The sequence below is a fragment of the Sorex fumeus genome, unplaced genomic scaffold (assembly GCF_029834395.1).
Source record: "Sorex fumeus unplaced genomic scaffold, SorFum_2.1 ptg000045l, whole genome shotgun sequence".
Taxonomy (NCBI): domain Eukaryota; kingdom Metazoa; phylum Chordata; class Mammalia; order Eulipotyphla; family Soricidae; genus Sorex; species Sorex fumeus.
Genome location: NW_026606102.1, coordinates 11,205,299 through 11,345,000, shown reverse-complemented (window position 1 = coordinate 11,345,000; position 139,702 = coordinate 11,205,299). Strand labels below are relative to the sequence as shown.

At 46.8% G+C, this 139,702-nt stretch overlaps 1 protein-coding gene across 1 annotated transcript; it reads right to left on the bottom strand.

Annotated features, from left to right (window-relative positions):
- Positions 1–52,454: 52,454 nt before the first annotated feature.
- On the bottom strand, positions 52,455–137,368 carry PLPP3 (phospholipid phosphatase 3). The gene is made up of 6 exons (XM_056122298.1): positions 136,714–137,368; positions 95,393–95,550; positions 81,401–81,681; positions 80,554–80,611; positions 67,403–67,579; positions 52,455–54,409 (listed from the first exon to the last, which is right to left on the bottom strand). The coding sequence occupies exons 1-6, from the start codon at positions 136,850–136,852 to the stop codon at positions 54,284–54,286; spliced, it is 939 nt and encodes a 312-aa protein (XP_055978273.1). The 5' UTR covers positions 136,853–137,368; the 3' UTR covers positions 52,455–54,283.
- Between the last annotated feature and the right edge of the window lie 2,334 nt (positions 137,369–139,702).

Genomic DNA, 139,702 nt, shown 5'->3' with positions numbered 1-139,702 from the left:
TATTTTGATTGAAATAAAACTTCTCGGAGCACTTCATCTTCACTTAATTTCTTTTAGCTAATATTTTTACAAGTACCTTTTCAGGTCAGGGCATGGCTATGCACTGAGCAAGGGATTCAGTTGAACAGAATTCCTGCCCTCGTGGAATTCCAAGACTTTAACTGTACAGAGCAGGGAAATAGACGTTAATAAATTGCATAATAGAAATTTTGCAGGGAGAACACAGGGCAAGATATTGAGAGAGCATATTCATTTCAATATGAACTGTGTGATCAGAAGGGTGAGTCTCCCGTAGGCCAGAAGGCCTAGGTCTGGGAGGGATATATCAAAGGGAACAGTGTGTCTGTTCTAGTGTTAGCCCAGCAGGGAAAATGGGCAAAGCTAGGAAGGCTTCCCTCAGAGCACGACAGCTGAGCCCAGATCTAAGGGAGAAGGCAGCACCAAAGAGGGGGAGGGCAGGAGGTAGAAAGACACAATATTTACTATAATTGGCGATGGGATAGGGCTGCCTATAAGAAGACATAAGATGGGGCTGGAGCAGCATAGCGGGTAGAGCATTTGCCTTGCATGCAGCCGACCCAGGTTTGATTCCCAGCATCCCATATGGCCCCCCGAGCACCACCAGGAGTAATTCCTGAGTGCATGAGCCAGGAGTAACCCCTGTGCATCGCCGGGTGTGACCCAAAGAGCAAAAATAAATAAATAAATAAATATACTTTTAAAAAAATGAGACATAAGTGCCCACATACTCAGCTGTCCACACAATGCCCTCCAAATTCATCTATACTGTTGAAAATGTTAGGATTTCTTTTTTTATACAGCTTAACCATGCTCCATTGTGTATATATGCCTTCTATTCTTAATGCACAGATTTTTCTAGCTCTTGGTTATTATAAATAATGATGCAATAAATATTGGAAGAAAAAAATATTGGAATTTAAAATATATATATGCACATAACTTCATCTGTGTGGGGGTGCTATTAGAAGCACTTAACTTCTAATAGTGCTTTTATGTTCTTTAGAAAAATACCCAGAAGTAGGATAACTGAATTATATGACATTTCTGTTCTTAATGTTTTGAAATATCTCCCTACTGCTTAGCCACATATGATCCCATCATCACTGACAGTCTGAGGATTCTTAATAACTGAATGTTGGGCAAGCTCACCTCACTGAGCCCCAACCCCCTCATTCATCCCCTGGAACCCATGCTCCCCGCACTGTCCAGGATAAGGGTGTTTGATGTAGTGGTTTGTTTTGGGTGTTCATAGTAAAATACCTCAGTCAGAGTGGTTAAAAACCCAGAAATTAATTTTCTCACAATTCTGAAGGCTGGAAAGTTGAGGGGCAATGTGTCAGAGAGCCAACTTCTCCTGAAACTGCCCTTGGCCTGACTGTCCACAATTGTCTTCATAAACTCTTCCCTCTGGGTCTTAACTACTACTACTACTACTTCTTCTTCTTCTTCTTCTTCTTCTTCTTCTTCTTCTTCTTCTTCTTCTTCTTCTTCTTCTTCTTCTTCTTCTTCCTCTTCCTCTTCCTCTTCCTCTCCCTCTCCCTCTCCCTCTCCCTCTCCCTCTCCCTCTCCCTCTCCCTCTCCCTCTCCCTCTCCCTCTCCCTCTCCTCCTTCTCCTTCTCCTTCTCCTTCTCCTTCTCCTTCTCCTTCTCCTTCTCCTTCTCCTTCTCCTCCTTCTCCTTCTCTTCTCCTCCTTCTCCTCCTCCTCCTCCTCCTCCTCTACCTCCTCCACCTCCTCCTCCTCTCCTCCTCTTCCTCTTCTTCTTCTTCTTCTTCTTCTTCTTCTTCTTCTTCTTCTTCTTCTTCTTCTTCTTCTTCTTCTTCTTCTTCTTCTTCTTCTTCTTCTTCTTCTTCCTCTTCCTCTTCCTCTCCTCTTCTTTCTCTTCTTCTTGCTCTTTTTTTGAAAATGCTCTTTCTTTTCTTTTATTGAATAACTGTGTGATAGTTACAAAGCTTTCATATTTGAGTTTCAGTCATGCAATGATAAAATACCTATCCCTCCACCTCCACCACCAATGTCCCCAGTACCCCTCCCACTACCCCACAACCCCTGTCCCACCCCATCGCACACAATTTCCCCCATAATCTCTACTTTGGGACATTACGCTAACACCCTCTTCTTATGAGTATCCAGGTCCTACTGGTCCAGGGGCCATCATATTTGAATATTTGACTTGCTCTCATTCAAAGACCTCTTTCAGGATCTTGTCTCCAAGCACAGTCACATTCTGGGGGACTAGAGTAGGTAAATTTGTAAGTTTGAGGGCAACACTCAGGTCAGATGGAATAATTTTTCTAACTTTCTGTATGGTACCTGGCATAGAGCACCCATTCACTGAATACAGGGATAATTAACAGTGGTGGCACAGGATTCCTGGTGTGAAGAGATGGACACCCACTTTCCCTAATGTGCTGAGATGAACAATCCAGCATCATGGCTGTTCTATGTCCTCATGCTGATTTGCTCCCTTCTTGAGGCCTAGGTAGCAACAATGGCTGCGCACCACGTTCCTTTCCTTCTCGCATGATTCCATTGTGTAAATAGAGGAAACAAAGTCCCCAGCACTAGTCACTCAGAGAGCAAGACAGGAAGGAGGCTAAGGGCCTGTCATTTTCCGAACCAGCTACACCAAAGCTAGCAGAGGGCCCAGCTTCCGCTGCCACTCCCCACATGTACCTAGAGCCCTGCCAGTAAACATTCTCTTCCTTGCCTTTCCCCCACTTTCCTCCCCAGCAGGGGAGACATTGCTTTTTTTCCTAGAGGCCATCCATTAAAATATTATCAGGCACAGAAGACATAACTTAGGGAGCCGTCCTGATAAGATTCAATTGTCTCCAGGTCACCCACTGGTATCTTAGGCCAGATTCATTCTGGCAACCTGCCCAGCCCTTCGGGGGACAGCAAACCCTCCAGGAGCTGGTGACAAGGCCACAGTCTGACCTGAGAGGTAACTTTCCCTTCAGGCTGCCTGTTTTGGTGAGCAGCTAAAATGGTTGCTGGTTTTGTGGACTTACTCTTGAAAGACAGTATCAGCACATCCTATTTGCAACATGAGCTCAAGCAATGCCTAAAGCCTGCCTTTAGTCCATTGTATTTGCTTCCGCTTTGAGCTCTGCTTTGAACCCTATCAAGATAATGATCTATAAGAAGAGATGCTGAAATGGCAATTTGAAGCAGGCGGGGATGAGAGGGGGAAGTTCAGAGGGTTCTGAAAGGCACTAATTGATCTTTGGGCCAGAGAGATCTTAATAGGGACCCCCTCCCCTTTGGGATCTATTCTGAGTCTTTAGTTTTAAAATGGTCCATGCTCATTATACAAGAACAAGACCATGGCAAATTTGAGAGAAAAAAAATTTGAAAATGGAAATTGTGCAGACGCTTATACAAAGGGCCGAGGAGATGACTCAGAGGGCTGGAGCTCATGTTTGGGGTGCAGAACACCAGGCTCAGTCCTGGGTCACACTATCCCCCCAGCCCCGAGTAACTCCTGAGTTCAGCCAAGTATGGCCAAAAAGCAAACAAAAGAATCCTAGATGAACACAAACATATATTTATACATGTATGCACACATAAGTCCTAAGTCTATTATCTTAAGATAATTGTGGAAATAATTGTTATCAGTGTTGGGATAGTTTGTTCGAGCCTTACTCTGGGTGCAACTGAAATCATATTAGAAAACAATTTAAACTCCCTCCCCCTCACCTTATAGAAGTGCAATGGTCATCTCTTGCTTTTATGAATTAGTGTTTTATTCTAGGCATTGTCTGCAGGAGAAAAGACTCTACTCAGTGGATCTCCCATTAAACTGAGGCCGGGCTCTTGCTTGACTTGGCTCCAATGTGGAAGCTTAGGTTAGTGCAATTTTCTGTTTCCTTGTGGACAGCTTTGGTTTGTTTTGTTTTTATCCACTGGACTCACCTTGTATAATTCTAGGTACTTGATTCACCTTTTTCTGAGGGACGATCCCATCCTTTAGTTCCTGGACTGTATTTTTTAAACACCCATCAGATTAATATTTGCATGGAACCACAAGGGTCCCAGCCAAGGAATGAAACCCAGCTAGGAAATTCAGACTGAAATAAGCTCTTTGTTTAGAAGGGACAGAGGGGAGGGGCAGGTGACCCTTGGCTTACTGGGTAGGAAGGTTCAATACTGGGCCCTCCTGACAATACAGTGCTGTCAGACCCTGCAGCGAACCACCAAGGCCAAACCCAATGATACTCAACCAGGCTGTGGAGGTGGAACTGACATTGTCAGGACCTGGTAACAGGATACTGTTCTGATCCAGTGGTGCATGGGACACCAGGATCATACCCAGTGAGGCTGGAGCAGGCAGGTGGTACCAGGATTCCAACTGAGTCTCTAAAGATGCAAGGTATGTGACCCTGACCTTTGAACTACCCACCAGCACCCACGCCCACATGTCTACACCTCACATTGTCTCATGTTCTTTGGATCACTCTAGGCTTTGTCTTACAGGGGGAATGCTGGGAACTTGACCCATCTTGACCTCGACCCATCTTGACAGTCATGTCCCACAGTGAAGAGTTGAAGACCTGCAAGCTTTCACCTGGGACAGAGAAAGATAAGGAGCTGACACTTTCCCATGTTGGCTGGTTGGTGAGCCAACCTTCCATGCAGCCACAGAGGACAGAACAAAGACATACATTACATACATACAAAGAAATTAAGGCTGATTGGGTTTGACAACAGAAGGACTCAGGTTGGAATCTTTCTCCTTTTCTGACATTGGGCAAGTTGTTTGCACTTTATGAAACTCAGTTCCCAGAAATGTGAAATGTGAACTGGGTAAGGTAGTCTTGAAAACGACCAATAATGTGCACTTAGTATACAGGTCTAACATAGTAGGGCATATAATCGGGCTCAGAAAAGGGTCAATTTTCTATATTTTATTTATTGGGATGAAGGCCACACCCAGTGGCCTCAAAAGCTACTCCTGGTTCTGTGCTCCAGGGACCATATATGGTAGTGGTAAATCAAACTAGGGTCAGTCACAATGTAAGCATCTTAATCTCTGTCCTATCTCTCTGGCCTATCACTATTAATTTTAATACTAGATTATGAATTCCAGCCCTGGAGTGAGTCACATTCCAGCCCCTGGAATTTCAGCAGGCAGAGTTGAGATACCCATCTATCCAACGTAGGCGGAGACATTGCTTGGTTGACAGAGACAATCTCCAATTCACATTGCAGGGAAAAATGTGAGCCAGAGTTAGCGGCCCCAGACTTGAGACCTGGAATCCTGGCTCCGTAACTGAGCAGCTGAGGCATAAGGACAAATGATTCCCATTTCTAGATTCTAGCCACTTCAGTTGTAAAAATAAGGACAGCACAATAATTCACTTCTCACTGGGATATTGGGGGGAAGGAAAAAAAAGGACGGTTGAAATGCAAGCATTTGACAGAACCTTAAAACTTCCCACCAAGGCCTATTTGCTTTCTGATTATCATTCTAAATGAACCATGTGGTGAGTCTCCCGGGATTGTACAGAGAAAATGAATCACACTTCTGATGTTTTATCTGCCTTCCCGCCTCCTGCGCCTTTCAGAACAATCACTATATTTTATGGCATTGCTTAAAAAGAGAGTCAGCTAGGATGACCAGAGCTGCCTGGAGTTTGGAGGGGCTTAGGATGCGGCCTGACTTGCTGTCTTTCATCTCCCAGAGTGCCTGCAGCATGTCCAGAGTTAACGGGGCCTCATCTCCAGCACCCACTAGGGATGGGTCCTTAAGAGGTTTTAAGGACCCATTCCTAGCTCCCTCACAACTCTGAGTGTGAAGCATCTCACAGATTTGGAGCAAATGACCTTTGGGCTGGAATGCAGAGCTTGGCCTGACATGCCTTCCACTAACTTCCTTGGAAAGAAAGATTCAAGAAAGGCAAGCTGCCTCTATCCATCTCATTCCTGCCATCCGGGTGCCCTGGATTTGCATCCATCTCTTCAGATCACAGATCTGCCCAATGTCCTTTACTCCACTTACCTACCATTATGGGAGGTCAGACATTCCTGGTCCTCAGCACACAGATTCTCATTCATCACTTAGAAACAAATGGGGATTTTCTTCAGAGACTGAGATGACCTGTAGCCATGTCACTGCATAAATTCTGACGAGGTGTTTTTAGGCCACACTATCTTTCTTCCACAGAAGATAGCATTTGTATAAAAGTCCCTTTGAACTTCCCACAGCAGAAGTGGGCTGTGGAAAGCTCTTAAAGGCAGGGAGACCTGAAAACTAAGAGCATTTCTGGCATTTATTTGAGATGTAAGATGAGTTGCTATGTAGACAGAATGAGAGAGACTGTGTGGGATAGACCTCAGAGCAGAGGTACTGTGAATATTCTGAACATTAGCTTTTACTCAGCTGAGGAACAGTGACTACTCTGAACATTAGCAATTACTTGACTGAAGTACTGTAGCTACTCGGTGAACACTAGTTGTCACTCAGCTGAGTACTGTGAATATTCTGAATATTGACTATTACTTGGCCAAGGTACTAGATATGTAATCTCAGACAATTCACGGAGCATTTTTGAACTCCACTTTCCTCAACTGGAAAAATAGATCATCTGCAAAAGGAGGCTGAGAAGAAAGTCACAGGCAAGATTCATTTTCTTTTTTCCCTCCACGAGTTGTGTTTCCTTGGCATGTGGTTCAGAATGGAAACTCGGGACTTGAGGGGCCCTTACTCTGTACAGTTCAAATACTAACCACGTTTCAGAACTGCTGGGAGAATTGGAAGTAATATCTGGAGCGTTCTGAGCATGAAGAGCACTTCTGGCATTATTCCTGTCGAGTGACTGGCAGAAAGATGACCACTTTAATTCTAAGTGATTGCAATTTAGATTTGGTATCTGAAGTAATTGCCTTCCTCAGTGAGTAAAACAGTGTCATCTTCAGCCCCCACAGCTGCATATAGACACCAAGGTAGATGCTTGTAGCATGGGGAGCAGCTGATGGGCCCCCTAAGGGCAATTAGATCCAGGCTCAAATTACCCAGGATGCTTTGGAGAACAGTGGGAGAGGAAGATCACTCTCCCAGTGTTCTTCCCGGCATTTTCCTGGTCCATTTCAGATGTATATACTGTGGAACACTAGTTTCCATCTCTTCCCCAGTCCCCACATTCATTCATTACCTCCAAGTAGCTTTGTTATATGGGTCTCGACTGAAAGAATTTGAGAGGATGCCTAATATCTCCCAAAGGAAGTTCAAATTCAGAACATGAAGTCATGGTCTTCTAGAACTTTCCACCACTCATCCTGAAGAGAGGTCCTGGTATCACTAAGAGTCACACATGCTTCACTGAGACTTGGTTGTGTCATGGAGGACCTGAGCTGTGAGGAGCAAATTTCCTAGAGGAAATGAGAGTCTATTACTCAGAAACTATAAGAAAAGAATTGACGCTAGGCACTTGCACATATGACCACTTAGTTCTCACAACCACCACTGTGAAATGCAGATTCTTTCTGTCTTGCAGATGTGGGAACAGAGCTAAGACTGAGTGATATAGGGAGTGTCTCTGAACTCTCTTTCTTGTATGTCAGATGGAAGCTCTGAGGATCCCTCGGGAGGTACAGGGCCTTCCAACACTCCCTGGGCTTGAGTATTACTACTCTTTCTGGCTTCCTCACTTTCCTGCAGGTCAATTTCTGACCTGCATATACCAATGTGGTGTGGAGTCTGGAACTAGAAGGGCTTTTATGAAAACATATAAGTCATCCCTGGACTCTGGACTCATCACCAGGTTCCCAACACAAAGTAAGGGCAGGCAAGTCCCATCAGCTCCCACTGGAGCAGATCCACTTCTACTCATTCCCAAAATTCCTGTGTGAGCTCACAACTCTTGAAAATAAACTGAGTGGGCCCCCTGACTGTGGAATTGATGAGGGAAAGAATTAGGTCTTGGGCCAGAGAGATAAGACAGGGGTTAAGGCACTTGCCTTGCAAAGTGCTGACCCTTCATTGATCCCTGCACTGCATAATGACCTGAGAATCATAAGGTGCAGCTCTGGAGATCCCAAGCACTGGTTTTGGTGACCTGAGTAATTGCCTTCATCACAGGGTTCAACAACACCATATCCTCAAGTCCCCACATTGAACCACCACCAGGCTAATTGGTCAAGAACTGAGCCTCCTGTGAAATGCTTGGTAGAAATCCTCCTTGCACCCAAATTAGGCCTAATGTGCTGCTCTCTACATTTACAGTGCAGGCTAAAGCAGATGTATTGCTAATTCATCCATAATACAGATGAATTAATAGGAGTGGCCACTTCGCTTGGCACCCTGTGTGCCCTGCATGAATTACAAGAGAAATGAGCAGTTGAGAGAAGTCACAGGTTCACAGTGACCTAATGGAACCTGCTGATCAAGCTGAAAATGCCCTCTTAGCCTTGAGAAGACTGAGGGAAAGGTTAGCGCCCAGAGGAGGAAAGGCTGAGCCCTCAGAACCTGAGTTCCACCTCTGTCCCCATGGCCGCTGCCTGACCTTTGGAGATGCCCCTTCTTTAGGAACCCCATCCTCACCTCTTCACCTGAGATGCAGGAGGTGGATAAGTCCTGCCACATGCTTCCAAGTCCTGTAGTCATATGACCCCACTGAATACTTTCTCCTGCTCAAATGCCTAAGGATATTTGAAAAATAGCTGAAATTGCATCAGGAATATTAGTGTGAGAGGCAATTTTTGTTTGTTTTGTTTTGTTCTTGGGCCACACCTGGCAGTGCTCAGGGCTGAGTCCTGGCTCTGTGCTCACGGATCACTCTGGGGGTCGGGGGTGAATTGAAGGACCATATGTGATGTCAGGGATCAAACCCAAGTCAGTCATGTGCAAGGCACGCTCCCTCTGTGCTCCCTACTGACCCAAGAGAGGCAGATTATTAGATTCTTTTTTCCATAGAATTAGATTCTTTTTTCCATAGAAGCATAAAAGTACGAAGATTTTCAAGCTCTTGTTCCCCTGTTCTGAGAGAGAGAGACAGACAGAGAGAGAGACAGAGAGAGAGAGAGCGCACTGATTTCACTATTCATCTACGTGCGTGCACACACACACACAAAGACAGGGTAGAGTACGGGCAGAATGACATTTCTCTTCTCTCCTTTCCTTCCTTTCCAGAATGTTCCTTGTCACCCCTCCTTCCCTGGAGTACTGAGCATGACCTCATCAAAGCTCTCCTGGAAGGGGAAGGACAGAATAATTCAAATGCAGGTACTGAGGCCTGACACAGACCTCCCGAAGCAGGTGTTTTCCTCATGCTCCTCACAAATCCTCACACCCCCCTTTCTCATTTCCTCACGGTGAGTCCCGCCATTTATGAAGCTATGTCAATGTTCAGTTAGCATTCACATGAGAGCTACTGACTAGGGAAAAACACTTTCTCTAGAATCAAAGCTGGGGCAGCTACTGGCAGCCCACCATATCTGCCTGCAGCACTGACGCTTTCCTGGGTTTCCCTGGAAACCAAGAGTGGATCTGAAGATGTAGCTTCAGCGTCATCTCACACTCGATGGTGACCCCAATTTTATATAGCGCAGAATAGGGGGCTCAGAGAGATTATAAAGCAGGGAGCGGGGGGTGATCGTATTAGTCTAATCCTCTCCTCAGGCGGCCCTGTACCCCCTAGAGACTCCAGGACCACGGATACCCCAAAAAGACCGATGCTGACCCAGCCACAGTGCCCTGCTTGTGTCCCCTTTGGCTCAGCCCTGGGCCTGTGAGTTTGTCCCTCGAGACCTAGGCCGTGTGCATGAGTTTTCAGAAAGCTTTGTTCCTGGTCAGAAACTAAACCGGTATTTTTCCTGGAATGGCTTTCTGGAAGGAAACAGAACTGCTGATTAAATATGAAGTGGTTTGAAACCCAAGTGTCTCTCTCAATAACGTCATGTTTACTCCTGACCAGGAAGGGATGCCAAGGGGCTGTCTCATTGGCTTATTTACGCATCCAGTCCTCCAACATGGCCTTGGAAAGCTTGAGCAGTGACCCTCTTTGGGTTGAATGTCACCCCCCTCTGGGATCCGTGTCCTGAAGTGGCCAAGGGTTGGGCGGGAGTAGTTGTCCCCAGTGCCATCAGCTCCCTGGCTGACCCCAGTCGGCCACAGAGCTGGTTGCCCGGAGGGAGAGGTGGAAGGGAGGGAGTCAGATCATGGACATGCTGGGATCCCCGGGGACCTGGGAGGAAGGAAAAAGAGAAGCTTCTACAAATTCCTCAGAGATCCTGCATAGAATTATTTATTCCTGTTGCCATTTTATAACTAATATCGCCCGCATGGCAGAGCCTGGCAAGCTACCCGTGATGTATTCGATATGCCAAACACAATAACAACAAAGTCTCCAATGGAGACATTACTGGGCCCGCTTGAGCAAATCGATGAACAATGGGAGGACAGTGACAGTGAGAGTTTACATGCAACTGTTTAAATGTAGCTTGTCTTTTGTTTTGTTTTGTTTTGTTTTTGCTTTTTGGGTCACACCTGGCAATGCTCAGGGGTTACTCCTGGCGATGCTTGGGGGATCATATGGGATGCTGAGAATCAAACCTGGGTCAGCCCAGCAAGGCAAATGCCCTACACGCTGTGCTATCACTCCAGCCCCTAGCTTGTCTGTTTTAGATTGGGTATTCTTTTAGTTGGGTATTCTCTTTGGGGGTGAGTTTTTTTTTTCATTTGTTGGTTTGGTTTGGACAAACTGGCAGGCTACCAAATGTAACCTGCCCACACAGCAGAGTCTGGCAAACTCCCCGTGGTGTACCCAATATGCCAAATACCAGTAACAATGATGGGTCTCATTCTCCTAACCCTGAAAGAGCCTTGAATATGGCACTTTTTAAAAAATCTCAGGGCTGGGACGAAGGAGACGTTACTGGGGCCTGCTCGAGGCAATAGACAAACAACAGGATGGTCGTGATCCTGATCGTGATTAACACGAATCGTCCAAAGTAAGACTTTGCTTCAAATTGCTTAGGATTTGAATCCTGAATTATCTGATTCCTAAGCCACTGCTCATTTCAGGAAAGAGGTGGAAGGGGAGAGGGTTGTGGTAGAGGTGGATCAGGAGTTTATTTGATGGCAAAGCTCTGTGCTAGGTGTTTCCTCCTTATGATCTTGTTGGTTCCTTCTCCCACTCTTGGGAAACAGGGGTGAGGAGGTAAGGAGGCCCATTTCACAGGTAAGGAGACTGAGGTTCAGACTATCAGCATGTTTGTCCCAGGCCACCCAGATAATGTCTAGTGGAATCAGGCTACTCCCAGGCTGATACTCACCTCTCTCTCCTGGATCTCTTTCTAATTGTGCCATTTATGTGACATGTGACAAGTGACTTCTGTCAACCTCAGTTTCCCCTCGTGTATCATGAAAAGGCTTCCAAGGTCACATAGCTTTCCCTAATGGGAGACAGCAGAAGCCAATCAGAGTAGTCCCCGTATATTTGGGAGACAACCCGACTCCTGGCTGGATTATAGATAAATATTGGTTAAGTCGTGGCCCTTGAGCTGTCTGTGGAGGGAAATATCTCAGAAGACAAAGTTTACAACAGCCACTGGAAAGAGGCTGGAGTAGGGACTGGGGTGTGGAATTCTGCAGAGAAGCCAGACGCTCGAAGAACACTTAGACAGTCCCTGAAATCGCTTGCTCAGCCACCTTTTCACACAGAGCAGGAAGTGGGAGGAGAGCGGGATTTGGAGATCATGTGAAGTGCTTGTTGACCCTTCTCGGAAGCAGGGTCCTTCTGCACCTGTTCCCAGCACAGAGTCTCAGATCTTCACTCCAAGTTTCTCCCCTGCTTCAGCCATCCCATCCAGCATCAGCAAGAGTCAGGGCCTCCAGGGCCCCCTACAAGCAGTCTGGGGTGGGGGAGGAGTCCCCTGGAGTAGAAGGTGGGAGAGTCTAGCCTCAGAAAGGAGAGGAGGGCCTGTGTTGCATTCCCTTGTATACCAAAACACACTCCATGGTAAAAGTGGCCAATGCTGCAAGAAATCTTCTAGCATTTCAATAAGAAATTAAAGCAATAAAAAGGGACAGGAGGACAATATAAAGAGTGACAATTGTACCCCAACTGAAGGTGGTTTCTTTGTCCCAGTGCCTTTGCAGGGACTTCAAACATTATTTATACAACAATCCCAACAGGTTTCCCCAGCACGGGGCCTTTGGTCCTCAGAGCAACTGAGCAACTTAAACTTAATCGCACAGTAGATGACAGGGCTTGAAAACACCATCTGTTGGACCTGCAGATTTTGTTTTTAGTATTTTTTGTCTTGTTGTAAGTTGGCTTTGGGTTTAGACAATGCTTAGGACTCTGTGTTTGGGCAATACTCAGGGCTCAATGCTCTCTTCTTGTAGCTCTGTGCTCAGGGATACTCCTGGTCAGTGCACATAGGTGATGTCAGGGATTAAAACCAGGTGATTCAATAGGAGACTAACACCCAAGATTGGTCGAGATTAGTACCAGGAATTTTACTCCATGGCTTGGAGGCCAACCACACATACTAGGGGAAAAGGGAGCTCAGATAAAGAAGGGCACCAAATAAAGGTGTTGGGAGGATCCTCCCAGGATGGGAGAAGCATGCGGAAAGTAGACTATAGACCAAACATGATTGTCACCCATTGCCTCTTTTGCAAAACACAACATCCAATAAGAGAGAGAGAACAAAAGGGAATGCCCTGACACAGAGGCAGGGTGGGATGAAGGGGATGGGGGGGTGGGAGGGATACTGGGATCCATGGTGGTAGGAAATGGGCACCGGTAGAGGGATGGGTATTTGATCATTGTATAATTGAAACCCAAGCACAAAAATGTGTAAGTCTGCAATTGTACCTCATGATGTCTCACTATTTAAAAATTTTTTTAATAAAAAAATAAGACCAGGTGATCAAACCCCTACCCACTATAATAGCTCTCAAGCCCCTGACCAGGAGATTTTGGCTACTCTTGGTGACTCCTGAGGATGTCATGAGAAGCAACACCCACATTCTAGTCTCTGTCCTTATTAATATCCTGCCTTGACAAAGGTATTTCAACTCTCTGATCTTCAGTTGCTTTTTCTGCAAAGGAGTTCTATAGATATCTGGAGGGGAGATCCATTTGCATATAGAGATGATCAGAATCCCCGGGGTGGGCAAGACCCTTTAGTGTACTGAGCTGGGTTCTGAGGCTTGGGAGCTGAAAATGAGTCTGCATTGAGGAGAACAGCCCCCATGCCACCACCTTCAGGCACCTGCAGAGAACTTCATGTGCATGGGAAGTTCCTGACAGGCTTTCCCATGGAGGCTATGGTGGCTCTATGCTGAAACTAGAATGATTCCTTTTCTCTTCAAGGACTCTCCCTTTAGAGCCCACATTCCTCAGACAAATGCCCGGACCAGCAGGACTTATCTGCTGCCTATTGCAGAACTTGTGACACAATGGACTTTTTTAACTCTCCTGGAGTTTATTGGAAAATCCCAGAGGTGACTCAGAGACTTTCAGGAAAAGTGGCCCAAGTAGCTGCCTCTGCAGCCCCTGGATCTTCCCAGCTTGGCTCTGTGCCAGGCCTGCTCCAGAACAGCAGGCTGGAACTCGCAGGGTGGGAAAGATGGGGAGAAGCCAGCTGGTATAAGAGAGACGGTGCAGGTAGAAGAGGACCAGTCACCCAGTGAGGGGGTTCACATCAGGCTGCATGTGCCCATCCATGTGAATGTGAGCCTTGAGCAAGGTGCTCCTGGCCCAGTGTCCTCCTCTGTAAATGGCACAAAATCTCATCCTCCATGCCATGGAATCCCACCCTCATGCCATGGAATCCCACCCTCAGTGCCATGGAGTTCCACCCTCGATGCCATAATCCCACCCTCCATTCCATGGAATCCCACCCTATCTCTACGGAATCTCCCCATCTCTGTAGAATCCGACACTCTGCACAGAGTCCCACCCTCCCCACCTCCCCAGTTACGTGCAGGTGACACAGATCAGTGAGATTTCACTGAAGGATACACCTCTGAGGCACCACCTGACCTCAGCTCCTATCTTTGACTAGGTACTGAATCTATCCTTTAAGTTCTTGAATGACACTATTAAGTTATTCTATATAAAATTGTCTCCCATAGAGGCAGGGGGAGGGACAGGATGGGGGGGGGCAGATACTGGGGACATTGGTGGTGGAAAATGTGCACTGTCCGCTAGGAGGGATGGGTTTTTGATCACTGTATGATTAAAACCCGAACATGAAAGCTTTGTAACTGTATCTCACGGTGATTCAATAAATTAAAAAAAAATTATTCCACATAAGCAAGGACCCTCATTTTGCACTGACTCACAAGTGTGATCTCCACAACCACCTAGTCAGTTGAAACTGTCCTAGGTTCCCATTTTTTCACGGGGGAGGGAGGGCGGCAACTGTTCCCATAGAGGTGAGGGGACTTGCTTCCAACTGCACAGAACTCCGCTGCTTCGTGAAGAGCTGTCTAGCTCCAGGGTCCACGAGTACCCTAAGCCTCTCAGCATGCCTCCTTACTGTCTAAGGACAAGATATGGCTCCTGTCTTCTGGAGACTGAAGTCTGCTAGGAAGAAAGACAGGTGAGCAGACGGTTATGGGAAAAATGGGCCCAGGCTAAGATGCAGACTGTACAAGGCATGCCTGGAGCCAAAAAAGGGACTTGACCAAGACTGGGTTAGCAAAGAAGGTTTCTTGAAGGAAGAGGTTACAGAGTAAATAAGTAGGCTTGGTCAAACACCACAGCTTTGGGATGAGAGAGGGGATGACGTATGTGACTAGGGGCGAGGATGGGAATATAGACTCCCAGCGAAGAGACCAGCTAGGGCAGCAGGTACAGGCCATTGACAGCTGTGCCAGGCACGACCTAGCAGAGAGAGGTGGCATGGTCCCCTACTCCCCATCCCATGAGATTTCATCTTAGTTTAAGGCTGATACATGGCACAGAGTATGAACCAGGGGCAGAAGGATCATGAGGGATGTTCCCAGGCAGGAAGAGAGGCTCTGCCCCACCTGGATTTCACTGGCCACAACCGACTAGACCCACTGTCACTGGGGCTTAAGGTGGAAGGAAGAGAGGAGCTCCACCTCCATCAGACACTCAGGGTAACACAGCTGACACAGTCCACCTCCTCATGAGAAGGTGACTCAGGGTCCAGTGCAGGGAAAAGTGATAATGGCAGGTTCCAGGAGCAAGAGACAGCTGGGGGACTGAGGCAAATGTCTCCCTGGGGAGGGTGGGGACCACGCTGTGGGTACTGATGTCCAACAGATCACCAGATGAGCCTTCCTCAACTTAGGGAGGAGCAAACCTTCCCTCTTCTCCTGATTCCTGTGAGAATAGACAAGAACTGCATGCTCTTCCCAGCACACCCCAGCACATCCCAGCCCTAGTGTTCTCATGGTTGCCTCCTTCCTTCCTGATACCCAGCAAAGGGGTCCACATCAGGCTGCATGAACCCATCCATGCTGCATAGGTTGTGGATCTAGAGCAAGGTGTCATGCCCAGACTGGGGGACTCACCCAGAAACCTATAGTTCTCACTGTGATGTTCGCACAAGCCACTCCTGATTCGTAGCCCAGGCACTTGGATTTCTCTCCTCCTCCAGAGGTGCAGCACGAAGATCACATGAATCCAGAGACTTGCTCAGTAAGTTCCCAGCACCCTCCAGAGGAACCCAAGTTGGTCAGGCCCTGTCGGCTACAGGGGATGGTGCTCCCTGGCTGTTCCCAGTGCATATGCCCCACTTGTCCCTTCAGTCTCCTGCTGGAGTCCTGTGAGCCCCATACTCTGGTCCCACCGAGCTTTGCTTGGCGAGAGACTTGCTCCCCAGGGGCGCCCTCAGCTGATGAGGAGGGCATGAAGAAGCTCTTCTTCATGTCTTTGAGAATCTGTGGTGAATCTGCCACCCCAGGCGTGAATGAATGCTCAGCCTCTCTCCCCCAATTCCTATCCTAAACAGAGGGTGTCGCCTCCTGGGCAGTGGGCCAGCAGCCCACTCACGGGCCCCACACACAGGATATTGACCTTATGTGCTGCCACTTGAAGTGCTTTTCATTCAGTCACAGCAACTGTAGCGTGTCCTGGGAGCGCTCCCGTTTCACAGAGGTCCAGGGAAAGCATTTAAGGCAGTGCCTGGAAGATACAAGAGCAGGATTCAGGAGAGGTTCTGGTCTCTGTTCACTTCACCTCCTTGCACGCTTCCTGTCTGAGTTGTTGCACACCTAGCTCTACCCCTCACTTAGAAAGTGAGGAAGAGGGGCTGGAGTGATAGTACTGAGGGAAGGGCGTGTGACTTGCACACAGTCAACCCAGGTTCAATTTCCAGCATCCCATGTGGTCCCCCGAGCCCCACCAGGAGTAATTCCTGAGCGCATGAGCCAGGAGTAAGCCCTGTGCATCGCCAGGTGTGACCCAAAAAGCAAAAAAGAAAAAGAAAGTGAGGAAGAGGAGGTTCAGGAAGAGTTGGGCTCCATCTGAACTCCTCTGCTCACCCCTCCCGCTCCTGAGTCCCTCCTGACTCTCTGTGCCCCTGGCTGGGAGAGCTGAGTTTTTCCCCTCCAGGAAGCCTGTTTTCAGGACTCTAAAGCCTCTTACTAATGGCCCATATTCCTCACATCCAGACTGGAGCCTGGCCAGGTGCTCCGAGTCATTCCTTGCTGGGGTCGCTGAAGCTTTGGGCCAAGAACTAACCAAAGCCAAGTACGTGCTGAGGCAGGAAAGCCCCTAGGGTCCCATTCCTCAGTGCCTCCTCAGCCCACAAGAAGTTTGCTCTGCAGCCAACAGAAAATATTGCCTTTTCTTCCTGAGAGTCACAGGGATGACACCTGGTTAGCCTGGGGTTACCACCACCTCCTAATCATCCTCACCCCATAATTATTCAATAGATGAAAACTCTAGGATGGGGAAACATCTTTATCCGAAACCTGACTTGAACCAATGAGGAAACTGAGGCCAGCAAGAGACCAGGCCAGCTCTGGCAGAACCAGCCTGGGCTAGGGGCCAGTTGGAGCCCCAGCCTGGACACTCTCTGGCCTCCTCTCCTCTACACCTGGTTGGCTCCTTCTCCCACTTGGTGAGCCCTGAGTAAATATCAAAAATGTTTTATATTATTCTTAAAATCCCAAACAGCTGTACACGTCCTTTGGAAACCATTATTTGTCTAAATGAAGAAAAATAGTGGAGGGAGTCTATCTCTCCACTTCCCCCCATCCCTTACTTAATCTGTTTACCTCAGGATTACTGGGCCAATGAACAAACTGTCCCCTTCCCTCCCCGAGGGGCTCAGAGGAGGGACAGCTAGAACATAGAGAGGAGTTCAGTGAACTCATGTTTGCAGAGCACTTCCGTTGACACAGAGTTTTCATGTTACATGGACAGCAGCCCTGAGAAGTAAACACGAGCCTATGGTGTGAGAGGCAGTGAGGCCTGGCTGTGTCTCCCCTGGACACTGAGTGAGGTAAATGCAGGGCCAAAGTCCAGGCCAACAATCCCCAGCTGTGTGAGCGCAAGCCAGTTATGTGTCTGCCCTAAAAAGAATCTGTCTCCCTCAGACACACAATAGGCCTCGGCCCCACCTTGCAGGTGGGTTGGGAAGACTGAAGCTGCGCCTGTCCAGCACAGCATAGCATGCAGTTAATGCCAGTGAGGGTCATCCTGGTGCTGCTGGGTACCACACCCCCAAAGGCAGTGGAGCCCTGAATATGGTAGCCCCGTATGCACCCCGCAGGTCTAAGAAAATCCAAATGATTTACAGTGAATATCAATAGAGCGATAGCACTGCGGTAGGGCGTTCGCCTTACACGCGGCCAACATGGCCGACCCGAGTTCGATTCCTCCGCCCCTCTCGGAGAGCCCGGCAAGCTACCGAGAGTATTCCATATGCCAGACACAGTAACAACAAAGTCTCCAATGGAGACGTTACTGGGCCCGCTCGAGCAAATCGACAATCAACGGGAGGGCCTTTACCTTACTTTTACCTATCAATAACTATGATAAGTTTGTGATCAATTTATTAGTGTAATTTCTTGGCTTGTCAATTACTTGAATCACTGGTAAAATGCTCAATCTTCTGGTGTCTTTTCTCTTCTTATTCTATGAAGTTATCAAAATGTGCACAGAGATGTACATTTACAAACTTAAAAATGAAAAGAACTTACAAGTTTAATCAACAAGGAATTAAATAAACTGGTAAATCTTCAAGATAGAATATTAAAGCTAACATTAATATTAGCTAATTAACTGGAGCACTGGAGCACTGTCCTCCCATTGTTCATCGATATGCTCGAGCAGGCACCAGTAACGTCTCCATTGTCAGACTTGTTGTTACTGCTTTTGGCATATTGAATATGCCACAGGGATCTTGCCAGGCTCTGCCATGAGGGCATTATACTCTCAGTAGCTTGCTGGGCTCTCCAAGAGGGACAAAAGAATTGAACGTGGGTCGGACGTGTGCAAGGCAAACACCCTACCCGTTGTGCTATCACTCCAGCCCTAAACTAATCTAATGGATATTTTAATGCACTACAAGTAGAATTATCTTTACTTTAAAGTTAAGTGGAAGAAATAAGGAAGAGCTATGTCCCACTAAGAAATTATATCCAGGTACCTAAAACAGAAGACCTCACTTTAGAAGCTTCAAATCACCAGGGCATAATTCTCCAACATCAAAGAAAGGATGATGAGGACTGGTGTATCTGTTCCTTTGAACTATCCACAGCTCAGAAACTTTTCTTGTGGCCTCCGCATGAGGTTTACATTCTCAGAGTCCCTCAGAAGCCCATCCTGACTGTGCAGGAGCAATAGTTTACTATCTGTTTCCTAGGCCAGAAGGAGGGTTATAAAAGACGCACCTGTCTTTGAACTTGCCTCTCGTAAGTCACCTTCCTGGTCCCCTATAACCTGCCTGCTTATGTCATTGGCCAGAACTTAGCCATAAGTAAATACATCTTTGGGATGAAAGCTAGAAAATGTAGTCTTAATTCCAGGTGGCACTGTGCTGGACTGAAAATCAAAATTGTGCTCAAAGGTGTACATTTATGTTTGGCTACATAGAATGCAACATAGATGTGTTGTAGATGTAGAAGTAGATACACAGAATAAAGCCTGGAACCATATTTACATACCTAAATGTTTATGTCTCCAATGTCACTTTTTAAACTTCTTCTATATCACCCTGGATTAAGAAAATAATCTCCAACCCCAAATCATCTCAACTTTGATGAAAAGAGAGTTTGAAGAAGCTCTACTGTCTAAGGAGGTGGTATTAGAAATGATCTTTGGGAAGTAATTCAGCTTAGAATTGGGGTTCTCACGATGTGATTGTGGAAGGGGGCGGGGACCACAATGATGATAGAATGATGAAGATGGTGCGAGAACATTATGTAACTAGCAATGATCATTTATACCGGCATTTGGCCATCACCATTTACAAAGTATTCAGGGGAACTGGGGCCACTCCCTGCTTTTCTCAGTCAACCTGGCCAGGCATTTAGTGCTGAGATCTGAGAACTCAGTTATACTTGGACCTTGCAGTGCTAGGGACCATGAGACTGCACCAAGAACTGCTCAGAGGCCTCCAGGGAAACATCTAAAGAAGCCGGAGGGGGACATACGGTGCTCCCAGAACACCAACCTGGGTCATGCACATGCAGGGCATGTACCCTCACCCCTGTACCATCTCCCAGGCCCTGAAAACCTCTTCTGAGCTACAGAAAATATAATCTACTAACAAACACATCACTACTCAGTGAAGATTCCTCCTCCAGCTTATCCTCCTATGAGATTCATTCAGTGGGCATGAACTGAGTATCTCTTCTAGAGCAGGTAGGGAATAGGACCGTTCCATCTTTTTCACTGAATCCTTACCAAGATGGCAGATCCTATCACCCCCATTTTAGACTCCAGGAAATGGAGGGTCGGAGAGAACAAAATGAGCAACTGGAGCAGGTGGAGTTCAACGTGAGATCGCTCTGGCTTCAAGACGTATCCTTTACCTTCTTCTCCAGGGGTGTCTCCAGAATGACTCAGCCCCCTCTTCTCCTCTGGAGCATGATAAATGCCAAATAATCCTCACCCAAGTTCCCTGTCTCCTAGCTCAGGAGCCTCTGAGTCTGAGGCTTTCTAAAATTAGGCTGAAGGCTTCCTTCCTTACCTCCAGCCAATTTTAAACATAGGCTCTCCTATCCATCTTCCCTACCGGCCAGTGTTTCCTCTGCACTTCACGGACCATCAAACCCCGCAGTATTTTTCCTATTGCCCTCTCAGCTTCCTCTTAGACATGCTGGGCCCAGTGTCTGGCCAACTCCTGAATGTTCCTCCTTCCCTAACCATGGGGAGCCCCTGGTCTGTCAGCCTGCAGGGCCGGTCTCCAGACCTGGGGGTCCTGGCGCCCCTGCCAGGATCCTTAGCTGAAGTTCCTGGAGGCAGGCATGTGGAGGAGGGAGCTTGGGTTTTGCACTCATACAGGCTTGGGTTTGTACCTCAGCTGGGCGATATTTCTGAAACGGGGATTTCTTCTATGTAAAATGTGGGTGAGAATTCCCAGGCTGCATGTGAAGGCTCATTAATATACTGCAGAGCACCTGGGAATGGTTAATAACTTAGTTAATAGATAATGTGTTACTTCATCTTTTTTTCCCATTATCTTGATTGAAAAAGCCCCAAGGGTGGAGAGATAGTGCAATGGGTAAGTTGTTTGCCTTGAACCCAGCCAACTGGAGTTCAGTCCCCCTCTGAGTGCAGAGCCTGGAGGCAGGGAGTAAATCCAAGAGAGAGAGAGAGAGAGAGAGACTGAGAGATAGCAGGAAATAAAAGGGAGGAAGGAAGGAAGGAAGGAAGGAAGGAAGGAAGGAAGGAAGGAAGGAGAAAGAAAGAAAGAAAGAAAGAAAGAAAGAAAGAAAGAAAGAAAGAAAGAAAGAAAGAAAGAGAAAGAAGGAGGGAGGGAGGGAGGGAGGGAGGGAGGGAGGGAGGGAGGGAGGGAGGGAGGGAGGGAGGGAAGGAAAAATGGAAGGGAGGGAGGGAGGGAGGGAGGGAAAATAAATGCCCCAAACCCTGGCTAAAGAATGCCAGTGTCAACTATCCTTATGCCAACAATTACATGGTGTCATAGTTGAAAGCACAAATTCTAGGACATTCTGCCTGAGTTTGAATATCAGCTCTTTCACCCAGTGATCTTATACTTTATGAATCTCAGTTTCCCCCAGTGAAAAAACAATCAAGGGCTTAATCACTTAGACACACACCTCATCTATTTGCAGCCCTTACTGTACGTGACCCATCATTACTACTACCACACAGTGAATGAGTTCTTATTAAAGTCCCAACTCTGTTAGACTCTCAGTGCTTTCTCTTTGTTTTTCTCAGTGACCTGGCTCATACTATGCCCAACTTTGCACCGGAGAAACCAAGATACACAATTGGGGAAGGCTGGGGAAGTGATTCGCCCCAGATCCCACAGCCCAGTAGGTGGCAAAGACTGGATTTGTGTCTGGTGTCAGCACCCATGTCCTTTTCACTCCTAACCCCACAGCTAGGCTATCTGGCTCTGATTTCCAGCTCATTCTCCAAGGAGGCCCCTTGGCTCCATTGCGACTTCCTCTCCTGATAGCTCAGAGATATTTCCACATTAATCTTAGTTTCTCTTGCTATTTATGTTCTGTTACTTTGCACATGTGGTATCAGAGGTGGCTCCATCAGAAATTGTGTCTCAGTGGTCATGACCCTGAAGGAAATGCTCCAGGACCCCCGCCAACCTGTCCCAGATCCCAGCGCATGAATGATGGGCCACATATCAGAGGGCAGAAGGCAGCTTTCATTGGGAAGTAAAGGAACGATGTCCAGATTAGAGGACCTCCTACAAGAAGAGTGTCTCTCTGTCCCGCTGAGTAAGTGGGTGTGCATGTGTCCTGGTAAACAGGATGGTGCACCCAAACCACTGACGCTCATCCTCTCTCTGCTGTGAACTGAGTCTCCAAGGAGCAACGGGATGTCACCAGAAAGAATATCGTGAGTCTACCTGACAATAAAACTCAAATCACAGCAGCATCTCCTGAATATAGGGTGTCCAGGCATGTAGGAGGAGGTGTATACATCCCTTGAATTATTTCACACCACTCTGTCTTGTTTCCAAAGCTCAAAGAACCCCCCCAGCCACCCAGAGGTCCCCAAGACACCATGACGATTCTTGTCTCTGTCCATTCATTCCTTCATGCAACAACTCTATTTTGACCACTGCTATGTGTCTATATGGCTTCAGTGGAGCTCCTCTCCCCATCTCCACCACCCCCACTCACAATTCTTGAATTTCTAACCTAAAATATCTCATAATGTCCTTAAAGGGAACTTGAAGCATTGCAGATGTAGTTTGTTAAGGTTATACTGAAGTAAGGTGGGCCTGTATTACCTGCATCTTTCTTAAAAGGGGAAATTTGGGCACAGGCTCACATACATGTACATAAACACAAACAGGATAAGCTTGTGAAGATGAAGGTAGAGAAACCGGTGATGTGTGAATGAAATACAAGAAATAGCCAACCAACAACCAGCAGCAAGGAGAAAGACACAGAAGGAATCAACCCCACTGAGAGCTTGACTTTTGACTTTTAGTTTCCGGAAACAGAAGAAAATCAGTATCGGTTATTTGAGCCACTGAGTCAGTAATCCCTCATTGCAGTAGTTCTAGTAAACTAAGAGAGAGCCTGACCTAGTAAACTAAGACAGACTCTGACCTCCTTACATAGGATAGTCTCCCACCCACAGAAAGTCCCCATTGCAACAGGGAAGACAGACTCTGCATGCACAAATGTGTATGATTTCAGGTCACAAGTGAAATAAAGGAACTAAAGCAAGGTAAAAGGACTAAGTGACTGGTACCAACAAGAACATGCCAGGGATGAAATAACAGTTTGGGCAGAGACCCCAAAGAATACAGGATGAAAATCATGTAAAGTTAGGTAGAAGAATATTCCATAGCAGCACCTTTCTCTAGAGAATGTTCTACTTCTCCTGTAGACCTCTTCATTCCTCTGGCTCATCCTTCAGGTATTGGTTCAAATGATATCTTCTCCAAGGATACTTGCCTGCCCTCTGGGCTCAGCTAAACGATGCTATCTACTTCTCTGGGTTTCCAGATACTTTGAATAGAGAGGCTTCCCTGCATCCATCCTCACTGTTTTACCACTGGGCCTGGGTAGTGTTTTCATAGTTGACAGGATCTCATGTTCTACTCATGTCTATATCTGCAGCCCTTCACACAGAAACTGGTGATTGGTATGTAATACAAATTTGTTGGCGAATGGATGGATAGATGGATGGATGGATGGATGGATGGATGGATGGATGGATGGATGGAGAGAGGAAAGGGATTAAATTATTTAATAGACCAAGTCCATAGTGGGACTCCTCTTCCCTGAAAATGCACAGCTTTTTGGACACTTGCATCGTATTTTCCTTAAGATCCTTTAAAGCAAGCAACCAGGCTGAGAGTGTCCGTCTGACAGTGAGGAAAATCTTGATTCCAAGAGGTGAATCTAATCCCCTGGGGCAGACTCTGGCACCTTGAGCAAAAGATTCTTGCTCCTCCCTGCCCCCCTTGCTTTTCTGTTTATGTTGCTTCAACCACAACCAATTCACTTCCAGAAGTGCACTTTATACTTGACCGTGGAGACTCCTCAGCTTCATTGAATTCGTTCTCTTACGGACAAGGCAGGCATGATTCAGGAGCACCAGCCACACCCCCTGTCAGCCCCATTGCACTCTTGCTCTAAACAAATGCCAGAGAGATGCCCTCAGTCCAAAGACAACAGGAAGCACCTGCCTCTCCAACAAACTAAACAAAAAAAAAAACTGCACAAAGAAAGATAGAAAGGAAACCATTATCTTCGCACAGCCCAAAAATTCATTGCTCCCTGCATGAGGCACTTTGTCTTCAAAGCCCCTTTCTTTCCCTTTAAGAGTATATGCCTTTTTGAGGCCCAAACTGGAGGAGAACCTGGTGGTGACAAAACCACCAATCACAGCCCCTTCCACTTCCTTTTAATGACAAACAGGTGGGGGGTGTGGGTGAATGGAAGCCAACCAAGTTCAAGGGGTTTCTCCCCTTGTGGCATAGATGGAGGGTGGTGTGGCTCTCAAATAACCTGGTATTCCTGGGGGCCATGGCAGCTGCAAGCTAGGGTCACAAAGGTGATACTGTCTTCTTGGCCTTCTCTCAGTGGAAAGGTAGACGTGACTTCAGTCCTGCCTGTCCACATTGCATCCACATTGCACAAGCAACTGCTTTTCAGTCCGGGCCTCTGGACCCAATTCCAGAACATGGACTAGACTCAGAGTGGCTAACGTCAGATCTCGGAGTTATTGTCAGCTCCAGTTCTCTGATAAAAAAAAAAAAGTTCACATTTACAAAGCATTTGATATTTATCTCAAAACTGGTCTAAAATTGAAGGCTCTTACTCGTCTTTCTTGGTTTACGTCTACTCCTGTTTTCTCCATAAACAAAGATATTCACCTACCAATTAGCTAGAAAAAAAACCCTTCAGTATCTTTCTCCTATCTCCTATCATCCCCAAATAGAAAGGATGAACAAAAGTCGCTGAGTAAGCTTGAGAAATGTGTCTTCACTAGCCTTGCTCCCCTGTCCTGGACCACTCCTCCCCTATCTCAGGCGCTCTTGCCTCTCTGGTGACTTTCCCCCACTCCTGCTTAACTACCTATGAGCATCATCAACCTCTGTTTACTGCATTTTACCCAACTGAGTTAGTCCTTTGCTCCAACTCTTGGTTTCTAATTTTCCTTGAGGTAGATCCAAGCTATCTGCAAAATAGGTCGTGTCTCCTCAGCTTTCACCACTTCTTCCCACCACATTCCTCCCCAGCTGCTCTGCACTGGAAGCTGAAACCTTCACACACCGTCACATGCATTCACTTCCTCAAATTCATTTTCCCTGGAATGCCCCCCTGCCTGCACCATCTCCTACCTCTTGCCTAACTGTTCATTCCTTCTTTGAGGTGCAGAATAGACATCAACTACTTCAGGCAGCTTCTCAGACCCCCTCCAGCTCACCCCGGCTAGGGTAGATACCTTCTCCATGATGCTGTATGGGATCTGGAGTGTCACTTCCCTGTGTGTGCATGTATGCATGTGTGTGTGTGTATGTGTGTGTGCATAAGCACAAGCACACACACACACAGACACACACATACACTCCTGTGCCTTATATATCCAGAGTGACAGTTAACACTTGCCTTTCTCATCTGACTATCTGCAGAGTCATAGCTCTGTTCTACTCATCTCTGTCTGATCAGCTACTACTAAGTAAGAACCAAATACATGACTAATAAATAAATGCAATGATGTGACTGTTGGGGAAAAGGGAGGCAACTCGGTTCATTCCATGTCCGATTAGATGACACCAACACTCTTAAGTTCCAAAAATAAGGAATGAATGAAGGTTTAGAGAACAAAAGCAGCCCTAGGAGGGAAAGAACTCACTAGACATTTGTATATGTGTGGATCTGTAGCTCATAAAGAACTCATCTGCATAGGAGGCATAATTTAGAGGATTACTGCAGTGAGAAAATTCCCCCAGAGAGGGTCTAGCATGAGAAAAATTGCAGAACAGGGCATTAATGAGTGCGTGTGTGTATGTGTGTGTGTGTGTGTGTGTGTAGAGATGGAGAGAGAGAGAGGAGAGAGAGAGAGTCAGTCATCTGTGCCAAAGAGAGACAGAAAGTGAACAGGGCAGGAGGAGCTTCCCCATAGCAGCGTCACATCACCAGAGAGGCAAGAGATCCTGAGATAGAGGAGGAGTGGTCCAGGACAGGGGAGCAAGGTTAGTGAAGACACATTTCTCAAGTACACTCAGCAACTTTTGTTCATCCTTTGTATTTGGGGATGATAGGAGGAAGATACTGAAGGTTTACTGAGAGTATAATGTGTCCTGAGAAGAGACCAGGCTTGCCCAATGAAGCAGGCATGCCCACACCTTTTAGACAGTAGGCCAGGCCCTTTATAATCAATTGAGTCCTTGCTTCTATCTGCCACCCCATCTGTGCACACTGTGAATGACAGCTGGGCTGCATGCTAGGGTTCCCTGAAGGTAATTTGTCTTGTACCGACCATACTTCTCCGTCATTCTCTCTCCCTGAAAGATCTACAGCCTAAAGATTCAGAGGAGCTTTTCTTCCTAGAAAACCTTCCTAACCTGTGTCTCATGGAATCACCTACTTCCTACTCTAAGCTTCTACTCTGGATAAATTGGGCTCTTGGCCAGCACCTTTAATACTGGATTTATGTTTCCATGGATATTTTCTCTACAAGGTTGAGTTGCTTTGGAGCAAAGTCTATCTGATTTATCTTTATCATACCCAGGGGATCTGTCATCATAGAGTCTGTTATCAAGTCAGCTGCTCACGTATTTTGTTGAATGAATGAGAGAGAAGGGATGTCTCTGCACTGCAACATTTCTGAGAAAAACCTCAACAAAACTGCCAATATCAAAATCCCAGGAATATCAAAGCATCAATTTAAAAACAAATATGCACACCTATATTCATAGTTGTGCTACTCACAATAGTCAAGATCTGGAAATATCCTGTGTCCAAAATCAGAGGAGTAGATAAGAGATGTGGCATGTATACACAATGGAACTCTATTCAGCTATAAGAAAAGATGGAGTCTTGAATTCTGCTACATGATAGAACTAGAGGGGGTGGGGGGTCATGTTAAGTCAGGAGGAGAAAAACAGACACTGGAGGTTCTCACCTGTATGTGGTAAATCCAGACAGCAGTCAGTGAAAACATACTCTTAAAACAACAACAACAACAACAACAACAACTGTAGGGCTCCAAGATGTTCCATGGGGGCCACAGGTGAATAACCACAAATTGAAGGACTGATGTATGAAAGAAGGGGGCTAATTGTAGGACAGGGTGGCCCATCAGTAAAAGGTTGAGGAACACTGACTTGGAAAACAGAACCTGTGGGAAATAGAGGTAGAGGGAAGGGAGGAAGGGAGGTGGAAGGTGAAAGCGGACCTAAGGACAGTGGTAGAAGGATATTGGCACTTTGGAGTATGTACAGTGGTATTGTATGCCTAACGCACAACCGCACTATTGTAAAGCAAATTTCAGTGTTGAGTATCAAAATATTGTTAACTAAACCTTTTTCTTTGCTGGCTTTTGGTCAGAAGATGTTCTCCTGGGAAGGCCTGAGCTAATGTTATACAAGAAGCATATTTAAGTGAGTTTTGCCCTCACCTGGTAGAAGCTCCTGAATATAGTTGCAGATGAACTCATCTGGGTAGGTAGGAACTTCTTGATTGGTTATATTGAAACATCCATTTGTGCTGACTCTGCCAAACTGCTTTCTCCTTGTTCCCATTGCATTAAGGGTGTCTCACAAATGTTAAATAATCATAATGACCAGGCTCTAGGGGGTGTCAGTGGTCATAAAAACTAGTTTTTTATGGATGCTTCCCTACTTCTCCTGGTGGGTGGTTAGGAACTGAGCAGGCTTCATGGCCAGAGGCCCATCTACAGGCAGCATCTAAGAGAACTATATGCATGGGCGGCTGGAAGGGGACCCTACCCCAGCCTGTGACGCCCAGCCAGTGATTGATTGAGGAAGACCACCCACACTGAGCCTTCTGGAATCCATTGGTGAGTCACAGGCCAAAGGATTATATCTTCAATATGGGCCATTGGGCCTGATACCGAGGTATTTCCTGCTTACAACTTAGAAGAGCCATCCTTAATGAGGGTGATGACCTATAGGTTCATGAAACAACCGGATGAGAGAGAAAAACTACTCTCATGTGCATCTCATGGGACATGGCTTCCTAGAGTCTTTTGTCTTTGATTCTATATTCTTCAACAGACCGGGGCTTATACTCATTCCACTATTTGGCTGTTATATCTATTTGGCCAATTGACATTAATTGAGCACCTGGGATAGATGTTAAAATTAAGGATATATATATAAAAAAGAAAAGGTTCCCACCTTTATTGGGCTCAACTACAGAGCAATAAGAAACCATTACCCATGGAGTATTTAAGTATATGCAACCATGTGAAGTACAAAGGGAAGAAAGGAAAACAGGCAGATGCCTTCATACTGAGCTTTGAAAGACTAATAGAATTTCAGCAGGCAAGTGAAAGAGAGTTAGAGAGGTCATCCAGGGAGTGGAGGAGGCCTCTTAAACCAGGAAATGGATTGAGTAGAGTGCTAAAGTAGAGTCAGACCATCCTCTTAGCTTATTCTAAAGGTAGTCTGATATCTGTCTATGGACATGCGTAGTGCATCACCTAGTAGAAGTCTGTTATGCCTGGGTATAGTTGGGGACACTTGGTTCAGTTCCTGGGTCTGCCACGAACTAGCTATATGACACTGAGTTGTGTTCTTCCTCTTGAGCTCTCAATCTCTTCAAGAGTGAAAAGACTGACCGGGATGACTTCCAAATATCCTCTCTTTAAGGTTGTCCATGAGTTTAACACTCCAGACTGAGATGAAATGATATGGAAATTAAAGAGCATCATGAATTAAATGTTGTCCTTGGCAATGAGACTTCAATCTGTCCTGTCTCTTGATTTCTGGCCCCTTTTCAATTAGGTTGATGGACGGTTTAACAGTGATGCATAGTTTACTAGTACAAGAAGGGAAACTAAAAATCATTTAACCAAGTAATTCACTTCTGAAATGAGTCTGATACCCCATAACAGTAAATGATCCAAAGAATGACAGATTGGATCAGAACTAAGACTCAGGCCACAGAGAAGCGTTCTTTGTCACAAATCCAACTGGTTAATGTGTATAACCCTGGGTCTTTTCAAGATATTGTAATCACCCCACCCCTAGTTTCAGGTAGATAGATAGATAGATAAATATACATTGATATACATATGTGTGTGTTTGTGTTCAAGCAAACATCACTGTGGTAAGAATAATGCTATTAATGAAGCCTCCAACCAATCTCTTCTCTTATGCTGGCTCCAAGCTGCAGAGAAGGCAGTTGAACTTGTAGATCTAGGACCTTCGTGATAGTCTGTGAAATATTAAAATTCAAGAGCCTTTTCCTCATAGGTAACTGAAATTTGTGCATTATTTGAGTCATTTTATAGAAGTGATAAGAGCATTCTAAGCACCATCCATCCAGGTACCGGGGTACCGGGGGTAAAGCTTTGATCAAGGCCCCCCCCCTCATATTCTCTTTTCACAATTCTCTCATTATTATCACATTCTACTTTCAAAACACGTCCCTCTCTCCAGCCCACTGACCTACTTCCGAGCCGCACCCGTCCTGAGCAGAGTGATTGCATTACTTGTCTAACTAGTCCCCTCCCTCCCATCCCTCTTTCTCTGTGCTGCCAGCAAGATGGTTTTGTCTCTGCTCAAAGGCAAGCCAGGGGCCCTCCCACACTCATCAGATAAAACTCAGCTCTCCAGTGCGACTGGTGTACCCCACCATTGCTGATTTACCCACCCACCTGCTATTGCTTATCTCTGCCTTCGTCCGCCACAACACTGCAAGATGATCATTTATGGTTCTACAAATAAGCCTTCACTTGGGCAATTTCCTGTGCCTGAAATGCTCCCCCCATGCTCAAATCCATCTGTCTTAAGTATTTTTCCATGCACCAAGCCCAAGCTGCCATAACATCACACCACAGACTGGGTGGCGCAAGCAACCACCATGTATTTTCTCACACTTCTGGATGCCAGATGTCCAAGGTGTGGCAGACTCAGTTTCTGGTGAGAGCTCCCTTCCTAGCTTGTAGTCATCCTCTGGTTGTCTTATAGCTTCTCTCTCCCTGTGGCCTCACGTGGCCTTCCTGTGCATACTCAGTAAGAGAGCTCTAATACTTTCTTCTTCTAAGAGTGCCAGTCCTATCTGGTTTTGGTCTCGACCTTCTAACCTCACTTAAGGCTAATTCCCTCCTCAAAGACCCTCTCTCCAATCACAGTATCAACAGAGCACTGAGGCTTTTCAAGACCTTGTAATCACCCTAGCCCTAATTTGAGGTAGATAGATGTATAAATTTAATTTAAGGATTAAATTAAGAGCTCCGGCAGCCAAAGACCTCCAGAACCAGCCACAACCATGCTGAGACCACTCTCCACACGCATGAAGTTACCGGCAGAGGAACAAAGGCATGCGGGTCCCGGAGCTGAGATCTCCAAGCCTGCTCGGATCGGGGCTGAGCATCCTCCATCCAGATCCTCCATCTTCCAGTAGGCAGGGAGCACACCCACCAACTGCCCTCCGGCACCGTGTAATCCCATCAACGGCCAAGACCCAGAGACCATAAAACCCAACTTCTGGAAGCGACATCTTATTATCTCATTCTTACTTTGGACAACCTGGCAAGGTTACCAAATGTAACCTGCCCACACGGCAGAGTCTGGCAAACTCCCTGTGGCGTAACCAATATGCCAAATACCAGAACAGTGATGGGTCTCATTCTCCTAACCCTGAAAGAGCCTTGAATATGGCACTTTTTAAAATCGCAGGGCTAGGTTGAAGGAGACATTACTGGTGCCTACTTGAGGCAATCGACGAACAACAGGATGATCATGACAGTAAATTTAAGGAGATCAAACTTGGATCCTTGTGCATGCAAGGCATGTATCGCTGACCCTTGAGTTATCTCCCTGGCCTCTAGCTTCTTAGTTATTGAGGTAATTTAGACTCATTTCTAAATTGGGGGAACAGACCCAATTTAGTCCTTCAGGCTGACATTAAAATTTTTATCTCTCCTTTTTATGATGATTTTCATGTTAATGTCCTCCACTGGCTTCTAAGTTGTTACATTTTAAATTTGAGTCTCTCACGTAGTGATCAGAGGGTCTAAAGGGCACTCCATACTATACTCAGTCAATAGGGCCAGATGGTTCACTGCCTCCTAACCTCCAGTGATATGACAATGCACAGGCAGCAGTTGGGGGGGGGACCTCAGGGAATACTGATGGGGCTTGGTGGAGAGCAGTCATATGATGATGGGGATCATACTTGGATCTTTGCGCATGCAAGGCATGTATCCCTAACCCTTGAGTTATCTTCCTGGCCCATAGCATTTTAGTTAATGAGGGAATTTAGACTCATTTCTGAATCCTTATGTCAGTGAGAATTGATCCAGCTTTTGTGAAACCTGAGAGTTCTAAACTGTGATGGACCCTGAGTCACAGTAAGATGAAAAACGATAGTACAGTGGGTAGGGTTCTTGCCATGCACATGGCTGGGGTTCAACTCCCAACATCTTATATGGTTCCCTGAACACTGCCAGGAGTAACCCCTGAGCACAGATCCAGGGGTAACCCCTGAGTACCACCAGGAATGGCCCAAAAAGGCAAAATAAGGGGGGGGGGTGGTAAAAAATGCAATACAAAGCAAATTTAGAAAGAACCTAGGCACGTGAGGGGTTCTAGAATTCAAGATTTATAGTTTCCCAATTGGGCAGTTGCTGTGGTCCATCTAGCCATATCAAGCTAAAAGACCCATGGGGTTACAAGGAAAGTCCCAGCTGATTTGGGCTCCAACTTCTCATCTCAGTTTGAGCAGGTAACTTCATGGTCCGCATCTCAGTATTATTCAACTGTGAAATGGGCTTAGATTATCTACTGCCCTAAATTGTTTTGAATAGATGACATAACCTGGAAATACATTAGCTAAGTGTTTGCTCAGCAACTACCATGTCAGGTCCATGAAGAGAGGGTATTCCTTGGTCACTGCTGAATGCCCAGTGCTACACGATGGTGCTTGGAAATGGTCGAATATCAATAAATATTTCTTGATTGAGAGAATATAGTACACCAAATGCCTGGTAGCCCCCGGTAAATAAGTTCTCACAGTGGAAATAACTGCTATTAGAAATGAATCAGTGAAATGAAAAAGGTAGAGAACTTGAAAAAACTCTTCATCAGAACATTTCAAATCCTCAGTTCAGTTAGCAGGCATCTGAAGAGCATGATGATTCAGAAATTTTTCTCTTGTTGGAGGGCCACTGGGAGGCTTCCCAAACAGCGTTCAGCAGAGTGCTGAGGCCCCTCCCAAGTGATTTTCAGCCCATCAGGTCAAGGTTTCCATTCAAGGTCAGTGGATATGATGCTGGTCTAGTCCTCCTGTTTCAAGGATTACCTGGGCCACCTGGTATGCTTGAAGGCTTGCAGGGCTGCACTAGGTGACTATATAGTGCTAGGAATTGAATCAGGGTAAGCCCTATGCAAGGCATGTACCTTAATCCCTGCATTATCTCTCTGGCTTCTCAAAATGTCCCAAATATTTTCAAGACTAGAATTATAAAATAGGGGGAGGGAAGGAAGGGATGAAGGGAGGGAGTAAGGAAGAGAAGCAGAGAGAGAAGGAAGGCAGGAAGGAATTTTTTTTTAGTCCCCCCACCCCCAGGAAGGAAATTTTAAAAAAATGGAACCATGAAAAATAAGGAACCAGAGAGATAGTACAGTGGGTGCCTTATATGCAGCTGGCATGGATTTGATCCTCAGCATCACATAGGGTCCCTGGAACCCTGCCAGGAATAATCCTTGAATGTAGAGCCAGGAGTAAGCCCTGAGCACTAATCTAGGTGTGGTCCAATGGGGAGGTTGGGGGGGGGGGGGAGAAAAGAAACACAAGACCACTTCAACCCACCAAGTAGTAGACACATCAAATAGGAAAGCCCCAGAAATTTGGCAGCATTACTCTGGTGACAGAGATTTGTTAGTTTATCCCTCAGTGGCTCCCTGGGCCTCTCTGGGGAGCAGTGTGCAGGCCCTGAAGAAAGCTTCCTCCAATTAGCTCAAGAGTGCCGCCACTCCACCACTGTCTCCGGTGTACTCAAATCACCAAAGTTCGAGTCTTCAGGAGCGGGACAGATACCAAATGAAGTCTCACCTGTGGAAAACAGAGAAGCATAATCAGCATAATAAGGAGACAACAAATAGTCAAAGGCTCCCGGAACAGAGAACTGGTCTAGAGAACTGGGCTTAAAGGGCAGGGGTGAGGGGCGGACAATGGAGGGATCCTGAGACAATGGTGGAGGCAAGTGGAACAGGGCAAAGGGTGTGGTGCTGGAACACGCACTGTAGGCGTGAAACTCTATCATCCACAGTGCTGTCAATCTCAAAGAAAAAAAAATAATAATATATTTTTAAAAAATAAACAACCTTGGGCTAGAGCGATAGCACAGCGGGTAGGGCGTTTGCCTTGCACACGGCTGACCCGGGTTTGATTCCTAGCATCCCATATGGTCCCCTGAGCACTGCCAGGGGTAATTCCTGAGCGCAGAGGCAGGAGTGACCCCTGTGCATTGCCGGGTGTGACCCAAAAAGCAAATAAATAAATAAACAACCTTAAGAAGTTTCTTTGAGATGGACACAGTACTGTCAAAGACAAAACATATTTAGTGTATTTTAAAATAAACAAACAAACCTGAAGTCCGCTTGGCCTGATCTCAACAGGATTAACTACAGAGGGGTGGTGACCCCTGGAAGAATCCACATGTGTAAGGGTCTGCGCTGTGGGTCGAGAAATCCAGGGCACAGAAGACTGAATTCAGCACTGAAACAGAAGGGAGCTTGGCCTTAACAGAGGAGGAGAAGGAGGCCCACAGACATATAGTGACGGGTGTTTGGGATCCCCTATTGTAGGTCGAGCTGCTCCCACCATCCAATCGCTTCTCACACTCTCATTCCCAGTCACCCTGGCATGCAGTGGGAGAAGGGAGTATGGCTGGGGCTCTACAAACCCGGATTTGGTGTCTTTAGCTTTCTTCACACAGGAACCAGGATACGTGACGTCACCTCTTCAGGCTTCCATCATATCCTTCACATGAAGAGATAAGCATGTTTATCTCAGGCACCAGGGAAATAGGACAGAGGGGAAAACGATTGCCTTGCATACGGCTGACCTGGGTTTGATCCCTGTCACAGCACACTGCTCAGAGTGATCCCCAAGCACAGTCAGGAGTAATCCCTTGTTTCACTTGGGGCACCCCAGAGGGGGGCAAGTGAGACTCCTCTCCATTCCAAGGGACCCAGCCCTGGCAGCTGAAAACCTCCAGAACTCAACAAGCTGCCATGCTCACGGTCACTTTCCCTATGCTCAAGCTGAACCTTACCCATGAGTGAACCTTTTCCTGGACCATGCGTGACACTTCATAGGACACACTCTACCCATACTCCAAGAGTACAACATCACATTTGATGATATTCAAAGTAGGAGTCAACCAATCTTAGAGGGAAATATACTATTTCAATTCTGTTTTGGGGCAGGGATTAGGATTCGGGATGGAAACACCCGAAATATGGTGGTGGGAAGATATAACGGTGGTGGGATTGGTGTTTGAATATTAGATGTAATCAAATATTATGAACTACTTTATAAAATAAAAAAAATTTAAAAAGGAGTAAGCCCTGAGTATAGGCTGGGTGTGGTCCCCAAAAGAAACAGACAAAAATAGCACTTATCTCATCCACATGTGGTCAACAGTGAGATAGCTGTTCTTTGGGTGCAGGATAAATTCTTGGTTCCGTACTTCCTCCTCCCTTGCTTCCTTCTTTCTCTCCTCTCCTTTACTCCATCTCTTTCTTCTTTGGTGTCATTGGTTCTAAGATGCATGCAGGGAAGAATAATCAGGGCCACTGCTGAATAAAGGTGGATTCTCACACTTCCACCCCAAGGAAGGGAAAGACCCATGTTCCTGGCCCAGGTTTCCGTTGAGGAATTCAAGCTGAAGACAGGCAGAAGAAAACTCACAGCCAGTCTGAGCTTGAGCTGAGAAGTTGCCAAGGTTGAGAAGTTACATCGGAGAAGAGGCACAGAGCCACATTCACGGTCCAGCGATAAGTCCGAGGGGAAACCCAAAGAGGAGTTTAGTTCTCCTTGTCTGAATTAAAAAACAAGCAGAAAAAAAATAAAAGGAAGTTCAAGTTCATCACTCATAGTGAACTACTTTGAGGAACCAAATTTTCTGAAGAAAATCTAATACATTGACTCAGGGCTCTGGGGAAAATATACAAATATATATAAAATATGTAATCATATGTAAAATATGATTTTACAGGTGGCTCTCTTGCCTTCTGAGTGGAATCCCCTGGGTTCTATCCCCACAACCAACTGGTTTGAGACTATTTCCAGGACTGACCCCCCAAGCACAGTGCTGGGAGTAGCCCCTGAGCACAAAAGGGTGTGCCCTTTTCCAAAACAAATGATAGGAGACTAAAGGAAAGGAAATGAGGGCTGGAGAGAGAGTACAGAGGGAAGGTACTTGCCTTGCATGAGGCCAACCTGGATTCATTTTCAGCATGTATATGGTCCCCTAGGCACTTCCAGGAGGGATTCTTGAGCACAGAGATAGGAGTAAAGTCTAAGCACCACTGAGTACTCAAAAAATAATGAAAGAAAGAGAGAAAGAGAGGAAAGAAAGAAACAAAAAAGAAAGGAGGGAGGGAGGGAGGGAGGGAGGGAGGGAGGGAGGGAAGGAGGAGAAAGAGAGGAAGGAAGGAAGGAAGGAAGGAAGGAAGGAAGGAAGGAAGGAAGGAAGGGAGGGAGGGAGGGAGGGAGGAAGGAAGGAAAGGGAGGAAAGAAAAGGAGGGAGGGAGGGAGGAAGGAAAAGGAGGGAGGGAGGGAGGAAGAAAAAGGAGGGAGGGAGGGAGGGAGGGAGGGAGGGAGGGAGGGAGGAAGGAAGGAAGGAAGGAATTAAAATGAGGATGATGGCAGGTCTCTCTCTCTCCACTAAATGCCATAGCTGGGGCCCTTCATACATTCACTTCAAGAGAGAGAGAGAGAGAGAGTAAAAGAGAATGCCCTGCCACAGAGGCGAAGTGGAGGGGGGTGGGAGGGCTACTGGGAGCATTGGTGGTGAATGGGCACTGGTGGAGGGATGGTTACTTGATCATTGTACAACAGAAACCCAACCACAAAAGTTTGTAGGTCTACAACTGTACCTCATGGTGTTTCACTAATAATAATAATAATTAGTAATAATAATAATAATAAAAGGATGGAGAAAAGTGGGCCAGAATGGTAGTTCAGTGGGTAGGGTGCTTGCCTTGCTTACCTTGCACATAGCCAATCCAGGCTCGACCCCTGGCATCCCCTATGGTCCCCGGAGCATCTCTGGGTGTGGCCCCAAAAACAAACCAAGAAAAAGAATGGAGCAAAGGGCCATAGTGGAGGGAATCTCCAAGGAAAAGGAAAAGGAGATGGGGGGAGAGGTAAGAGCAAGGTGGAGGGAAAGAAGAAACCTGGGGAAGGGATAGCATCTTCTTTTATATGCCTGGCAAGATGAGGTGAGGAGAGAGGACCACCTGGCCTAAGGGCTTAGTCAGAAGTGGACTGAAAGTCAGCTGGGCTTCCAGGGACCAAGAGCACAAAGGACTACTGCTCAAGTGTGAGTTTAAGTCGCACCTCCTGGTTAACAGAGGAAGAAACCAGTACCCAAAAGGGGAAGTGGTTGGCCCACAGTCCCTCAGAGTGATAGACCAGTTTCCAGGCCTGAAAGCCAGCTCCCTCTCCTGCGCCACTCAAACCCATCAGGCTGACACAGCTTCTCACCAGGCCTATATGTAAAAGTCTCTTAGCACCGCCTGCCCTGCCCTGCCCAGACAGAGCCCCGATCTTCTTCTGGGTCATGGCTGAGTCTCATGTCATCAGTGGTTTATAGGCAAGTCGAGAAAGAGCTTGTGATCTCAGTAGATTCAGCAGTTGAGCCCATCAATCCCTGTGTAGGTCCTAGGAAGCAACAGGCTCTCCAGCTGCTCAACAGGCCCCAAAGGACTTAGTTTTCTCTCCTGGGCAGGAGGCCCAGAGCACTGAGCAGTGAGGCACAGCCCACTGGTCCTTCTGACCATGGCTAAAGGGCTCTTGTTACCAGAAGTCAGGCAGGTGTCTGGTGTCAGGAAGAAGCTCCCGGGCACTGGAGCTGATGGCTCAGATTAAGGTTAAAAGTGATTATTCCTATGCGTGGTCTGAAAGTTCCAGTTCTCCTAGGGCTTTTGCACACGTTATCTCATTGGGGTGCGCGTGATGCCAGAGAGGGGGCAGGGCAGAAATCTGGATGCCCTGAGGATACATCACAAACTCCGAGAACATAAATGCCACCAAGGCAAGGGACTGTGTCTGAAGTGGTAGAGCCCTATTTCTCCAGAGCTCATAACACTTACCTCAGAATGAGACTCACCCAGACCTGCTTAATGAATGAATGAATTCCAAACCACCTTGGCCCACCTTTGCAACCCCCTCTGCCCTCCCTTCCCCTAAAACTCCACTCACATCCAATATGTCAGAGGGCCCCTCCTCACTCCCCTGTATCTCTGCTGGACGCTGAGGTCCCAGTCCTGACTCTGAGGCTACTGCCATGTTGAGATATGCAGGCCGCTCACCACACCCCCACGGAGGGCCACTGGGAAAACACACACATGTGCGATTATAAAGGAAGCGCCTCCTTTGACTTTTCACAAATGTTTCTTAGGACTAACCCTGGCCCTGCAGGCGTGAGTTCTTCCAGGGGTCTTTGCCAGTCCCCAGAGTCCTTTATAATCTCTGCCCTTCTCTATTTCCCCTTGGACTGTATTTTTATGGCTGTGGCTGTCTTGTCTCAGCCAATAGGCTCATGCCACATCTCCGTAAGGGGTTCAAGAGAGGTTTAGTGAATGACAGGGTGAGTGAATGAAAAATACCCCAGGCCTCAAGAAGTGGAATAACCTTTCCAGGGCACATATAACTACTCATCAGCATGTCTGATGCCAGACCTCAGACTTCACGAAATCTAGTCCAGACCCCAGCCTCTGACAGTGGTCCCCCTCCTTCCAAACATCCCTTCTAGAAGCCAAGCCCTCAGAGACACCCCAGTTAGCAGTGAAGACAAACCAGATGAACTGAATTATTTTTTAGCACACTCATGCGTCTTACTCACTCAGAGGTAGAAGGTTACTGGTGAATAGAACTATTGGGGAAGACTCATTTTTCTACCCCCAATTCATAATTCTGTCTACTCGTCACTCCTCACCTAGATTTAAGAGGTGCTAAGTAAGTCCAAGCAGGCCCTGGGCATCCCAGGCTGCTGTCTTGACCAGGCCCTGGTCCTTTGATGGTTTTCCTGCAATCCCAAGTCACAGTGGCTTTCTGCCAGGGTTCCAGAACCAGAAGCATCTCACATTTTGGTCTTTGGTGATGATAATGAGGTCCTCTGGTGACTGGTTGCCCTGCTGAAAATCATCACCAGGGTAGCTGGGAGACCCCATTTGGGATTCTTGCCCTTCCACTCACCTAGTAAGGCAGTTAAGCAGGTAATTCCCTGCCAGAGAAGACTTGGTAATGTCACTGGACCAGGTGAGCTCAATTTTGCCTGTGGAGCATCCCTGTCAGAAACATTGGAAGGGCTACTCAGAGGGCAAGGATGGCTCATCCGTCCCAGGTGGTGCTCTCAGAGAGAACCCAGCACTCTCCTTCAGCACCGGCTCCAACCGACATCCACTTTCTGGGCTCTGGGCCCACCCCCAAGCATCTCTGAGCTTCCATTTCCACTTCAGGGGTCTTAAAGTAATATGAGGAAAGGGTGATGTTTAGGTTTTTCTTTTTTTTTTTTTTTAATATATATAGGACCTCCCCCCCCCCCCCCCCAGCCCAGCTCAGTACACCTGTGCCCTGAGGTTCACACCCTGTGATATACACAAGGCCATGTTGTGCCTGGGATCCAACTCAGGGCTTCATGCATCATGCAAGGCCTATGCTGCATCCCTCAAGCCACACCCCTGTGTTTTGTTTTGTTTTTGGTCATGCCTTGTGCTCCTTCTCTCCTTCTGAGTTGTAACGATGCCTACCAAGTAGCAAAGCACAGAGGCTCTGGTGAACAAAACTTGTCCCTTGGTCAAGTTAGCTCTCCATTTCCAGTTCCCTGTCTAGCACATGGAGCATCCACAAGGACTCTGAGACTGCAGAGAGCGATGGTACAGGACATGCAAACAAGTATGAACTACTCTTCCATCCTCTGCCTGACAGTCGAGCTGCTAGAAGCCAGAGAGGAAAGAGAGAACCCCTTTGAGTTCTCCTGTTTTGGGGTCTTAAATAATCCCTGGGCCTTCATGGACCCCCTGGGATGTCCTTAGTAGAACAAAGAGTCTGGTGTTTCCTCGGACCTCCCTGGTCCTCATGTTGTGTGGGCACCGAAATTCTGCCCCCGTGAACTTCCACTCGCTAGATCTGAAGTGTGTCTACCTGCTTCTCCCTGTCCTCTGCTCTCTGGCCAGACTAAATGGAAAGTTCTTTGGGGAGACATCCCTGGATGACACAGAAGCAGGCAAGCATCCACTCGGGCGTTTCCTTTGCCCATGGCATTCACCTGGCTGCTGCTTCTTATCACCAGTTTCTCTTCTCTCTCCCCAACACAACAAACCAGCTCCCCTTGAGGGCAGGGCCTCAGGTGGAATCAGAAAGTGTCTGGGATCTGTTTTGGTTTTGTTTGAGGTGGCCACCCCAAGAGGTGCCAGATGTCACCAGGGCTACCACCAGTTGTGCTAGGTAGGCCGTGCAGTGCAAGGGATGGACCCCAGGACCCCACGCATGCCAGAGGTGAGCCATCTCCCCAGCCCAGTGCCTGAGCTTTGAAGGCAGATCAGGGACCATACTGTTCAGGCTACTGCAGGCCCCCTGGGATGTCTTTGCTGATGTAGAATGTCCCTCCCTCTCTCTGAAACTGTGTGACGTGAGTCACATTCTCTGAACTCCCATTACCTGGTCAGAAAGGAGGAAGCCAGAAACAGTCATCTGATAGGGTTCAATGCCCAAGAGCCATATTCTGGGACAGAAGAATCAGAGGTGAGTGAGAGAATTACCTGAACGGCCTGCAAACTGCTGGAAAGTGCTAGAAAATGCTGGTGAACCCATGGCTAAACATAGAGTTGCTTGTAAAGCCAGATCCGTGACTGCCAGGCCCTCTCAGCCCTGAGACTGGAACCCCCATCACGAAAGAGTTCATGAAACCACTCCTGACTCTGCTCCTTCCCAAACTGGGCCTGGCTGGGGTGTGGCAGCTCGCCAAGATGGTCTAAGGCAAGGGAGCATGACCAAAATGCTTTGCACAAACACTCACCAACAGACATGCAGCTACTAAACTAAGCTGTGGTGCCTTGGGAAATGTGAGTGCAGGTAGGGACTTAGGTTCAAGGCATGATTGTGAGCCCCTCCGGCAGTGCTGGCCCAACAGAGGGAGGGGAGGGTCCCCTCTCCCCACCCCCAGGGAAATACAGGTCCAGTCCAGCTCACCTGGCCTACAGGTAACACGGGGGCTGCAGGTACACGCTGCCGCCTTCTAGCTTCTTCCTCCATGTGAAAGGTCTGCAGCATCAGGAGGGAAGCAGCACCCAGAAAGACAAAAAAAAGCAACTGCCCAGGAAGTAGACCTGGAGCCATGCAGACAGCTGCTGCAAAGGTGAAAGCAGTGCAACTCTCTTTCCTGAGAACAGAGCTAATGCTGATGGTGGGGCTGGTGAAGGTGACTAAGAAGGAAGAGGAGGCAGTGGGGAGGCTCTGTGGGCAGGGGTATGTCCTGCATGTATGAGGGCCTGAGTCTCATCTGATGCCCAACTTGGTGAGGTAGCTGGTGCAGAAAAGAACTGGAGAGTTTGAACATATACTTGAAAGACAAGTGCATACACACTAACACGTGTGTGTGTGTGTGTGTGTGTGTGTGTGTGTGTGTGTGTGTGTATCTATATGAACACTGAAATTTTAAGAAGAAAAGTCATCATTCAAAATACACTTAAAGTTCATTGAGGGGTGGAGCTGGAGTGATAGCACAGCAGATAGGGCATTTGCCTTGTGTGGCTGACCCTGGTTCGATTCCCAGCATCCCATATGGTCCCCCCAGCACCGCCAGAAGTAATTCCTGAGTGCAGAGCCAGGATTAACTTCTGAGCATCACCGGGTGTGACCCAAAAAACAAACAAACAAACAAACAAAATCACAGGAAATATACCCTTTTCATTCCCTGAGCACTGCTTAGGAGAGTCCCCCCCATCAAATAAATTTTAAATATCAGAAAATAAACCCCCCAGAAAGCACCTCCTTTGGCCCCACATCTCCTGCCAGCACCTCCCCAGCCCTCAGTGCTCCTTCAGCATGTGACTCATCTTTTCAATTCAACTCTCTGTTTATACAACTCTGTGTGTACTTTAGTTGAAAAACAAAAACTAGCAACAACAAAAAAAGCCTCAGCACTTCTTCCCTGATAATAGTCATCTAATTATCTTATTTCTTTCTCTCCTTTGTTACCCTCTGTTCAGCTTAATGTCTAAAGGAGTGACGTGTTTTTAATGACACAAGCTATATATATTCATTCTGAAAATGTGGAAAATACAGAAAAACTTGGGGAGGGGAAGATATATTGAATAATATAATTATCTATGCAAAGAGAGCTGTAATTATTTGGGGGGTACAGCTCATCCCATGCGTACATATATGTGCACACATGTGATACACAAATATTTTTCTTTTGTTCTCTTATTTGGGAATTGAAGGAATCAATTCCCAAATAGGAAGAAGAGAACACAGCAGTGTGGCAGGGAGTCACAGGCTGGGCTGTGGCTTCTGCTCTAGTTCTTCGAGCCATCTTTCAGGCCCCATACTTTTCTTCCTACTAAGTCAAAACAATATCCATTAAGCTTCGAATTTCCCCTTTTGGCTTGCCATTTTATTATGAATGTCTTCCTATGTCATTAAATATTTACATTAATTTACATTTACAAATACTAATACAATTAAAGGAGCCGAGTGATAGCACAGTGGCATTTGCCTTGAGCACGGCAGGCTGGCCGAGCCAGGTTCTATTCCTCTGTGATTCCTCCACCCCTCTCAGAGAGCCTGGCAAGCTACTGAGAGACTCTCACCCGACGGCAAAGCTTGGCAAGCTACCCATGATGTATTTGATGTGCCAAACACAGTAACAACGAGTCTCACAATGGAGACGTTACTAGGTCCGCTTGAGCAAATCGATGAACAACGGGAGGGCAGTGTTCAATACAATTGAATGTTTGACACCATCACATCAGATATATATATATATATATGTATATATATATATATATACACACACACACATATATATAATGATTTACTTGGGCTGGAGTGATAGCACAGTGGGTAGGTCGTTTGCCTTATAAGCGGCCAACATGGCTGACCCGAGTTCAATTCCTCGGCCCCTCTCGGAGAACCTGGCAAGCTACCGAGAGTATCTCGCCTGTACAGCAAGCTACCCGGGACTTATTCGATATGCCAAACACAGTAATAAGTCTCACAATGTTACTGGGCCCACTTGAGCAAATCAATGAACAACGGGAGGACAGTGACAGTGACAATGATTTACTTAATATTTTCTAATTAAAATTTGATTTTTCCCCATTATTATAAAACAAGCTCCTGTGTATATCATTTGTGTGTGATTTTTGTTTTTCTCTCTTACTATTTTCAAGGACTGATTCCTAGGAACTTTAGCGCTAAATAAGATGAATGTGTTCACAGTTTGGGGCAGTTTTGTTAAGAGGAACTTTTCAAAAAAATATTTTGGCGGGGAGGGTTTTGGGGTCATAACTGACTGTGCTCAGGGTTTACTGTTAGCTCTGCACTCAGGAATCATGCCTGGTATACACACACACACACACACACACACACACACACACACACACACACTCAAGCAGGGTGGGGGGAGTGGGGGGAGGGAGGGCGGGAACTGGATGATCATTTGTGGCGGTGAGAATTGAACCCAGGTCAGTCATATATAAGGCAAGCCTCCTATCTGATGTACTATCACTTTAGCCTGAGAGTCACTTTTAGAAATAAAAATTGAATCATATTCATACTTTTAAAAGCCTCCAGAAAGAGGAGAAATTAGTTCAGATGTTCCCATTAGGTATACAAAGCTGCATGCCGTGGCCTCTTATTATCTCTGCCGCCATCCATGAATCTTTTATTTCAGCTTCCTCTCCCTCATTTTGCTAACTCCCACCTGCTGCTTTAAAACTTAGCATGACGCATCATCAATAGAAGATACAGCAAATTATCTCTCATCTCAGTGCTTGTTGTGAGTCAGGTTCTATGCTAAGAACTCGGTACATTTAATCATCACAACCATTTTGCATAGGTACGCTATCTCCAATGTTCACGTGAAGAGAGGCCAATTAGCGAGCGACTTGTGCAGTCAAGTGGCAAAGTGGATCTTTGAATCCAGGTTTATCTGACTCGAAGCCCACATTATTTATCAGTGTGGGTGTATGTGCTTCCTCCCCTAACTTCCTGTCATTTAGTGTCCTCTTGTCTTGCTTTTCATATTATTCTGGGCAGACCTGTGTCTCTCTGGTGGCAGATCTATTGATTTCCCTCCTTTGACTTGTAAATCCCCTGAGAGCAGAAACTGAGGAACCCACTGAATATTCATTGGATGAATAAAGAATAGAATAAATAAACAAGCCCGGTTTGAACTCATTACTCTGACCTTGGTTTTCTTACTCCCTTTGCTGACATTGATCATGAGTGTGTGTTTGTCTCCTTGGGGAAATCATTCATTTCTTCTGATGTCTTAACTCATGCTGGAGTCCTCCAACTAAGTGGGGATGATATAATGTTCCTGGAACTCTGATGCCAATAAAGGCGAAACATCACCCCATTCATACCCCCCCCCCCGACCTACACACACACACACACACACACACACACTACCACCACCACCACCCTACTGTCCAGTCCCCAAGCAGCATTGTGAATCAAGCAATAAGGGAACAATGTCATGGAGGAACACTGGTAGAAAGCTTCTGTTTGCCCATGCAAGCCAGAGTAACAAGAGGAAAGGCAACAGGGCAATGCAAGGCAGAGGATGAATGGAATGGAAAGAGAGCTCTCTGTGTGTGGCAGAAACCGGCCTCAAAAGATTCAAAAGAAAATGAAAAGTGAAAACTTAACATAAGCTTTAATTGAAATTAAAGGACCACATCCACAGGAACCAATGTCTACCCAGATTGACCCAAGGATGTCAAAATTTATTGTACTCCTTCTTCTGACCCCAGGAGGGAAGTATGTTGTTTACTTAGGTGCAGTGCCCTTCAGCTCCCTGTGATGAGAAACTTCCTTAAGAAGACTGAACTGAGAGCTTCTGGGACCACATATTCCACAGTTTGGTCATCAAAGTGGCAATTATCCTTTATTTCTGCTCTCCAGAGTCACCACAAACATCATAGCATCTCGACACATGCCACCTAAAGTTTGTGGCACCATTCAGAAGAAACCATGAAGGCTGGAGAGATAGTACAGTGGGTTGGGTATGCTTGCCTAGAACACAGCCAACCCTGACATCTCATATGATTCCCTGAATCCTGCCAGGAGTGACTCCTGAGCACAGAGCCCTGAGCACCTAGTGCCAGGTGGGCTCCCCTCGCCCCCACCCCCAAAGAACATGAACATGCACAAACGTGCATTTTCTTGGACAAGGACAAACTTGTGTATCAATTCAGTGATACAGGATCAAGTTTTAACAAATCCTTATGCAACTGTGTAAATATTATTATACACACACACTTGCAAATTTAAAAACTCAAAGGGGGGGACTCACTAGTCATCTATTTACGTAAAAGATACTTATCAAGGATCTACAGTGTGCTGACCACAGGAAACAAGGGAAGGCTGGCACATCATCTTCTTCAGGATCACAGAGCAAGAGTGAAATAGACGCATGATCTAGTGCAGGGCAAGAGGACAGCGAAGCCATTCAACCCAGCCTCTCTGTGCCGAGTTTTCCCAGTGTACATGGAGGCAGACCTGATCCTGGAGGATAATCAATAAGAAATACCAACAGAAGGACAAGCAAAGTGGCACGACTTTGAAAGAACTGCAAGCTATTGGGCATGGCTAGATTTTAGGGGATCAAAGGGAAAGGAAAGTGGTTTCAAAGAACGGTAGTGACTAGGCAAGTAGCAGGCCACGAAAGCAATCCCATGCTGAAATGACAAAGCTATCACTCATGCCAACTTTCCTACTGTTGAACTCTCTTTCCCCACAAAAAGTGTATAAAAATACAGAGGAAACTACAAAATCTCCCTAAGTTTGTACCTGAATCAGATTCACAGAAATTGCATATATAAACAAATGAAAGGGGAGTAAAAACCAGGGATGTAAAAGCCTTCCAGTTGGAACTGCAGTTGGAGAAGCACATAAAGGCCGTACCAGTCTTTAATATCTAAGAAGTTGAGTTATTTTCGGAAGCTTTCTTTTGAGAGTGTTTGAAGAGAATAACGTGACTGGATTTGCATAGCCCAAGACCCGTGAGACCCGAGGGATTCCTTACTGGCAGGAGCAAACAAAACTGCTTTTTAGAGACCCAGGCACATGGGACACAGACCGAAAAAAGCAGGCCCTGCTGTGGGCAAGCTCACAATATAAACTTAGAAACCACACAAGCTCATTCTATTCAAGATCCAAGATGAACATGGAAACCCAAAGGGATTTTCCTTCTTTGCACTTACCAGATGGCTAAAATGAAAAATTCCAACAATATCCATTGCTGAGGATGGAAAATTAATTGGAAAACTCAAAAGCCACAATAAGAGTATAACTCTGACATAGCTTTTTCTGGGAGCTTAAAAAAATGTTTAATATAGTTTGTGCACTAGGGTGACAGTACTGATGTTTACAGTACTGATGTACAAAGTCACTGCACACCACCATCGCCCAGAAACTTTCAACATTGTCCCGATGTCACCTCCAGTCTGATCTTTAGATCTTCATTTCCACTCACCCCATTCCTTATGCTTATAATCATAGTGTTGTAATCCAAGGCAAAGGGTTTGTCTTCATTCAATACTATCCAGTCTCTTGTTTTATTTCTTTCTATACCACCGATGAGTAAGATCATCTAGTATTCGTCCCTCTCCCTCAAACTTTTCTTTAAAGTTTTTGAGCCACACCCATGATGTTCAGGGGCTGCTTCTAGTCTCCAAGCTCTGCATTCAGAAAAAACTCTGGTGATGCTTGGGGGACTATTTAGGTTTCTGGGAACTGAACCCAGGTCAGCCGTGTTCAACGCACACACCCTTCTCACTGTACTTTCTCTCTGGGCCCCCCAAACTTATTTTTTTAAAACATCAGCTTTTTATTTGAAAATTGTTATTTCTCATCATGGAATTTAAATCCTCTAAGGATGTACTAAACTGGTGCTAGTTGAGCCTTCTGCATTATTGCTTTTGTTTGTTGAGTTTAGTTAGCTTTTATTTTCCTTTTTTAAAAATTGAATCACTGTGAGATATAGTTACAAAGCTTTCATGTTTGAGTTTCAGTCATATAATGCTTGAGCACCATCCCTCTACCAGTGTACATTTTCCACCACCAATGTTCCCAAATTCTCCCCCCATTCCATCCCTCCCCTCCCAAACTTATTTTTACCTAACATAATACCTTCCAGTTCCATTCATATTGCAGCAGATGTCACTATTTCATTATTTCAATTTTTATTATTTGATTTTATTTGGGGCCAGCACCTGGAAGTAACCAAGTGTAATTCCCGATACTGCTCAAGGATCACTCCTGGCAGGGCTCAGGGGATCTGGGGTTCTGGGGTTCTGGGGTTCAGACCCAGGTTGGGCACAAGCAAGGCAAGTTCTTTTCTCTCTGTACTAATGATCCAGCCATAAGATTTCATTATCTTTAAAGCTGCAAAATATTTCACTGGGTATATATACCACATAGTAAATATACCATCCTCTTTATCTATTCATCTGTTGTTTGACATTTGGTTAGTTCATGCCCTGACTATTGTACTAAGTGTGGCGATAAACACAGGTGTGCACCTATCTTTTCCAGTGAATGTTTTTGTGTTTGGGGGGTAGATGCTGAGAATTGACACATTATTAATAGCTTCTTTCTGGTTTTATTTAAACATTTGTGCTACTGGGGATAGAATCCTCATGCGTGCAAAGCATGCTCTCTATCATTGAGCTGCATTTCTTGCCCAATAGCATATCTCTTTCTGAGTAGCAACAACAGTATTTAATCTGTAACAAAAAGGTCAAAATGTTCATCTGTAATTGAAATTTATTTTATTTTTGCTTTTTGGGTCACACCCAGTGATGCACAGGAGTTACTCCGGGCTCTGCACTGAGGAATTACTCTTGGTGGTGCATGGGGGACCATATGGAATGCCGGGGATTGAACCCAGGTTGGTTGCGTGCAAAGCAAATGCCCTACCCACTGTACTATTTCTCTGACCTCTATAATTGACATTATAAAATTAAAATAAACCTTATTTATTTCTTTATTTTTTGCTTTTTGGGTCACACCCAGTGATGTACAGGGGTTACTCCTGACTCTCCTGGCTCATGCACTCAGGAATTACACCTAGCAGTGCTCTGGGGTGCATATGGGGTGCTGGGAAAAGAACCCGGGTCAGTTGCATGCAGGTCAAATGCTCTATCTGCTGTGCTATCGCTCCAGCCCCTCAAATAAATTTTGTGTGAAAGGTGTTTTCCCTAAGCTATTGAGTCAGATGGCTAGATTTGTGCTCTAAAAAGCTTCTTTTGAGCTCAGTATGAAAAAGTTTTCCTAAAAGGGTAGATGAAAGACCTGGTGCAAAGTCTGTTGCAGTTGGCTGAGCAAGAGTTAAAGAGACCTGGCAGAGGTTAGAAGAATAAAAGAAAGGGATGAGTTCGAAAGTTAATTAAGAAAGACACAACTAGTGTCAGTATTTCTTTTGTTATTTCATTTCTTCCTCTTAATTTTTTTTACATGACCTTCTTACTCCCTTTCAGTTGCTGCTAAATAAAATTTCACAAAGCAACCACCACCCAATCAGTCTTTCCTGGTCAGTATGCAGCACACTTCCTCTTATGACCCCTCTTTCTCCTACCCCCAAGTGCCACTATCACCAACCAAAGCTACCTTCTAGGTTTTGAACTTTATAAAAATATGTACACAGGAGCCAGAGAGATGGTACAGTGGGTAAAGGCAGTTACCTTGCATACAGCTGACCAAGATTCAACCCCCAGATCTACACACACAAACCTCTGAGCCCCACTAGGAGTGACCCCTCCGCAGTGTCAGAGTAAGCCCTGAGCACTGCCTGATGTGATCCTTATTTTAAAAATAAGGGATTCACATTGCTCCATGAACATATAGGTGAAGATGTCATTTCAACTACACTTTTCCATCTCTGGGATAAATTCCCAGCAGTGGTATTGAATCTGGAAAAAACTCGAGTACCTGAGAACAGATGACTGGTTAAAGAAACTTTGGTACATCTACACAATGGAATACTATGCAGCTGTTAGAAAAGATGAAGTCATGAAATTTGCATATAGGTGGATAAACATGAAAGTATAATGTTAAGTGAAATGAGACAGAAAGAGAGGGACAGATATAGAAAGACTGCACTCATTTGTGGGATATAATGTAACAGAATGGGAGACTAACACCCAAGAACAGTAGAGATAAGTACCAGGAGGATTATTCCACAGCTTAGAAACTGGCCTTGCATGCTGGGGGAAAAGGCAGCTCAGATAGAGAAGGGACCACCAAGTAAAGGGTGCTAGGAGGATCCGCTAGGGATGGGAGATGGGGACTGAAAGTAGACTATAGACCGAACAAGATGGCCACTTAATACCTTAACTGCAAACCATAACACCCAAAAGGAAAGAAAACAAAAGGGAATGCCCTGCCACAGAGTTGGGGCAGGGTGGAAGGGAGGGCGCGGGGGGTAGTGGGAGGGATGCTAGGACCACTTTTGGTGGAAAATGGGCACTGGTGGAGGGATGGGTGCTCGACCATTGTATGACTGAAACGCAAGCACAAAAGTTTGTAAGTCTGTAACTGTACCCCACGGTGATTCACTAATAATAAAATTTTTTTAAAAAATAAGGGATTCACAATAGTACATATTCTGTTATGCCCAACTTCCTTCACTCAATATTTGTTGTGTTTGTGTGAATTCACTCATGTTGTGCTCAACATGACTTTGCTCAAGGGCATTGCCAAACACTATGCCTCAATGAATATTTTATTCCACCATTTCCTCAGCTGCTCAGGTGGTTGAGTTTCAAGATTTGGATAGTCCTGCCATGAGCATTCTTCATCCCACACTCCCTACTGTTTTGGCTCTTGCAGGCAGTGCTTCTGGGCTACCACAGGGGCCACATACTGATGGGGCAGGGTGGAGAGATAAAACATATGATACTGGGAATGAAACCCAGAACTTCTCAGATGCCAGTCATGTTCTCTACCACTGAGCCACATCCCTAGCCACCATAATGTTCTTCCTTCTATAGGGAGCTTTTGTTGTCGAAATTCCAGGACATAGGTGATGCTTACTATTGGCTTGGATAGACACTACCAATATTTTATAATTGAGATAAGGGTGTTTCTGGTATATAGTGCTCTCATTATGATTTTATCTTACATTTCCTCATGACTAATAATGTTGAGTGTGATTTTATATTTCCCATTATTTTTTACAAATTGTTTTGATATCAAAAGAAGCTATCAAAGTTTCTCTAAAAAGAAGCTATCAAAGTTTCTCTAAAAAGAAGCTATCAAAGCTTCTCTAAGGCTTAACATTCACTTGGGGTCATTTATCCCCAGATTCCTTTTGGGAGGAGAGCATCCCAGTCTAGTTGTGTCACTCACATGCTGGTGAAACCATTAAAGTCTTGTTAAGGCATGATTCTCATCCTTGCAAGGGTTCATATGGAAGTGGACTTTCCCTGTTCCCCACTTCCCTCAGCTCACCCTCCTCTCCCTACCCACTCCCCCCCCCCCGCCACAACACACACAAACATACACACAGCCTGGATGTTCTGGAAGGGATACCTACATGACATGGTCAAAGGAAACATGCGGAGGCATCAGAGACCTTCAATCCTCCCCTTTATGCTGCGATCACACTTCATAAACGTCCTCCCTCCCTTGTTCCATGACTGTAATTATTGATTTGCTCATTCTTCTTTCCCTGGACCTCCATATGGCAGTGCTCTTTCCAGTCACTGGGGTAGAGGATTGCTGTGAAGATTTTGGTCACAGGGAACCCTAAGGGAAAGCATTTTCACACAGGACAGGTCCTCCTGCAGAAATTGCTCATCCCTTCCTGCACTCCTCTTCCTAGTTCTAAACAGCATGTGTGTAAGATCATTTGATTTTTTTCTTCTTTCCTCTCCCTCTCTCTCTCTCTCTCTCTCTCTCTCTCTCTCTCTCTCTCTCTCTCTCTCTCTCTCTCTCTCTCTCTTTCTCTTTTTCTTTTTTGCAGCTTCTTCAGTCTGGAAGTTCCTTGAAGCAGAGTGCCCATCCGTTTTATCCACTATCCTAACTTACTGCCTGGAACATCACAGTTCCAGGAAGAAATAAGGACTTCTTATAAGAAATAAGTATTTCTTTTTCATCAACAGAAAATAACATGGTTTGGATCTGTATCCCAGAGCAGTTCTGACGCTTGGCATAGCTCTCTTTCCTTAAATAATCCCCATGAAATGGGATTGTTTCTTCCTGAAATAACTCTAGTTTGCCAAGGGCTGTTGGAAAGGTGTAATGGGAAAACTAGGGGATGAGCAGTAGGGGAGCATCGGGGACTTCATTTCCTCAGTTTCTCCACTTACTTTCTGCATACTTCTTTTGTCTCCACACCAAGTTATTCTGAGGGCCTGAACCTTTATTTCTTCTCTAGATTTGAAAAGACAATTTGGACTCTGGTCTCCAGAGTCCAAATTTCCTTAGGCCCATCCCAGATGCCAAAGTTATATTTTAAATCACAGGAAAATGCTAGGAACACTCTGAGCTAGTTTAGGCATGAGGAGGAACTTACGCTGTGTCAATAGCAAAGAGCAGGTTGACCTTGGTGGAAAGCAGGAAAACCCCAAGCCATAGGAACATCTGCCCTGGTCCTAAAGTGAAGTTAGTGAGGCTGGAGCGATAGCACAGCAGGTAGGGTGTTTGCCTTGCATGCGGCCAACACCCGGGTTCAATTCCCAGTGTCCCTTATAGTCTCCCAAGCACCGCCAGGGTAATTCCTGAGTGCAAAGTCAGGAGTAACCCCTGTGCAGGTGTGACCCCAAAAGCAAAATAAATAAATAAGTAAAAATTTAAAAAAATAATAAAGTGAAGTTAGTCTGGGTTTTGGAACTACTTAGAACCATGACCCCTTTCTTCTTTCTACTCTTTTGAACAGGAATGTCTCTCACTTTAGCTTTTCTCATCTGAGTTTGGGTAACAGAGGCCTTATTACCTGAGTTCCATGGGTTGACCAATGGACAATTTGTGGGTCAAGGTGGACTGAATCTAGAGCTGCATCTTAACCTGACTGGCATGAGTTTAGATGGTGAAACTTTGAACTTAGGAATTGGTAAGACTGAAGGAGATTTTTGGATTTCAAGTTGACTCTGGAGTATGTTGAGCCTTTGGGCCAGGTAGGGTGAGGCGAATGTATATTGCCTGTTGGACCTTTGGGAGCAAGAGGCTGAACTTTGTAGGCAGAATACTGGCATCCTCAAAGATGTCCTTGCCCTAATCTCTAGAAATTTGATTGTTATATGACACGGCAAAGGGAAATTAAGGGAGTAGGTGGAATTTAGGTTTTATGCAGCTGAAAATTCCTAGGTAGATTATCCTGGATGCTTCATGTGGTCCCAATTGTAATTGTCAGGGTCCTCAGAAAAGGAGGCAGAAGAGGAGGCAGGAGAGCTAGCAGAGTGAGAAGTTTTGGCTCAGTGGCATTTGCTTTTAAGATGGAAGAAAAAAAGAACACAAACCAAGGAAGGAGAGTCTCAGAGGCTGGGGAAGGCCAGGAAACAGCTTCTCCCCTTGTACCTCCGGTACTGTCAGATAATAACTTTGTGCTGTTTTAAGCAGCAGAGTTTGTGGTCATTTGCTACAGCAGCCATAGGAAGTGAATTTAAGTTCATGGGTTCTTCTGGGATCACAAGTCATTTCATGTTTATATTCCTTACTCTGCCTTCTTCAAAATAGGAATTGCTGCAAAGATATAGAAAAACACACACGGGCAGAAATCCTGGCTACAGGTGTTCAGGGAGTGGGAATTCTACTCCCCCAGGAGTCGAATGACATTCCCAGCATGCAACGGGCTCCTTTGAAGTGAGCTGGGTAAAGGTCTTTCCTGGGGACTCCTGAGCCACACCTTATCTGGAGCACTGCCCCTTATCTGTCTTTGGGGGACCAGCAGCTCCTCTCTTCACTCCCTGACGAAAAATCCCTTTGGAAAACAAAAGCTCTTTAGAAGACCTTGAGCTGGCTGGAGAGCCAGTGCTTCTCTCTGCAAACAGGCTTTGGGAGATGAAAGCACAGCTCAGACTCCCTATCTATATGGGAGGGTTCCCCCACCCCACCCCAAGGTCGGGAGCGGGTGCCTTGCCATGAGGTCAGTCCCAAATCCCCACTCCCCAGCCCTCCCAGTTGCATAGCCCTTCCACATTCAGCCTTCTGACGCCTTCATTAGTTGTGTTATGAGCTTTTATTTAAAAAGCACATTTAATACAAGTATAGTTTCGCAGATACAAGTTTTCACTTTGTATTCTACAAAAGTCTTTGCATATTATTCTCTTTACAAAATGGAATCTTACAAAAATACTGACAATTTAATGTTTTTATACAGTCTTCTCTAGTTGCAGTTATTTCCCTCCATTGTAAAACAAGGTCTACCACAGAACTACGATATTTTAGTTGATATTAAAAAAAAATTAACTCGATGCTTTTTTAAGCAGCTAATGTAAATAACACAGGTCGAGACACAGTTTATAATCATAGTGGATATAGCTAAAATTGTTTCAGAAATAATATTTTACATAGTTAACTTTTAATGTTTTATACATTATTTATATAATATTTATATATAAAAATCATAGCTTGCTATAAATTGAAATGGAAAGGACGGCTTCTGTCGTTAGGATGTGCCCGAGGTTGAGCCATGTGGTTACATTTAGCCCTTTGCAAGGTTTGCATCCAGATCGGAAAGCATTTCTCCCTTCCTCCTCTCTTCCGAGTTCCAGTCCCGGGGCTGTCTCCTGCCCAGAGTAGGCGGTAGAGCCTGCAAGTGTCTACTGCCTGCTGTCCTTGCTCAGAAGGACGCTCACCCACACCCACAAAGGGTAAGTAAAACTCTCCACGGAGATTGAACCCAGGAGTTCTGCCCAGCAGAACCTACCAAGAACTGCCCCAGAGATCAACCCCAAGACATTAGTGCTTTCTCCAGCTTAGCAAGAGCGATTCCGCCCACAGGCGCTTTCGCTCCATCCCTTCTCTGGAAGGTCAGTGGCTCAGACATGAGACCATCTGCTACTCTGGCTCCTTCGGACTTGGAGTCGACTCGGGGTGGGTCCGTTTTTTATTCGTGCCCCTTCACTTCCCCATCTCTGGCTCTCCATCACTGGGTGGCAGGCTTGGCTCCACACCCTCCCCACAGCTGCCCGGGGTGGGGGTGGGGGCGCACCACAAGGATGGCGAGGAAGAGCACAGGAGCCCCGAAGTCAACGTTCCTAAGAGTGTGCAAGTGCCGGGGATTTCGGTACAAGGCCGTTTCCACAGTGCGGGGCGCTGCATCCAGAGCGGAAGGCGAGGGCCCCTCTCCGTTCCCAAATTGTGCTATTTGTGAAATTCACTCATCCACAAAGAGTCTCCTACTTACTACTGGGAGGACACGAGGGACAAGACCCTAAGACTGGGAATTTGGATCCAGGATCTGATCACCGGACAGAGCCAACTTGCTCTTGTGTTACCTTGAAAAAACCAAACCAGACCCCAAATAGCCCCAAACCATCCTGAACCCAAAGTCAGTAAGAATAGAGTGGTGTGGACTGAGGGACAGAAGAAGGGGGGGTCCTTCTGGCCCCCAATATAGCTATTTTCTTGATTCAGTGCTTATGTCTGGCATTGTGTGCTACAAGGGGAATTGGAACTTTCCTCACAGGCCTGGGATACCTCTGGTCACAAGGTGACCAGCAGGCTGGACTCAAATTATTTTAGTGTTTGTTCCAGAAGAAGCCCGAGTTCACTAGAACACGAACACTGAGACCAATTGCACATCCGGGGTGTCGGCACTTGGTGTTAGTTTGCTGTTGTTTCCATATAGGCGAATGCTACCTATGCTGGAAGGCCACAAGGTATAAGTGGTGGGGTATTTTGTTTTGTTTTGTTCTTCCTTTTTTAAAAAAACCAGTTGGGTAAAAAGTTTTTCCCTACATTCTACTGTCTGATGAGATTGGCGAGCAGCAAGAAGTTGCTGTCAGTAGTCACTTTACAAGCGCAGCTCGGGAGGTGGGTGGCACCTACACCATGTTGTGGTGATTGTTCCTGTCAATAATGTCCACCGGGGAAAGGATTTCCTTCCGGATGGCAGGGGGAGGCAGTGAGAGTGTCGGCTTGGTCTTGAAGAGGTCGGACACGAAGAAAACCTAGAAACACAAATCAGAGATGCGAATCAGTTAAGAGACATCTTAGGGTCTGAGAAGATGCCACGCTGACAGGAGCATGGACTGTAGGCAAAGGGGGCCTCGAATCAGACAGTGCAGGACAGGGAAGGATCACAGAGACCAGCAAGCCCAATTTGAATTTTTATTGTACAAACAGGGATATAGGAGTCCAGAGAAGGGCAGTGCGATGCCCCTAGTTCTATAGGCCCTCAGTCCAGAGCCCTAGACCTCCCCGCCCCCCAACTCCCCACTTCCTCACTTCTCAAGGCAAATGAATAGCAGTGAAAGATAAGTTCCTAACAAAAGCACACAAGTCATAATTAGTCACAGCCGTAATCCACGATACTTTCCCTTCCTTTCCGCACATAGGAATCTAGGGTGTAACCCAAAAGATCAGCCTGTATCAATTCCTATCAGTAGGAGTTAGAGTAAGGAAGCAGTTATGACCTCTTTTCCTGAGCAAACCCAATGATATCAACAATTCGTTGGGGGTCAAAAAGCCAGGGTCTCCTTGTGGAGGGAATCAGCCACTCAGCAGGAGGAAAGGCAATGAACACTTCCCTATCGCTGACGCCCAAGGTCCTTCCTCCCACTAGGCATGTGAGCTGAGCGCCTCTTAGCATCACTGAGAAGTGCTTACTGAACACCCACTCATCAGAGACTAAGAATGGTTCCTCTCTCCACTCGGCTCAAGAGGAAAGGTTCCAGAAGTGGATGATGGGCTGCTGGAATATGCACGTTGGCTAGGAGATGGCTGCATGACGAAATGCATGGACACACATCATAGCTCTTTAAGCATGAATGTGTGGTCAGTCATCGCAAGAGGCAGCTCTCAGTTTTATATGGAATGTGTTCCAGGGCTTCTAAAGTGGAAGCAAAATATGTTCAAAGTTCTTGTTTAAAAGTTTTCTGGAGCCAAAGGTCTTTGTCTTTGGAGGGTAGAAGTTTCTTTAGTGATAGTACTGCTGCTTCATACTGTGCATCTGATACACTGGTAAGAAAATGAAGGTCTTCATTAGGCTTCACTGCCCTTCATGTTGGAGCAGCTTGCATCTGGTCACAGTAAGGATGTGGATCATCTGTTGAACCCAAAATCACTTCCGCAGTAATACTACAATCGACCAACTGCCACAAACACCACAGCCCAAGTGAGTGATGCTGGTTACCCAGGGAGACCTGGTCCATTCTCTGTAAAACTGTTCAGACATGGCATTCTTCTTTGGAAAAGAAGGCTACACACTATTTCTACACTCACAGAAGAAATTAGCCAGGAAGGCTCACCATTTTAATGTCTGTAGCCTGGATGCTACTGACTAGTTTGCAAAGAGAAAAATAAAGTTCTTGTCTCTTTTCTAAGGAAAACAGGGAGAAGTGTAGCAGAGATAAATAAAAGTGTCTCCTAGCCAGAGTCCAACTTGAGACAAGATGAGCCACTGTGCAGGGAGCACTAGGGTCCCCTATTTGGAAACACTTACCGAGCTATGGGAAAGGGGATTCTAAGCATCCCCGCTATAAGAAAACATGTAATGAAATGTAACAAAATTTAAATACAGAGATCATTCCATTTTTCATGTTGCTCTTAATAGGATCAGAACCTCGTCCTCATCTCTCCCTGGAAATCTCTGTCCTCTTCTGTCAACTCTGTCTCTTAAGAACTGGTTTCTTTCACTCCCTCCCTCCCTGCCTCTTAATTCCATTTCTTCAGGCTAGCAACTAGCTCCACCCAAGAGGAGTGGGCAGTGCCTCATTCTTAGAGATCTTTCCCCTAACCTTTTCCCATCTGCTGACTAATATAATAGGGGCAGTCTCCCACCCCCACGCAAACATCCCCCTTCAAGATCCGGACGCCACCTTAATCGACTGGCTTCCTTCCCACCTTCATTTCCAGGCCTCCTATCTCCTATATATTAGGGTTTCCGTTTCCTAACAGCAAGATAGAAATAACATAAAGGTCAAAGGCAATCATGTACTTGAGAAAACCCAACCCATGTCCAGAATCCAGCTCAAGGTCTTTTCTGTAATGCTTTCGAGCCAAATCACATTCTCTGGTTTTTCCAAAACCTGGTTTGTCAGCCTTTCCTCCTTGAAGAAGAAAGATAGAGCTCTGGGACACTGATGTCAACTCACACGAATTATCACACTTAGCTGAGACAGGACTACTCCAGAAACTCAAGATTTGCTGTACAGTTTCTAGAGTTTTTAGAGAAGTGTGCATGGGCCCTGAATCACTAGCACACACAGCTGCAAGAGACCTCAAGGGAATCACACTCTCACATGTGTGTACATGAGTACATCTGAGTGGCAAGAAAAGGAGTAGAGTCACGTCTCACAGAACCCCCTTTAAAGCTGATTTTGCCGCTCATAAGACCCAACCAGCAACAACATGTTAGTAATCTCTAATACAAGGCCTTAGTGACTCCAGGGTGAGATATAACAATCTTCACACACTTTCTCTAAAGAAACCTGTTTGGATCACTTTTAGCGGATTATTCATAACAAGAAACACAAAATAAATTATTTAGGATCTGCCTTTTAGGCAGGCTGGGGTGGTGGTGGTAGGAAAATTTGAAATAATGGTGGTGGGAAGGTGTAGCGGTGGTGGGATTGGTGTTAGAATATTGGATGTAATAAATTATTATGAACAACCTTATAAAAATAAAAAATAAATAAAAAATAAATTGAAAAAAATTATTTATAAAAATAAAAATTAAAGAGCTGATTTTGCTTTTGGCATGACTTGAGGTTTCACACATACTTTCTGGGAATCATGATACATGATCCTTTCAAGCAGGACTCCGAAAGAACCGATGAAATGAACAAATCTTGATCAGATGCAGTTTCATTTACCAAAGATGATTTCCAGCCAAAAAAATAAAATCCAGGTTTGGAAACCTCTACCCAAATGAAGCAGATCTCTTGGTCTATAGAATAAACCCATTCACAGTCCACACATCTCTGGAAAAATACCCCATAAAACAATAAATAGTCTCTGCAAGCTAGAAATCTACATCCGAAGACCCAAGAAAAGTTACAACTTACACACTGTCCTGTGCTTTTGCTTTTTAATTATATTCTTTGATTTCGTAAGTGACTTTTTGGGGGGGGGGGGGGGGAATTCAACCAAAAATACATATTCAAAATCCAGGCCCCGAGACCCTGAGATGAGAAAGATAACCAGAAGTTAGACAGAGCCTTTCACCTTCTGAGATCTCACAGGGCAATGCGGGAGCAAGTGACAGGTAAACAGATAACTACAATTCAGCCTCATGAGCACGACAGTGGAGTGAATCCAGATGTTGAAGAAGCGCAGAGGACGAGGCATCTAACTCAGGAGGAAGAGTGAGTAAAAAGGGTCTGAGAAAGCTGCCCGCTAAGGAGTATATTGAGCTTAGCTTTGAAGGATAAGCCAGGTGGTGAATGCCAGGAATGTTGTTTTAGGCAAAGGGAGAGTGGGAGCAGAGGCACAGAGCTCCAAGAGAGAACTGCACATTCAGACACTGTGTGAAGCTCAGGAAGGGGAGGGCTGGGCAGTCAACCATGATGAAGAGGAGAGTTTTGAGAATCATCCTATGACACACTGAGGAATTCAAACCAGATTCTCTTGACCCAAGGAACCACTGCTGAGGCTGAAGCAGGAAACTGAGTGTTGGGAAAGCTTGACACTAAGATCATGGGCTTGCATGAAAATAGAGAAATTGGAAAGGCCAATTTCCTAAGGTCGCAATTCACATCATGCTCTCAGCCATCTCCAAGTCTCTAGGCTTGGATTCCTTATGAGGATTCTCTATGCAGAGGGACTTATGGCAGAGATACCAGTCAAGAACCTGTTGAAGAATCAAGGGGGGCTGAATCCTCAACATCAACTATGTTGAGGGCAAAAAGATGAATGTTGAGACAGAGTTGCAATTGATGGAAGGGGTGTGTGTGTGGGGGGGGAACTTGAGAGGTTATATTTGTGCATCTCATTCTCTTTTCAACTCTAGAAATCTTTATACTTGTTCCCATAAAAACTTTAAGACTTGGAATGACTATGCTAGGGGAGATATGTAGCTCTGCTTTCCCCTGACTTCTGTGACTTGGGAAACCCTGATGGTGTCCTAGGACAGAGTTCTGACAGTCAGAACAGCAGTCTTCTGTGCTGTAAGACTGCACAGAAGTCATCATGGGGCTATAAGATGATGTGATTTGTCCAGGTATTCAGAAAATGTTACCCTGCCAGCAAGTGCAAGACTACACACAAATAAGCAGCTCCAAGTCGAAGTCACTCATTCATGATGATGAGATAAGAAGCAAGGATGCCCATGGAAGAGGCCAGGATCGGGACTGAACTAGTACATTGCCCTCTCCCAGTCCCTGGCTAATATGTGTGGCCCAGGAGACAAGCTTTGTTCTTTTGAATGGGACCAACTTGTCTTCAAGGCCGACTTTTCCCCATTTTTCAGGAAAATATGTGAGATCTACATACCTGTGCAAAAGAGTTACCATAGGGGGACGGAGTGATAGCACAGCAGGCAGGGCATTTGCCTTGCACGCAGCCGACCTGGGTTCGATTCCCAGCATCCCATAGGGTCCCCAAGCACCTCCAGGAGTAATTCCTGAGTGCATGAGCCAGGAGTAACCCCTGTGCATCACTGGTTGTGATCCAAAAAGAAAAAAAAAAAAGAGGTACCACATAGACTGATTGTTGCTTATATACAACAACACAAAAGGCAGAAATGTGGTATAGTATGCACTGTGGAGGTGGGGTGGTAAAAGGGAGCTGGTATGCTTAATGCCTACCTACGATCTTCCCCCGCGTCTGATGTAGGAAGAAAGAAGAGAAGGAGCTAGATAAAAGGAAAGGAGAGAAGGGGAGACAGAGATGATGGGTCCAGCCTCCAGCGATGCTGATGATGTGGGAGCTATATATTCAAAACACAGGCTCAAAACTCTGAAAACATGAGCTCTAAGCTGCAACCACCCGAACTCTGGAATGTGCCTGTCAAAGTGACAGGCAGGGAGTGGGGGTGGGAGGATGGATTATGGGACACTGTGGTGGGAAGTTGACACTGGTGGTGGGATTGGTGTTGAAATATTATAGGCCTAAAACTCAATTATCAATAATTTTGTAAATCACAGTTCTTTAATTGAATAAAAAACTATAAAGATTTTTAAAAAAGACTCTGGTAGACTGGTGTGAATCCCATATGTGGATGCGAGTTTTACAAAGGAAGCACAAGACCAGCCCCAGTTTCTGAGGTCCTTTGGGGGTGGGTGTGTGTGGTGGTGTGTGGTGTGGATGAGTCAGCACAACCGCAAAGGAAAATGTTTCAAATATCTTGTTGCTGGTATTCACTGACTCCGGGAGATGTGCACGCACACACACACACACACACACACACACACACACACACACACACACACACACTGCTGGGTTCACACAGCCAGTCCTGCTGGGCTGCTGCCTGAGCACCCCAAGAACCGAGCTGGCCAGAATCAAGGGAAGTCTGGGCAGGAGCTCAGCTTTCCACGCTCCTTGCTACAAATGGCCAAGTCAGCGAATTCTGTTCCTTTTGTCAAGGGCAGAATCTGACAATAAGATTGTCCTGGATGTGTTTGGAGTCCCTGAGAGTGGTAAGTGAACTTCTTAAAGATAAGAATCACATGCTTATACATGACTTTTCCGTTGGTTTGTTTTCTCTCAGGCTTCCTGAGACAATGCTCAGGGGGCTGAGGGCCACTTCTGGCAATACTTGGCCAAGAGGGCTAGCAGTTCAGTGCTGGGGTCTGGGCCACCTTGAATCAGGAGTCTCCAGGGTCAGCCCCTGCAGTGTTTGGGTGGGTCTCCAGGGCTATATCCAGTGATGTCTGGGAGGCCATGGGATGCTGACAATTGTACCCAGGCTGGGCGCAAGCTAGGCATATGCCTTATCCCCTATACTACTTCCTGGCCCCTACAGTGGAATTTTTACAAGCCCCCACTGAGTTCATTAAACAAAGCTGATAAGTATAAAAGCAGCAGCAGAGTGTCTGAATCCTAGAACCAGAAGAAAACTAAGATGTCTATTCTGGTATTTGTTCAAGTATAATCCTCAGAACAATTTCAGAATCAACCAGGTGCAACTTGAAAACGTAGAGACCTCCTGCAAGTGCGGTCTGCAATCTGTGTTTTGATACTCTTAAAAGGGTATATGTGATGTGGACCCTAGCTCAGAGAAGCTTCAGTGGACAGTGTCTTGAGATGGTCGTAAGAGTCCAAATCCTGTATCTGTCAGTAAAGGGTTGAGCCTGAGATGCTTTATAACCTCCCTGAGCTGCTCCTCAATCTGGACACTGGGCATTAAGATACCTTAATGATACCTTGAGATTCCTCAAGACGCTCTTTCTTTCTTGGTGCCATTCTGAACTTCCAATGACCTGTCTTTGCACTAGGCACAACCTTGAAATACTATGTCAGGGCCCCTTCAGACTGTATTACTCAACGGAAGGATTTGTGCCAAGTAGTCCTCCACAAATGCAGCCAGCCCCCATGGGAATCCAGGGCCACGTGTCACTCCTCAGGCAAACACTCTTTGCCCTTGCCTTGATATTTCCTTACTGCATCCTGCTCCTCCCTCCTGAATAATCTCATAGATTAAGAGGTTATTTTATCTTCTACAAAATGTCTACTCATCTTTCCAGAAAGACTGGCTTTGGGAATTCTTTCCCACCTTCAAACACCCTCAAAAAGAATAAACAACTGGGGCCAGAGAGATAGCTCAACGAGCAGAACATTTGCCTTGCACACAGCTAAACTGAGGTTTGATCCCTAGAGCACCACAAGGAGTGATCCCTGAGACCCAGGAGCAAGCCATGAACACAACCGTGTGGGCCCCAAAATCAAACAAACAAACAAACAAACAAATAAACTCAAAAATTTCAATTATGGAGTGGCTACCACCAACACTTTTAAAGGTTGAATTAAAAAGATGCATGAGGCTGATCACATACAGTAGCAGATCTTCTCTAGAAAAATAGTTTAGTTCTGCACAGGTGCCTCTGCTGGGTTACAAGGTAAAATATCTTTTTAATGATGGATCCCACTTAAGACTTGTAAAGCTGGTGCACCATAAGCTCTTGAAGGACCACCCCCTCTTAGTTCCAAATCCTTTTTTTTTTCTTTTTGGGTCACACCCAGCGATGCACAGGGGTTACTCCTGGCTCTGCACTCAGGAATTACTCCTGGCGGCGCTCAGGGGATCATATGGGTTGCTGGGAATCGAACCCGGGTGGGCCGCGTGCAAGGCAAACGCCCTACCCGGTGTGCTATCATTTCAGCCCCTTAGTTTCAAATCTTTAAAACAAATGTAGCATACAACACATAATACAACTTCAGGGCCACAGGGATAGTACAGGGATGAAGGCACTTGCCTCGAAAGCAGCTGACCACAGTTTGATAGCTGCAATGCGTGGTCGCTAAGCACTGCCAGGAGTGACCCTTCAGCACCACTGGGCATGGTCCAACCTCCTCTCACCCCCCTTCAAAATCATGCAATAAAATGTTCAACCCATGCACACTCCAATGTTTATGTTTTGTTTTAGCCAGACTCCTCAGTCCAAAGCTCAAGAGAGGAGGCAGCATCCTCACCTGCCCGGAAGTGGCTTTACCAACACATCTGCGCCTCAGCAGAGAGCGGAGAAAGGAGATTTCAGAAGGATTTTCCAAGACGTGGAAAACAAAGATCCTGGGATCCATGTATCTCCCTGTCTTTGCTTTGCTTCCTCTGTCCCCCGTGCCCAAGCTGGTCATGCCCACGCCCAGGTTCAGCCTCCGGGCTGCAGGGCACAGACTAGGCTTCTGCAGAAGAGAGCTGAGGGCTGATTTCCTGTGCTCCCCAGGGCCCTGGCAGCTGGAGGGACCAAGCACAGGAAGAAAGGGAGATGTGCCCCCGCAGAGAAGGAAGACCAGTCCCCGATCACAGCCCACTGCAAGCATGGAGAGAGAGAGAGAGAGAGAGAGAGAGAGAGAGAGAGAGAAGCAGGGAAGCAGGGGTGAAACTGCACCTCCTCCGCTGTTGCCCCCTTTCTCTGCCCCCTGCTCTCCATCTGAGAGGTCAGCAGTCCCTCATGGGTGCTTCTGCAGGCGAGCAGCCATGCTCGTCTTTGTGCGGGGTCAGCAGGCAGGGGGCAGAGACAAAGCCTACCCCCGCTGCCCTACTTCCTGGAGGAAGAGAGCAGCTCAGGGCGGGCCCCACCCCTGGGAGAGGAAAGCCAGGAGAGCTGGGGCCCGTGTTTATGAACTTTACCAGCAGCTGCTTCCTCCACCCCGGCTGCAGCCATGGCGGCCTGGCCCTGTCCTGACCCCTCCCAGGGCCCCACAATTTACCATCTGTTGGAGGGTCAGGGGGGAGGTAACCAGAGAGGAGAGTTGTCACCAGGCAGGAAGTGAACTGCTGCCTGTCCCTTCGTGAGAGGCCTTGGGTGTCTCCCAGGGGTGGGCACGGGGCACCCCACCAGAGAGTTCATCGCATTGTCGCGTGACAATGCGTGTGCAGGGGCAGGAGGGGGTGGTCGGGATCAGTCTGTACCCGTGTTTATATTGGACTGTCTGCCTGTGTGTGTCTGGGGTGCTGAGCGCTGCTGAGAGAGGCTGGATGTCTGGGTACCGTGGGGTTCCCTACCTTGGTCCACTGCACGCTTTTCCTCAAGGTGTGCAGGCCTGCTGGCCCCACATCCCCACATGCTCATGTTCCCTTGTTCAGATGCCCCAGAGAGTCTGCCTGTGCTGGGTTCTACTGTCTTCCCTCTCAGCAGACAGTTCAACTAGTGACCTGAGCAGAGGAGGGACTGAACCCTCTCCTTTTTGGCAAGTAATTTTTGTCTAGACAAGTCAACTTGCTGTGACAAGACTCACTCTCCACAGATCCAGGGGAAGGCGCTAGCCGGCCTGGCCTAATGCCTAGGGCCTTGTGGTGACTCAGCAGCATTGTGGGGTGAAGGACTGCACCCACTGGGGACTGAAGGCCAGGACAGGACTCCGCTTCCCCAGGGGAGACCACCTTCATGGGCCTGGCAGGGAGATGGTGCCACCTGAGAAAGCTGAGCCAGTCTGGTGACACTCAGCGTGCAGGAGATGCCCCCAGAGATGATCCAGTGGGGGGAGGAGTATCCTGCCTGAGGTCACAAACTAATTCCCTAAGCATTCCTTCACCAAAGTTTATATCAAGCACCTATTGTGTTTCAGCCACTGTATTCAGCACGGGAATGAACAACCAGAAGGTTAATCCACGGATGGGGAGACAGGGAGCCAAGCAGGCAATTAGAACAAAACCAGACGTGGGAAGAATGTGCAAAGGCCATGGAGGCTCAGAGAAAGTCAGACAGTTCTGGCTTCAGAGAAGATGAGTGAACGCACTTGTCCTAAATGAAACAACACCATTGCCCTCAGCCCAGGAACCACAGAAACACACCTTCCAATGCGAAATAGACTCTGCAGATGTCAGTGCAAGTTCTTGAGATGGGGAGATTACCTGCTTTGTCTGGGAGTCTTTCCCCACTCCCCCTTACCCACCCCATGAGCCTGGAGGGGAGAGGTGGGACAGGAGGTCCCTGGAAATGCCACCACAGAAGCCAAGGCCAGAAAGAGCAAGCGGCAGATTTGAAGATTTTACCTGTTGGGTTTGAAGCTGTTGGGGGGCAAGGGGAAGGGGTAGAGGAGGGAACTGAGCCAAAAGTGAAGGAAAACAGGTTCTTCCCTGAGCCCCTGGCAGAATCACAGCCCTGCCAACATTTCCACTGGGCCCAGTGAGATCCATTTCAACATTCTGAGCTCCAGAACCATGGGAAAATGGAGATAATGTTTTAAACCAGAGGGCAGCCCTATGTTACAGCAGCAACACAGAAATGGACGGAGAAGGCACGCTCAGAGATGAGCACTTGGGGCGCCATACACGGGCACATCTTGGGGAGATGTGAGCTTAGTGCTCAGAGGGGAACCAGGGTGGGCTGGCGTGCCTGGATTGAGTGGGAGAGGAGGCCTGTGAAAGGGCAAGGCCCACTTGAGCTTTGCCCTTCTCTCCACGGGACCCCAAGATTCTCAGGCCCTGTTCCCTGCTCTCTGCAGGAAGGACTCAGAGAGGATTGGAGGGAAAGAAGATGATGGGTCAGGCGCTTAGTGGTCAGACTTTGAAAATGCTGTTCTTTGGCTCTGTGGACAGACCTGCATGGCTGTAATTCTGAGGGAACTTCTGCCCCAGGAGAGAAAGAAGCAGGCCAAAGACCCCTCTCTGGGGGGCCAGAGCGATAGCACAGTGGGTAGGGCATTTGCCTTGCATGCGGCCAACCCAGGTTCGATACCCAGCATCCCATATGGTCCCCTGAGCACCGCCAGGAGTAATTCCTGAGTACAGAGCCAGGAGTAACCCCATGTACATAACCGGGTGTGACCCAAAAAAGCAAAACAAACAAACAAACAAACAAACAAACATAAAGCCCAAACAGAAACCCCTCTCCTGTTCACATTATCAGGTCAGCAACACAGTGGGGCAGTCACCCCTGGTCCTCCCACCAGTTCCCTATCCCCATCCTCATCTCTGCTCCATGTGGGACCCTGACTGTGTCTGTCTTCCTCACCATCAGAGCCAGGGCAGCAGATCTTGCAGCGGAAAGGGCCCATGGCCCTATTTTCTCCCTGCTAAGCCTTGGCAGGCTCATAGGTTGTCCAATGTCCAACTCCTTATAGGCGTGTTCACAGCCTGAGCCTCTCCCGAGAACCAGGCAAGTTCTCAAACTGATAAATAAGGCAGAGCCCCTGCCTCCATGTATTCCTGCCACAAGAGCCAAAAAGGGCAGGATGTTCGCTTCTGCTTTTCTCGGCACCTCTATCTATAAGACAGACTTTCAGACGACAAGCAAAGACTAAGATGACCATAAGAGCTGGGAGGGTCCTTGCAGGACCCCAAAATGACACTCCTTGAGCAGCTGTTTGCACCTCGGACACCTGGCGTCACCGGCCTGTGGCTGTCTATCCCTGCCAAGTACAAAGGTGAAAGCTTTGGAGTCAGCAAGCCTGCTAGGTGTCTGGCTCTGACCTGGGGACTGTCACCTTTCTGTGCCTCATTTCCTCATCTGTCAGTCACAGTCAAAGGCTGCCTGGGCCTCCTAAGAGACAGAGGTCAAGAGTATCCAGAGAGGAGAAAAATGAGCAATGCTTGAACCCAGTCCTTCACTCCCCCCCCCCCCCCCCATCCCAACAGAAACAAGTTATTGTCCCTCTTGGAAATGCACCCAGATCCTTCCATTTCCTCTTAACTGTGCAGGGCTGAGGCTCTTGGATCTCAACAGAGGAAGGCTAGAAAGGACCTCCACTCCATGGATCTTTGACTTTATTATCGGGGGTGTAGGAGACCCCAATCAGGGCAGTGGTCTAGGGGGTAAGGAAGCACAACCGAAAGCCCCAGGGGCTGGTCTCCTGCCCAGAGCAGCGTTCAGAAAGGTCGAGTGAGCAAAGGGCTTGTCCCATTTCCTGCAAGCCCCCTTCCCCCGCTGTCACTTTGCATCAAGGGCCAGTGAGCAGCTAGTCTCATTAGTGGGGAGTTCCCCCAATCTCCCTCCCTTCTGCGCCTGACTGACAAAAGAAGAAAGAAAACCATGAAGAAAGACATGGACCTGGCCCCGCCCTGAGGCTCAGGTTCCCACGCAAGCAGTGCTTTTTTTCTACGGGACGCCCATCTCTATCACCCCAGCTACTCTTTCTCTTTGCATGGGGCCTCAGATGCAAGTACTACTTTGTACTACAACATCGGTGCTTGGCTGGGCTCTGTGGAGCAACTGGGCAGAGCATTCCCAGGGAGTGAGGCCTACGGCCTTGGTCACTGCTTTGCCTTCTAGAGAATACCCTCTAGACATGTGCCAAGATTGATGTGTTTTTTTTTTCCTGGCACACTGACTTCCTCAGAGGTAGGCTTCCTGATGTCACAGTGAGTGAGAATAGCATGTTCTAACTGCCCGCTGCCCTCTAGGATTGAATCCCCATAAGAGTCCCTCGCCCCCTGCAACAATACCCATATGGAGAGCTGTCAGCCCAGAGGAGAGTAAGATGCAGGGTACTGGGAGGCGATGTAGGGTTGCAGCCAGGCTTCACATTAGCAAAAGGCAAGGGTCTCCATCTCTAACTTATTGCCCAAGGTCTCCCTGTGAATGCACTAGGAGCCCCCTAACAACCAGGCAAGCTACATGTGCAGTACTCAAGCAGCAGATACAGCTTCTAGGGTTCCTGTTGGACTGATGAAGAAGCGCCATTTAGATAGGTGCTCTGTTATCTTTGCCAAATACTCGCTTTCCACTTTGAGCGACAGGAAAAGCAGAGATTGACAAGGAGCTGGGGCTCAGGTCAAGGACAGGTGTCATGCCTTTCCCACCACCCTGGATGTCAGATGAGCTACATGAAAAGGGGGAGCCCATTTATTTGGGGCAAATCAGAAGCCCATTTCTGAACCATGCTTCGGGAGACCCATGCCTGGCCATGCCAGGTACCCTCCTCGGGGAGGGCACAGCCTCCAGCAAACTCCTGTCAAAGCTGCATCTGCAGCTGAGCAAGTGGCATCGAAGGGCATGGGGGCCAGGGCTGCTTTCCCAGAAGCAGGGCATCGTAAGTACCCACCGAAGCGACACGTGAGCATCTGAAGAGTCAGGGGACTGAGTCCTGACATGTGACTCTCTTCCCCTCTTGAACCCTGAAATGTCCACATGCACGTAGTGAGCAGACAGACAATTCCCAACTCTCTTCCAATCTCTAATGCTGAGGGAGCCCCAACCCCTTGTTTCCTGGAGAAGAGGGGGTCTCAGGCCTGGCTGGCATGAAAACTCCCACCAAGATTATGTGGAAAGGAAAAATCGCTGGACTAGAGTCCCAGCACAAGTCGCTTTCCCCACACCAGGCAGAGGAGAGGCGTGAAACAGGCCACCAGCAAAGCATCCAGAGCACTGCCTGCACACAGAAGGCAAGACGAGACTTACTATGCAACAGGCCACCAGCGCGCCTTGAGCGAATCCTGCCAGGACGTCACTGGGGTGGTGTTTGTGGTCAGAGACGCGGGACAGTCCTGTGTAAAAGGCCATCATGATCAGGGTGAACTGCAGGAGGGGTCGCAGAAGGCGGGCACCTCGCCAGGTGAAGCGGGCCTGCAGGTACAGCTGGAGGGAGAGAAAAGGAACACACGCTCAGGGACTCACTCAGCATTTCTAACAACCCTCGGTGCTTTCGCTAAATGGAACCATCTGGAACCAAACGGAACCATGCCTGGGGTGGCATCTAGGAGAAAGAACGCCCAATTTGGATGGGACCTCAAGCTAGTCATTTAAATCCTGAGCCTTAGTTCCTGTAGCCACACACACACACACACACACACACACACACACACACACACACTTTTTTTTTTTCCTTAATGGAGATTTTCTAGGGAGCTAACTTTGAGATTAAGCACAGTCAATGAGATTGGCTTTAGCACCCAGCCTGGCACAGAGTCCTCACAAATGCTGGTATCTGGGCTGAAGAAATAGTATAGCAAGTAGGGTAATTGTCTTGAACCAAATCAGGTTTGATTCCCAGCATCCCATAGGATTCCCTGAGCCCATCAGGAATTATTCCTGTGTGCAAAACCAGGAATAACTCCTGAGAACTGCTGGGTGTGGTCCCCAAACAAACAAACAAAAAACCCAAATGCTGGTTCCCTTTCCCCTCTCCCAGATTGGAACTCATTAAAGAACAGCAGCCAAAGTGAATAAAGGTTTTATATATATACACGTATATATATACATATATTTATATATTTACAATGGATGCTAACTCATTGAACATGCTGGTGTTTTTCTGGAGTTTTAGGTTTCAAAATTCTCATCCCATGGATAAGTCCATGGGGTAAGGAGAGTTTGTCCCTGTGGTTTCTTTCACATAAAAGCAGCTCCACCAGAGTCCAAGTTTCCAAGGCAACACTTAGAACTATGGACCTTGAATGAGAATCTCAGGAAACACATAAACTCATCAGGCCATGCCAGAGAGCCTGCAAACAGAGACTGACAGGCCCAAGGTTGGGTGGGGCAGACAAGCAACCTGAAGAAAGCTGGAAGAAAGAAACAAATACCTCTAGCAAGCAGAAAAGTTGAAATGACGTCAACTGGGCATTGTCTCTTAGAGTTATCTTCCTGCTGTTTCCGTTCTAACCTCTGGACACAACCTACTTCCCAGGTTCCTGTGGGAACTTGGGAAAGGAGGAGGAAGAGGGGACAGGACAAGAGGAACTCCTGACCACAAATCAAAGCAGAGCCCTGGCAGAGGCCAGGAGAAAGGGGAAAAGAGTAGGAAAAAGGCTAAAAACCCAAAGATAGAGCCAACACAGGAGGCAAAGAGGTCACTTTGTCCTTCCTACGACAAACAGACACTTTCTTTTTGATGATCAGGAAAGAGTAAAGCAGATCATTGAGGATTCCGGAATCCCTCTTACCTGAGTAGGAAGAATGTCTTACCCTGAATCCTCAACTACAAAAATCCACATCGTCAACCAGATGATTAAGAAATTAACATGAAAGTATTGTTGGGAAATCTAAGAATGATAGTGACATGGTAAAAAGAAAACGCAGGGTTTGTCTGCTAAACAATGATAAAAATCAAGGGCATTTCACATAGCAAAAACAAGGTGTTAAAATCTACTACAAGTGGTAGAAAAAAATGAAAAAAAAAAATGAAATAAACATCATCTCTTTAGCCAACAATTAGCTCAACAAGAATAGCATAGGGCCTTTATGAAGGAAAGAACTGTTTGAATAGCTAACTACAATTTCACATTTACAACAACAACAACAATAATAATAATAAAAACTTTTTAGTTGGTATGTAGCTCTCTCTGGTTCCCCATACCATCCTTTAAAAAAAGGGGGGGGGGGCGGCTGGAGCAATAGTACAGTGGGTAGGGTGTTTGCCTTGCATGCAACCGACCCGGGTTCGATTCCTCCCCCCTCTCAGAGGGCATGGCAAGCTACCGAGAGTATCTCTCCCACATGGCAGAATCTGACAAGCTTCCCATGCATACACGATACGCCAAAAACAGTAATAAGTCTCACAATGGAGACGTTACTGGTGCCCGCTTGAACAAATCGATGAACAACGGGAGGACAGTGCTACAGTGCTTTAAGTTGGTATGTAGCTCTCTCTTGTTCCCCAAACCATCCTTAAAAAAAAAAAAAGACTTGGAGGAAAAACTTGGAAAAAATATTCTAAAAAGAATCAAAGGCTAAACCAGCCAAAAGAAACCAAAAGCAAACACGCCAAAAAGTCAGACACATGAATGGATAAAGTTCCCAGAAGTGAGATGCTATCATTTCTATCCTGAAGGGAGGGGCCTGAAGTCATATGTTCTAGTTTTATGGGAACAAGGGAAAGAGGAGTGGGCTGGGCCAGTTACCATGGAGAGGCACTGGGCTTGAACCCATGAAAGATGAATAGGACGGAAGAGGATGGAGTTGGTGGTGTGGGATGTCCGGCAGAGTCAAAGTTCAGAAGCCAGCAATCAATGTCCCAGAGAAGTTGGCAGAGTTGGGCGGAGCAGCAGAGGGTATAGAGGCAAGAGATGAGGACCAGGCTACAGGGCCAAGAAGAGGTAGCTCATTAAAGGCCTGGCTCCTAGGCATGGAACCTGGCCTTTATTTCATAGCTCAGTCTTTCCCAAACCATATTCCCTAGAATGCTAAGCATCCTTGAAGAGTTGGTGACTGCTCTATGCTACTTTTCTCCAACTTACAATATTTACCTTCTTTTTCACAGTAGAACTAACCCAGTGAATTGAAATTGGGAAATGTTGGAATCAGCCCTGAGTCCCGCCAGGTGTGGCCCGCAAAACAAAACAAACAAATAAACCACAAAATTGGGAAGTGTTAGTGTAAGCAATGGTGGAAAAAAATGAATGGATTGTAAGCCCATCTCAGGCTGCTTCCACATCTACTGAAAGGGCCCCCTGGGGTGCTGCACTCAGGAAATCAAAAGACCCTTCGCAAGAGGGGATGGCATGGTGGTGGCGTAGCCCCAACTCAACCCCAACCACCCTTCTGGACCATGACACGCTCAAAGAGCAAGGAGCAGTCCATTTGCTTATGCCCACTACTAGCAGCCCTTCTGACAGACAGTCTTGGCAGTGGAAGAGAGTGCTGGGTATCAGAAAGATTTTTCCATCAGCAGATGTCTTGCATATAAAGTATGACAGCTGCTCTGCCATGGCTGTAGTGTCCTACCCTAGTGGGTATCGTAGCTTGGGGGCCAGCCACGAGGTGTGACCCGATCAACAAATGATTTAACCACTTTTCTCCATTTGGACCATACAGCCTGGAGATTATTCAACATTTCCTTAACTGAAAATTCTGCAGATCCTCAGAAAATGCTCATTCAAAAGCCTCCCGCACTTTCCCCCACCCTTCCTTGTGGGCTTGAGGTCAAGGGGCCCTAGAAATCAGGGTGGGGGTAAAAGGAAGGGTGGACTCCCCTACCGGATAAGGCCTACATCTCCCCTTCCACTGACTCAGACACTCAGGGCTGGAGCTTAAGAAAAGAAATAAATACACGAGAGGAACTTGAGGAGAGAGGAAGAGACTTTAGAATAGCTGCAGGAAGGGAGTGCTCAGGAATGAGGGAGGTGTAGGGGGGGCATGGGAAAGGAACCCTTTGGGGAAGTGGCAGGACACGGAGTCATAGTGAGCAGATGGAAGCTCACACACGAGATCCATCAATAACCCACACCTTGAAAGAGAAAAGCCATAAGGGCCCGGGATGGATCCCAGGGCTGGTGGCTGAGACATTGGAACAAAGTAAAAGTGCAGGCCAGTGCCTTTCAGCCTGGCTTGACTTCACCGAGCATGTGGTCACTTATTTGGGTCTCAGACTCCTCATCTGTGAAACAGGGAGGACTGTCTCCCTTGTCTCTGGAACGCAGTGTCAAATGAGACCACACAACTCCCCAACTGTTGCAAGTCAGTGCCTGGGACAGATTCCAAAATCTGTGACCCTGTTGGCCTTGGTAAATGCCATGTCCTCCATGAATGCGCAGATTGCACCAAAAAACAAGCCAGTTGCTAAAGAAAGAGATTGCACAACGACCTTCCACCCAGTGGGGACATCTGATTTGAGAAATAAGCTGGTGGCCAACAGGTTCTGAGGTCAATCAAAGGAGCTGATAACTCTGTCCGTCGCATGCCTTCCTAGCTGGGAAGTGGACTGGATAATGCTAGCCTATAACACAGGTCTCATGAACCACTCCAGGCAGAGGTTCGGACCAAGATTAGAGAGAACATTCCGGAGCACTCTGCTCCCATGGACACTAGGTGGGACACTGAGGTCCCTAGAAAGCTCCACAAGGAAAGTTCCCCTTGTTCAGTAGAGTAAGTCACGCCTCCTGAGCACAGGATACAGGGCCTCACCCTGGACCAAGGAAGAGACTTTCCCAGAATCAGAATCCCTGCAGGGGCTCCAAAAGTCTGAGGCACCCTAGAAAAGGAAGCTAATCTCATGTTATTTTATATTCCGCAAGCCCAAGGACAGTAGAGGCAAGGGCCAGGAGGATCGCTCCATGGTTGGAAGCCTGCCTCATGTGCTGGGGGAGACAGCAGTTAGGATAGAAAAGGGACCTCTGCCAATGATGGTTGGAAGGATCTCTCGGAATGGGAGATGTGCACTGAAAGTAGACAAAGGACCAAACATGATGGTCTCTCAGTATCTGTATTTCAAACTATAATATCCCAAAGTGGGCTGGAGCGATAGCACAGCGGTAGGGTGTTCGCCTTACAAGCAGCCAACATGGCTGACCCGAGTTCGATTCCTCCGCCCCTCTCGGAGAGCCCGGCAAGCTACCGAGAGTATTCGATATGCCAGACACAGTAACAACAAAGTCTCCAATGGAGACGTTACTGGGCCCGCTCGAGCAAATCGACGATCAACGGGAGGGTCTTTACCTTTCCCCTCTCGGAGAGCCTGGCAAGCTACCGAGAGTATTCGATATGCCAGACACAGTAACAACAAAGTCTCCAATGGAGACGTTACTGGGCCCGCTCGAGCAAATCGACGATCAACGGGAGGGCCTTTACCTTTTACCTTTACCTATCCCAAAGTAGAGAGAGTAAGAAGGAAGATGCTGCTATGGAGGCTGGGGCGGACGGGGAGGGATACTTGGAGATACTGGTGGTGGAAAATGTGCAGTGCTGGAGGTATGGGTGTTCAATCATTGTATGACTAAAACTCAATCATGAAAGCTTTGTAACTGTATCTCACAGTGATTCAATTTTTTTTTCTAAAGAAGACTAAAATGAAGGATATCAGAGACCAGGGAGACAGCTCAAAGAGCTGGAGTGTATGCTTGGCATGTCAGGGTCCATGTTTCCATCATCAGCACCGCACAGTTCCCCAAGCATCACTGATGTGGTGCTCTTCCTCACCAAAGAGGTGCTGAGCATAGAGAGCAGGACAAAATTAAAAGCCGGAACCCTGCCTGCTCATCGTAGTCCCATCAGGCATGCTCTCGAACTTCCCCACCACAGGCGTGGAGAACCTCATCAGCATGCGCCTTCTGAGAATCAACCTGACTTTGCAGAAAGGGCTTGATCTGAGTCAGAGGAAATAAACTCTTTTCTCTGCTTCACACCAGTCATAGGATCCCAGACTAGTCACAAGGACCCTTTGAATTTCTACTTTCTCATAGATAACGCAGAGATTTGGCACTTAAAAAAAAAAATGTCAAAAAGCCACGTCATGAGCATCAATCGTTCAAAATTGTGAAAGCTCCAAACGGAATAAAACTTTTTAAAAAGCCCCTTTCTTGTGCTTAGAGCTTTCTTCTGATACAATTGGAAAGATAGGAAGACGGCAACAGAAAAATATACTTCTCCCCTTATCCCCCAAATGATATCTAAGAAAGTCCCTGGCACAGAGAACCCACTCCCTAAATCTCCCCCAATGGAGCCCTCTCCTTCCCGACCCTGGTTTCCAAGTTGGGGTTCTGTAGGACACCAACAAAACCTCCTTAGAAAGGGCTTTCTGAACACAAGCCAGCCCCTCTGGTCTGGAAGAGCAGAACCAACAGTGGCCAGAGTCAGGTTTGCTTCTTGCTAAGTCATTTGTGTCTCCTTACACGATTTGCATACTGGGGAAACAGGTTTGTAGTGTCCTTTCCCTTCATTTCCATCACTCTGGGGACCTCTCTGCTAAATGTGAAAAGGAGGCTTTTGTCCCTCCCTGCTTCCCTGCCCACTGCTCTCTTCTTGGAAGTGTGTCCAGAGCCCTAGACACCCACATGGAGAACCATCTCCCTCCACTCCTCTCCTCCCTGTCTTCTCCTTGGCACTGGTTTGCTTGCTGGTGATTTGTCTTCAGGGTGCAAAACTGGACTTTCTCTTTGGGAGGCAATTCTACTACTTCCCACTGACTTTTCTCCTTAAAAGGGGTATTGGGCTGGAAAGATGGCTGAAAAGGCTGGAGCACATGCTTTGCTAGGTGTTTTAAGTGACACTATCTCCCACTGTCACAATCAATTGATATTAGGTGACACCATCGTGTCCATTTTACAGAGAAAAGCATCAAGGTCCAAAGAGACCATGTCACTTGTTTGAGGGAATAGGGAACCATAAGATTTACATTGTGAAACATTCATCTTTTCTAATCTGTGCTTTAACCACAGAATCACCCAGCTTCCTTGAGAGATTTATGCTTTGCAAATAAAATATTGCTCTTTCGAACTGGACTTCTGCCTTTGCAGGAAACAGCAATGTGGGGGAGTCCACAGCTGTCATAGTTCGAAGGACTAACCTGCATAGGTCACGGGGGGGAGGGGGAAGACCCTCAGGCTCCTTTGAGGTACACACCCCCCCCCCCCCCCCCCCCGCTTTCTAATGCCATGTCTGAAACACAGATTTGTGTGAATTACGGGAGATGACCAGAACTGAGGTAAGGGAAGTCTGGGAATTGGCAGAGTGGACCTCCTGATGGGGTCCACAGCCCTCTCCAACATGTTCCAGCCTCACTGACCCCAGTCACAGGACTTAGCCAACTGTCTGGGACCAAGAGTTGAGCCTTGAAAACCACAAGTTTGAACCACAGGTCTATTCTTGTAAACAGACCCTGTGAAAGTACAGCCTGGATAAATACAGTCCTGTGCTGTAAATGATTTTTTCTTCCTTCAGATTTTCTCAATATCATTTTCTTTTCTCTCTCTATTTTTATTGGTTTTGGGGGTCACACCTGGTGATGCCCAGGGGTTACTGCTGCTTCTGCACCCAGGAATTACTCCTGATGTGCTCAAGGAACCATATGCCGGGGATCGAACCTGGGTCAGCCGAGTGCAAGGCAAATGCCCTACCTGCTGTACTAGCACTCTGCTCCCCCGGCCACGCCCTCCCCTTCCCAGCCATTTCCTTTTCTCTAATGTACTTTCTGCTAAGAATACAGTATAGGACACATAGGAAGTATGTGTTCACAGCTGTTTCTGTTCTTAGGAAGGTTTGGGATAGCAGCAGGCTATCAACAGCTTGGGTTTAAGAGGGTCAAAGTAAACTATAGGTTTTGGGCAGCGTGGTAGACCAGATGTCTAACCCTCCACACTGCAGAGTTCCACTAGATCTACTTTCCAGGTTTTCCAAGCAAAATGGTGAGTTCTTTTATTGTCCCTGTTGCTCAGAGGCACAGCCCAGGGGCTCAGGAACCGTGGCTGAATGGAAGCGTGGAGAGGACACAGGTTGGAGGGAAGCCTGGATGATGGCTCAGGGAGGAGGAAACAGAGCAACATCTGGCATGGTGGTTTATTCCCCCTGGAGACTGCCATCCTGTTGTTGCAGAGGGTTTCCCCGGGTACTCCCAGGGTCTGCGGGCATGTCTCGTGGGTACACCAGGCCCCACTGCTTTAAGGCTCCAAACATGCTGAACGAAACCTCAATGACTAACAACCACAGGCCAGAGGACAGGGCTATCAGAATACAGCCTGTCTCCTTGGTACCCAGCAAACCCTCCAACACAGAAAGAGTTCTCACAGCCTCTTGGGAAGAATTCACAGGGAAAAGTTCACCAACAGAATCCTACCCCACACAAGCCACAAGAGCTGTCAGATTGGGAGTGAGAAGACTAAGAAAATCCTAACTGGAAAGGCAAGGCTGGGGAATGCCCAAAGATGTGGAATCCATTCACTTACTGGTCTGGTGAAGAGAGCTACATAGTGAATCAGGAGACAAAGTCTCCTCCATGAACCTTACAGGGATCAGGTGATGAAAATGAAGATGAAGATTCGGGATGCAGCTGGGGAGAAATATGGGGATGAGGGGAACATAATGGTGCCAAGCGGGTGAGCGAGACCCAGAGGTAGGCTGTCATAAAACAGGAGGTCTGTTGAAACAGGGACGGCTTCTCTGGCAAAGTGAGGGGACAAGGTTCAACTTGGATGATCACAAAAAACTTTATTGTGGGGAGGGTGAGGGATGCTGAGCCACACCCAGCAGTGCTCAAGGTTTACTCCGGGTTCTGAGCTGTGGTGGCCTCTCGCGTGAAACTTGGGTGGAGTGGACATGTTAGTCCCTGTGTGTTCCTGATGGCTTCCCAACTTTCCATTTCCATTCTGCACTAAGAAAACTTTAAACACTTCAAAGAGAGTCACGTGTCTGGAGAGGTTAAAGGACACCATGAGATTCTACCCTTCCTGTAGCAGGTGGTCAGAGGACACGGGGGCAGCCATTGAAAGGAGACATATGGCTGTTGCTCCTTTCCAGGAGTGCATGGATGCCTTGCTCTAGAGCCAGGAACCGACCTGCGTAGACTCTTATGCTAACAGGAACTCCCACGGCTGCCTGTAGCAGTGATGGCAGGCACTTAGCAAGTATCCTGGGGAAGCTGGAGTCTCTCTGTTCCTAGACAGGAACACTGCGGAGGTGAAGTCAGAGGATCTCCCATCCACCCAAAAAGATAGCAAACTTCCTTCAGAAATCTAAAGTGCTGAGACACTGCAACACCCCAGGCAAACAAGCCCCAGTCAAGGGCACTGTCCTGCCTTGGAGGCCCTCAACTGAAGAGGTTATTTATTTATTTATTTATCTATCTATCTATCTATCTATCTATCTATCTATCTATCTATTTCTGGGCCATACCCAGCAATACTCAGGGGTTACTCCTGGCTCTGCACTCAGGAATTACTCCTGGCAGTGCTTGGGGAGCCATATGGAATGCCGGGGATCGAACCTGGGTCAGCTGTGTGCAAGGCAAACACCATACCTGCTATACTATCACTCCGGCCCCCGGCAGAGATTGTTTTAGGGCAAGATAACCTTAATGCTCAAACTAGAGCCCTATGTAAGGATGGTACCCATGTGGGTGTCTACAATTATGAATATCTGACTTAGTGCTTGCAAGGACTCCCAAGAGATTGGGTAAAATAACCTGCTTAGGAGACAAAGGACAAAGTTCCTCTCTTGCCCTCTTTCCCTTTCATTCTCCAGCCTTCCTTTCCTCTCTCCTGTCCTTCTTCCCGAAGTATGAAGGCTTTTCCACTCTTTGGGAAGTTCAAATAAACATTCTATCAAGTCTGCTCGCACCCCCCACCCCTTACCCTTGCACGGTTCTCTTGCTAGAATGGGAGCTGGTATGGAGGGGCAGGTGGGCATGGGGCTGTTCCCCTCAGTGAAACAGACCAGAGACTGGTTCCCTTCAGGTGGGACCACAATCAACATCAGCTTAGTAGGTTCCTCCTGAGCCAGGAAGGATGGTTTCTGTACCCCGCGTCACAGGACAAGGAACAGATGAATACTGAACTATCTATTATTTAACATCCTCCTTGTCTGTCCCTTCAGAATATATATAATTAGTGTTGTTTTAAAATTTTGTGGTAGTTTAGATAACATGATTAAAATCCTGTTAAGATTAATGGGGTTTGTTTTGTTCTGGGGGCCACACTCAGTGATGCTCAGGGCTTACTCCTGGCTTTGCACTCAGGAATTACTCCTGGCAGTGCCTGGGGAACCATATGGGATGATGGGGATAGAACCCAGGTTGGCCATCTGCAAGGCGTTTACAACTCATTGAACTATCTCTCCTACAGTTACGATTTTGATGTACAAAGTTACGGCATCTTCACTGACATTAACGTGGTCAAGAGCCTCCACTACTATGTTTAAGTCACTTGTAGATCACCTCTTCCTTTCTCCGGTCTCCACTATTACATGGTAAATTAAGTTTTATTTTGTTTTTGGCTTTGCTTAATCTTTATTTTATTTCAGGTAAGTTTTTTTTTTTTAAAGACAGTGGTAATAGAGTTATGGGTAATAGAGTTCCGTCACTTAGTGGTGACGGAATAATTATGTACATCAGAACTATTTAAATTTTTAGATCCAGATTTGTTTACTTTTTTTTTCTTTGCTTTTTGGGTCACACCCGGAGATACTCAGGGGTTACTCCTGGCTCTGCACTCAGAAATTACTCCTGGCGGTGCTCGGGGGGCAATATGGGATGCTGGGAATCGAACCCAGGTCGGCAGCGTGCAAGAAAAACGCCCTACCCACTGTGCTATCACTCCAGCCCCAGGTTTGTTTACTTTAAAGGAGAAACAGGGTCACCATAATGTATTCCAGTGAGATATTAAGAGAATCAGACGTTCTAGATGAACACAGCCCAGTGCCTGACGCACAGAAGATACTGAGAGGTGCTAGAAATGTCCCTCCTGGGACCTTCTGGAGCACACAGAGTTGGTTTCAAAATTACTCAGTGTTTTTCTCTTGGAAGTAAATGAAGGAATGTGGAAAAAAAAAATCCCTCCTCTAAGCACCTTTACCACATGCTCTGAAATTACATTTGTAAAATTGTTTCCAGGTCTGGGTAACATATAAAAAAATGGAACAGGAAACTAAATATCTATGCTAAATTATCCTTTCTCGGGGGCAAGGCAAAAACAAAAACAACTTCAAAAAAAATGAAAAGTGACGGAAAATGCTGCAGGAATAAATAAATCCACGTGGAACGGCTTCCGAGCTTGGGTCACCTTTTACGCACCATCTCCTTGGTTACAGGGAGGCCAGAGGCCTGAGAGCTTGAAAAGGATGGGGAAACCAAAACAAAGCAAACTCTGCTATTTTTTCCAATTCCTAATTATGTTTTTCAACGCCAGTTAAAATCAAAACACTCTTTTTCAAAACAGCATTTGCTGCTCTCAGCGCTGTCTGGCCTCTCGGGGCCTTTTCGCTCAGAGCGCCCTCACAGAGGCTGATAGCAACGAGTTCCTGGGCACGGGGACTTAATTCAAAAAGAGAGCAAAGACAGGGGTGGGAATGAACTGACAGAGAGAAAACGCCTGAGGCACAGCCCACACCTGCCCAGGTCCAGTGGCCTGGCCCTGAATCCAGTGTGGGAACTCAGAGCCCAGTCCCATCTCCGGGGGAAGTGTCTGCACCAGGGCCACTGGCAGATGGCTGAGCTATTCTGGCCTTGGTCTCCAGGTCAGGCTGGGGCTCAGGAGGACTGGCTTTAGTGTGGCATTATGAGGCACCTGCTCAGTTCAACCTTACCCCGAGTGAAGGAGTAATGGTTTTTCAAGTTCTACCATCAGGAGAGAAAGAGAGAGACAGAGAGAAAGAGACAGAGACAGAGAGGAGAGAGAGAGAGACAGAGACAGAGAGAAGAGAGAGTGAGAGGCAGAGAGAAACAGAGAGGTAGAGAGGAGAGAGACAGAGACAGAGAGGAGAGAGACAGAGACAGAGATACAGAGAGTGAGAGACGGGGCGATAGAAAGGAGAGAGACAGAGACAGAGAGTCAGAGACAGAAACAGAGAGGCAGAGAGGAGAGAGACAAAGACAGCCAGCGAGGCAGAGAGGAGAGAAAGACACAGAGACAGAGAGGCAGAGGAGAGAGACAGAGACAGAGACACACATATACACAGAGAGAGACAGAGAGAGAGAGAAAGAGAAACAGAGAGAGAGAGAGAGAGAGAGAGAGAGAGAGCAGAGGGAGTCTGGCAGGGCCAATGCATGCAGGTGTGCATGCAAGAATTGGATCAGCTAAATGCCAGTTCCAGTATTCAGGTAAATTCTGGCAGTCAGCTTCAATTTCTGGAACCTCACTGAAGCTATCCTTTCCAGAGAAGACAGTAACTTAGGCCCTAAGACTGTCGAAGAGGGAAGTGAGTATAGGGATCACCAGAAAGAAGCATCTCTTGGGATTCTAAAATGTTAATATATCTGTTGCTTTATAATTTTATTTTTTTAAAGATGCAGGATCCTTATCAAGGAGTCCCAGTAAAATATTTTTTGGTAAGGAGGCTTTCAATCAGTGCTCAGGAGTTCGGGGGGGGAGGGGGCGGCTTTGGGTGATTCTTGGTCTTCCAGGCTAGAGGTTCAAGGCAAGGTCCTAGCTAGAATGTGGTGCTGCTCAGAACCTGTGGTGACAGGAATCTCCGGGGTGACTCTGGCAGTACTTAGAACCTCTTAGGCCACAGTAGAGCTCAAAATATCCAAGGCAGCACTCAGAAAACTGCACAGTTCTGGGGACTGAACCAGGCGATCACATAGAAGGCATGTTCCCTATTCTCTGTACCATTTCTCATCTGTATTTTGGGGTACATGCAGCAGTGCTCAGGGCTTACTCCTGGTTGGGCTCAGGGGACCATATGTGGTGCTGGGGATCGATCCTGGGTTGGCTGCATGCAAGACAAGTGCCCTACCCACTCTACTATAGCTGGGTCCTAACGCAATAAGGTAAGGTAAGGTAAAGGCCCTCCCGTTGATCGTCGATTTGCTCGAGCGGGCCCAGTAACATCTCCATTGGAGACTTTGTTGTTACTGTGTTTGGCATATCGAATACTCTCGGTAGCTTGCCGGGCTCTCCGAGAGGGGCAGAGGAATCGAACTCGGGTCGGCCATGTTGGCCGCTTGTAAGGCGAACGCCCTACACACTGTGCTATCGCTCTAAATATCTTAAATTGAAAAATGGGAAATGTCTAGAAAAATCAGTGGAAAGCCAAGCACTATTGCTACAGCTGCAGTAGGGTATACTTCCAGCAACTTCTTTTTCAAGGATGGCAAGGTAAAGTGTGACTGACGGCTCCTTATACAGAGGGGACTTAAGCTAGGAGTGGACCCTGGAGCCTACCGGAATCAGAGGGAAAGAACTTACCACCAAATACAGCATGGTGTACATGGAGAAGGAGGCATGGCCAGAGAAGAAGGACTTCCTGTAAAAGCAAGAGAGGATCGTGAAGGGTCAGAGTCACCTCCCACACACCTATCCCAGTCTTCCCACCCAAGACCCTGACTGTGCCTAGAACAAGGAACATGGCAGGTGCCATGAACTCATGAATGAACAAATGAACTTACCAAGGTTCTGTCATAATCATTTTATTTTATTTTTGGTTTATTGGTTGGTGTGTGTGTGTGTGTGTGTGTGTGTGTGTGTGTGTGTGTGTGTTCGAGTTCTACAATCAGGAGAGAGACAGAAATAGAGAGAGAAAGAGAGAGAGGAGAGAGATAGAGAGAGCGAGAGCGCAATGCTCAGAGGCTACTCCTGACTTTGCACTCAGAAATTACTCCTGGTGATATTGGGGGACCATTGGGGATGCCGGGGATTGAACTGGTGTAGGTTTTATGGAAGGCAAGCACCATACCTGCTGTAGATAGGTAGCACCAAAGTTTTTATGTTTCCTTTGGGGGCACACACCCAGCAGTGCTCAGGGCTCAGTCCTGGCTCAAAGCCACTCCAGCTGGGGCTTGGGGAATCATTTGGTGTGCTTGGATGGAACACACAAGGCAAGCACCATACCAACAGTCCTATTTCTCTCCAGCCCCCATCATCATTTCTTTACATTCTTTCTCAAGCACTGCACAGCAGAGTCCTCAGGAAGAGGGATTTGTATCTATTCAATGACATCTGAGCCCCAGAGCAGAGTCTAGCAACTAGTAGGTGCTGAGGACATGCTCCCCAAGTTGCCTGTATCAGGGTGGGGGCTGGCAGAGAGGCATCTCACCTGGCTTCCTGGACTTTACTGTCATCACCTCTGCACGTGTACGTCTGAATGTAGCCTTCTGAGCAGTTGATGTGGCGGAAATCAGGGTTGCAGACGCTCAAGAAGTGAGGACGCAGACGCCCTATGGCGACTTTGGCAATGTCCGTGAAGGACTGGCTGATGGCACAGCCGAAGAGGAAGCACCCCACTTGCTTATAGAGGGCCGCCACGTAGGGGTTCTGAATGGTCGAGCGAGACTTCTCCTTCAGGTAATAGATCCGGTAGAATTCCCCGGTGATGATCTGGAAGGAAACCAAGAGAGGAATTAGGGCATGGGGAGACTCATCTTCAGAACAGATGTCATAACGGATCCATAACGACCCCAGGAGGCTGGTATAAAACTGAAGCTCAAGAGTCCAGGTATTCAGACACGAAGAGGCACAGGGTGGGGGACCATGGTGCCAAACGCAGCCATTATTTCCTTTATGGGTTTTTTGTTTTGTTTTGTTTGTTTTTTGGGTCACACCTGGTGATGCTCAGGGGTTACCCCTGATTCTGCGCTCAGGAATTACTCCTGACAGTGCTCAGGGGACCATATGGCATGCTAGAAATCAAACCTGAGTTCTCTGCGTGCATGGCAAACACCCTACCTGCTGTGACACCAATCTAGCCCTCCTTTATGTTACTTTATTTTTCCAGAAAAGTTCTACCTGGCCATAAAGAACCTATAAAACAAGAAAAATTCACAAACACCTATATATGGGGGGAGAGGCATGTCTATAGGATTTTTTTCTTAATGAAGAAAGAGACAAATAAGGGCTTGATGGCTTCTCCATGAAGGGGAGGCTGCTCTGCTTTGCAAGGCTGTGGGCTTAACGGGAAAGGAAAGCAGCAGGCATCACATGAAGTATTTCTTCCATTTGGCCCTTTGGAAGGATGTGGAAGAAAGCAATGCTGGGTTAGAAACTAGGCACTCTATTGCTGGGACTCGGGGGGGGGGGGGTCTTCTCACAGCTCTGAGCTTGGGAGTCACTCCTGGCAGGGTTAAGGGACCATATGTGGTTCTGGGGATCAAATCAGGGTTGGTCGTGTGCAAAGTTAGTATACCTAAGTCCAGTGTTATCTCTACAGCCCCAAATCAGCAAGTTTTCTTGGTGTGGTTTTGAGGCCACACATAGTGGTGCTCAGAGCTTTTACTTCCGCACTCTGCACTTAAGGATCACTCCTGGTGGGGCTTGGGATACCCGAGATTGAATCTGGGTTGGGTGCATGCAAGGTACAAATGCCCTACCCACTGTGCTGTGTCTCTAGCCCCCAAACCAAGGCACTTTTAACGTGGCATTTATAGCAGTTCAAAAAATTTTTTTCTTTTTAAGGTTACCCATCACTAATCATCTAAATGCCAACATGCCAGGCTCTGCTTTTATACCCTTCACTTCATAAAACACCCACAATCACGAGGGATTCATCCACTGAGGTTCCAAGACAGGAAATAACTCAACTGAAACTGCCTGGATTTTCATTCAGAACAGCGGGAGCGGGTGGGGAGAAACTGTCCCAATTAGGTCAGTGCCAGGGATGCCCAGGCAGCTGGCATGAAGGCAAGGCCAATCCACCTTGGCCATGCCCCACCACACAGCTGGCTGGCCTCAACACCACAGCATGGCCTGGCCACTTCCTGCTTGCGACCACATCCAGCGGTAGAACAGTCACCTCATCACTCACCACAATGTCCCTTTCACACTTCCTCCCCTGGACGATGAGCCACACTTGCCCTTTCAGGGAGCATGTTTCTAACCACAGGGAAAGCCATAGATGAGGATCCTCCTGAGGGTACCATGCTATTCACCTGCGTGAGGGGAAGGCATCCAGAGTTGGGGACTGACCCAGGCCCTTGGGGTCTCCAGAGTTCAGAGATAGAATGACTGACTGTGAGAATGGCAATGCCATAGAAGCCAGGGAAAGGCAGTGAAACCAGGACCCCCCAACTAGACACATCTACAGGGCCTCTGCATTGCTCAGTGCTGGCTCTCTCTCTGTCTCTCTGTCTGTCTCTCTCTCTTACTCTCTCTCTCTCTTCTTTTTGCGTCACATTGGAGGATGCTCAGGGGTTACTCCTAGATCTGTGCTCAGGGATTACTCCTAGCGGTGCTCAGGGGACCATATGGGATGCTGCGGATCAAACCCAGGTCAGCCCCATGCCAGGCAAAAGTCCTAGCCGCTGTGCTATTGCTCCAGCCCAAGTGCTGGTGCTCTTGCTCCATGTGTTCACGTGTTGTTTTCCCAGACCGTCTGAAAGGGGATTCTACAGGAGAGAGATGGCCAAAGGCCAGTCCAGGCCAGCACCCTGGCCTTGCCATGCCTTCGAAGAATGAGACAAATGGCCTGACTCCTCCTAGGTGCTCAAACATGAGTGGATGAATGAATGAAAGGGGGCAAGACAGTAGTTGCAAAATTGGACATATCCTCTACACATTAGCAAGAGTCCTTTGATAACATTTTTTTCTGAGATTAAAATCTGAGAAGCACAGCAAGTCCGAAATGAAAGGGGCTATTATATATGGAAGAAACCGAGGTCCTAATTAACTCACAGCTAAAGATTAGACCCAGGTGTCCCGACTCCCCGCCCAGAATTCTTTCCTACCATTCCTGGTCTAATTCCCCTTTTGAACCTGTTTATACTTTTACCCTATGTAACCTTACAGGCTAACAAGTTCCAGATGCATCTTTCCACAATCATGTTCATCGGGTTCTCTTTCTGACTCTTTATTTATAAATCTTCTCCACGTGACTTTAGATGCAGACGGAGGAACCCAAAACAAGAGGTCAGGGACCCAGAGCTTGAGTCTCACTTACTCAATGAATGAATGAATGTATGAGGAATGTCAATTTCTCCATATGAAAAACACAAAGGTGCTAAACTCTTCATCACTGTCGTGACATTTATCCTCAACTCTCTCTGCTACCTCTACCCTGGCCCCCAAGTAAAGGGAAGAAGCAGGAACAGAGATAACCCTACGGGTCCCACGCTCCACCCTGCCTTGGGATGCTCCTTGAAGCAGCCTCTGGTCACAGACGCAGAAAGGATTTCCAAATGGCCTCAGCTTGAGTATGATGCCCGGTGTGAGGCTACAAGACCCCTGCAATGAAGGAGGACTGCAAACGAGCCTTCCACGTGTTCACTCACTGATTCATCTGAGATGGATCACCCGCTTCCCTTAGTCTGTGGTGGAAAAGGGTTTGCTTCCAACCCTATGGTTCCTTCCTTGCAGCTCTACCAGCCCTTTCTTCTGAAACTTGGATTGTCAGTACCAATTACAGGAACCTGGGAATTCAAATGCTTCTTGAAAACAGTGCTCATCAGAGCAGCAATCCTTCACGATCCTTTACAGTTCCATGCAACCTACCATGTTCTGAGGCTGTACCCATTCCACAGATGGGCACATTAAGCCTCTCAGACGTGGTGACTGACCTGAAGGACGGTGAGACTAGTGAGTGACAGAGCAAAGTGTCAGAGTCCAGTTGTTTGGACTCTCAAGCCCAAAACCCCATGCTGACTGCACGGAGATAATTTTACTATGTCTGTTGTTGTGACAAAGCGTCCACTGTAGAATTGCAATGGCATATTTTAAGAACCAGGTTGAAGCCATTTAGCAGACATATGACTCCAAGTCCACAAAACTTCTGGGGCAACCCTGACAGATCTGGGAGTTAATGAGCAACAAATTATGTATTTTCTCTATCCCCTTGTACAGAAGGGTCGGGGAGTCGCCAACACAGCCATAAATCATCCTTAGGAACCAGCCGGACTTGGCTTCTTGTAATCCTAACCCTTAAAAGACCGTTTAATGAAATTCGTGTTGTGAGAGGCAGCCCAAATACCTCTCCCCTGCAGAAGAGGCAAAGGCTTAAACTGTTCCCCCAACACGTTACACACCTAACTCTGGATCCCCAGATTTACTGCTTTCGGACTTTATTCATTACACACAATGTTTTTATTCCTGGGTAATAAAATAAGCTCTTCCTTCTCCACCGCCTCCCGTGGCCCCCTCTAAACCTACAAAGACTCTGTCCCCAGCCTGGACTCTGGCCCCCAGAGCCAGCATTTCTGCTTCCATCAGCAGAGTTGTGATATGTACGTTTCACTGGGTGGGAGTCTAGGGGTGGGGGCGAGGCCTTCAGTGTGGATCCCTTTCTGAAATAGCAAGCCACAGATTCTGGGGGTGATGGCAGGCTGCCAGGAGCATATAGGAGAAACTCTCCCCTACCTGCTTTTTAAAACACTTGGCCCAGAATCTGGAAACTAATAAAGTGGAAAAGCATTGCAATTAAGCTGTGAGCGGACAGAAAGGAATCAGTCCTTGCTTGGAAACCGCTATGGTTTGAGGGGACGTCGTCTCTGATTCTAAGACAGTTCCCCTTCCTGTATTTTCTGGTGGAGCGGTGGGGGGAAAAAAAAGAACTCAACTACCTACATACTCACAGATATCAAACTGTTCCAGAGAGGAAATTTGGAAAAACATTAGAACAGACTTTTTGGAAAGGAGAGAGCAAGGGATGGAGAGAGAAACACTGACTTTGCAGCCAGTACAGTCTCTCTCTGAATGCCGTCTCTTACCTTTGGCCAGTGATGTCATCTCTGGGCTCTGGGTTCCTGCTCTATAAAATAAGCCTGATAATATCTCCCTGGTAGGATTGCCAGGATTCAATAAAGTGATATGTCAAGTGCCCAACACCTGGTGGAAGAGTTCTCCAAGGGATAATTTTCTGTTTCTTCTTCCATTGAGAAGGAGAAACAGAAAAAACAAACAAACGAAAAACAACATTTATCGAACACATTTTTTCCCCAAAAGACTTGGTTCCAAGGGTTTCTTAATTGAGAACCTTCCAAATTTAAGTATTTAGAACTACCAAGTCTTCAGGGTAAACATACTGTGTGCGTGTGAGTGTGTGCGTGTGCGTGTGCGTGCGCGTGTGTGCATGTGTGCGTGTCTGTGTGTGTGATGTTGGCTTTGATCACTGAATCCCAAATGCCTTTTTCAAGAGAGCCCAGTGGAAAGAGGGCTAACTCCAAAGCAGCAAAAACAACCTCCTCGATCATTTGTGTCATTTTTAACGTTCCGTTCTATTGACAGGCTGTCCCGAGTAAAGTCAAGATGTTGGCACTCAGCGCCCTGGCAACCCCTTTCAGGGAGTGGAAATGCTCCTGAGCTGCCCCCAGTCCCATTCTGACCTGCTTTAATAGTAGTAATGTTTGCACCACATTTCCCAATGCACAAAATATTTTCACGCCCCCCCACATGACTCTCATATTATTATCAACATTTTATGAAGGTCAGAGGTACCAGCAGATTGTCCTAGATCACAAATGGGGGCAGTTCCAGACCTGGACCTCTTGTTCTAATGCTTGTACTCTGTCATGACAGCAAGCCACTTTCTGTCTTGTATAAGTCTGAGGTAAGGCCGGAGCAATAGTACAGAGGGTAGGGTGTTTGCCTTGCACACGGCTGACCTGGGTTCTATCCCCAGCATCCCATATGGTCCCCCAAGCACTGCCAGGAGAAATTCCTGAGTGCAGAGCCAGAAGTCACCCCTGAGCATTGCTGGGTGTGACCCAAAAAGCAAAAAATCAAAAACAAACAAAAGTCCGAGCAGGCAGCAGGGTCTGCAGGGGAACAACTTCACAGAGCACCTGAGAAGGGCCAAGTGGTCTCATAAGGAACTTCCATACCCGGGTCCCTGCCAGCCAGAGCGTGAAGTCCTTCTTTCCATTTCAGTTACGAGGATTACCGTGAGCCCAGGAGAGATTCATTCAACACACTTTTGAGGAGAAAAAAATAAAGAAGGAAGAACGTTTTTTGTTTTTTTTTTTTGCTTAGTCCCAAAGGATAACTATAAAGGCACGCACCATCCTGAGATGGAGAGAATAAAGACCCAGATCTATCCCAGACCTCCAGAAGAGTTACTAGAGTCTATAGATAAGTCGTAATTCCAGTATCTAGAATGCAGAGGTCACAGAAATACTTGGTCCCTGAAATCAGTCACGTCTGTGCTCCACTTACAAGTCTTGAGAACCATCCAAAGCAGGAAGCATCATTCTGTCCCCCAAAGTCAGGACTCTACCCTCTTCTTTCCCCCATTGTCATCAACGTCAGCTCATTTTGTGTCTCATATCCATTTCTGTCTCTTCCCTCTACCTTCATCACTGTGGTTCACCCTTCCCTTTACCTTGGAAGGAAAACTGTTCAAGCCCGCTTAGAAGACTTTTGTCAACCTCTTACCAATGAACTGGTTGGTGCAAAACCTCAGCGATCTTTCACTCATCTTTTCCACCTTACTTCATCTACCCCCTAATTCACTCCACCGATGAGACCTGCAAACAACATGACTATTTCACTCTATTTATCACTGAAATAGCCCCCTCGACTTGGACTGGCAGGGTCTTGGGGGAAGAACCCTCTATCCTTAAGTGCCAGCAAGTATACTGGGTTAGAGCTGTGACTCTTTTACTTAAGAGTTGGACAATGAGCTCTACAACTCTGGCTTCTTATGTGTCAAACAAAACAGGGATAAGAACAGTACCAAGAGCTCAGGAGCTATTGTGGTAATTAACTGGGACGATGATGACAATAATGGGATGGTCATGCTCCAGGTAGTGATAGTGATAAAAATCTTGCCCACAGAACAACAATCAGTGATCTGCCTCTGAATGCCTAGAGCAGACACCGCCATCTGCAATTTTTTCCTTGAATTCAGCTCTCTAGAGCCCATCATTCTGCACAACCCTGACTGTCTTCTGATTCTCTGATGAAGTCTTCAGTCCCCTTGATGATCTAATAGTGTAGCCGTCACTGTCCTTACCCTCCCAGTACACCTGATCTATCAGCATATGGATTAAGACATGGTTCTCAACTATTTTCCAACCTTGTTTTGCTTCCATGAATCCCTCATCCTATCGGTTGGTCCCTAGTCTCATTCTATTGTTCTCTTTCCCCCATCCCCATTTTGTGCAATTTTCAACTCTGGTCCCCTTGAAATATTTTGGGGGCTTACGGGTGGGGGGGGGATGTGATTCTGCTGGGCTAACGTACCCACACCAGTGCTTGCTCATTAGAAGAAAAGCCTCTCCAAGCTCTCATACAGAGAGGATCATTCCCTTCAAAACACCATCACACACTGTGGCTCTCAGGTGGTCTGGCTACTTGATCTTCCTCCATGCCCTGAGTTCTCCAAGCCTCAAACTAAAAGCTTTTCTGGGTAACTAAAAAATGCTCTGGACGGCACCGAGCACAGAGGGGGTCTTCAATGAATGTCAGCTCAAGTGCTTTGAAGTCAGACTGACCCGGGCCTTCACTGCTGCTTCCCCGCCCCCAATCACTAAGCAGTTACTTCACACCAGTCCCCTCACCCTTGCAAGTCTCTGCAGCCCGCCCCCCTCCCACCACATTTGTGCAATGGGGTGAATGAGGCCGACCTCCAGCAGCTATTGAAGAGGATGGAAGACATGGCATTCTGGATTTCCACCCATGTGATAGCTCATGAATGTTACCTAGCACCTTACCTCAGTCCCCAGAACACTCCCAGAAAGGGTTTCTCTGCCTCCCGAGTGTGATCCCGAAAAATGGGGACGACTGTCACCTTCACTGCACTGTCATGGACTCCTGAGAGAGGGAGAGTGGTGGGCAGTGAGAACGAGCTACACTTAGCTCCTCTTGTCATCTTCATGCCCATATGTTTGTGAAATCACAAACAGTTGCCCTTCTGCTGCGCCCAGACCCCCTGGGATAAGGGTCTCCGAAGAACGCTGTAGCCAGCTTATCTGGGACAACAGAGTTGAAGGGTATAATGTGGCCACTCGATGTTGGTGGTCTTGGTAATTACACAGATGTAGTGGATTGTAAACCGGGGGACTGACTGGGTTTCCCACCAAGACACCAGGAGGACAGCACGACTTGACTTTTTTTGTTTCAGAGCTGAAAACTCGACTAAACTTTAATGAGGAGGCAATCTCAGGGAACCTTGTTTTCTTGGCAGTGCTCACTCAGATAAAGGGAGAAAGAGTGGGGGTCAGGAGGAAGTAATGAAGTCCAGATGTGGTCAGACCAGAGTCTGATCCTGAGTAAACAGGTCTCAGAGGCATGAAGCTCTTCTTCTTGTCTCTCTGGCAAGATCTGAGACTGTGGTATAGGGCACTGGGTGCACGTGGACTTAAGACTTTAGGGAAGCCAACAGTATATTTTCCCAACTCTCTGACATCTTCTGGCTTAATGCTTATGATTTTATGCCCCAAGTGTATGATCTTCCTCTGTCCTTATTACAAATAAGCAACCAGGTCTTTATCTTCCACTAGCAAGGGACACAACTACCTTAGAGAAACCCTGCTCAGCTGCAGCTGACAGAGTAACTGGGAAGGAACTGGAGCCATAGTACAGTGGGTATTGGTCTTGCATGCAGCTGACCTGGGTTCAATCCTCGGCATGCAACCTGGTCCCCCAAGTATTTCCTGGAGTAATTCCTGAGAGCAGAGACAAGAATAACTCCTGAGCATCACTGGGGAAGGCACAAAAACAAAAACACAAACCAACAGAGTCACTGGAATATAGATAGAAAGGACAATTCAGCAGTCACTGCTGAGACAGAGAAGAGATCATGGTTGTGTGGCCTGGAGAAGCCATATGTGTCATCCCAATCATGTGCAAAAGGCAAAGCATGGTTGGCCTCTGCCTTCCTGGAACCCAGCTGGGGAGATGGGACCTTTGGTAAGGCGTGATACAAGGCAATACGGACTGAAGGCGCTGCTCCTGCCTGAAGTGGGGCAACTCTGACAGGTTCCATGCAGCCAGCCGGGAGAGGAGGCCCATGGAGTCCCCAATACTTGCCACCCCATGAGAAAACACCTTGGAGGTAGGGAGACTTAGAAGGCAAGCACAGTGTAATTGTAGAAAAAAGCATCAGCCTTAGAATCAGAAGAATTCTGGTCTGGTCTTGCACTAACTAGTGATGAGGAATTCACTTAACACTTGGATACTAGTGCAGGTCACCCATGTCTCGGTGTGCTTTTTCACTGCAGTGCCACTGGCTTACTGTGTTCATTTCCACATATCCCAGTACCATTGCAGTAACCACTGACAAAGCTGAATGCCAGTTGCAAATGAGTAAGTGTGTGTATCGGAGAGCTGCTCTGCAGGGCAGACTGTAGGGCCAAATGAAAATGCCAGTCCCTGGTGACACACTGTGCCCCTTAATTTGAACCCTCAAACAAGAGTACTGAGCTGGTGGCCTGCCAGCACCCATTTGCAAACAAGTAGAGCTGATTTCTGAGGGATCAATGACTGGGTATACACCATTGGATCTGTAGACAAAATAAAAACAAATAAGCACAGAGGTCAAAATCTGTACCTCTGTCCAATGATGACTAAACTCTGAGCTTTTGTCCCAGTTACAAATGTTATGATCACAGAAGTCAGATTCAGCGGGGCCATTTTTCTGGCCAGAAGGGGATTCATCCATGACTCACTGTGCAGCAGCTTCCAGCTATTAAGACACCGTCTGCCCCCTGCCAGGGTCCGACCAAAGCACGCACTGAATCCATGTTTATTTTCAATAAGAATATTGTGCATTTTTTTCCATATTAAAATCTTCACCCCTAATACTCTTCACAGCCCAGTGCTGGCCAGCTGAAAAGAGGCTAACTAGGAGATAATATTGTATAATTTGCTCTTGATCTCACCACTGCTAGAGTCATTAAGCCTTTACAAGACAGGGTAGGAACCATCGACGTGTGGATTTGGAAGGAGTTCCTATTATGCTATAATTCCAGAACCTGAGATACATCTGACAAAAAAGGTCAACATGACTAGATTTTTCCATATCTCCTGCCACAGAAAGGTGTCTGTTTTCTCTGTTGCCTTTTGAGGGTGTGTGTCTCTGAACCCAGCACAGGACCAACCCCACCAGCATCCCACTGCCTTGTGGGGACAATTCAAACAGAAGCAAGGAACACATCCGGCAAGGCTTCCCTTGTTTTAAACAAACCTGACAGGGGCTGGTGCAATAGCACTGCAGGTAAGGCATTTGCCTTGCATGTGGCTGACCTGGGTTCGATTCCCAGAATTCCATATGGTCCCCTGAGCACCACCAGAAGTGATTCCTGAATGCAAAGCCAGGAGTAACCCTTGTGCATCACTGGGTGTGACCAAAAAAGAAAAAAAAAAGGCCCTGTCTTGTAAAGGCTTAATGACTCACCACTCGCACTCAGTGATGAGAAGCAGATTCGGGAGACAGCCTGCTGGGTCCATGTGCGGAGAGGGGAACCATGGTGATGGTGGTGGTGGTGGTGGTGGTGGTGGTGGTGCTCCCCTGAAGCTGGCGGGCAGCTTTGCCAGAGCCGAGTGCAGCAAAGTGAATTATTTAGTCTCCAAAAAAACTCAGGGAGCTTTGCATTTTTACTTTTTCCCTGAGTCCTTTGGTGATTTGTGGGAGGCAAGAGGCAAGCAGAGCCTGGATCACACACATGCCTTCAGCTGGAATACAGTAGCAGCCAGACTGGAAGATAAAAGTCCCCTTACAAAGAGCACTGGAGTGGGAGTCAAGAGGCCTGGGTTCTAACTGATTAGCGATGTGAAAGGAGCAGGGCAGAGGAAGAGTTTAAAGACAGCAATTTCCTTCCGAATCTATTCTTACCAGAGAGGTGGTCTTGGTGAAGATACTTCTCTACTTTTTGACTCAGTTAACTCTTATTTATAATAATAAGAGTTTTTAAGTGGACCTTTTTTGCATCAGGCAGAGTTACTTTGCCTACATTCGCTCATTTGTTTCTGAAAACCTTCACAAGAAGGTGTTATCTTCATTTAATAGCTGAGCCTGCAGAGCCCCCCGCCCCCCCCCCGCCCCCCAGGTGAGTTGACTTGCTATGCACTGGAAGCAGAGGAGCGAGGACAGAAAACAGAGCATATGCCTTTAACCCCATGCTTAACAGCACAGGACAAGGATCGAGATGTCGGGCTTCTGCAAAGGATCCACATGCCTCTAGGGTACACAAGAGCATGTGACCATCGCTGCTGTGAGCTTAGCATTTGCTCACCCAGTGCTTCTCAGAACCATAGGAAAAGGGGACCCAAATTGATTTTGCTGACATTGTAAGGCATGGCTGATCTTTTAGCCAAGGCTGCAGCAGAAGCTGCTTCAAGGAAACCTGGGAGGTCAGGGAGCATTTTAATTAAAACATCAACATGGCATAAGGCAAGAGACAAGCTACTCTGAGCTCCATCCAGCAGATTTCTCTCAGCAATGCTAGGATCTCGAGAGGAAGCAAGGACTGGTGTTGGCAAGCAGCAGGGAAAGAGCTGCCAAACAGGAAAGCTTTGCCTGAAGAAGGAAGAGGGCAAGAGAAACAGGGTCCTTTAAGACGTTGTTGTTGGGGGAGGGCATTTGCCTTGCACGCAGCCAACCCGGGTTCAATCCCCAGTATTCCATAAGGTTCCCCAAGCACTGCCAAGGGTAATTTCTGAGTGCAGAGCCAGGAACCCCTGAGCACTGCTGGGTGTGACCCCAAAAAGAAAAAAGAAGAAGACGATGAAGCTATTAAGCACTTTCCTTTGCCCTACAGAGGGGCAGAGCAGAAAACCAGAACCGACTCCATCCCCCAGACTGCCAACCAAGTGCCTGCCCATGAAAGACAGCGTATGATCCTTACAGCAACTCCTGGCTCCAGGCAAACACCGTTCTCATTCTATACATGAGAAAGCAGAGATTTGTGTAATCCACAGAGCATGAACAAGGCCTCCAAAGGGGTTCTCTTTCCACCGAGCTGGATATGGGACCAGATCACCAGGCAAGCAGAGAAAAATCCTCAGTGGAAAGAGCCAAGAGCACGTGACTGTCCCTGTGCCACCCTAATCACCAGGGCATGCAATGAGCCTGTTCTGCAACTGTCAAAAAGCACCTGCTCACACCCAAGTACAAACTACCGCACGATTATCTGCCTTCTGTTCTAAGGATCTTCACTGCAGAAAGCCATTCCACCAGCCCATTCTGATCCATTTGGAGCCCAAAGTCAGGTCAGAATTTCTCTTTCGCAGTTTCTCCATACAAAGCCCTTTAGTCCACCTTGAAGAAAGGACTACAGTTGCCAAGTGAACTGTTTTCCTTTTAAAGGTTGGAAAGAACTCTACTAGCCTTTCTCCCTAGTTTGAGACTGTGGATTGTGTGCCTGGTTTACGATGTTATTAAAACACAAAGAGGGGGTCTCAAAGTTTACAACCAACCCCCAGAGTGGGAAAGTCAAGAGAAAAAACTTCATGAAATGTGGTTCCTGTCCCATCCACCTCCTGCATGTGACACAACCCAGGCATGACTAGTTCACTGCCTATCCATGCGAGCTGTTTGTGGGGGTGGAAGAGTTAAGTAGGGCTGTAAAATCAAGTCTGTGACAGGGGGAGAGGGCTCTGAACCAAGCTGGGCACAGTCATCAGTTTCAGGTTTTACTCACTCTCAACATTAAGCACTGAACCCCACTGAGCTTCTGTGTTTCCATCTGCGCAGTGAGGGCAGGAGCATTCATTCCACATGGACTATTCTTTTTGGGCTACCGCAGATAAAAGGCATCTCAAGAATCCATGTAAAACACTGATGAAGCTGTGAAGTGGTGAAGCTGTTCATTTCTTTCAGCCACCACATAGCTGGGTGCCAGGGCAAAGAACACAACACTGGAGGTGCCCAGTGGACAGTTGTGAAAACGCAGGCTCTCACGTGACCGATAAGATCACCTTCACTCCATCTCCCTATCCCAAGACCCTGCAGACACATCAATAGCAAGGCCCATACTGGCCAGATGCCTCCCGGGCCTCGAGATTTTTCTGGCCCTTATCAAAAGTTCACAGCACATTTTGCATCCAAAGTGGAGATCTATCCCTTAAAGAAAGAAAAGGGTTTAACTCTGACTTTACACCTGCATGGAAGTATCCTTCTTAGTAATGAAGAGTTTGTCAAGTAGCAGAGAGAGAGAGAGAGAGAGAGAGAGAGAGACAGAGAGACAGAGAGAGAGAGACAGAGAGACAAAGAGAGAAAGACAAAGAGACAGAGAGACAGAGAGGGGAGAGGAGAGAGAGGAAAGCGAGGAGAGAGAAGAGAGAGCGAGAGACAGAGACAGACAGACAGACAGACAGACAGACTGACAGACAGACAGAGGCTAAGGGGCTTCCTTGCAGTAGCCAAGGGGCTTCCTTGCCTTGCATGCTGCAAACCTGGGTTCCACCCACAGTAGCACGTATTATCCCCTAAGCACAGAGCCAGGAGTAAGCCCTGAGCACAGTCAAGTATGGTCCCAATTGCCCTCCAAATAAATAAAGTTTGTGAAGTATCTCAATATTCATGAACTCTTCCTCCTCCCACTTACAATGAAGAAAAATGGTCATGCCTGGTTGTACAGGTGCTCCGCATGTCAAAGAAGGGCCCGGTCTACTATGTCCCATTTTATTTTCACTTGGACACTACACCACTGGATGAGAGAACAGGACGACATGCCAGAGATCACAGTGAAATCTGTAGGCACTTCCTAAACCATCGCTGTGCTGCTGTCATGGGACAATCCTTAACAAAGCCATTTTCCTCCTTCTCTGGGGTTCCCCTTAGATAGCATAGTGGCTCAGAAGTCAGACTCTGCCAAAGCAGAGCAGCCAAGTTCAAATCCCAACTCTACCATTTGCTAATGGAGTGACTAGAGCCAACACATTTTATTCGGAGGATCCTTTTCTTCTACAAAAGATGAGAACAGTCTACAAATAGTTGTAAGGATAATTCATGCAAAGTAGTTGGGGATGGTATTAAGTATACTTGGATCATACTTAAAATGTATCTATACACTTATAAGTGAAACTCCAGCTAGTAATAGTCTCTTCACTGCATAAAATAGAGGAATTTCATGAAAGGAAATGGTGCTGGATCTCTATGTCTGTGGGGGAGTGGGTGATCAGTGAAGTAAGAGATGGGGAACCGGGCTGGCTGGTTGCTTACCGCCAGGATAGCAATGACGATCCCCACTGCACAGAGCACGGCATCATTGATCGTCTCCCCAGTTTTCAGTGGATACTTGATGCTCTCATCATTGCAGTAAAACCCTCGCTGGTAAGGCTTGATGGTGCTGGTCTCGATGATGATGAAGGGCAGGCCAGCTGGTGAACATGGAATGAACCAGACAGAAAAGGGGGAGGGAGAGAGAAAGGGGTAACGTTAATATAAGGAGGCCAAAAAAGAATGACCCACTACCAAAAAGGGCACCCCAAATCCCAACATGTTCAGTGACATCAATTCCCTGCATTTGGAGTGATCTGCAGCCTACAGAGAAATTCCACAGCCTGTGGCTTCTTCCTCCCCTCCCGCAGCTATTAGATGAGAATAGCATCGTCTTCTTGTCTGGCCCAAGAGCACAGAGGGGGAGCAATGCGTGGCTAAAAACAAAAGCCTGTAAGTTGAGGAGATGTTCCAAGGGCTGGATCAGTGGCTCTGCATGCAGGAGCCCTAGGTTCTATCCCAAGCACCCTATCTGGAGCACTGCTGGGCATGGCCCTCCAAACCAAAATAGATAAACAAAACTGAAAACCTGATTTACAATATTTACTAACAGAGCCCTACATCAACTGATAGTTCACTCTGCCTCTGAGGGCATTTTTCTTGGAAGTCTGCACCAGATCATCTTTGAGAAGCTTGCTCATGGCCATGCGAAAGGTTCAGTGAAGGCCTGGTGGTCAGAGAACTGGGAAGTCAATCCTAGAACCACTGATTTTTGGCTGTGGGCCCTTTCAACTCTCAACTCTTCCAGAACCTTCCAGAATCTCCCAGAACCTCAGTCTTCTCGTCAAAGGTGAGCACAAGCCTCTGGTCGCACTGAGTTCGGCACATAGTAGCTGATCTTTGAACGCAATTTTTCCAGTGTTTGCTTTGACTGCTCAAAGAATAAGCAAGACTGAGCAGAGCTGACAGGGCCCCACCTCCCATAGACCTGAAGCCAAGCCCAGGGGCATCTGGGAGCACTGGGTGCAGCTGCTCTGATAAGCCGGCTCAGATTGCCATTCCTTTAAAGGTCCTGGCCAAAGGATTCCATCAACTGTCCAGAAAAGGGCCATGTAACCCTGGAGCAAAAAAAGTAAAAGCCAACATGTCTCCTGCCTGAATAGTGCAATCAGTGTCTGGCCTTCAATGCCTCTAACCCACAAGCCCACCCGCTTACTTCCGGGCTAGCAGCAAGTCCCTACCTTGCCAGTGTCTGCAAAGTCTCCCTTGCCCAGAAAAAGATAAGTCCCAAAGGCTGTCTCATTCTCCCCCCATCCCCACCCCACCTGAATACTCCTTCCAAGAAAACGGGACACCCTCACTCTATCTTGGTTCAAGCTTTCACATCAGCCCTCCCCTTCCCACCACCCAACTTCAATACCAAGTGTGAATGTCATCTCACAAGCAAAGGAGAGCCAGGGAATGTTAAGACTGGTACCATCACCTATCCCCCAAAAGTCTTATTCATGACGTCAGCTGTCACGTCAGATGTCAGAAATATACCAACCAGAGATTTGTTCAGAGAGACCCATTCAAAGCCTCTAAGTCCACCCCCCAAAGTGTCTACATCCCTTATTGAACTTCACAAATTGGTTTCATCCAAATGTGAATTTCATTAGCTGGAAAAAGAAAAAAAAAATCCCAAGATCAGTGGTTGTTTGAAAGATAAAATTCCACTTCCATGTTTTTCAAAAAGAATTAAATTCATGTCCTGTTGCTCAAAGCCCCTGCCTGCCCCTTAAAGAAAAAAAAAAAACTGCACCATAAACTCCACAATTTTTCAATTACTTTTGAGTCCAGACCGGCAGCGATAAAAATGCTCACTTTCCAAAAAGTGTATTTATGTATCACTGTGCATACACACATGGATTTATTTGATTTTATTCTTGGGATTTATTTGAATTCTACGGCTATTTATTTTGTGACCCCCTAACTGCTTCCTGCTAGAACAACAATTTACTTTATCAAATTCATAGTGGTGCTTTGAAAAGAAAGAACAACAACACATCCCAGCATTGTACCCGACCTTTTCAAAGCAAACACAGAAGGACCCTGGAAAGCAATAACCATGAGCTCTTGAAATCCTGTCTGTCTTTGCAGTGGCATAAAGGGGGTACAGGAGGCCGGGGGGGGGGGGGGAGGGCATATTAGGGCTTGGAAATGGCAGGGGCAGTTGGCTATTCTTAGGTCAACGGCTGGGAGAGAAAAGCTATCATATGGCCTCGAACCATCTCGTTTGCACAGCCGAAACATCTTGAAACATGGCCAAGTTGGCCATGAAAAGGCGCCAAGAAGCCAGCAGCCTGATATTAATAGCCCACCTTAAAGTTCCACACATCTCTGTGATGAAAACGTTGAGCTTTTCGTCTGTGCGTAGTTGCAGCCTCCATGTGCCCTCGAGCCAAAGTGCTGCTAATAAACTCCGGAAGGGAACAGATCCGAGTTCCTGATATTTGTGTTCCTCTCAGAGGCCCTAGCTCTGCTTTTAACAGCGTTCACATGATCAGCCTATAAAGCCTATGTTTCTAAGGACAATAAAAACACGTATAAAAGTGCCGTGGTGTTAGACGGAAGTAGGTTAATGATCTCAGCTCTGCTTCCTGCTACCTGAATGAATGAGGTCACCTTTCATCTGCTCAAGGGGAAGTGACGATCTGGTTTGGGTGCTGGCTAGGAAAATCTAATGAATCCCTGCGTTCATTCATTGATCCAGAAAGTGACGTCTTAACTACGGGTATGCAGGACCAGGAAAACCAAGATGATACAAGCACTAGGATTGGCAGAGAGCTGGCAGTCTGGTCGGGAAAGGTACCTGATAATTAAATAAAATGAGCAAGAAGATGCTTCCGTCAAAAGAAAACAGGCCACAGCGTTGGGTGACGTCAGCACCAAGTCTAACAGACACTGGCTGTTGAGTAGTAGTTAAAAGGAAGAAGAGGCGCATCCTACTGGGAAGGCAAGAAAAGAAATTCAGACATGTCAACCCCTCTGCCCTGTTCTAAACAGGGAGCAAGCCAAAGGCTTTTTCTTCCTTTCTCGCCTAAGGCTTGGGGAGGTTTCCGGTTTTGATTATGTGGATGATGGCCACAAAGAGACCAGCAGTTGGATCTGAATGTGTTCTGTTTATTTTCTTGAAAGGCATGGAGATAGCATTTAGAAAACCCAATGGCTTTTTCTGTCTCCCCTACAAACTTGTGGTGTGATTGGGGGTGATGCCAGTCAAAACTTGACTCTGCTCCAGGAAGAGGGTAACCTCAGATTCCCTGCAGTTGATGGGAAAAGCAGAAACATTTCCCCCAATGGGGCAGCGAGACCTCTTGAGACCTAACACCCGGCTCTGTCTCTCCAGGACACTGGGAAGAGGCTGCCCTTCACCAGGGCAGCAGCGCCATCCCGTACATTGGCACCGTCTGTACTACTGACCACTGTACTTCCTGTCACTTCAAGAAAATTCCCCGGACTAGCCACTGGGAATTAGAGATGAAAACATCACAGCACCAGTCCTCAAGATTGTAAGAAATCTTGGGGGCTGGAGCAATAGCACAGTGGGTAGGGCGTTTGCCTTGCATGCGGCCGACCTGGGTTCCCATATGGATTCCCAGCATCACATATGGTCCCCTGAGCACCGCCAGGAGTAATTAATTCCTGGGTGCATGAGCCAGGAGTAACCCCTGTGCATCGCTGGGTGTGACCCAAAAAGAAAAAAAAGAAAGAAAATAAAAGATTGGAAGAAATCTCAAAAACAAGTGCACTGAAATATCCCTAGTGTGATGACTGACCCAGGTTTTTGCAATACAAGACCAGGAAAGACCACTCTCCTCAGCGCACTAATGAAGCCCCACAGGGGACAGGAGGCGGAAGCTGACCCTCACACGAATTGGTTTCTGGGAAGAAAAGGCTAAGTAAATTCAGTGTACTTTAGAGACTCCAGGAAGCCTATCAGCAAAATGAAAGGCCTTTATGAAAACACATGTAAGCATTGCTACAGGGTTGGAAGACAAATCAATCGTAGTAGAAAATGGAGTAAAGGGGAAAGCAGGTAGGGGAATAATTAACATCACTAACACTGACTAAACAATTGGGATGTGTCTGGAGTGCTGAGGGCTGCTGTATAAACCATGTTGTCTGACCAATTCAGGATGTTCTGGCTACTTACTGTGTTACAGAGATGAAGGGAATTTAATCCCAACCTTCAAAGCAAATGGAAGAAACAGTCAAAGAGACTCACATGTCCAGTCACCCTCAGGTTCAAAGGGATTTAACCAGGGTCATCTACACATGAATGAAGGCATTAGATGGGGTTTAAAGGACCTGACCTTTTATTTGTTTTGGTTTGAGGGCCACACCCAGCTGTGCTCTAGCCTTACTACTGCCAGTGCTCAGGGGACCATATCTGGTGCCAGGATGAGTGTGAGGCAAGTGTCCTACTTACTGCATTATCTCGAATGATCTGACTCTCGGGTTCTTTCTACAGTGAATGACTTTTCCCAAACTGAGAAGGACTAAGAGTTATAATCAATCAACCAAAGCTCAATAAATCTCATTGCCTCTGAAGGGTGGGGGGAAAGCGCTTTGTTAGAAACAGTCCAGGCAATAGCACTGGGTAAAAATGTTCACTGAACATCTACCAAGCACCAAACACATACTCAGCACCTAATTTAATGAAAACTCTGAAACCAAATGCCTTGAAATTGATATTTACCCATAACGAGAGGTATAGTACAAGCTATTTTTGAAGAGAAGCACCAAACATGCACACACATCCACACATCTGGTGATTCTGCCTAGACTCAAGCCTTTCTCCTTTTAATCAAGGATCAATTAACTTCCTATACCTCCCGGGAGCTCCTGGGATGTGTAGACTGCAGAGGAGGTGAAATCCAAACTCACTGACAAACACTTAATGGGCAGCAAAATCAAAGCCTGAAGAAAGGCCCCTGTGTTGGGTTCGGGCCTTTGAAACTTCTTGGGCTTTGAAAAACTAACACGGGGGCAGATTGGGCGGCTGGGGTGGGGTGTACAAAAACACAGGCTAAGTTTTCGCAGCCCACCCATTGATAAAGTCATGTGGGAAATGTTACGATGTGACCCAGCCTCACAGCCCTGCTCCTTTCAGTCACAGCTTCACATTGGCTCAAAATTAAACACAGCCCCCTGCTCTCAGACTGCTTTTGAGAAAGGCCTTGCTGAAGGGAGGGTCAAGAAGCTGGTAGAAGAGGAAATGAGAAGAAAGATTTCTCTTGGCTCCTGGATCTCCAGTCCTCCTACTGCCTTTTCCACACTTGTCCACCTTTCCATCTCAAGCAGTGTAGCTACTTTAAAATAGCCACATCCTGGGAGCAATAGTACAGCGGATAGGGCATTTGCCTTGCACACGGCTAACCTGGGTTCCATCCCTGGTATCCCATATGGTCCCCTGAGCACCACTAGGAGTAATTCCTACATGCAGAGTCAGGAGTAATCCCTGAACATTGCTGGGGGTAACCCAAAAAGCCATAACAACAACAACAACAACAATAATAATCAATAATTATTATTATAATAAAATAAAGTAAGTCCAGGGTAATAACAGTATTTGCAGAAAGCCTTTATACTGGCCCACAAAATAGTACTGCATGCAGGGTACATGTGGAGGGATGAAGGCCTGCTTATCTCAGGCAGTTATGGGATGCTGTGATAGATATTTCAATACCTTCCAAGAGAGTTCTAGTCAAACCCCCGAGGCTCAATGAGGTTCCACAATTTTTCTAACATACAAAGCTAGTAAAGGCCATCAACTTAGAACAGACATTGGCAAAGCAAAGAGAGGACACTGGGTTCCGGATTTGAAGAATTTTCATTCTGAGTGAAAATTCACATCTCTAGTCTCCACAATGGCAATAAAAAGCTGGGGGTTAATTTTATGTGCACCCAAGATTAAACTGAGGTCAGAAGCAATGTCATTTGTCCAAGATTCCTGAGCAAGGTCATTTGGCCACGGGGATTTGAACCCAAGTCTGACTTTATTTGAGCTCAAGTTTTCTTACTCCATGGCCTGACCTTCGCTTGCTGTATAAATGCACTCCCTGTGAAAATGGGACCAAGTGTTTTTTTAATCTCTTAAGGTCAGCATGGTCAACCCAACTACCACTTAGAGGTTCCAACTACAAATATTTATGTTGTTTGTAAGTGACAGGGTTTCTATTTAAAGTAATTAATTGCTACTGGTCTTAGAAGTGTGCAAACTTTCCTGGGTTTACGATATTTGTCCAGATTTTGAGACTGGACACAATCCAGATGAGACAAAATGAAGTTTATTAGGAAGGCGGTTCCCCACCTTTGAAATGGATGGCCATGAAAAACACTTGCTGTTGGCTGTTGCATACAGGCAGCATTCTGGGTCTCGAGAGTTTCTGACAAGTGCTCATTCTTCAGTCTTGGAAAGTTCAGGCCCTTTCTTCCCCAAGAGACTGTCATGTTAGCACCCAAAGCAACGGCATGGCAGAAATTAAGAAACCAATGGCAGATCACAAGCTGGTGGTTGGGTATCCTGACCCCAAACCCAGATCTTTGGTTTCGTTCTACAAATGGGGATGAACAGTTCCTAAATACAGGGTGCTGTGTTAAGTGCTTAGTACTAGGGGAGTTAGACAGATAGTACAGCAGATGGGCCACTTGCTGAACCAGACGCAGGTTCAAACCCCCAGTATCTTATATGGTTCTCTGAGCACACCAGGAATGGTTCCTGAGCACAGAGCTAGGAGTAACCCTTGAGCACCACTGGGCATGGCTAAAAATAAAGTGCTGAGTACTGGTTGTCAAATCCTAAGTGCTGGGTGCTTTCTTAAGTACTGAGTGCTATGCTAAGTTCTGAGTACTGCGCATCCCATTTAGCTCTGGGAACAAATTGGGGCATCACACTGTCTTTGAGTGTTCCACCTTCAGAAAGTCTGGGGTTCTACAACAGAGATCCCTACCTAATTGTGGGTGTGTGAAGAGCTTTGGATGGCCTACTGCTTAGAGAGGAACATTTTACTCTTTCAAGTGATTCTTCTCAAGTGTCTGAATATCAGCTGACAGTTGGAGCTTTCACTTGAAAGTTTACAAGGTTGCCACAACCACCAACCTTAAAAAATAACAGTATGACCCAAGGCCTAGGATCCCCACCGCTCCTTGGGAGATCTTCAGGCTTTTGAGTACTCAGTGACGTACTAAGTAATGAGGTACTCAGTGACTTTCTGTTGTGGAGCACATCTCTACCAAAGCCAACGGACTTACCTCTGCTCCAGGTAAAACTGGGTCACTGCCCCAGAGCTCCTTCCTCTCGTTTGATCTCCCTTTGAAATAAGGGTGAGAGTAAATTTACATTCGCTGGGCACCTATTATGTGTCAGGAACTTTAGCTACATCAACTGATTTAAGTCTCAAAACAATCCTCTACATTAATTATTAGTCTTCTATAGTTAAAGAACTGAGGATCAAAGAGATTATAATTGGACCATGTCTGCTATGCTGATAAGAGGTGTAGCCAGGCAGGTGGTGAGCCTTTCTTGCTAAGTACACACGAACCACGTCTGTGCAGATATTAGCAAAGCAACAACATTCTGGAAAGCATACTGGCCATAAGCAAGGCTGAAAAACAAGCTCCCCCTTAGACGCTGAGATGAATTTATCCAGCTACAGCCACACTCCTGCCTCAGTCTCCCTTAAAACCCAAATGTGTCCATTTGAGATGTGTCTGCCCAGGGCTAACACAGCCCAGGCTAGAATCACAGGGGTGCCTAGATTTACAGCGCTGACATAAATAATCACATTGGATCTTCCTAACATCTCTGTGAAGTCATGATCTTAACATCTGGATCAGAGTACCACGGATAAACTCTTATTCATCCTTCAAGATGTAAATACCTCTTCTACAAAGGAGTCGCTGACCCATAGAACTCTTTCTGGCAGAATTACTTCTTTCCAATGGAACCCTGAGCTTCGGAGTCTGGAGGACAGAGTTGCATTTCCCACTTTTATCAGCTGCCCCACTCACCAGATGACCTTGGACAACTCACTCTCCCTTGGGAATTCCACCGGCATCAACATGCATGAGTCGACACAGTACAGAACTGCTGGTGAACACCAACAGAGGCCCAGGTTAGAAAAGAGCCAGCTAATTGCTTACTACTATAATCATTAATGCTGCTTCTGTGTATGACAGGAAGCCCCTGAAAGCTTTTCAACAGGGATAACATAGGATCAGACTTCTGTCAGAGCTGACTCTGGCAGACATGGGACCACCAGTCATACCCCCAGTGCAATCTGATCCCAAGAAAAAAGCAGGTTCATAAAATCCTCATGCCAGAGACCTTCTTGGGATTGTGTAAACAGGTGGGCTCCGGCCAGGGCAAACAGGCCCTCTACCCCGAAGCAGAAATGAAATATCATAGCAGGAAATCCAGCTGGGCACAAGGCAGAATGGGAGGTGAGTCTGGGGGCACGGTGGGTGGATATACGACTTTCCCTTTATTTTTCCAACACTAGAACATACACTCATCGGCACACATGCCCCACTCAAGTCTGGCTGTCCAGGTGTACACAAAACAGCAGGTTCACGTGGCAGTAAGATAAACACACGTTCTGGCAGGACATCAGACACCTGTGAGGGCCAAAGTTCGGGAGTCCAAAGGCAGGGCTGGAGCCAGGCACAGCCCTAGGAGGGAAGATGAAGCGCCATCAAGCACTCGGGCCCCTCAGAGGCAGCCGGCAAACTCCCTGCGGATACATGCGGGGCCAAGGTCACAAATCTGGCCTTGAGTGTACTGTGAAGCCCACCTGGGTTTCAGATTTTTTTTTTTAAATTAACTGTTAGTATTTTAATAAAGGGAAATCTCACATAGCAGCCAGGTTTCCAGCTTCTGAAAGCCACTCCAAACCTCTGGCCACACAGGCTGCAGCCTCACACCTTTGCCAGGATGTCACCACCCCCTCCCCGCACCCGCAGGGTTCTCCCCTCGAAAGCCCCACCCGCAGGCCTGAGTGTTGCTGGCTTTCTAATTAAGCACAGAGGGGCAGTTCTTCCTGACTTGGGACACTTACATGAGACATCTGTCTTTTCTCCTGTGGCTCTGGAAAATATGGAAACCCTCAGTGATGACTTCTTTGGAATGGGTGCCTGGCACACATGGGTCCCCAAGTTTGATCCCTGGCACTACATGGCCTCTGGAGCATGTCTAGTCCCTAGTGGCCTCCAACAACATTGGGGATTCCTCCCTCCTCCCTCCCTCCCTCCCTCCTTCCCTCCCTCCCTCCCCCCCCACCCACCCCATCCCCAAAGCAACCAAGCAAACAAAAACAACCACCACTTTCCCAAGGCAATAACCACATTAGACATGTATGTATGTGCCTGTGTGTATAGATATGTCTTCATTTTAACCCCAGACTGGACTCCTGTCTATGTTTTCTCAATTATAAATTCAAGGACTGTGTCAAGTCACCACTGCATGGGAAAACTGAGAACAAGAAGTGACTTGCCCAAGGGTTTGCAGTAAAAGGAACGAGGACTGAAAGTTAAGTCGAAGTTGAACCACAGCCCTCTTATTGAACTAGCTCCCTCTAGGAGGCTGGCAGGGGAGCCAAAATCCATCTGCTTTACTCGCCAGTTAAACACAAGTAGGTATTGATCAATACATAATTTGCATTTATTTGATAAATACAAATTTGATACATGATTTGTACTCATTGATAAATATATGTATTGATAAATAGATGATTTGCTCCCAAGGAAAGAGTTGCACCCATTTACAAATTTATTTCTATGTGCTACTATGAAATTATCAGAAAATTCTGGTTTTTATTTATTTGGGGGAGGGGAGCACTTAACCCCATGGTGCTCAGGGCTGACTTCTGACTCTGCACTCAGGGATCACTCTCAGTAGGCTCAGGAGACCATATGGGGTGCTAGGGATCAAACCAGAGTGGACCCTGTGCAAGGCTATGCTGTACTATTAAAGCAATCATTAAAAAGACAAAATGTCTCATTCTGATGGCAGTTTATAATTCTAATCTCATCAATCCCCTCTTTCTTAATCTTAACCTAATCTTTCATATTCCAAATCCTGATTCTCTAATGCAATCCCACAAAGCAATCCAATGCCATCATCTTTCTGTTTGCTTGTTTTGTTTTGAGGCCACAACCAGCTGTGCTCAGGGCTTATTACTCCTGACAGGGCTCAGGGACCATCTGGAGTACTGAGTATCAAACCTGGGTCAGCCATGTGTAAGACAGGTGCCCTCTACACTGTACTCACAGCACCTATCCTGACAAAACACACACAACAAACATTACTAGGAATCATTCACAGCAGACCTAACCAGCCTCAGATGGGTGTTGGGGAGAAGCATCTTTAAAACTTGTCAACTTCAGTTTCCCACGTTTTCCACATGGTGAAACTGTCAGAAAGACCTTGGCCTTGCACTCCTGGCTAAAGAGAATCCACCATTCAGATGCACCAGTGGCCCTGGCTGGCCCTACTCAGCTTCCCCAAAGGCTCAGAGATCTGTTACAGTCATCCCCAACTCATCTGTCAAAATCCTTCGGGGATCCCAAGCTCCCTAGAAAAGAGCTCCCTGTACCAGGAAGAATATTCATCTTAAAAAAACAGCCAACTAGATCTAGGTCTGAAAACCAGTTTTGCCACTTCCAATCTACAGCTTCCTTAGCCAGCTGCTAAACTTCTCAGAGCTCCCCTGGTATGAAAGGGGTGCCAATACCTCTGAGGAGTTGGGAGGAGATAGCATATGGTAGGCATCTGAAAAGGTTAGTGTACTTCCCTCCCAGTCTTGAAAACCTATTACCCGACTGTTTACATGATGCCCATCAGCTGGTTTGACTGGTTTCCTCAAGAAGACAGCTGGGCTAACCTGGCCAGGGCTATGTGGGCTCAGACAGGCACTGTCCCTGGGGTTGAGTAAGCCTGGCCCCGTTCCAGGGCACCTCGAGAAGACAGCCCTCGCCCCGGAGCACACTCCCCATCCCCGCGCCTGTCAATGTTCCTTTTGTACAACACAGAAACCGTCTTCAAATCTGACAGCTGCCACCTGCACAAATAATTCAGGGATGTAATTTTGTAACTGAATCCAAGCCCTGAAAGCTGAAAAGTTTGAAGTCCAAAATAATTCCTTTGACCTCCTGCCTAAACGCTCACTAATCACTTTTTAATTCGGAGTTTATTTCCTCTCTCTGGGTTGTCTTGGGAGGCTACATTTTCCTTTGCAGAAGCATCCAGGGAGAGCGTGGCATTACAAAACACCTGACTCAAGTGCAAGTCAAACTTCTTTCCCAGACGGCTGAGGCCTGCCCCAGGCTCCACCAAGGAGTTTTCCAAACTGCACTGGGTGGGCAAGAGAAGGAGAAAGAAAAGACGTCCACGGAAGGAGGAAAGAAACAAAAATAAATAAGCTGTGCTCCCCACCTTCTATGAAGATTCTCAGGCTGGAGAGACAGTATAGTAGGGGGCCAGAAATAGTATAACAGGTAAGGTGCTTGCCTTGCACGTGGCCAACCTAAATTTGATCCCCAGTCTCCCATACTGTCCCTCGAGCACTTCCAGTAGTAATTTCTGAGTGCAGAGTCAGGAGTTACCCCTGAGGACCTACAGATGTAGTCCAAAAACACAACAACCCCTCCAACACACACACACACACACACACACACACACACACACACACATACGAAGATGCTAAAACTAAGGACCACTACTCCTGATGCAATGTGAAACGCCCTCCCAGAGAGATATTCCCCTAAAGTCTGGGGAACACAAGAACCCCTTCAGCACCACCAGACTTGCCGACCAGAACGCCTGCAACACCAGCTTCCTGACTAGCCCAGTAAATGCATTGCAAAAACTCTCAGCTGTCACTGGAATGCAACAATACAGGTAAGGCCATCCCTTAAAAAAAAAAAATCCAGAACTTTCCTGTATTCTATCTGCGTGCCCTATCCAACTTTTAACAGTGACTAAAAGAAGGAAAGTAGCTTGATCTTAAAACAAAGATGCTACAAACATACCAACAAAGAAAAAAATTGGCTGCAAAAGTGTTCTTCAATCCCAAAGAAATGTCTTACTCAGAGAGAAAGGCTTTCTAAATTAATCATCACCAGGATCGCTAAACTTGAAGGAGGGGAAGCCAATAGATTCAGATCATTCTTTTATGTGAGTCTGTTCTAGAATATGTTCTAACCTGACAGCTCTGAGTAATGATAACTCAAATAGTTTGACCTGGATCTCCCCAGAATCCTAGAGAGTAAAATGATTTCAACATGAGCTTTAGGTTCGGTAAAGAAGCAGCATCTACAAATAAGATGATAATACAAGTGATTTGAAACATCGGTCACATTTTCTTTGCCAACAGCCCCCTAAGTATACTTATTAACCAACAATAATGGAAATGATCACTTGTGGAGTTGGAGAGGAAGTTCAACAGATTACAATGCCTCTTTTGGTACCATTCTCTGTACCACTGGGTCCCCAAGAAAAGACAGAAGTGACCTGACCCTCCACCTAGCACAGAGCAGTAGTCAAAAACAAAAGAAAAACAAAAGAAAAAAAGGAACAGAATACAGAGAGATCAAACAGGGGTTAAGGTACTTGACCTGTATACCTGTATACAGTCAAGTCGCATTCGATCCACACATGGTCCCCCAAGCACTGCCAGGAATGAGCCCTGAGCAGCCAGGAAAGGAAGAAAGAAAAAACTTGTATGCATTCACGTCAGCCCTGCTGTGAACAACCTCTATGCACTTTTGCTCAATCAGGCTCTATTTCTTCATGAAGGATGGTTAGGGGTCATTTTAGGGGTGTTGCAAAGAGTGCAGTGTATTTTATAAGTGGAGTGAAATCTTCATCTCCACAGACTCCTTAGACAGCACGAGGGTACCACCAGCCGCTCCCTGCCCCACCCCTCAAAACCGGGATAAAGAAAAGCACTGATTTGCTAAAATAGCTCTAGAAAACACCCGATATACACATCCTTAAGCTCAAGCTGAACTAATGATTGGCAGCTCTCAGTTCTAAGGAGGAGGTATTGACAAAAAGGCACTGAATGTCGAAGGCAGGTAGGAACGAACATTCTCTCTTCCGCAAATGGGGTACAATTCTAGATGCTTAGAGCTGGGCCTTGGGTCTTTACCCCATCATCCTTTCCAGGTAAGGAGGTGACGCCCCAGTCTGCACAGGTCAGAAGAGGCAAGATTTTAAAAATGGGGCAACAGAAAGGGACTGGCCAGGCCTGCAAAAAAGTTACCTTTCCTCCATGGTCACCCCTCTTGCTCTAAGCCCCACCCCTCCCAAGAGGACTGACATATTCATGTACACCCAGGAGAGGGCCATTGCTAGTCAGTTTTTTACTGGCTGCTTTGCTCTCAGCACACCATTGTTCCAGGAGCTCTTGGGCCAGAATACTCCAGGAAGCCACTACTCTTGGGATGAATTTTCCAGCTGTTGGGAGAAAAGGGCAGTTCACAGGATGTGTCCTCAATGGATCTAGAAGCCCTTCGTCCTTGCAAAGCAACCAGGAGCCAGCTTCCCTCTGGGGAATGGAATTCTAGAGTCCTTTCAAATAAAATCATTTTAAGAAAAGTACCCTCCCGAAAACTTGCCCTTTTCAACCCTTCCAAATGTGCAAATCAGGCAGAGAATTAGGAGAGGGTGTCAAGGGGGACTGGCCTGGGGTGGGGGGAAATGATCAGGCCTTTTCAGCTGCCCACCTCCCCTTGTGACCCTTAGGGGCTGACCTCCCTCTGGCAGGAAGTTACAAAGCCAAGTCTGTTCCCACTGGCGGGGGTGCACACTCTCACCCCCAACACCACAACACACACACACACACACACACACACACTTGTTCAAAAGGACCAAATAGCAGCTAACATTATTCCCTTCACCATGGTATTGGCACAAGAGCTGCCTGGTATGTTTGTCTGAAAAAAAAGAAAAGTTTTCATGGCGAGCCCACCCTTTGTGGAAATAAGCTTGGAAGGACCCCAACCAACCATTAATGGGGGCAGACAAGAAAGAGGCCCTGGAGTGGTCCAGAGGCTGAGGAATGCCTGGCTGTGCCCTTGGCAGCCAGCAGCGGGCTTCTACACCCTTACCTGAAGCCACTGTGCCCACCCCCATCCCTCCACACACATACAGTGGCTCCAAAGGAGTGAAGGGCACTGGTACCCCATTTTACCCAGGATGCAGTGGGGGCCCGGAAGCTCAGTCTGCGCTGCAGGAAGCAGTTTCCAGGCCTGCACCCATCTGCTGCAGAGCAGCAGGACAAATAAGAGGCATTTTGCAAGGGTGGTCAGGTGGCCACTTCGACTTGCAGCCCCAGTGAGGAGTGTCTGGTCGCTCAGCGAATGTGACTCCGTGACACCAGACTCTGCCATTCTCAGGACCTGGACAACCTCACTGGCCAAATGGGCCAGGCAGTGGGAAAGGGGCAAGGGTTGGCGAGGTCTCTAGTTTATAAAGTGCTGGAAGCAAGGGTTTCCCAAGATGCTGGGTTTCGTGGCTCCAGCATAGCCGGCATCTCAAATATTTCTTCCTTCCCGCAACAGTATGCGAGGAAGGACAGTTAGGTGGGCTCCCTGAGAAATTGCGGGCCTTGTCACTGTACACCGCCCGGAGCCAAGCCTGCTACGTGAGGTCCTGCTTGTCCGTCAAGATGACAGAAAGGGTCTCAGAGAATTAATTATTCCACACACTCACCCTTCACAAATCCCATCCAAAGGAATGGTCTGATGCCTTTCAGTACACTGACTATTCAAAATACTGAAAGCCGGGGGCACTTCAAAAGCCTCACAAAAAAAAAAAAAAAAGCAGGCCTGGGCTTGGCAGGAGTTCCGCAGCCACTGGGTCTTTCTGTGTGTGGTTTATAATAACATGCAAGCCCGATGCCAAGTCCTAATCTATTAAGGGACTGCCAATTAGCAGGAGGCTTAGAGCTGCAGGTTGGAGAACTGGGGAGCAGGTCTAATTAGGTCTGCAGATCGCTTCTCTCCTTGGTCCTTCTCAATCTGACACCAGGTACACTGGCCAACTGCTCCCCTAGTTCCCGTCTTTCTGTGTGCACCCTTGCAATGTGTTTATTCAAAGGTTCCAAGCCCCAGAGTTTCTGCTTACATTCATGTTTCTTTCTCTGCAAGGGTGAGATGAGGACCTGATAACAAGCTTATCTCTGAAGAGAGACCCTCAGATTTGCCCCATCATCAAAAATCATCAGGGGCATTGAACTTAAAAATATGAGCCAATGGAAAAAGCCCAAGGTACCAGGCTGCTGATGAGGGCACCAGTGGCCGTGTCCTCCTCAGGCAAGGAAACAAAGCTTCTCTGTGAGGACCTGACTTCACCTACCCTATTCCAGTACTGGATGCCCTCTGCCTGAGCCCCCTTTCCCTGGGAGCTGGGACTGATGTCTACTACCCAAGCACTGGGTTCTTTTTTTTTAATGAGTTGGAATCATTGCTCTAAATAAGAAAATCCTTCTATCCTTTCTTCCTTCCAATCCAAGACATTTCACATGCAAAGCAAATGTTTTACTGCTGAGCTATATCCCTAGGCCCAACAATTTCATTTTTGAATGCAAAGACATGGACCAGAGTGATAGTACAGTGGGTAGGGTGCTTGTCTTGCATTTGGCTGACCTAGGTTCAATCCCTGGCACCCCAGATGGTCCCATTAGCCTGCCAGGAGTGATCCCAGAGTGGCAGAGCCAGGAGTAAGCCTTAAGCACTGCTGGGTAGGGCCCCCACACAAAAATAGAATGCAGGCATGTTTTAAGACATTGATATCTAATAGACACAAGATGCAATCAAACTGCAGTAAATATCAAAATTATCAAAAGGTGAGGCTGAGTGACAGTACAGCAGGTGGGGCGCTTGCCCTGCATGGGGCCGATTGGAGTATGATCCCCAGCGACACCCTGGTGTAGCCCAAAAATAAAAACCTATCATCTATAGGTTTCCAGAACACCTATCATATTCTGGGGATGAGAAATACCAAGATGAGGAAACCAAAGTTCCTGCCTGCACAGTGCAGGGCACTCAGCAGATGCAAAGAGAAAGCCCAGCATCTCGCCTCTTCTGTGGCCTGAGGACTCACACCTGCCTTCCCCATCATGACAGCTACCCATAAGCTGACTCTCCAATCACTTCGTCTTGCCTAAGCTGCTGCAAAACAGAGCCTGACTGATTTCAGATGGCAAACATTAGAGGCCTCTCCAAGAGGGGTGAAAGCCAGAGAAGCACTATTTTTCAAGAGCATGGGGAGAAACCCGGGGTCTCAGAACAGCTATTCTAAAGGCAGAAGAGCGAGAGTGGGACATCAAACAGGAGACCGTCCATCTGCGCTGCAGAGGAAGCAGGGACACACACTCTCCAGAAAATTCTGGAAGAAATGCTGGCTGACAGGAGCTAAAAATGGTGACAGATACATGTGGCTTTCAGTCTGTAGTAACTGTGCTCTTTCCTTTGCCGCCACCCGGTATACAGGGACACAGAACAGAGACGCGAAGAAGGCTGCCACCAGACAGGCCTGTGCTGCAGAATGCTCTCTCCACAGCCATGGCCAAGCCAGGAGCTTCATCCCCAAGGGCTCCTTCCCAAAGAGCAGCCTTCTGCGATTTTAGACACATCCTTAGACCCTGAAGGAGATGTACCAAGACCTCCCACAGATGTGATGCCATGGCCAGTCCTGGAAAGGGCAACACAAATACGGCCGGCCCTCCAAAGGTGTCTGAGCCATTTCCCGCAGCAGACAACACTCTGACGTGGTCTTCTTTGTGGCCTCCCTATCAGATGTCCTCAGGTTCTCCTAACGCACGGTATGACTAAGGAGTACAGGTAGGTCTCCAGCGCACTGAACAGCAGGAGGGGCTACCACCTTTCGGTAACGGAAGTGTTGGGGCAAAGAGCAGTTGGCATGATGGGTTTAGACTCAGGCATACCTAGGAGTCAGTTAATCTAACCGCTAAGATGATCAGAGAGAGGATCATGCCATGGACTTCTCCCCAGGGACGGGGATAAATAATAAGGCACTGGGTGCAAAGATACTTCAGAGAAGACCTAGCACAGCAGAAATGCTCCAAGTTCCCGTTATGAGTAAGGAATGATATTATGTTGGCTGAGAGACTGGGCTTTTGATCCCTAAAGAAATCTGTAACTGGGTCAGAGAGATAGTCCAGTGGGTAAAGTGCTTGTCTTGCACACAGTTGGCCCAGGTTCAATCCCTGACACTACATATGGTCCCCCACCCAGGCCCCAGCAGTAGTGATCTCTGACCTGAACAGGTATGATGAAAGAGAAAGGAAGGAAGGAGGGAGGAATCAAAGAAGGGGTAGGGAGGAAGAGAAGGAGGGAGTAAGGGAGGAATGAAGTAAGGGAGGGAGGGAGGGAGGGAAGGAGGGAAGGAGGGAGGGAGGGAGGGAGGGAAAGAAAACAAATTACCAAGGGATGCCCTCAGCCTTTCTGTCTGGAGCTGTTTACCTTCTCTTTGTTGGCATTTCCCCCAACTAAATACTTATCAAACACACACAATGAACCAGCAGAGTCAGAAGAGCAATGACCACTATTCGAACCCTTTCTCAATGCTTCCACATTTTACTTCAGAACACTGTGAACATAAATCAAGGGACCCCAGGTATCTGTTATACAGCTTTACCCATTCTTGACCAATCTGGCATCCTGGGTAAGTTGATAATGAGCACATCCCTCTCATCCACCCCAGCATCATCTCACATAAACACTGCCAAGTCCTTCACTTGGTATTTACTTGGTATTCATGTGGGGAAGCTTGAGAGGTAGGGTTTGGCCCAAGGACACTCCATGGAAGAGGGAAATAGGTACCACATAACTCAGGGCTGACTCACTTTTCACCACGGCTGAAACCAGGGCTTGGGCTATGTCCAGTGTCCTGACTGCAACAAAGAAGCCCTAGGCAGCTTCCAGGGCAGTTCAGAGGGAAGTTGGTATGGTTCTTTCTTGAGTGCATGGACACTCTGATGATAGCAGTTGGGTAGTTGGGTCCACTACCTGGTTATTATTCGTGTGTGTGTGTGTGTGTGTGTGTGTGTGTGTGTGTGTAGCTTGCCACAGTCACTTTTGAACAAAAAGAAAAAGCCAAATTTAAAAGGAATCTATCAAAAAGAGAAACAAAAGAACAAAGATGGATGTCCAATATCTAACACTAATTGGTTTTGCTACAAAATGTTCTATGACAGGCAAGTGTTAAGATACTCTACGGTCTCTAAATCACTGTATTCCCTGGAACTTTTGAACTGGAATGGAGGGCAGGGGAAATAGTACAGGGGTTTAGGCCCTTGCCTTGCAATGTAACTAACTGATCAGCGATAGCACAGCGGGTAAGGCGTCTGCCTTGCACGCAGCCAACATGGCTGACCCGAGTTCGATTCCTCCGCCCCTCTCGGAGAGCCCGGCAAGCTACCGAGAGTATTTGATATGCCAGACACAGTAACAACAAAGTCTCCAATGGAGACGTTACTGGGCCTGCTCGAGCAAATCGATGATCAACGGGAGGGCCTTTACTTTTACTTTTACTTCGATCATCAGATCAAGGTCACCGCATATGGTACCCAAGCAATGCTGGAAGTGTTCCCTGAGCACAGAGCCAGGAGTTAGCCCTGAGCACCACTGGGTGTGGCTCTAAAATAAACAAACAACAAAAGAATGGAACTATTTGTTTAGCTGAATTGAGAGTAGCTTGGAATATTTGGATTATTTAAAAAATTCAGATTGGGCAGGAGATAATAGTACAGGGGGCTAGGGCCCTTGCTTTGCTTGCAGACTGTCATCAGATCTTGCCACATATACAGTCCCTCAAGCAGTGACAAGAAGTGATCCCTAAGCAAAGAGCCAGGAGTAAGCCAGGAGTACCACTGGGTAGGGGCTAAAGCCAAACAAACATAAAACGAATGGAACTTGTGCAATGGAAGTTGAGAATGGTTTAAAAACTCAGATAACATAAAATATTCAGATTGTCTTTGAGCAATAAATAAGTAACGATTAAGCATCTTGTGATGTTCTTAAGCTTGTGTTTAAGGAACGCGGTCACATAGTTTCACTGGTCAAACTCAGTTAAATTTAGCAGATAATAACCGTCAAACATTGTTTCCACACTAATCAAAATCAGATCAAGGAAGACTTTTTTTTTTTTGTTTTCTTTGTTGAAGGTATTTTCAATTCAAGGGTCAAAAACAGGATGCGATGAAAACAGACCCTTTCAGAGTCTTGCTAGGTCTAAATGCAAACCTCTAGCACTTGGCTTGGCCCATTTATATTTCCTCACATATAAATGGCAGGGCGGGGATACAGGTTGTATTGTGTTGACACTCTAACCTCAGAGTGTTACCCTCTGGGAAGACAGGGTCTTCACCAAGATAGGTGAAAATGAAGTAGTTAGGTGGGCCCACATGTAGATGACGACATTGCCACCTTGTTAAGAGGAGGGATGCAGGGCCAGGGTCAGGCAAGGTGGTAGAACACATGCTTGCATGGGAGAGGCGCTGATCCAATTCCCAGAATCAAACACAGGAGAGAGGGAGGGTCTGTCTGGCTACAGAGAATCTGCACACAGGCCTGCAGAAAGAAGGCCTGCCTGGCAACAGGGGCAGAGGGTGACTCTCCCTCCAGCCCTCTGAGGAGACACCTGGCATTATCGATGCCAACTGCCATTTTCCAGAGTCATGAGCAATTCCTTTCTGCCACTTGCCATGTTTCCGGTCCTTTGTGACAACAATGCTGGCAAGCAGAGAGCAATGGTATCTCGATAGTGGAGAGCTGGGGGAGCACGGGAAAGGAAAGAGAAAAGGAGTGAAAGAGAAGTGAAGAGTTAGTCTAACTCCAAAAGCTATCACATGGTCATCTGGTGAAGTAATGACAAAATAATTTCAATGACAAAAATCTATGAATTTGTTTTAAAAAAAAGTGCAGAGGGGACAATACTGCACTGTCCCCTTGCTCATAGGACAAGACAGAGAATGAATGAATACTCTAGAAATGTTTGACTTTCCGAAGACACAGCATGGACAAAGCTGTGAGCACCGAGGAGGGGCATGACACATACACTTAATATCATTCGTTTATGAAAAGGCCCCGATAGTGCCTCCTGTTTCTGGACCCTGTCTGCTGCAGAGATGACCCAAGGCACAGCATGCCATCCAAGCCTTCGAGGATAAATTCTGTGGGTCACGGAAGGTTTTGCCAAGCTCTAAGATGAGCATCGAATCCATCGGAATTTAAATTGTTTTCTCTCCCCGGAATTATTACATCACGAAGTCTCCTCCCATGTGGAGAGGCTTTATTGAACTGACCCTCTGCTGTGGCTTAGATCAGTCCTGAAACTGAGAATGAAAAGTCTCACCCCAGGAAAGGTCTCTTCTAAAAGCTGGTTTGCATGTAGGTCTGAATGCCATAGAAAAGCTTACCAGGAAAGTCCCCTTCATTGCAATTCTTTACATTTTGATCATCTAGAGTGTGAGCTCCTTGGACAGAATTTTTTTTTTCCCCATTTCTTAGCTACATCAACTTAGCCTATTGCAGGTACTCAATAAATGCCATACGATTAAGTGGATGAGTGATCAAATGGAAGAACGTAGTTGCTGTGGGTCTTGAAAGTAAACCACTGGTCCTGGGCTGGGAGAGAGATGGCTCCAAGGGTTGGAGCACATGCTTAGCATGCGGTAGCCCTGGGCTTGATTCCTGGCACCGTGTGGTCCCTCAAACACTGCTGGGAGTGGCCGGGAAACAGTAACAAGGAAAAGCAACCCACATTCAGATCAGACAGTCTCGCTAGAATGTATTGTCTACTTGGACCTTCATGGATTGCTTCCTTTCTGCCCGAAGACATATCACGTTGTTAAGTCCACAGTTTGGAGCTGTGCTGATTAAGCTGACAGAGGAAAGATAGCCTCTGAAACCAACTTTCGAGGGTTTGGAAATAAACTCTCACTGTATGGAGAAACTCTATACTTCCTCCATCCATCTCCCAGGCCCTCCTCTCCTCGGCAAGTCCCAGGGCGCTTTTCCAAGCCCACATTGCTCTGTGCTGTAGCCAGAGCCCAGTTTCCTGCCTCAAAAGGCCCTTTGTTTGGGCTCTCTTTCCAAATCAGCGTATCCTGAGCTTGAACCCTCTTGCTTTTGAGAACTCCGATGCCTTGGCAGGAGAAGGCTTTGCCAGCAGGTTTGTGGTCCTAACAGCTTTCAAAAACCTCAATGTGAGGCCATGTCTATAGCTAAGAAACTCTTTTCATGGGAGGGGGAAAGAGGGAGTATTATTTTAAGAGTTGCAAAAACAACTTCAATTTGACTCTTTAGTCTTTAATTGCTACCAGAAGACTGAGAACTTCTTGTTCTCTTGTATTTAATTAAGATGATAGTTTTAATCAGCTTTAAATGATATTGGTTAATATGCTCTGCTCAATCTTGCAGACCAGTTTTGCCGCAGAACACTGCAATGCATTAAGGACGAATTTCCAAGGAGTACTCTCCCAACTCGGAAACACCTTCCTGCACAAGCGCAGACAGCAAGGTGGCCACATGTGTGCGGCTGCCACCTGAGCCTCTGGAAAGTCTCCAGGGCTCCTTCGCCCAGGTCCGATCTACAGCATCCCATTCCTTGGTGCATTCTCGGAGCCCAGGATGCACTCTCTAATACACTCAGGCATTTGAAATCTAGCCTTCTTTCTAGGAGGGATCTTAGGTCCCCCACACAAAGGTTTGGGAGCCAGAGATGAGAGTATAAGTGTGGACTGTCTGCCAGGCATCTTTCACCCTGGGGGCAACCTGAAAGATAAGAATTATTGTCCCCACTTTATAGATGAGGTAACTGAGGTGGAGGGGCAGAAGTCCCTGCCTTAGTGGCAAACTAGCAAGTGGCAGGTCGCACACCTTTAGCCCAGAAGTGTAAAATTCCCAAACACCTCCTTTTTCTCTTCTCCCACTGAGGGCTTGAACTTTATGACTCGGAGTTAAACTGAAGGGGACTTAGTGGTGAACCTTTTCATTTTCTCTTCTTATGTTGAAACCCTGTGGCACGATTCAGCAATTCAACACAGCCGAGGCCTTTAATTATAAAGCACGGTCCCAGGGGCGGAGTTTTCTTCGATTCGATGACCTCAACAGATATCCAAGAGCATCTCATTCAGCTGCACCATTATTTGGGGAAGGAAAAGTTGTGCAACAGAGGGGTGAAGATTTGCTTAAATCTCGAACTAGTATGAGAGCAGAAATAAATTGAAATAAGGAGAAGAAAGCACAAGTTAGATTAGGGAACAGACGATAGGGTCAGCAGAAAGCATCTTACAGAAGGATGCTCTTTCCCAGAAGCAAAGGAGAGGATGGATGATTTGAAGGGAAGGCCAGAGGGCAGCATCTGTGTGGTCCAATGAGAGCAATATAGACAGAGATAGATGGGTGCCCATGAGAATACCGGTGTGCTCAAAATCAGAGGCAAGAACCACAAAGTAGTCTCTGCAGATGCCACTGGGAAATGCAATTTGGAGAACAGTATAGGGGTGGTATTTTCTTTTAATATCTTATACTTGGGATTTTCCCCCAGATTTGATAGAACAACGAATTATTATGCTCCAGCTTATTATATCCAGGGGTGACAGGCTTTCAACAGTCCTATGGCCTGGGGTTCATATCTGATTTGCAAAATCATCAAATTCACAACCTAAAGAGCAATGCCTTAACAGGCGGTAGTGACTACACTTAAAACTTGAACTGGCCCAAGGTAAGAACTTCATTTCCCCCAGAATCTCACTCATTTTCTAAGCAAACTTCTCTAAGCCTCATTTTCCCATCTATAAATTGGGGGTGCCCAGGGGAAAACTATTGGGGCCCCTCCAGATTTGGCACTCAGGTTTTTTGGGAGTAGGTTCTGCTCTAAACTGAGGCAGGAGGAACTATTCAGAGGAAAATCCTTTTTATGCCTTTTTTGGGGGGAACAGCATTCTGATTTACTTGTCCTAATTTTGTGATTTGACTAACGTCAGGAGCCCAGCTCCAATCTGCCCCAATCTACTCCCTCCTTGTTGCACTTCAAGAATGCTTCTGTTCCAGAAGACAAACCACATCTGACTCAGGAAAAATTGCCAGCACTGAGCACAGCCCCTGGTACATTTGAGATGCCCAATGAACGCAGGTTGAAATGACTCACCACCACTGTTTATTCAGGCGCTTTAATTATAAAACCGATTATATTATTATTATTAATGCCAATAATTACTAACATGGTGCCAAACACAGCTGGCGCTGGGTTAAAATTATAGGAAGATAGATCTTAGATTAAAATAACCTTCTGAACAATTAGGACTGCCTCCAAGGAAGACACTCACCATCACTGAAAGGATGAAGCAGAAGCCAGATAGATAGCAAGGAACAAAAAAAAGAGGCTTTGGTGAGCTGGTTGGGGGTGGGAAGGAGGAGATTGAAAAAGTGGTCTTGAAGTTTCATTTTATTTTTAGTGAGACTTTATTTTAATAAAAGGCCTGGGGTTCCCTAATACTTACTGCCCCCATGCCTCCACTTTATCAACTGTAAAATAAGAGTAATTAATACACCCGTTCCCTGAGGATACCATAAGGGCAGCATAAGGAAAGGGGAGCATCAGCAAACCCCAGGAGTTCTGATTGGTCGTTCTGTCTCTTAGGAAATTCAGGCCTACTGGTATCACCCCCATAGAATGGTGTAAAGCAAGATGAACGCAGATGAATATCTGTGGAGGCAAACACCTGTATGCCACGTATTGGTCAGCTACAAGCAGATTGCTATTTCCCCAAAAGGTGAAAGCAGTGGACCGGATACTTCTCAACTTAGTGGTAAAAATAATAGGCATGGCAGCTGGTCAAAGGAAAAAAAGGCAAAGGAGAAAAATCTTTGCACTCTGCCCCAACGGTGCTAGCTGCAAGATACTTTAAGGGGCAGACCTGTCCCCATGGAACATAGGCTTGAGAATCTGTCCAGTGAGATGTCACTTTTATTTCACCCAGGAGGCAACCAAGTCACAGAGCAACTGTCCACAGGCCACAAAGCCTAGTGGGTTAATAATAAAGTTAGGATATGAATTCAGATTCCCCTGCTCCTCATTTGGAGGGGAGTATTCTGGGCTCCTGGTTCAGAGCAATCTGAAGGCAAGGTGGAGCTGGGAAATATCTTCTAAATACACTCCAGTGTCAATTTTTCTTGACAAAGGCTGTCAAGAGGCGGGGCAATGGCGCAAAAGGGCTGGAGTAACATGCCTGCATGGAGAGACCCAGCAACACGTGGTCCCCCGACACCTCCAGAAATGACCCCCAAGCACAGTATTGGAAATAGCTCCTGAGCACCTTCAGATATGACCTCCCCCACACCAATAAAACAAACCAAAAACAAAAACAGATGCAATCATAACCGGAACAAATGTTTACAAATTACAATTATTTACAAATTTAAAGATGCTCTGTAAATGAAAAGTTGAAGTTTAAATGCCCAGAAGCTCTTTAAGTTAGTGACATTCTCCCCACACTCTTGGATCAGTGCATAATTTAATGAGCTGCTACAAACTCTAGCATGCAAAGGATTTCTTTCCATTTCGTCACACTAACTTGCAGACAGTATTAACAAGCACCCAATATACAGCTTTATAATTATGCCTAATAATAATTTTGCTATTTCTAGAAAGAGACACGGTACCTTCAGATTGGTGAGTGCATAGGCAATAAACCTGCTATTTTTCTTGGGTTTTTTTTTTTTGTATTTTCTAAAATAGCTTTTTATTGACATTTCCACAATAAAAACTTTTGAGCATGTATTGTTTACAAGGAAGTCATCATCTGTTCAAATGGAACTATACAAAACTGTAAAGCACGCCAAAATATGTGTTCAGGGAAGGCCAACACAAAGGGTTAGGGGGGCTGAAGAATAATTAATTCTTCCCAGAGGAAATCAGGAAAGGCTTCATGGAGGGTGTGGCACTTGATTTATGTCCCAAGTGGAAAGCAGCACAGACTGCACAAAAAGAAGGAATGGCACTAAAGGAAAGAGCCCGGAACCCTCACCAAATAGATATCAGGGTGAAAGGTACAAAGGGGGAATAGAAGCAATGGGATGCAAAAGCACGGCCAGATTTCTTCAGAGACTAAGAAATTTGTTCAGTAGTCAGTGAGGGTCCACAAAAGTAGTGCTTGAGAGAAAGATCTACAGAAGCAGAATTGCTGTTTGGAGAAATAATTTCAGTGTTCCTGTTGTATAAAGGAAATACAGAAGAGGAGAGGCCATCCTGCTCATAAAACCTATAGAGAAGTATCCTCAGATCTGGGATCCAGGTGCGTGAACTTAAAGTGGCACTGACATAGGGGAGAGATGATTCAGGAGACATTATAAATCTCCCTCTGAATATATTCATTATATAACTCCAACTTTACAGACCCAAAGCATTTTCCTCAATACGTGGGATCACCATACCGCTAAGTTCAATAGGCTCTAAGACGTAGACATGCAATGAATCGTCGCTCCCATTTTATCATTCCTAAAGTGGTAATGATGGGGGCAGGGGGCAGTTGGGGGGGGGGGGATCACCAAGCCAATATAGCAAAGCTGGGAACAGGTCCCAGATCAGCATCCAGCTACCACTTACACTGTATTTTAAAAAATTGCATTTAATTATCGGCTCAAAACACCTGGCCATATTTTCTCCAAGGGCTGATTGTGTATCTATTTCTCATCTTCTCACCTGCCCCTGGAGGGCAGGATCCCATTCTTTAGTTCTCTATCTCCTTGGGTGCTTTGTATTTACCTCAATGGCAGGAGGGTAGACGGCTAACTCCCAGGACCGATGGGTCTCATCTGTACTTTTCTGAAAACCGAGACGGTCAATAGCCCACAGATACAGTTTCTCATTAGTCTTAAGGTCAATGCCATTCACAGTTGGGGGAGGATTCAGCCCTTGCTTTGACTCCCATGAGCTGAGGTGCCCTTGCCAGCTGCGTTGCTACTCTGCATTCCAAGTGGGAAGGATGGGTACAAAATGAGCCTGCTCTAATTCCTATTTAGCTCTTCCAGGGGTCTGTGTTTGTCAAAGCTTCATGCCAGCGCAGTCTGAAAAAGAAACGCCACAAAACTTCTTTTTACGAAGGGGGGGAAAAAGACCTACTTTATGCACTGGCTCTCATGCTAATCACAGTGCCATTCAAATCCCAGCTGAATAGGAGCCCTACAATAATAGCCTGGGAAATACACAGAGCCTTTAGCAAAGGGTAGGCTACTTCACTCAAAATGTTGCATTTCCCTGGCTTTTTAACTCCTTGGGAGAAGGCTGATAAGAATGAACAATATAATCTGAAGTTGCTCTCGACTGGCTTCTGCAGAAATGTTATTCCATTCCGGCATGAAAATGACAAAAGAATTCTTCTGTCTCAGAGCCTTCAGATTTAGAGAGGACTGAGATTCTCATTGACATATTTACAATCCGAGTGGGTGCCTGGTCCTTGCTGGAACAAGATTCACTCCCCTGAAATCTTAGTCACGCATCTCTGCTACCGATTAACAATCTCTGCTAGTAATTAACTCGTTGAAGTATTAATACACTCGCACCATGCACCAAAGAGTTGAAACCAGCATTCCTGACCAGGTTCCGAGAACAGTGACAATGAATTCCAACCTCCTCCTCCTTCATGCGGCTGTTGTGAAATTCAAGAAAGTTAATGTGCATTGGAGGCCCCTGCCAGAGAAATCTTCAATCAAGTACAGGCTTTTCTCTTTCCAACCTAGAGGTTCTGAGTCTCGCTATCATCCTGGAATTTGCCAAGAAATGACAATGAGTAAGCGGGTTGGAAACCTCACAAACTGAAACCCATTACAAGGCCTGTAAATTTATTTAAAACTTGCTGGCATGCTTCTAGGCTTACTGGTGAAAATAAGAGTGAGGGCGAGTGTGAATGCAGCCCTTTTGGGTGTGAAGGAGCAAGCACAGGTGTGAGTTTCCACCTGTGGAATGACCAGCGAGCCACTCACCCCCCCTCAGGAAGGAGTAAGAAGCTATCTCTGTGTAGTCAGTTCAAGTGGTATCTCTCTGAAAGCTTCCTGGCTTTCCTGGGGTGTATGAATGTGCCTGTGTAGAGCCTAAGGATTCAAAAATGTTCATTCCCAGCCTATTTTTCCGGCTGACATTTGGAGAATGATATACTGGGTGTGGTGGTTTGGGGTTGTGTTTTTGTTTTGTTGGCTTTTTGAGCTGGAGAGCTGGGATGAAGAATGAGAAAAATTAATTGAGGCAAGCCCAAGATATTTAAATTCAGTCTCTCTCGGTTGCATACATTATCACTGGGTGGAACTAGTCCGTGAGAGGAATGAGTAATAACAAACGTTTAAATTTCACAACGGAGGCCAATACAACCACAGACAAATAATTGAAGGTAAGATCATAATTAAAACTCTTGTAGTTTCACCAGTGGCCTTAGGAAAATTCAACTTAAAAATCAGACAACTCACTGAAAGACCTGTACTTGGAATGCTTTGACTCAAGAAAGGCATTCAAATTCCCCAAACAGCCACTGGGAACTCTGCATTTTCCTTAAGGTCTACGACACAGACCTTCCAAAGTAATGATGTTCCAAAGTTATGATGTTCTACGGTGAAGGTACCCAGCATCCTCCTTGCCTAGTGATTAGAATCACTCTCTCCAAATGGATTTCCATGAGAAGTCCACTAACAAACTGGAATAGCTTAGTAATACCTTTAGCAACATTTCTTTAAAACACAGTTTCATGGAAGCTCCTGTTGTACACTCATTGTGCCAAAAGGAAGCACTACTCAAACCACCAACATACCCAGGAAGGCCACTAGGACAGCAAGACAAATACCATGATGATAAACAATGTATTAAACATCTCTCTGGGGTCAAATTGTCCAAGACAGTAACTCTGGGCAAGAATCGAATGGGATCTTGGGGCCAGAGTAATCGCATGGTGGGGAGGGTGCTTGCCTTGCACATGGCTGACCCAGGTTTGCCCCCTGGCACCCCATAAGGTCCCCTGAGTCCACCAAGAATCATCCCAGAATGCAGAACCAGGACTAAGCCCTGAGCACTACTAGGTGTGGCCCAAAGGAAAAGAGGGGGGAAAAAAATTTAATGGAATCTGCCTGTGGCTGAACAGCTTTTCTGCCACTTCCTGCCAGCGGTTGCGAACTTTACAACAATGTAGGTCATTTGTGGAGAAGTTACTAGTGGAAGTTCTGGTTACTGCACTTAAGGAAGGCACCACATCCCCAGTCTCTGACCAGAGAGGCGTGACATTTCTCAGTGTGACCCAAAGGTAACACACCACAGCAGTCAGCCTGTGGCAGAGGTCTGCATTACTACTGCTGGCTGAGGAGAGTGACAAAGGCCTAGTTCAAGTCCATCCTCCCTTCTCCCTTTAGGAAACCTTCCACAGAATTCCAGGACCCAGAGGTCCTCCTCTCCAAACCCCTCACAGACTGCAGTGCATTGCAAGATGTCCAACTTTCCCATCACCAAAGAGTCCTGCCGTTCCTTCTTGACCCACTGTCATCTCAGTTAACTGTTTTAAACAAGTAAACTCGATGTCTATTTTTGTTCATCAAAGGATGGAAACTTGGACGGGGATGTGGTCCAATGGTAGAGCCCATGCCTTGCACGGTGAGGCCCAGCACACCCCTGCCTCCCTACACACACACACACACAAACCCTAGAAAGTAACAATTTCACCTCCTCAAGTGTAAAAGTAACCAGCAAGATCGGACTGAACTTATCCATATCACTCAGCATTGGAATACCAAGTGTAAGGGTCAATGCTTTGACTAGTCTAGGCAGAGGCTGATGTTCTGAGTTTCTCTCAGCAAGTCAGTCATGGATGAATGTACAGTCCTGTAAGCTAAGGGTGAGTACTGAAAATAGTAGGAGATGCCTGCAGTGGTCCTCGTCGTCTTTTATGGGTGCAAAGAGTCCAGGGTGAGGCTTGCAGCTCTAACTCATATATCAGTCCATTCATCCCACTTTGCTAACGTGAAAGCGAGCAAATAATCATGGCAAAGGACTTGCTGGGCTTCAGAACCCAGGAAGAACCAAAGCAATGGAGCCTGGGGGCTAAGAATGGTCTCACGAGCAGACGTCTTAGGTCTGACCCCCAACTCTCAAATGCTTCATAACTCAAATGCTGCATAACTCATGGTGAGTTTCCTCTAAGCTCCGTGAGCCTTGGCAGAAATAATGCAAAGCCTGTATGGGCTCACTAAAAAGATGAAAGAGGGAACGCACGCACAGCACTGAAGCCCAAGACAGGATTGAGCGGGCACATACTCATTATTAGTCATTGGCATTCTGGGACTTGAATCCAAATCCCAGTCACCTCATACAAATTAGCTGTTGAACTTGGGCAAACCACTTCCCTCTCTGAGTTGAAATACCAGAATACCAATATCTAACTGTACTCTGCATTAGGAAGGATTACGCGAGATACCATCTAAAGCTTCTCATAATAGAAGTGAAAACTTTTTTCTGACCCTCTTGAATACACCGTGGTTAGATTTTTCACGCTCATCATTTCATTTTCAGGACAATTTACAGCTCGATGCACCAACTAATTTGGAAAGGTTTTGCTTGTGTGTAATATGCTTTAGTAATTCCTAGCTCCCAGTCTGGGAGTCCAAGAGCTGCATGGTAATTTTAATTTTCTGAGATGAAAACCATTTACATAATTGTGATCCACCCAGGAGAGAAGTCAACATTAGCACAATTATATCTCAAGGTTTTAAATATATTACAGAGCAAATCCCAGGAATCTAGCACTCTTAGGACTGATATTTGCATTCCAATTATTTCAAAGAACTCTGAAGATCTCAGGTGGTTTTGCTGAGGCCAGAATGTGCTTGTGACATCCTGGTTTGGGGAAGTGTATTGCTCAGCCAGGATCTAGCAGCCCACCAAGCATTAAGTCACCTCTATTGTTCTTCCCTCCAATGTCTTAAACTCAGTGACACTAACCTGATTCAAAACATTTCTTTGTGGAACACCCCACCACCACCACACCCTAAGAACAAAAAACACAATACTGATTTCATGAATATGCTAATTCCAAAGAGCTTCAGTCAAAACTTTTTATTATGTCCCCATACACAGCTACCCTGAAGGTATTTCTAAAATGTTGCAACCACAATGGAGAACAGCTGGGCAGTTTCTGGAAAAGTTAAACACAGAGGGACCATCTGACCTAGAAACCCCCACTTCTAGGTATCCATCTCTCAGGGATTCAAAACGAATATCCCCGCAAATATCTGGATGTGAATGTTCTATAGTCAAGCTATTCAAAATAGCCCCAAAGTGGAAATAACCCAAATGGCCATCAACTGATGAACATGTGAACCGAATGGCATGTCTGTAACAAGAGAATATTACTTGGCAATGAAAGAAATTAGTGATAAACTACAACATGGAGAAATCTTACCATGTTCAGGTAAAGAAGCCACACGCCTGTTATTTGATATAACTTACATGAAATGTCCAGAATAGGCAAATTTCTAGAGAGAGAAATTGACTAATTGTCATGGCTGAGGAAGAAGAGGGTAACTGGGCAATGGCTGCTCCTGGACCTATTTCCACAATGATGAACACATTCTAAAACTGACTGTAGTGATGGTGGGCTGGAGCGATAGCACAGCGGTAGGGCGTTCGCCTTACAAGCGGCCAACATGGCCGACCCGAGTTCGATTCCTCCGCCCCTCTTGGAGAGCCCGGCAAGCTACCGAGAGTATCTCGCCCGCACGGCAGGGCCTGGCAAGCTACCCGTGACGTATTCGATATGCCAAACACAGTAACAACAAGTGTCACAATGGAGACGTTACTGTGACTGTACTAATGGTGCTTCAACATTTTCCTATGTTTGAGAATACACTAAAGTCAATGTTCACTCCTGGATTAATCATACGGCAGGTACATTCTATCACAACAAAACTACTTAAAATGCCACGACATTCCAAGAAAAAGCAGCTCTCGAATCCAAAAGGATTTCTCATTTCCAGTTATTTTATAGGGCATTTGGGGAGTAGAAAGTCTAGTGTGCTCCCCCCCCACACACACAAAAAAAAAAATCTGAAGAGTAATTTATAATCTTTTCTTTCTACGAAGGTTCTGAACATAAAGGAGCATTTACTAATCCTGTAATGCGGAGATTTCATAAGCCATCTACAAACACTGTATTTAAAGTGTTTGTGGAGGGAGTGGCACCTCCTGGTTCACAGGTTCCCAAGCAGGAGATCAAGAAGGACCTGTAGTGTCCTCCATGATCATGTCCTTCATCCTTCTCTTCAGACCTATTGCCCGGGAGCTGCCTGCATCTTCCTCCAAGCCAGCTTCAGCATCAGTCTTCTGTTTTTCTGCCCTCAAACTCACAAGTCAAATACAAATCTCATCCATCCCCTCTTCAAAAGGATTTCCAGGGGCGCCAGGGAGAGAGTTTGAGTGGTAGAGGACACACACACCTGGCATGTGAGACCTTAAGTTTGACTCCCTGCCCTGCATGTCTGCCCCATCCTTCAACACTATCTGGTGTGGTGTGCCCCATACTTTAAAAAAAAAAATACCTTTTGAAACTATGTTCATTTGCCAAACTTGTATCCCAGACCTGCCCTCCCTGCCCCCATTCTAATCTTTAAACAAACCTACAACACTTCTACAGTTGGCAATTTCTCAAAAACTTCAACATAGAATTATCATATGAACCTGCAATTCACCTCTACATAACACTCCGGTGGTTGGTTTTCTCTGAGTTTTTCCGTAGTTCAAAAAGAAAAACAAAAATAAAAGTGCAGCTTTATCAGCTCAGTCCACGTTTTTAGCTGCTGGACTATATCCAGTCCCCCTTCTAATGGGCTCTGACCTCGCTTTCTCTTGAGCTTCAGATTCATCATCTGGCCCCCACATAATGGAAACATACAATACCTCCACTCGAGTTTCTATTTGCTCTTCCCAAATATGGTCCTGTTTCCATCTCCCAGTTCTTCTGTGAGGATCAGCTCCCCTGCTTCCCTTCCTGGCTGATGAACTATTAATTCTCTTATAAGACCCAACTCTCTGCCCTCAAGCTAATGTCATCACTCCTAGCAACTCTGAGCATCTCTGGATCCTCTCTTACTTCTCGGAAGAACTTTTCATTCACTGTGTGATAAGAATGCAAAAGTCTGTTTCCCATTTTGCCACCCTGGTAATTCTTACAAGGCAAGGAACCCCAAGGGTCAAGCATCTAGCAGGTGTTCCAGAAACGTCCACAGAAGAAAAAAGCCTTTGCTCGAAAGACAAGAACAAACAGATTTGATCAAAGAGGCTCTCTAGAAATTATGCTGAAGCTGCAAACTAATTCAGGGGTGATGGGTGGGGAGGTCATGGGGGTTGGAGGCATAAATATCCCATCAATGAGAAGGGCTTCCTGAGTGTCAATGTAATCATCTGTAGTCTATGCTTTCGGATACATAAACAGGAACCAAGGCATACCACTTATTATGACAAGGCGCTTACCCTGATTTGCATTTCTCTGCAAAACTCTCTAGGCATATAATTTTGTTAATTTGTGACAAACCTCAAAAACACACTTACCATCAATACCCTGATTGCAATGTATAGTTTAAAAGTGCACAGAAATCAACAAGTTCCTTTCCAAGGTTTCCACCTGGGCTGTATGTGTCTTGCTGGGTTAAGGGTCTGTTTTAAATGAGGGAGTTTTCATGTAGATCATAAATTATCATTTAACCCAGATTCAGGAGAAGGAGAGTTTCATACGGATGTTTGAGAACCTGGCACAGCCTTCTGAATGTTGGGGTGGCCAATTAATGCCTAAGAAGATTATTTAAATTGGGTCTCCAGTTTTCTCCTCAAAAGAATCATTTCCCCCTCAAGAGGCGGATGAAAGACATTTTTTTTAAATAAGCTTGGAAACCCTGGGTTCTTTTTCTTCTCTCTTGGGCTATATCCTTTGAAAAAGATGGCGTCTATTCCATTCAAATCAGCTGGCAGGGATCTGAGTGGTAATAAGCACTTTCTAGAACAAGTTGCCAGTTAGAAGTGATATATCACAAAACTGCCTCATCCTTCAAACTTGCCCCACATATCTGACCTTGCTCAAGGAACCTCCACTGATCTGGATTAAAAGTTAAACCTGTTTGTCTTGTTCCTCTCAATTGATATGGACAAGAGAAAGAAGTGCTTAGAACTCTCTGGAGAATTACCTCAGGAGGAATATCACATTTCAAACTGACAAGTAAAAAGGAGGAAAGAAAAATGGCAGAAAGGTCAGCGGGGTTCTAGGGACCATTCTTTCATTGGACACATACTCCTGACAAGGACACAGTGACAATAGTAATTGCCACTGAGCATCTCTGGATCTCCCTATACCAAGACTAGCTCAGAAAAACTGTCCCCGTTTCTCTTCAGGGATGGGAAATGCTGGCTTCCCTCAGTCTGCTTCTCGTTCCATCTATTTTCAACATCATTTCAGTACCTCTGTCTCCAAAATCACAAAGATTCAAAAAAACCATAAGGAGCGAGGACACCAGGAAAGAACAGAAAACATGATAACTGAGGGAGTGTCCCTGGGCTTTCGAGCTTATCATCTACTTTCAGGCTCACACACAACTTTACTGGAGCACCACCATACTGGAGTGACACCATAAATGTCACTCCATTTGTCACTTTTTCATATGAGAAAACTAAAATCTGTAATGAATTTTGCCCCAGCTATGCCTCTAGGCATTTCAAGCCCAAATCAGAGGGCTGGAGAGTTAGTATAGTGGGTAAGGCCCTTGCCTTGCATGCACCTAACCCAGGTTCAATTCCTAGCATCATGTTTGGTCTCCGAAGCACCTCCAGAACTAATTCCTGAGCACGGAGTCAAGAGTAGTAAGCAAACCCTGGGCACATCTGGGTATGGTCCAATGTCTCCCCCAAAGAACCCCAAATCAGGGTAAATAAACCCAAAGCTTGTACTGTTTCTATAATACTTTGCCACCATGCCAGACTCACTTTGTTTGATGCAGGTTGGGTAACATTCTGCCCACGGACATATAAGACATGGAAATCACAGGTTCTGGCCATGGTACCAAACAGGTCTGATGTGAATTTTTCTTGTCAGCTGCCTGCAGCCCCATCTGCCTCTATTGTAAGGCTCGGGATGACATTACAAATAACAAAATGACCCTTGGCAGGACAAAAGTTCCCCAGGCTCCTCTATACGGTCTACTGGGGAAACCTACTCTATTCCTTTCACTTATACAGAAAGAACTTCCGCCTCTCAAAAGAAAATTTCACAGGGCCAGGGCTATAGTACAGCAAGTAGAATCCTTGCCTTGCACGTGGCAAACTGGGTTCAATCCTCCTCACCACATGCTGTCCCATCCAAGACTGATTCTGGAAGAGTCAAGATAAGCCCCAGAGCACTGCTGGGGTTTACCCCCACCCCCAAAATAAAACAAAAAAGAAAAATAGAAAACTCTATATAGCGGTAACACCTTACTTATCCTAAAAGTGGTCACTTGCCTGGCAACTTCAACTACACAAAGCTTGGTTTAAGGACCTGGAAATAAGTACAAATCCTAGTCTTCCAGCAACAGGAAGTACAAGTCCCTGCACCAAAAATCATGAGAAAACTTGAGGTGAGTCCCCAGAGGGATGATTTCCTTCTGAAAGTGTTGCATGTAACAAGTTTGATTTTATTTGCTGAAAAAAATGAGAGGTGCATGGAGCTGGGGAGATGGCTCAAAGGGCCAGACCAGGCTTTTTATGTTGGGGATCCACAGTCAATCCTGCCTGGTACCACATGATTCCCCAATACCATGTGGTCCCCAGAACCCCATCACAAGTGATACCCAAGTACAGAGTCAGGATGTAGCTCTGAAACTTAGCAATAAATAATAGAAAACAATGTACAAAACAGGTTTACCAGCCACACCCAAAAGTACAAATTATAATGCCAGAGCTCTCAGCACAGGGACCAAAAGGCCCATTGAACACATCATGATTCTTAAAACAGCCAGAAAAAAAAAATTGCCTGAAACTCTTTATAAAATGCAGAATCCAGGACCCAGAGAGATAGTGCAACTGGCCGAAGCACATGCTTTGCATGCAGAGCAACTGGGTTGGAACTCAGCAACCAGTAGTGCCCCCAGTACCAACAGGAGTAATTCCCTAAAACAGAGCCCAGACCCTCTTTTTTTTTTTCTGTTTTATTTTGGGAACAGGGGTGCACACCCAGCAGTGCTCAGGGATTTCTCTGGGCAGCACTCAACCCCCCACTCCTACCTCAAGCGAAGCCAAAACCAAAATAAAATGCAGAATCCCTTGACCCAATTTCAGTCTATGGACACTCCAGCCCCCAAAAACAGCCCAAAAATCTATGTTTGACACTTTCGTGGGTTTCCCTCTTGGTAGAGTTTATGAAATATTGACATAGTGGACATCCCCAAAATAAATTATTAGTTCTCAAAGGCAGAACCAAGACGACACCCAGGGTTGGGTTCCTCCATAAATATAACAGCCCACTCAGGAAAATGCCCTTGAGGATGGTCTCATTAGCCCCATGCTGTGACCATCTGGGTGAGCCAGCTCAAACAACTGCTCAGGAAGGGGTCAAGAATCCCAAAGGGACAGGAAGTCCAAAGAGCTAAAAGTGGAAAAGGACCCCACTTGGTTTTAGCTGTCACCCACAAAGGCAGCTGTGACCCAGGGTATGGCTATTAGTTTTAAGAGCAAGGAAGGGAAGAAAGGATGAAGCATCATGAACAGAAAACAGCTTACCATTTGGGACCACGAGGAAAGAGAGTTCAAAAATAAAGTAATTCCACCAGAGCAGAATTTACTAAATTGGGATTCTCCTTTATTTCAACCCAAGCAGACTGCCTGGCGAAGCAGTTCCCCCATGTGTTACTGAAATTCTGGGTCTCTAGTCTGTGGTTCACATGGGAGCTTTAGTTCTCAAAACCAACAGTTACTAGAAACTTGGTGCATAGTGACTGAGCTACAGAAAGAAAGGACGTGTCACCTGTGTGCCTACTTACCTGTCGGCAAGTGATGACTAAAAATTTCAAGAAGCAGATGAAAGGACACATCCAGGCAAAGAAAATTCTTGCCAGTCTCTGGATTTTGGATACTCTGGAAAAACACAACGCACGCTCTTTCTCCAGTATGAAGGAATCTCAGCTAAGGTCAGCATTCTGTGGTGAATGTCACAACAATTTCATGGCTGGTGAATGGCCCAAGAGAAGCCACGACTCTTTCTGCACCCCAGACGCAATATGGCGTAAAGCTCAAATTTTCCTGAGAGATGATCTTGAAACGTCCATTTGTGCCCATGACCGAGAAACCAACCAAGGCACAGAAAAGTCCAATGAATCTTCTCAAAGTCAGCCAGGATGTGGTGACTACAAAGTCAGATGTCATACATGACAGCTGCTCAATGTGTGCATGCAGTAAGACACGGCTAACAACTACAAAGATTGCTTCTACCGCTAGAAATCAGTCACGGACTGCTGCGTCCCCGTCTCAAGGATCTCAACACATCCCTCCCAATGGAAGGCAAAAGAGAACAATCCCTTCCACCCAAGCCTCCTATTCTCTTCACTATCCTTCACATTGCCTTCCTCTCTCTCATTATTACGAGTAAATTTTTAAATAATAGCACATGACGTGTTTAGGTACCCGTCCCATCTATGTAGTCAGTTCTAGATTTTATCTCAGCTATTTAAGTGCAAATCAAGTAATGTCCAAAAACATTTTGGATGCTTCTGTCCAGGTTCTAGTCACCAAATGATAGTGCAGGGTCAGACCATGCAAATTCTCTGGTTTTACTGGTTTGATCTTCCTTCCCTTTGCCTCACGAGACTCCACCTTGCTTTACTGACTCAATTATTTCCTGGTTAGGGAATGGAGCAAGGTACCAGGCTGAGAAAGATCACAACCTGCTTCCTTTGGCCATCTCCCAACGCTTTCTCAGGCTCCAAGCATCTCCTTTCCACCGACAAATGCCAGATGAGGGGCAGTCTTTCTGAGCACCCTCTCTACTAAGGGTAGGGGCATGCTGTGGGGATTCAATATCTCAAACTCTATTGCTTTCTCATCTAGAGTTTAGATCAATAGTGCACAACCGACTTGCCTTGTGACTTCTGTGCAAATGTGAGATATTCTCCTATTTGGAGTAAAGTGTTCGGGATCCGCACAGGACACCAGCCTGAACATCATGGTCCCTACAGATCTGACTTTAAGACACAACAGATGAAGAAAATCAGTAAACCTTTATCCAAGGCTCTAGTTACAAATACTTAGCATGTGTCCAAGAGATCTCAGATAACTTTCACATCTGATATTTCTTCTCTGATCCTCCCAGCAGTGCCATGAAGTAGATATTCTCCTTACCACTAAGGACCAGGGGCTTTACCCAGAGTCCTCAGGACAAAACACCAGGCCAGTCTCTTAGGTTCCTACTCATCCAAGTGCAGGGGGCAGAAGTGGGTATGGAATAAAATACCTGGGGAGGGCAACAGCAAAGGTTGGAATGATTTTACTTCGTCTCAGCATCTGTGCTTCAACACACATAGTCTTCTCTGGAGAACCCCTATCTCTTGGGGTCAAAAGGGTCCTACAACCCCTGAGTATTATTCTGCTAAAACTAAATGCAAATGCCAAGGAACAATGAAAGTTCATCTCTGACCCAAAAAAAGAAGACCTTTATCCACCAGCTTTGGTGCAAATGGGGAACCAGAAAATGTGAAGAAGGCAGAACTGCCCGCAGAATGAGTTTCTGATGGGAATCTGAGTTTCAAGATTCTTCAGACAGGAAAGCAAGGCAGAGAGGACTCCCCTCATAATTACTGGAAACCTGTGATCAGACCAAGTAGAATTCACTGTGAATCTTGGCCCTTCCTCTCTGCCACTGGTGTTCTCCTCTGTAAAATGGAGTGATTTCACCATCAGATCACAGTCAAGAATCCATAAACTAATTTATACAAAAAAAAAAAAAAGAGGCTGACATTATACACTGGTTTCACGGGGTCCATGATTTATACAATTCCCTAAAGCAGAACAAAATGTGTTTATATAGAGAGAGTCCCTTGCCTTAGCAATTACACATGAACTATTCATCTGTAATATGAATCTTCAAAACACAAAAAAGAATAAAAAGAGAAGAGTTAGCTTGAAAGAGGCTGAAGCTCCACCCTTCTGCCTCAGGGCAGAGTCTTCGCCCCTTTCAAGGAACAGCCTATGCCAGACCCAGCAGCTAACAGGAGGACAAACATTTCTTAATTGAAACGAAAACAAAATCAATTTTAGAAAAAAAAACTGCTGTGCAAAGTTCCAAATTGTATTTATAAAAGCAATCTGTCAACAAAGATAGCTTCCCTCAGCGAGTCTGACTCCAAATTCCATGGGCCTTCCAGCCAGAGTGGACTTTTGTTTTTTCCAGTTTTTAATATTCCCCAAAGGTATGTGAAACAAGTTAAACTGCTTGCATATTTCCACTTACATAACACTTATACAGTACAGCAGCTTTTATTTTTTCCAGATACAAGGAGATAGAGCTTGGTATACTTCTAGGACAGAATAAATGCAAAAAATCCTGTCTCTTTGGGAAACACACACACACACACACACACACACACACACACACACACACTAGTACCCTGTAATCCAGACCATATGATCAATAAACTATATAAAAAAATTAAATCCAACTGACGGTCTTAGTGAAAAGCAAACCAAGTAGAAACAACTTTCAGGACTGTGGTATATAGAATATTAAAATTGGGCGTTGTGTTACTAATTTTCTTTTGGAAGCTGAATAGAGTTCTGCAGAAATTTCTCCCGTATGTACCTACCTGATGCTTTTTCCTAGTGAAAAAATAAAATGTGTTATGTATCAAATTTGTGATGCTGCAATTGAGTCTGTGCACAGGAGAGGCCCTTAGAACACTAGAAATGAACAAGTCAGCCACTTAAGGACCTGGTTTCTCTATAAGACATACTCTTCAAATGGCTAATAGTATGCCTCTTCCTATAAAATTCTGAGTATTTTTTTTCTTGAGGTCCTCAAAATCATTGGCTCAAGCCGACCAAATTTGCTTGGGGTGCAGGAAGAGCATCTGAAGATCTAAAAGGTGTAAACACACACCTCCCTACACCTTCAGTACAAAATTACAATGTTTGAATGGTTCTCTTTTGTGGGTTAAACTACAGTGGATAGGTGTATGTTTGCGCTGATTCCTCCACACTGGTCTCTCCACACTGGCCTAGGAAGCCGCTATCCCTGGGAACTGTCTTCTGGAAATCTCAGCGCAGAAGGGATGAGGAGAACAATGAAACTGTATAAAAGCTTTCCGAACCTAAGCATCTTAGTAGAAGGTAGGAGAGGGCCTCTCCCGGGCCAGCCCCACACCCAGGCAGGGGGCTGGGAAGCCCCAGGCTAGTTTACAGCAAACAGCTTCAATGAGCCAGTGTTTCCCAAACCTCTCCCCACCGCCCCCCACCCCCCCAGCAGGAGGGGTTTTTTTTTTTTACAATCGCCAGGGCTCCGGGGAGTGATTTTAAATCCTAATCTTCCTACTGTGCATGATAATAAGCCAGCGCTTGTGGAAAGTGGCCCCTAGGCCCAAATCCAACACCCAGCACCTAAGAGTAGGATTTCAGTTAAGAGGTGGTGGTGGGGGGGGGGGGTCGTCCTCCTCTGATTAAGGCTCCCCACTCCCTTGAACCCTTTGGGATAGGGAGGTCGGCGGAGGTTGGGGGAGGGGGGAAGAGAAGCGCCCGTCTGAGTTAGTTCTCGGCTCTTAGCAGCACATCACCCTCCAGACCTCGCAGAATTGACTTTGAACAAGTTAAGGCAGAGACGCAGGCACGGAAGCTTCCGGAAAGCAGGGGAGGGAGCGCCCCTGGGCCAAGACGTGTCTGGTGTGCACGGGTCTGTGTGCACAAGTCCGTTTCGGGCGGGCGGGGAGTGGGTGGGGGGGGGGGGGGCGCGCCTCCAGCCTCGGTGCAGGAGTTCTATTTTGGGGGAACTGAATCGGGAACACAGATGTTTCTTCAGTTAGCAGAGTTGGCAGCACAGCTCCTGGCCCAAATCCGAGTTGCTAATGCAGGAAGGGGCCTTGGAGTGCATCTAGTTCAGACCCGCGCAAGCAACTCGCCTCCCGGGGAAACCGAGGCCCGCGGTGGGGGGGGGGGGGGCGGGCGGAGGCGCCCCCAGCAAAGGTGACGACAGCGGGGCGGTGTGCGGGCGACAGGGCCCGCGAACCTGCCACCCCACCGCGGCTCTCCGGAAAGGATGGACCGGTTCGAGTTCGGAGCTGGGCGCTCGTGGGGGGCGCTGCGTGTCCCCGTCCCGCGCCAGTCCCCGGCCCCGCCTGCCTCCCGCACCCCTTCTTTGCCTAGCTCTGGCTCCTAGCTGGGTGGGAAAACCCAAGTTGCAACGATCGTCCCCCGGTTTCGTGTGACCCTCCCCCCCCAAAAAAAACTCATGCCCGTGGGAGGCGGGGGAGAGGGACCCTGGCAATGCCTCAGTTTCCTCATCGGTGGAAGGAGGCTCCGAGCTCCCCAGGCACCAGCGACTCAGGCAGGGCGAGGAGGAAAGTTGGAGAAAACGATCCCCCGGCGCAACGCAGGCAACCAGAAAGGGAATTGCAAAAAAAAAAAAAAGATTAAACTTTTCAAAAGTGGGGATCCCGCCTCGCGCCTCCCAGGGCGCCCATTCGCCGCCCCGGTGCGGGGAGGAGGGAACAGGGGGTGCGTGGAGGGGAGAAGCCGCTGCACAGAGCCGCTGCCCTGCACGCCTGGCGCGGCGCAGCCAGCGAGGGCGGAAGGGCTGGATGTTTACACACAGCCGAGGGGAAGGCGGCGCGGCTCCAGCTCCAGCCCGGCGCTCCGGGAGATCCATTTTCCTTGGATGCAAGCAACCAGCGCTCCGCGGGGCTCCGGGTCTGGGGTGCAACCGGGTCCCCCTTGCTCTGAAGAGCGAGCCCCCCACTCCCCGACCCGCGCGCGCGCTCCTGCCCACGAACTTCTCCCACCCGGGGCTCCCGGCGGAGTTTGCAAGAGGCAGTTTCGGAGGAGCCCGCGGGAAAGTCCTAAGCACGCCCCAGACGGCAGCAGCTCGCAGGCCGGGCCGTGGCGGGGTCCAGAACCTCCCCCTCCCCCGAAGCCGGCTGCGGGGGGACGCTAAGGTGTAGGGTGGGGGGAACGGGCTGACAGCGCCCGGGGTGGGGGGTCCAGGTCCGGGGCCGACGCTGCTCACCCATGAAGAGGCAGAAGAGGTCGAGGCCGATGAGCAGCACCCGCTTGCTGCCGCTCCTGCGCGGGTTGCTGCTGAGCGCCGGGCTGCCGCCGTTCTTGCTCTCCGGAGCGATCGCCTTGTCGTACTTGTAGTTTTGCATGGCGCTGGCTGCCTCCCGCGACAGCAAAGCCCCGTCGGTGGTGGCGCTCCCCGGGTCGCCTCCCGAGGGCCGAGGCTGCTGCTGCTGCTGCTGCTGCTGCGGCTGCGGCTGCGGCTGCTGCTGCGGCTGCGGCGCGCGCGGCTCCCCGGCTGCAGCCCGGAGCGTGCGTGCGTGCGTGTGTGTGTGTTTGTGTGTGTCGGTGTGCCTCTCAGCTCGCCGCTCTCAAGCCCAGAGCGCTCCAAATTCCCCGGCTGCGGGGTGCAGAGAGCCAAATGCCGAGCAGAAACGGGCGCAGAGCCGGGCTGGAGAGCGGCGGGGCGAGCGGGCGAGGGAGCGGGCAGCGCCGCGCTCGGGCCACCTTCCCCCTGCAGCTGGGTCCCTAATGAATGGGAGCAGCGCGGAGCTCAGCCGCTCCGGGGCGCCGGTCCTGCCGCAACTTTTCCTCCTCCTCCTCCCTTGCCCTCCTCCTCCTCCTCCTCCTCCTCCTTCTCTGCTCCTCCTGCTGCCGCGGCCGCCGCTTGTGATCGCCGAGGTTTGTTTGCTGCAATTTTGATTTCACGAGGTCCTTTAAAAAGAGAGGGAGCGGGCGAGAGAAGGGACCTCCTTACTTGGCTCAGAAGAGAGCCCGAAAGTACAGCCCCTTCCTTAAGCTGCCTAAGACGTAGGATAATTAAGGCCACATTTTCCCCCACCCCCTTCCAAAAAAAAAAAAAAAAGTTCTAAAAGGAAAAGTTACTCTCAAACCAGAGATCCCGGGAGCCCCTAGCGTTCAGAAACACCAACTTGTCACAAAACATATATAAGTCAGAAGAAACTTTCCCCCCCCCCTTTGCTGTCCTTGGGTCGGTGTAGAGTTTTTGTTTTGGCTGTGCCGCTAAAGAACCTTCTAGATGAACCTGGGGTCATCAGAGTCTTTTATTTTGATTTGAATCGGATTATCCTTGAAATGGCTCAAGAAAGGGCCTTTTTTTGTTTGTTTGTTTGTTTGTTTTTTGTTTTTGGCTTTTCCAGAAGATCTTATCGCTGCACACTCGAGCCTGGGATAGCTGAGGATTTGAACACACACACGAATAGCTCTGAGAATCCCAACCTGGAAAAGGCTGCAGGACGCTGAGCTGTACCCTTGGACGGGAAACTTGTCTGTGCCTCCGTTTCCCCTTCTGCAAACTGGAGATAACTATTTCTCCCAGATAGATTTTTGTGAAGATTTAGTTAAGTTACTAAGTGCCTTACAAAGTACCTGGTTCCCATGGAGTCCCCTGAGGAAGCTTTATTCCTGTTAGGAGGTGAAGTCTCAGTTCTGCAAAGGCCCCAGGATGAATGAGGGATTGGGGAGTCTCTTCTTTATGATGTGTTGGGGGGGGGGGCGGGGGGATTCAGTGTTTAGCTTTAGAGGCTAAGGCTAATCTCACCGTGATTCATTTTCTGTGAACCCATATTTTCTCCAAATGGAAAGGAAGCATTTCCAGGATCCCGATGACCTCTGCTAGGGTGCCCTGCAGAAAGTCATGCAAACAAAGGAAAATCATGGGACACTTCTCAAGTGCCGGGTTTTGTTTGTTTGTTTGTTTGTTTGACCTCAGAATTAGGAATGTGTTATTGCTTGTATTTAGTTTGGTTTGAGGCTCACACTCGACTAAGGAGCTAATCCCAGCCTGAGGTTAAGGAGTCTTAGGGGCCCTCCCACCTCTGCTCAGGGGATCCTGGGCTGCTGGGAATAGAACTCAGAGTATGTGCTCCAGCCCTTTGGGCTAACTCCACACAGCCGGCTGTGGCTTTTAGACACACTCTATCGATCAAATTATTATTATTTATTTTTTCTTTTTACTCTGACATGGGCTGGAGCGATAGTACAGTGGTTAGGGCATTTGCCTTGCACGCAGCCCATATGGCCGATCGCAAGTTCGATTCCTGTGCCCCACTCGGAGAGCCTGGCAAGCTACCGAGAGTATCTCGCCCACTCGGCAAAGCCTGGCAAACTACCCGTGGCATATTCGATATGCCAAACACAGTAATAAGTCTCACAATGTTACTGGGCCCACTCGAGCAAATCGATGAACAATGGGGAGGACAGTGACTCTGACATAGTATGGGATTTCATAATATATTCAGTCTCCACCAACCATCCACCAGCATCCTCGAACTCCTGTCTACCTATTCCATACTCTGCCTGTGATGCAGGCCTTCTTCTCGAGCTTGCAGGAAGTTTTCCTTTGCTTTCAGATCTTGTGAAATGTCATCCTTCCTCTGACTCCTTTTCTTCTTGATCCCGGGACAGAATCGACTTCCCCTTCCACACTTTGTTGCTAACCTTGGAGTTGCACTTACCAGTCTGATGTGGGTGAGTCAAAAAACCTGTCAGTGCTAGGGCCTCAGCTCTCTTTGGTTGGGATGCCTGCTGGATGTAGTTGAAGACCAGACTAATAAACAAGCAGGACTGGCAAAGAAAGGCAAAGAAAAAAAAATGCCTCTTCTGGAAGAGCAACTGATCCCCCTCCAAAGGGTTTGAGAGCGTTACAGACAGCTTGGCCTCACCCTCAGTAACAGGTCATAAGTAAAACCAGGATAACTAAGGTAACAGAATTTTTCTCGGCATCTTTTGGAAACACCTTGCCTGAAAAGTTCAACTAGTAGAAACTGAATCAGGCAGATTCCAAAAGTATCGACCCTCTAAAAGGAGTCCAGTGTCTTTTCCTTGCCCACCCAGCCCTCTTTGTAATTATGATTCTTGAAGTTCTCTCTCACTAACCTTATCTTTGACATCTTGAACAACTGGGGCAAGTCTTGTTAAAACCACAGTCCTCTCTCAACTTCCCTTCCGTTAGATCCCCAAGTCCCAGACCCTTTGTG

Coding starts and splice junctions, on each gene's coding strand:
- PLPP3 (XM_056122298.1), bottom strand. CDS start 136,852: ATGCAAAACTACAAGTACGACAAGGCGATCGCTCCGGAGAGCAAGAAC. Junction 81,682..95,392: donor TCGTCATTGCTATCCTGGCG/GTAAGCAACCAG, acceptor GTTTCCTTCCAG/ATCATCACCGGGGAATTCTA. Junction 67,580..80,553: donor ACACCATGCTGTATTTGGTG/GTAAGTTCTTTC, acceptor CTCTCCCTCCAG/CTGTACCTGCAGGCCCGCTT.